This window comes from Ovis canadensis, chromosome 1 (assembly GCF_042477335.2).
Source record: "Ovis canadensis isolate MfBH-ARS-UI-01 breed Bighorn chromosome 1, ARS-UI_OviCan_v2, whole genome shotgun sequence".
NCBI lineage: Eukaryota > Metazoa > Chordata > Mammalia > Artiodactyla > Bovidae > Ovis > Ovis canadensis.
This window is the reverse complement of record NC_091245.1, coordinates 268,369,736-268,492,142: the sequence shown is the minus strand read 5'-3', so window position 1 is coordinate 268,492,142 and position 122,407 is coordinate 268,369,736. Positions and strand designations below refer to the sequence as shown.

At 56.2% G+C, this 122,407-nt stretch overlaps 1 protein-coding gene and 1 long non-coding RNA gene across 10 annotated transcripts; one reads left to right on the top strand and one right to left on the bottom strand.

Moving 5' to 3' along the window:
* Positions 1-7,065: 7,065 nt before the first annotated feature.
* On the bottom strand, positions 7,066-99,127 carry COL18A1 (collagen type XVIII alpha 1 chain). Of its 9 annotated transcripts, none has more exons than XM_069566700.1 (42): positions 99,019-99,127; positions 98,823-98,917; positions 44,771-45,318; positions 37,361-37,450; positions 36,474-36,533; positions 34,350-34,479; positions 29,862-29,938; positions 29,262-29,447; positions 28,947-28,973; positions 27,774-27,836; positions 27,602-27,688; positions 27,234-27,287; positions 26,935-27,093; positions 26,022-26,084; positions 25,223-25,249; positions 23,833-23,964; positions 23,419-23,481; positions 22,221-22,247; positions 21,448-21,483; positions 21,029-21,100; positions 20,685-20,720; positions 20,302-20,391; positions 19,837-19,866; positions 19,737-19,763; positions 19,492-19,554; positions 19,189-19,263; positions 18,377-18,403; positions 18,101-18,154; positions 17,769-17,843; positions 16,355-16,423; positions 15,713-15,755; positions 15,141-15,203; positions 12,719-12,762; positions 12,326-12,448; positions 11,697-11,850; positions 11,542-11,615; positions 11,057-11,188; positions 10,607-10,639; positions 9,300-9,545; positions 8,929-9,126; positions 8,377-8,492; positions 7,066-7,502 (listed from the first exon to the last, which is right to left on the bottom strand). In XM_069566700.1, exons 1-42 carry the CDS (start codon positions 99,027-99,029, stop codon positions 7,289-7,291), a joined length of 3,993 nt encoding a protein of 1,330 aa, XP_069422801.1. In that variant the 5' UTR covers positions 99,030-99,127; the 3' UTR covers positions 7,066-7,288. The 9 variants fall into 9 exon arrangements, with proteins under 9 accessions (XP_069422801.1, XP_069422796.1, XP_069422802.1 ...); XM_069566695.1 differs by having other exon boundaries at positions 11,057-11,212; positions 99,019-99,121; XM_069566701.1 differs by having other exon boundaries at positions 11,057-11,185; positions 99,019-99,121.
* On the top strand, positions 97,985-104,899 carry LOC138427442 (uncharacterized). Its single transcript, XR_011252010.1, has 2 exons — positions 97,985-98,936; positions 103,852-104,899. It is a non-coding gene; the product is annotated as an uncharacterized lncRNA (long non-coding RNA).
* The last annotated feature ends 17,508 nt before the right edge of the window (positions 104,900-122,407 follow it).

Here is a 122,407-nt window from a genome sequence, read left to right as displayed (position 1 = left end):
AGGGGTTGAAAGAAACCCAGTTTAACGGTTGAAACAAATCTGCTTTCTAGAGGTTGAAAGAAACCTTGTTTCTTCGGGTTGAAAACCGCCCTTGGCTAAGGTAAAACCTCTGTCAAGGCAGACTTTTCTATAAATCTTAATTTTCTGACACGGGTAACAATGAGTCAAAAGAATGACAACTCTATACCAGTAATTTTGTAACTGTTAAACAAAAGAGAAATTAATGTTAAGGCTAGTGTTACAAGAGCAATGTCCTTGATTTCCAGAAAAGGGATTTAGATACTTGGGTAAAGCTAGGAAAACAACTAAAAACTTATTATACTTTGCATGAGCCACAAAAAGTTCCTGTGAATGCTTATGCTCTATAAAATACGATTTAAAATGTTCTGGACCCCTGTCATGAGGCTGTTAGTTAGATAGCCTATGGGAGAGGCTGTAGCGGTGGATGGTAGTGGGTCCCCACCGTCTATGCAGATCATATATTCTGCCATTGGCAAAGAAAATGAGGGAGACTGTACTCTTCCTCCCGAGGAAGGAGAGTGCTTACAGGACGCAGCTGCTGAGCGCCCTGGAGAGCCCCCTCCCCCTCTACACAAACCAAACCTTTAAAAAAATCTATCTTATTTAAGGGGACCACTGCAACCTCTGCTTGTGCCTCCCCAGGGCTTAAGAACTCCCCACTTTATATCCAAAGCCTCCCAGAACATTGTTTAAGGTCGGAAAGGATAGGGAGAATATTTTTGAGCAAAAGAGCTTTAAAACGGAGCCTGCTCCTTGCAGAAAACCCCCTCATGTGAGGCCTCACCCAAGCAAAAAAAGAAAAAGTGTGGAAATTTTTGGAAAATAAGTAACAAATATAGTAATTCCATTCAATAAGGATCAACTGCAAGTCTTTTACAGGACAGTGATGATTTGGCAAGTTACTCTGATCGATTTCAGGGGTCATATTTTGTGTCATTTGCCCTCAAGCCCCCACAGTAGTTAACAGTACAAAAATGTGGATTGGCAGTTTGAGGATACCTGTGAAACTTTCCTAACTCTATGTAGTTCCTTCGCTCCCCTTTACCCTATGGGGAAGGGACGTGCTGTTTCAAATAGGAGTTGCTCAGACAAGGGTTTTTCTCAATTTCTTAGTTCTCATTGGGCGGTACAATTAACAATACTTCATATATTGATATAAATACATAGTATAAATATATTTCCCTAATTACAGTTTGCCTGATTGAGTATGGGTATAAATAAAATATAATAAAGGTATACCTACTAGTGTTTTAAATTACTAAGGTTTTAAAGGATTACAAACAATGTTACAGTAACATCCAAAAGCGACAAGGTATAAATGTCTAAACTGGAAGAAACTTGAAATCCTCATGTTAATTCTTAAATGTAGTATTTCTAACTTGTGACAAGACAGATTGGTAGGCAGCCATTTTTGTGTCTTAAAATAATTGGGGACATAGTTAAGATTTTATACATCAAATGATTGCTAAAAAATGTTGCAGGCAAGATGTGGTTATTTTTAGTTTATTTGAAATGTCTTAAGGTGAGGGAAGGAAGGAGAGCAAATATTTAACCTCGGAAAACCCTAAACCATTTGATTAAAAAATTAATTTTCACCTTTATATCTTTAAAGATATAAAAGGTTGATAAATTGGTGTAGTTAAATTAAGCCATAACCATTGGTGATCTTGGAGACCAGTAATTAAACTTGCAAAAAATAAAAAAATAAAATAATAAAAAATAATAATAAGATCCTGAATATTTTAATTACATCAATTTCTGTATTTTATGTGTATTTAAAAACTGCAATAAGTTAAATGGGTTAATCTTGTCTTATATAAGTAAATGAGCCTGTAGACTGTGATCTCCCCAAACTAAAAAATACAGTACTTGAAATTGTGTTCTTTATGGTTGTAGTGTTGGTAAAGCACTAATATGCAAAAGATGAAGGAATAACACAGTCCAAAAAAAAAAAGGGGGGGAGGGTATACCTAGTTCTATTTATAGATCTATACTTAATTCATATAAATTAAGATGAATACTATATATGCATATTGAATATATACTGTATAATTATATATATGTGTATATTGCAGTAATATGTATGTGGTTGATATTAATTGGTAAAGATTGGCATGCTGTGATAACATGTTATAGATACTGTATAATTATACTGTGTGTATGTGACGTGTGTTATTAACAATGCATTGGTTTGTGTTGGCTGGTATTGATTGTGTGCATGTTGTATTGCTGCAATATACATATTAACTGATGTATTAATTATAAAGATTAATTCAAGTATATTGATTGATTAAATTGTTTCGTAAAGAGTCATCAAAAATTGTAATTCCATATAACAGAAAACAATTTGATGCTTTTCAAATGTTTGATGATGATTGGCAGATTGCTATAGGAAATTATTGTGATCAGATCTTGCATCATTTACCCTCACATGCTTTGTTAATTCAAAAATTAAAAAGGAGAATTTAAGTATAGTTTTCCCCCATCAGATTTTACAACATGCTCTTTCTGTAATAAATTAAATGCTGATTCATCTGGAACAGTAAGATGTAAAATCGTTGATAAAGTGGAAAGATCTCCTCTCCAGATAACAAAAAGATCCCGACCCAGAATTTACTGTGGGTCGAGGAAGTGTTTATATTCTTTCCACAGGGCGCAGATTCGTCAGTTTGGATACAGGACAGACTGATTCGCCACAAAAGAAAAAGGGAAGTCCTCTGCCTCCGCCGAGGAGGGAAACAGCCCCGCACTGAAAGCTGCGGGCGGGGCCAGCCTGACTGACTGACGGGACCCGGTGCTCTGCCAGCGTCCGTCTGCGAAACTATGGCATAGAGACTTGATGGGGAAAGGAGATGTATGGGAACTGTATACTATTTGCTCAAATTTTCGTGTAGCTTGGCCGCTGCGCGCGATGGTAGAAGAGGCAAAATAAACATCAAGATCCGGGCGGGACTGACAGCTGCTGCAGCGCAAACTCCAACCAGAAAATGACTCTATTTACTCTATTTTGGCTTATCTATCCTTTCCTTATGTTTTTCTTTTCACCAGTGATTCCGAAAAAACTTAACGTGCAAATGGACCTAATGTAATGACTTGTGAACAATGTATGCTTTCATCCTGTTTAACTCCTCAATATAAAGTTTGCTCTTTCATGGTTTTAAAACGTCCGCCCTATCTCATGGTACCTGTAAGTGTAGTCACGTATTGGTATGATAACCATGGCCTAGCTGTGCTGCCCCAGCTACAAGATTTAATGCGGACAGGACGGTTTGTGGGCTTACTTGTTTTGGGAATATCAGCTTTGATAACTGCAATTACTTCTGTTACTGTGGCGGCATTATCATTATCTCAACAAGTGCATACTGCCCAATATGTTGATACCGTATCCAAAAATGTTTTCTTTAACGCTGGCAACCCAGGAAATTATAGATAGGACGCTAGAAATGAGGGTTGATGCCTTAGAAGAAGCAGTAATGCATATTGGGACTGAATTACAGAGTCTGTAAGTGAAAATGGCTCTTTCATGTCATGCCGATTACCGGTGGATATGTGTTACATCCCTGAAAGTGAACGAGACGGATTTTGAATGGGAGAGAATCAAAAATCATATTTTAGGTGTTTGGAACAGCTCAGATATTCGCTTAGACTTAGGGAAACTTCATAATCAGATTTAGACCTTGGAACACTCCCGATTAGATTTTACCGCCGCAGGAGAAGCCAGTGAGTTTTTCCACACCTTCTCTGACTTCATTTCTGGAAAGACTATTCTGACTACTGTTTCTAGCTATGCTGCTGTGGGTGCCGTAATCCTGCTCCTTGTAATTGTGCTTCCTTGTGTTGTCAGGACTCTTCGGCAGAGCATTCAGAACCTCGCGACTGAACTGCACCTAGTTTTTTTAAAAAAATAATAAAGAAGGGGGAGATGCCGGAAGCCAGTGTGAGGAATCCCGCCCGTGACAAGGTCATGAGGAAGGAAGCTGGCATATGCAAGGCATGCTCAGACTTCAGGGGACCCTCTGGAAATTCCTAAGCATGTACCCCAACAAAAATCTGCCGGTTTTTGTGCTCTCCTTTTCCACTCTTCAGACATTCTTGGAAAAGTCAATTCAGGGCTTTAGTCTTCTGCATTTGAAAGTGTTTCAATCCAAAAACCCCTCTGATGGCTTTTTAGCCTGCCTGCAGGACTCTGTACAGCTGCGCGTGTGATTGTTTGAGGCCTCCTGACCGCAGGAGGCACAGGAAGCTTAAAACATCCTAGGAATGTAGGGGCTTCCGAGGAGTCAAAGTCATTAGAATAGGACTGATTAAAAGTTTCATTTGTTGAGTCGATACTTGCTGCCAAATTTTCATATCCTTTATTAGTAGATATAGTTGGTATATAGAAAAACAAGTAGTAGACCTGGTATTAGCAACATTAGATCTTTGAGTTAAGTACCTTCTTTGTTATAACCCACTGCGCCTTTGTTCTATAGAGATGTAACTTTAGCGCTTTAAGGAAATGCAGATTAAAGAAAAACAGTTAGGGGAAATGAAATCAGCATTCGATAAGGAAGAGAGCCAAAAAGTGTTAACAAGCCTCTTGGCCAGAAGATAATGTAAATCACCTGAGACCTTTTGTATACAAAATGATATACAGAAAGAGTCTGGGCTGCGAACACGACATAATTTTGTGTTACCCATTGATCTCCATGTTTTATCAAAAGTATAAAAGGCCTTCCGAACAATAAAGGATTGGACCAGTTTCTCGAACTAGTCTCTCGGCCTGGTTTCTTGGGAATCTGGCTTCCCCCGTGTCTCTCTCTCTCTCTCTGTGTCTCTCTCTTCTTCTCTCCCTTTTCCTCCCTCTGCTCTTTACTTTAATTTCAGGCTGAATCTCCACCTGGGGCGCGGAGGCTCGCCAGGTCTACTTACTTGCCCTGGCTGTTAAGACCCGCGCGAAAGGGAGCCTAAGGTGAGGCACCCTTAGATATACAAGCGGGCGCCGGTGGCCCAACGTAGATGGTGCAAATTCCTTGTCTGGAATTTTATTGGTCTTCCGTGTAAACCAAGCTATTTAGCCCTCTTCCTCCACTTATTCTTCCTACTACACTATAGTTTCTTAATCTAATCTTATATTAATAAATAAGTCTTTCCACGCCAACGCCGTCCACCCTTCGAATTCCCTGGATCCACCGGGGCTGGACCCCGGCAATGTACCTATGCACACCTGTACCTACCTACATGCATGTGTATGTCCATTCACACCAGTGCACACCCGTGGCAGCTCTCTATGTCCACGCACTTCTGAGGATTCAACTGTGGATTGAAAATATATATTTTTAATGCAGAAAGTTTCAGAAAGCAAAATAGTTTGCCATTTTCCAGCCTCTATTACCATGGTGTTTACATTGTAGTTACAGCTGTTTCTATAGCATTTTTTGGGCTATCCTGGTGACTCAGCTGGTAAAGAATCCATCTGCAATTCCAGAGACCTGGGTTTGATCCCTGGATTGGGACGATTCCCCTGGAGAAGGGAATGGCAACCCACTCCAGTATTCTGGCCTAGAGAATTCCATGGACTGTAGAGTCATGGGGTCGCAGTATTAGGTAGTAGAAGTAATCTGAGATAATTTAGAATATGCAGAGGGATGTGCATAGGCTACATGCAAATTTCACACCATTTTACGTAAGAATTCCTGAGCATTCCCGAGCAGGTTTTGGTATCTGTAGGGTTGTTGGGACCAATCCCCATGGGGCTGAGGGACGACCATACATCTGAAAACCCTTGTGTATCCATGTGCATCCGTGTGCATCTGCACACCTGTATATACCTGTGCATAACTATGCACATCTGTGCATGTCTGCACACCCTTTGGCAGGATTGGCCAGCCGGGCAGTCCAAGACAAGGACTCGCCTCCTGACAGTGAAAGTGAAAACAAGTCAGTCGCTTAGTCGTGTCTGCCTGTGTGACCCCCTGGACTGTAGCCCACAAGGCTTTTCTGCCCATGGGAGTCTCCAGGCAGGAACAGAGCTCCTGCAGGCCAGGCGTCTGTGCGAATGGCCATTTTTATTTGGAGACTGTTGGGAAGCCACAGACACAGCTCCCCGGACCAGCCCCTGGGTTTACGGTCACAGTGCTCAGACAGCAGGCCCTGGGGCAGCTGGGCTCTGGCCTGCAAATCCCAGCATGGCCATCCCATCAGCTCCCCCAGAGATGCCTGTGTCCACCCCCAAACGTCCCTTCCTCTCCTCCCAGAGGAGGGCCACGCCGTGGGTTTCCCCAGAGACGTGCTGGTGCAGACTGCACTGAGCAGGGACCAAGCACATGTGGCCTTCACCCGTCCGGAGCTGGCCCCACCCCTCCACGCGGCCTTGCCCATCTCAGCGCTGGCTGGGCAGGCGCATGTGGCCATCCCCTTTGCCTCCATGTCTGGCAAAGGTGGACGCGGGACCGTGGCGCCAAGCTCAACCAGAGGCAGTTCCAGCCAGGACTTGAGGGGGCTTGGATCTGGGTCCAGATGGGTCCTGGACATGCTCCTGGGCTGGAGCTGGAATTGGTGATCCTCACCCTGGGGAAGGGACGCTAGTGCTGAGTGGGAGGTCCAGGTCTGGGGACCAGGTGCTGGGTTTATGGACCCCTCAACAAGTACATCTTAGACTGGGGTCAGGCTCTGTGCCTTAGGGGTCACTTACTGTAGATGATCCCCACCCCCCTGGGAAAGGACTGGCCACACAGCTGCAGCAGGAGGAGACAGGCCAGAGCCCGGGGAGGTGGAGCTGAGGAACCTGGGTCAGCAGTGGGGCGCCAAGCTTGGAAGCTTCTGCAGGATGGCTGCTGGGAGGAAAGGTGGTGAAGCCCCAGCGCCCCCTCGTGGCTTCTCTGTAGATGGCTGGGTGTTGGCAGGACAAGAGTTTCTGGGAAGCAGAGTAGCTGGGGCAAACACCACCCCCCACCATGTCCCAAGGTACCCAGGAGGTCCTGGGGACCCACCTCCCTGGGCAGAAGTTTCCAGAGTTGGCCTCTTGCCAAAACAAGGCCAGAAGGAAGTCTGACCACCAGGCAATTTTAAACTTTTTTAAAAATACACTCTTTGGCTTCCTTTTATTTCTTGAGGATTACATGAATCGTGAACCATACATCAAGTGTCCCAGCCAGGTCCCCTCGCTGGGGTTGCCGGCAGAGGCTCTCTGCCCAGGCTGGGGGCATTCTGCTCCTCCTGCCTGGCGCCTGGCTCCTCTCTGGCACTCTGTTCGCCAGTCCACCTGTCCATGGTGCCCGCAGAGGCCCTACTTGGAGGAGGAGGTCATGAAGCTGTTCTCGATGCAGAGGACGATGAAGGCGTTGTGGCACCCAGCGGCTTTCTGCTCCAGCAGCCGGCCCGACAGCAGCGAGGAGGCCTGGCCCGTGGCCGCCCTGCTGTCCGTCCGCCACGTCTCGCAGTAGCTCTCGGTCAGCCGGCGCCCACTGGTGTCTGAGCCGTGCCACACGCTCTTCTGGGGCCTGCAAGATGCAACAGCTGTATGTCTCACTGGGCCTGCCTCTCCCAGGCTGTAGCCACCCCAAGCAGAAGAGGGTGTCTCCTGCTGGTGGAGGTTTGGTGGGGTGTGTGGGCCGCTGAGGAGCAAAAACTTGGGTTGCCAGCACTCAGGCCCACCCAGTCCTGGGGCTCTACCTCCCAGATCACACCCTGTGCTGCTGTTGCTTTGGGGGGCACTGCCTGGTGAGCAGGGCCTGGCAACATGGACGGCTGGCCTTTTGGGGTGGGTGCACCTGGCATCGAGTGGCCATGCCTGATAAAAGCTGCCAGCCTCCTCACTAGGAACCAGGTGTAGCCCCTTGGCCGGTGGAGCCCACAGGGGCCAGGGCATAGCCCTGGGCAGTGCTCCTCGATGAAGGCTGGGACACAGGCTCATGTGACACCCTGAGCCCCCTAAGTGTCCGCGAACAGGAGTCCTCACACCTGCTGGCAGAGCGCGATGGGTGTGGGGCCAGCCTGAGGGCCACCCGGTGACTTCTGCAAGCATGTTGGACACGTGTTCTCCGGCCCAGAAATTCCACTTTGAGGAATCTACATAAATAATTCGCTGTGATGTTTATGTGAGACTGGGGCCAGAGCCTGTGGTCTCCCAGACGTGCCTCCCCAGCAGAAGGCGGGGGGCACTTGCTGGGAAAGCAGGCCAGATGAAGGTGTTTTAGGTAATACCACAAACAACCACCTTTACCGCTCCTCCTGTGATCTTGGATTTTGTGGGTTTTAAGCTGTGAGCATGTGTCACAATTGAGTCAGCCTGCAGGCTCAGAGCCAGAGCATCCCCCTTTGCTCAGGACTCTCGGATCCAGAGGACCTGAGCCGCTGGCCCAGATAGAGACCTACCAGGCGGGATGCTGCAGGACATCTCTGCCGTCGAAGGAGAAGATGCGGGCGCTGGGCTTCAGCCAGCCCTGGGAGCCTAAGAACAAGGCCTCCCAGCTAGGAAACAGCACCTCGTCCTGCGGAGAAGAGGGGGTCAGCCCGTGTCTGGTCACCATCCGCCAGGGGCAAGGGTGGCTGGGTGGTCTCAGTGGTCTCCAAAACTCTCTCACCCATCCAAGGGTAGGTTGGCCCCAGGCCTCCTGCCCCCCAGGAAGGCAGGCACCCACCCCCAGCCCTGGACCCCGAGCTGGACCAAGTCTACCACCTCTGGTCCTGAGGGATGTGGGCACTCAGAGGATAGAACTCGGAGTATCTAGAAAGCACATTGTTCCCTTCCGGGAAGGAGCCACGGAACACAGCCCGGTAAAAGGCACTGCGCGGGGGCGGGGCCCACAGTAGAGCGTAAGGGCCTGGGGGGACCGGGCTGCCTCCCCCAGCTGGAGAGGCACCACGCCCCCGGCAGAACCGGGCAGGGGTCCCCAGAGGTGAGCGCGAGCAGGGCCGCGCACGCACCCTGAGGTTGACGACGGGCAGGGAGCCGCGGTCGGCGCGGCGCACGATGCTGTACAGGTCCTGCAACCGCGAGGACAGGAACGCGCGGTAGGTGCCGGCCAGCCCCGCGGCGCGCGCCTGCTGGAAGCACTGGAAGTCGGCGCCGCGGATGCCGCGCAGGCCGCCCGACTGCGGGCTGTTGAGCGCCACCAGGTGCAGCTGCGGGGGAGCTTCGGGTCACTGCTGCCCGCAGTCTCCGGGCGGGTCGCAGCCCGTGTCCCCGCCCCCGCCTCTGCCTCCTCCCTACCCGCCGCGCCCTCTCCCCAGCACCCTACCCGCCCCGCCCCGCTGCCCTAGGCTCCGGAATCTCCAGCGGGCGGGGTGTCACTCACCACCGGCTGGAAGTCGTGGTGGGTGTGGGAGGGCGAGGCCGTGGAGGTTACCGGCCGGAGGTGTGCGTAGGTGCCGTGGTGCGGGGCGCCGGGGTACGGCTGGGGGTGCGGCAGGCGCGGGGGACTGGCCAGGATGTCGTCCGCCCGCCAGGACCGCGCTGTCGGGTGTGGGGCCTCCCGGCGGGGGTAGGGATTACCCTCATGCAGCTGCACCAGGGGGGGCTGCAAGACGGCCACCTCGTTGTCCTGCAGGGGGAGTGGCGGACAGCGCGTGGGGCCGGGCCTGCTGCACCCGCGTGGGCCCCGTGGTGAGGCCTGCGGGGCGGCTTGGCGGGGTATGAGGGAGCGGGTGTGGCTCTGCTGCCGACCAGGGAGGTCCCGATGCCCGACCCTGCGCGCCCTTCATTTGCACCGGGCTGTGTTCTTGGGCGGCTGGGGCTAGACTGGAGGTGGTGAGCTGGGCATTGCACCCCAGACCTGGGGGCGCCTAGCCTGTCCGGAGGGACCCGGCCTGCTGATATCTCAGTCGGGTCAGCTGGCCCTCTGCCCAAGCCCCCAGTTCTCACCCTCAGAAACCAGCTTCTCCCCTGACCCAGGGAGGGACCACCCTGACCCCACAGCCTCCCTGCCCTCCCACCACAGCAGCGGAGGTACCAACCCCTCAGAGTGGGACCTGGACCACCAAATCCTAGCGCACCCCCCTCTTCCCGACTCCGCCCTTCCCACAGCACCCAAGCCTCTGACACCTGTCCACTGGTACTGGTGGTAATCTCTAATGCAGTCACACTGGTGTGATCACTTCGTGATCCACATGAGACGTGTCTGTCTACATTACCATGTTACTGCCCATCGCCGACTACCTTGGTGCCTGTCTCCCTGACAATGTCACCTGCGGCCAGGGGCCATGCCTGCTTAGGCACAGCTGTCCCCTGGAACAGCGCCCAGCAACTGGGAGGGAGGGGCACAGCTAGGTGCTGAGTGGGAGAAGGGACTCCCAAGCCCCTGCGGGGGCAGACAGACCCACACAGAACCCCACGCCCACAACCTAGGATGGAGCCCACTCCTGAACCGTTTGAGAAACTGTGACTTCTACTCAGAGGAGCCGCCGCCGGGTGACACAGCCCCTACCTAGGGAAACTGGACTATCCCCCTCCCCGCCTCTCCCCCTCCCCTCTCCTCCGACTCGCACCCCTGAAGGGTCTGTCCCTGTGCTGGCCCCGTGGACCAGGGCAGACAGACCAGAATCAAAAGCACCTCTCTCCTGGGAGGGCAATGAGGTGGTTGTGGGAAGAAGGGGCGATCCTTACCGTACCATGGGGGAGGGGCGTGTGGGCCTCCAGCTGGAAGAAAACAGGATGGGGGTCACCTCAGGACCTCTGAGCCAGCCGGCACCACTCACCCAGGCCACCCCACCCCTAAGCTGTGTCCTGGTGGCCCCGCCCCCGCCCCCTCCCCCACCCCATGCCCGGCACAGTAAGGACATCTGTCAGTTTAAAAAGGAACAGCGACTTGTCTTTGAACTTAAAACTACTACAAAACAGCTTCTAAGAAAAGGAGGAGAGAGGCGAGCAAGGATGGGGGATCACTGGCTGTCACGCCCAGACCCAAGGGGACCCCACCTGGCTGGTCTAGTGCCCTCAACCCAAGCCTCACCAGGCCTCAACACTGAGCCTCCACCTCCCATCATCCCAGAGCGAGGAGGGAAGGCCGCCCCCCCACCCACCACCTTGTGCAAGGAGAGCGCGTCCAAGACTCACCAGAACCTTCCGGAACCCATTCCGGACCCGGACGTACAGCTCCTCCCTGTCGGCCACGTAGATGAGCCAGCCCTCCGGTACCTGCGGCACCTGGTCCACCAGCATCTGGTACGTCGCCCAGACCCTCACCTGCTGGAAGCCCAGCCCAGTGGATCCCTGCGGAGGGGCCTCAGGGCTCACAGAGGGGTGGGGCTGGGACGTCTGAAGACCTAGGTCACCCCTCCTCCCCAGGCTGGCCCCAGGAGCGCTGTGGGGAGATGTCAGCCCCCAAGGCCCTGGGCCACACGGCCTCTGCACAGCAGAGGGAACTTCTCAGTGGCTCCCATCCGCCCCTGCCCATTTGACCCCAGCCACACCTGGGCCCCCACTTCTGCTTTGGAAACCGTGTCTCAGGGCCCTCAGTGCTGGGGTCCCCTGACAGCCTCTAAAGGGAAGGGTAGCTGGCCAGTGAGGGTCCCATAGATCAGGAGCAGGGGGGTGCTTACCCCTGAAGAAGTGCCCATGGATCCAGGGGGTCCTGGGGGCCCAGGTGGGCCTGGCGGGCCAGGAACACTGATGGCTACAAGAGAGGAGCCAGAGGTAGGAAACTGGCCCTGCCTGGAGGGGGCTGGAGCCCAGGGCCACTCCTCACCCTACTTACTCTGCCTGTAGGGGCCAGGAAAGGAAGGGGGTCCCGGGGGCCCTGGGGGTCCGGGAGGCCCAGGAGGCCCCTGGCGTCCCTCGTAGCCAATGCCAGGGGGTCCCTGAGGTCCCGGAGGGCCAGGCTGGCCGCGGACGCTCTCTCCCTTGGGGCCCTGGGGCAGACAGAACACGGAGCCTTGTCACCTGTGTCCCCAGGCCGGGCACAGGCAAGCCTGAGGGGCTGGGCTGCAGCTGCCGCGAGCCCATGGTCCCCGAACTGCTGTCCCCTCCCTGTCCCCGTCCTGCTCGCCCTCCGCTGGGAGGGGGCCCCAGGCTGCAGGCAAGGGCAGCCCCACACAGAGGCACAGCCCCAGGGCCCCCGGACGCTTTCAGGACAGAGGGTCTCCCTGAGGGGATTTGGTGGAGGACAGCACGAGCGGGAGAGGAGGTGCCCCCAGGTCAGGGCCCGATTGGGAGGGTGGCCGCTGTGAGCCCACCAGGCCTGACTCATGGGTGCCCCCAGCATGGGCACCCCCGCTGGGGCAAAGGACCAAGGTGGGTACTCAGGGCCCAGCCCACAGGGGCGACCTCCCTCAGCTCCAGGCTCCTGCATGTGGGCAGCTGTGGGTGACCTGGGGCCCCACTCACCGGAATCCCTGGGTAGCCGGGCGGGCCGGGGGGTCCAGGCACACCGGAGCCGAAAAATCCTCCGCCCCCGGGCTCACCCCTTTCTCCTTTCTGCCCAGCGGCCCCTCGTTCCCCCTTCTGCCCCTGTGGGTGGAAATGCTTGTGGGCGACAGTTCGGCTCCCGGTGGCTGCCAGCGTTGGGAGGGGTGGACACAGCGGCCCCAGGCCCAGGCGAGGCAGCCAGATTCTTTGCAGCCCAAGCCTGGCCAGCCTGCAGGACGGGACTCAGCCTCCCAACCTCCCACTGCGTCCACCAAGTTCCCGAAAAGCGGAGCCGGGGATGGCGAGCCCTGGGTGTCCGCTGGGGACCCATGGGGGGGGGGGGGCAGTGTGAGGATGAAGGGTGCTACCCACCTTCATCTCGGCACCCAGCTGGAGGAGGTCGAACGGGAACTGCCCTATGGAGGGGTTTGGGGGAGTGCTTGGTGAGAGGCGGGCTTCCTCCAGTATCCCCCGGCCCCCAAACGCACCTACGTCTCCTCTTTCTATAACCTCTGTATTTCTGTGCAGAGATCTCCTGCGTGTTTCGTTACATTTATTCCCAATTACTTGACACTTTCTGGTGTTTTTGCTCAGGATTATTGCTGACACACAGCACTGTGGATACAAGAGACTGGTGTTTACTGTGAAATGACCACCACGGGATGTTCAGTTAACAACCACCATCTCTCTCTCACACTCACACACACAGGCAAAAGAGTAGTCGTCCACGCTGTGGCTGTACACGGTATGGTGTCTTCCACGCTGACTCCTGGTCGCTCCCTCGAGGGCAGACATGCCGCAGGGACTGGCCGTGCGTTGGGCGAGGGCCTGGGGGCCCCAGCGCCAGTGGGGGGCTGCTGTCACGGCTGAGCGGCTCCTCCACCCGCAGGCTGACCTGGCCTCTCGTCTGCTATCTTCCTCACTTACACACCCCACCTCTGATGAGTGGTTGTATGTTTTTCCTTTCAGATATGTTGCTTTTTGCTTTCTGTATCTTGAAGCTATGTTGTTAGGGGCACGGAAGTTCAGAATTGCTGTGCTTTCCTGGTGGATTTACCCCTCGATGATTATAAACTTAAAAAAAAAATTACGGGGAGTGTTTCCGGCCCTAAGATAACTTGTCTGACTTCTCACAAGCACACACAAGTGTGCGCACACACCCACGGCTCCCTTCTCACCAGACCATGACCCGCTTTCCCCTCAGCTCTCACGTCCTTGCATTTGGGGGTGTCTCTTGTAAGCAGCATAGTTTTGTTTTTGTCCCGTTGACGACGTTTGTCCTTAAACAGGAGAGGACCCTCTCTCTGAACGTCTGCGTCGGTGGATCTGGGTTGACTCCATCTTCACTCTGTGTTCTGAAGCTTCAACATAGCTTCTCTGCCCACTGTTCCAGGTTCCGCTCCTCTCACGCTGACTCTGGGTCAAGTGTTTCCTATGCTTCTCTACCTTCCCGCTCTACCATCAGGGACATGTTCCTTCTGTCTTGGTTGGTCCTGAGGTGTGCCCACCGGGGGACTCGTGTCCTGGGCTGGCCTCGATGCCCGCTTCCTCTTCCTATGGAAGGATGTCTTCACCGGATGCAGAATTCTAGTGAGAATGTTAGTCCCTCAGTCATGTCCAGCTCTTTGCAACCCCATCGACTGTAGCCCACCACACTCTTCTGTCCGTGGACTTCTCCAGGCAAGAATACTGGAGTGGGTAGTCATTCCCTTCTCCAGGGGATCTTCCCAACCCAGGGATTGAACCCAGGTCTTTGAATTCTAGGCGAGCCGCTAATTTCTTCGAACATCTTGAAACCTTTGCACCCTCTGGCTCCTCCCATCCTCATGAGGGAGCAGCTGTGGGTCGTGTGGACTCTGCGTGAACACGACCTTGAACCCGGCCCTGGTTTGGAAGCTCAGCCATGATGCCTTCAAATGCTCTTCTGCACCCCGTCTGCCCCTTGCCTGACCCACATGTCCTCACCCACACGTCTGACCTCCCTCGGCCTGTCCAACTTCCCAGCACATCGGCCGAGTTCCGTGCTGACCCCTCCCCTCGTCATCTGGGTCCCAGCAGCTGAAGTCACACAGAATCTTCACATCCAGAGGCTGTGGTTTTCAGCCCGACAATTAAACCCTACTCTCGTCCACGCCTCCAGTCTGCACTGGCATCGCCTTCCCTCCGCGTCCAGGCACCGTCATCACCGTTAAGTCCGAGCCTGGAAACTCCTGTCCACGTTGCCCACTTCTTCCTCAAGAAACCCAGGCCCTCAACAAGCTCACCTTCCTCAAGAGTAAGGTTAGCTTCTGCTTCGGACAGCTTGAAGGGCAAACTTGAGCTTGGCCCTCCCCCAGAGCCCTGCCCTTGGTCACCCTTTGGCTGGCAGTGCCGAGGGGTCCAGCTGTCCCGGCTTTTGACCACCCTGCTCCCAGCGCCTACTTGATCTCTGATTTCACCCACCTGAAGAAGCAGGATTCGGCTGGGGATTCTTGCCATCTCAGGGGACATTGAGATGCTGGGGCTTCACCCCCTTGGAGGACCCCAGCCGACAAGGCTCCTGCAGCGCACTGGGGATGCTGGGTCTTCCCCGGAGGCTCACATGGGGGCCCAGCCCCGCTCCTCAAAGACTGGGTGCGGGGACACTCTGCCTGGCTATCACCTCAGCCCTGAGATCCTTCCCCCCTGGCCTGCCCCAAGGCTGTGCAGGAAACCAGGCGTCCCGTCAGGGCCCCTGAGCCCGGGAGGGACCCCCCTCCTCCAGGAGATGGGCGGGCGACCACATACGCAGCCCCCCAGCTCAGAGCACTCTCACCTCGTGGTCCGGGCGGGCCCACATCTCCTTTGTCACCCTTGGGTCCAGAAGGCCCCTGGTGCCCTGGAGAGACACAGACCCCAGTGCCTGTTACTGAACGTGTACAGAAGCTGCTAGGATGCCCTCCTGCCCACATATGGCCTGACCCTGGGGGGCGCCAAGTGCACTGCAGGCCTGGGCCAGGGAGAGGGCAGCGTGTCAACCTGGGGAGCCTCAGAGCAAGAGCTGGTGAGCAGCCAGTGCCTGGTGGTCACAGCCCAGGGGCCACAGCCTCTGCTCCCAGAGGCCACATCGCCCCTGCCTGGAGGGGCTGGCATGAGGAGCTGGAGCTGGACTGTGGACAGCCAGTGAGTGGCCACTTGGTGTCCGCTCGGTGTCCACTCCTGTCCACAGCTGGACTTCCTGGAAGGCTATGCAGGATGGACCCTAGAGCCCAATGAACGCGCCGTGGTCAACTGGGGCTGGCGGTCCCAGATCATCCAGCTCCCCTGTGAGGGCCGCCCCACGAGACCTGCTCTGAGTTGTGGCCGGAGGGGCTGACCTGCCCTCCCTGAGGCCCCAGGATCCCTCACCTGGCAATCCCGGGGGTCCAGGGCGGCCAGAGTCCACAAATGCCTGTGAAGAACGGGCCGAAGCTGGCCATCAAGGAAGGTGCCCTGGAAACTGAGGGCACCACCCGCCCGAGGTCTCTGCCCAGATTCCCTGGAAGCCCCTGTGAGGTCACACAGGCCCTGTCCCCCCACCCCTCTCCCCAGGACAGAGAAGCAGGGAGGCGGGGAGAAGGTAGAGAACTTGGGGTTGGAGCCCTGGTTGTGACATGACTGCCCCACGTCACTGAGCCTTGTGAGGTGGGGGTGTCTGCCCCCAGGACCACAGGGCTCATGCTCGGGAGCCGAGATCCAGAGAGGACTCCCTTCCCCCACCTTCCTCTCCCCCCAGGGGCAGAGGGCTTGTCTTCTGACTGACTGCCCATCATGTGCAGCCTTCAAGGTGGTTGGACCTGGGTCCCACTGCCCTGGCCCCTCCCAGAAGGACCCCACCAGACACAGAGGTCATGGCTTGGCCTGCACCTGCCTGGGGCTCAGACCCTCTCTAGGGCTCAGATCCTCCCTGGGGGTCAACCTCTCTGGGGTCAGGGAAGGGTAGGGAGGCCGGTGTAGAGAAGAGTGTGGGGAGGAGGAGTGTGTAGAGAAGAGTGGGTCTCGGTGACTCACGTTGCTGTCGTAGACAGGAGTCCCGGGAGGACCTGGGGGCCCTGGAGGCCCAGGTGGGCCAGGTGGACCCTGCGTGGGGGGAAGGGAAAGATCTGGTCAGTCTCGCTCCCAGCCAGGCCACCGACACTGGACAGGATGGCAGACGTGGGCGGGAGCGTTTCTGAAAATCACAGTAAAGTCAGAAAACATCTAATCAAGAAAGCAGCCAGTTTGCTCTGTGGCCACGGCTGTCCCCTTCCCATCCCCAGATGACAGTCCTCCTCAAACCATCCCACGGGGGGCGTGTGGGCGGCCATCTGGGCTGGACACGACCTCAGACATAGCTCGTGTGGTTACTGCCAGCTCGAAGGTTGGCCGTGTGTCTCCAAGGTCAGAGGGAGCCCACGAGGCCAGCGCCTGTGGGTTTCACTTGCGTTGCATGAACGTGACTGTCCGTTCGTTCACCCACTCATGGAAAGAGGAAAGACAGTCCACTCGTGCAGCATCAGAAGTGCCTGTTCCGAAAGGGCTCATTTGACAAAGGACCAGCCTGAGTGATGAAGGTATCGGGGCCCATGATCCCGGGACCTCATGTGCGCCCTCTCTCAGCCCCTGGGCACCTTTGCCCCTGCCCTGTGGCTGAGGAAGGAGGGCTGAAGCAGAACAGAGGCACAAGCTCAGGTCCATGAAGCAGCCAGTCCCACTGGACTCTGACCAGGGCAAGCGCACAGCGGCTGGAACGCTGCCTTGGGAACTCAGAACCACAGGAAGGATTGGACAGCCCGAGACCTCCTCCTGGACAGAAGCGACCGTCCTCCTCCATCACAGAGCTCCGCAGGTCGCTGCCCTGCATTCTGAGTCCTCATGAAATGTCCACCACGGTTTGGTCCGCCAGGAGGTGGTGGCAGGATGAAGACACGGTGGTGCCAGAGACACCAGAAGAGCAGAGGCCTCAACCGCCGCCCCAGGACCCCACACTGCTCGTCCAGACTGTGACCAGGCTGGGAGGGAGCGGGTCCAGGGAAAAGGCTCTGAGTGGCCACAGGTTCACTAGGAGCCCAGATGGGTCCGGAAGGAGTCCTGCATCTCGACGGTGCATCTCAGATGGAGATGTCACAGGGCCTAACTGGCGACCTTACCGATCTGTGACCCTGGGCTCAAAAGGTGGCAGAAGCTGTAGCCCCATAGGCAGGAGGTGCCCGCCGCAGAGCCCACGAGGCCTGCGGGCCCTTCCGAGAAAACCATGTTGTTCCGTGGCCTTGGCTCATGTATGTGTATGCATGTGAGTGTGTGCTCGAGGCTCTGCACGTCTGTGGTCACACGTCGAGGCCACGCAGAAGCTTCCCAGGGTTGAGCTCTGAGACCCAATCCCTGAGACCAGGCCCCCGGGCTTGGTTGCCCCCGCACCGCCTCGCACGCCCCATTGGACACTCACCCTCATGCCGAATCCCACGCTGGCGTCCCCCGGCTCCCCCTTCTCCCCTTTCAGTCCATTCATCCCGGGACGCCCCTGCGGCAGAGCACAGTGGGTAGGGGGCTGCAGGGCGCTGGCCAAGCAGCTCCTGTCCCCACCCAGGCCCTCCTCGGGATGTCTGTTCCTCTGGGGCCCGAGCTGCCTGTGAGCAGGGCTACAGAGACCCATGCTTGAGGGGTGGGTGGTCTCCAGGGGAAGGGCAGCAGTGGGGCTGTAGTCCACTCCCCTCTGGGCCCACTCTCCGCATGGGCCTGGGCTGATGCCTGCACCTGGCTTCAGACCCAGGGACCTACCGGCCGTCCAGGGAATCCGATCTCTCCCTTGTGCCCGGGCCGCCCATACGGACCCTGTGGGGGGAGGGGGAGACTAGGTTTCAGGTGGGCAGGAACGAGACCCCCGTCTGGGGTCTCCCTCCTGACACCCGCCCCCCATTCAGAGGTGCAGCCGGATGTCAGCTCGGCTCCCCGCCAACCCAGCAGTCAGGCAGGCAGCAGTGCCCTCCGAAGCCTCCTGTGTGCTTTCACACCCAGCGCAAGTGTGTGCACTTTGGGGAAGCCTGGTCTACTCACCGGGGGTCCTCGGAAGCCGGGCTCACCCTGAACAGAAAATCAGAGGCACCGTTAAGTGGCTTCAGGTCACCCCCTAGCAGGCAGCCCTGAGGGGTCCCTGTGTCCCTGAACGCCTGCAGTGGAGCCCAGGAAGGGAAGCAAAGAACTAGAGGGAGGGGGCTGTGGCTGGGGGTTGTGTCCTGGGCACGTGCACGGGGCACACGCCAGGGGTCCTGAAGCTTGGGGGGCCGGCCCTGAAGTCCAGGCTGGGGTTTGCGGGCCCCCTGTAGGCCTGTCCCCAGCAGCCTGCTGATCTGGGCCCAGCTCTCCCCAGGGCTGGGGGTCACCTGCTGGGAGCAGGGGACCCAGGGCACAGGCTCCCCAAGGGACCCACTCCTGAGCCCAGCTATTCTTGGCTCCCTCCTGAGGAAGGAAGGCTGGACCCCAGCCCTAGTGGTGATGCCTCCAGAGGCTGAGGACCAGCCGGGCGCTGCAGGAGGTGCAGCTCCCAGGGGTGAGGCCGAGGCCAGGAAACAAGGCCCCCAAGAGCCCCCAGCCCCTCTGCAAGGTGGGTTCAGCTGACGGGCAGAAGACAAAGGGCCAGCCAGGCCAAGGCTGAGCTGAGATTTAGGCTTTGGGGGCCCTCCCAGCAGGTTGGTGGGAGAGGAGCAAACGGGTGGGCGAGGGACCCAGGCTACAGAACTTTCTGGGAGCTGACCTGGAGAGGCTCCCACGCACAGGCAGGACCTGCCCCCTTAGGAGGACCCTCCTCTGTGCCGTCTCCATGGCCCCAGCCCACTGCCCCAGCCTGGGCTCATCCAGACACCCCTCACCTTGGCTCCTTTCTGGGCGGGGGTCAGTGCTCTGCCGTCAGGGCTGAAGAACGTGCCCGGCTCTCCCTTCTCACCCTGGAATGGAGCAGCAGGTCAGAAGGCCAGCTTGGAAGAATGGGCCTCGCACCCCTTGTAGACTCTCCTTGGCACCAACTCGACACCCAAGGACAGGGAGCCATGAGTGGGGCCTCCGCTGGTGCAGGGAAACAAGCAGAGGGAATGCACAGGCCCAGCCCCCGTCCCCAGGCCCCTCCCCGCGAGCAGTCACCCAGTGACCCCAGACAGCCCCTTGGGGCTCCTCACCTTGGGTCCCGGGATGCCCTGCTGGCCTTTGGCGCCCAGGTCTCCCTTTGGCCCGGCTGGTCCCTGTAGGGAGACACAGAGGGCTTTCCGGAACGGCCCTGCTCTGGCTCAGTGACCCACAGCCCAGCCCCAGACACCTGCCTGAGACCCCTGGCCAGACAGGGGCTCCTGCTCCAGTTCCTCGGCCTCATGGGCTCCCCCCACCCCCAGCGCAGGAGGCCCTAAGCGCCCCCAGAGGTACTCACGGGGAAGCCAGCGAAGCCCGCACGGCCCTGCGGAGAGAGGACAGTCAGGACCCCCCTGGGAGAGGCTGCCCACGCCCAGCCCATCCTGGGGTGCAAGTACCTCGGGGCCTGGCACGCTCGCCAGCACTCTCTGTCCACGGGTCAGCAGAGCCATGGAGAAAGAAGGAAAGGTACCACGTTTACTACGACGTTAGCCACAGAGACCCACGGAAAGTCAGCATAAAGGAAATCCTCCCGAGGTCCCTGAGATGAGAAATGAAGCCCCTTCCACCTCCAGGAGACTGCCTCCCACACCAAAGAAACTGCCCGGGACCCTGGGGCCGGGGGACAGTGCCCCACCCTGGGGAAACATGTCACAGCAGGAGCAGGTGACATGCAGACAAACGGCACGAGCAGTGGGCAGCTCCGGAAGGCCCGACCTCCACCCGAGAAGCCCCGGGGAATCAGCAGAATGGGACCTCATGTCTCTGGGGGTTGTCCCACGGGGGAGGACTGGAGGCCCTGATGACCGCAACCAGCCCTGGGGGGCCAGGCAGAGCGTGTGCCCACCCACTCAGGTCCTTACGTCCTGCTCCGACACGTAGACGACAGGTCCTGGGGGTCCAGGGGGTCCCGGGAGTCCTGGCTGCCCCACTCCATCCTTCCCTGGGTCTCCCTGGAAGAGAAAGCCAGTGATCCACACTTGCGTTTCCTGTAGGGGGTGAACTGCAGCCCAGCTGGCACTTGGGAGGGCTCCCAGTGTCCACGGGGTGTGAGGAGGTGCCTGGAGGCTGAGCACAGTGGTCTCGAGAGTGGCCCCCCCACCCCAGGCAGGGCAGGCTCTGAGCCTGGATCCCCACCCCAAGTCTCCAAGGCCGCATGGGTGGGCCTAGGGCAGAGGACAGCAGCCCTGGTCCCGCCATGCACCAGCCAGCCCATCCACCAATTTCCACAACCCCCCACACTCACTTTCTCTCCCTGAGTCCCCTTTTCTCCTTTTGGTCCCTGTGGAGACAGAAAGGAAATAGTTTATCATACACAGAACATGAGCCCCACTTCCTGGAGACCCCGGACCTCTGGGACTGGCCTTGAGTGAACACGTGGAGTTTTTCTTCACTGACCATGTGGGGCCTGAGGTGGGGTGTTAGCTATGCAGGAAACTTCTCTGGCAGCCTGGACCCCCAACTCACGTCCCGTAGAGCTGGGGTCTCTGGTTCCCGTGGGGACACTGAGATACACGCTGGGGTGCTAGCTCTCATCCCTGTGTGGCGACCTTGGGGCTGTCGGCCCTGTAGCCCTGGGCCGTCACTCACCTGGGGTCCAGCTGCACCCTCTCTGCCTGGGAGGCCGGGGAAGCCAGGTGCTCCGTCTGCTCCAACTTCTCCCTTCAGGGACACAAGGACAGCATGCATATCAGCCAGGGCCCAGTGGACATGGTGTCTGGGAGCCACGGTGTCTGGGAGCTGGCCAGCCCGTGGTTTCTAGGGGTGATTCAACCTGATCAGCCTCCTCAGGAACACCATGGGGGCAGGGGTCAGAGGCCTCTATGGCAGAGCTGAGACGGGAGGGAAAACCTGGGGCACCTCAAGTGGGTGGATTTGGGGGTGGTGGGAGGATGATGCTGGGCCTGGTGTGGACCAGCCAAGCCCTGACCTCAGCCTGGGGGCCCCTCCCTGTACCCAAACCAGGGCTGCTCACTGTGGATTTCCTGATCCTTAGGAAACGTTCTTACCTTGCTCCCTGGTGGCCCCACAGCTCCAGGATCCCCCTAAAGTGGACAAAGGGTTTTGTGGGGTTGCGAGCACTGCCCACCCGCTGGGCGGCACCCACCCCTCCTCCAGGGAACCACTCAGGTGTCCCCAGACCGCAGCCCCAGCTCATATCTGAGGGCTGGGACCCTGTGCCCCCCACAGGCGGAGTCCCAGCCTGGACGCTGCGGCAAGTAGGCCACCGCGCCCCTCTGAAGAGCAGCTGCACTCAGGGGACTATCACAGCTTTAGAAAGGCAGAAATTGCATCCTCCTTAAAAAGCAATTCTTTGAACTGTCCCAAAGGCTTGCAACTCAAAGCAGAATGCTCCAGGGGACTGGGTGGTGGGTAGGAGCTGACAATCAGTGGACCCCGCAGAGCCAAGAAGGCTTGTGTGCGAGGGGTGGGGGCCACTGTCCTCCAGGGACAGAGAGAGGGGGCAGAGCCAAGTGAGGATGACTGCGAGAAGCAGCCAGGTTCTGCCCAGCGCCACCCACTGCCCCAGACTGGGGGCTCCTTCCCTGAACCCCACCCCCTCTCCCCTCCATCGGCACAGACCTCGAACACATGGAGCCAAGGGTCTGGATCCCCGCAGTCAGAAGGATGGCAGGGCCACCGCCCCCTACCCCAGCCCTGGGCACCACTTCCCCATTAGATTTTCTTGTATTTTGCAAATTCCCCACAAGGAACTCCAGGCCACTGAGCAGTGGCTCCTGGCAGCTGCGAGCACCCCCAGGTTAACAGATCTCTCACTGACCTTGACTCCAGGCGTGCCGGGCGGTCCCTGTTGGGGGCAGAGAAGGAACAGGGCCCAGTCAGGGCTGCTCCTGCCCCTGAGGGTGCAGCCTTTCCCCATAAGAAAACCAGCCCCTCCTGTGCTCACAACTTTTAACAAACATGGAGGGAGGAAAACGGCATTTATCAACAGGGACCTGCATACCCCCATACTCCCAGAAGTGGTCTGTTCTTGGCACCACCCTGCAGATGACGAGCGTTGAGTCACCCCAACACAAAGAGACTTGCACTTTATTAACGAGAAACAACGCTGCCATCCAACTGGCTGGTTCAACCTCACTCGAGGGTCTCCATCACTGAGGCCATGCAACAGCCCACGGACCCCTCCAGGGTCAAGCCGCACTGCAGCTCTGTCCCTGGACCTAAAGAGGGGACCCCAGCCCCTGCAACCCTGCCTGGTCACCTTGGCTCACATTTCACCTGATGCCAAGGCAGCCAACCCCTACTGCCCCAAACTAAGCCTCTCTGCAGCATAAAGGGGAAGGTACCAACTTAAAGGGCAACACTGCTCCACTCCCCAGTTAGCCTCTGTCCAAGTGAGGACCCTCAGTGCAGGAGGCCTGATCCGCCATTCCCTCACTGGGCTGAGACTCCAAGGGCCCAGCTGGATACAGGTCTCAGGCCCCCCAGGCACCCCCAGTGGGGTCTGTGCTGGCTCCTGAGGGAAGGGAGCCCCTTCTCTGCCCATCCCAGGTGTCCTGTCCCCTGAGCCCCTTACACGTCCGTCTGGTCTAGACCCCGGTTATCTCTGGACACCAGGCTCTCAGCTGGACCTGAGCCTGACCAGTGCACACGTTGATGGCGCATCGAGGTGGAACAGCATAGGACTGGCCCCATCTTTATTTAATTAAAGTTCTGCTCAGGTCAGAAACGTGGCACAAAGTTAGAGCCATAAGGAGACGTGGGTGGGCGTTCCTAGCAAGAACCATCTCTAGGGCCCAGCCTGCCATGTGGTCATCCAGCTCCACCACCGGTGGCACTTCTCACACTGGAGACTTAATTCCCTCCCCGGTGGCCTGAGGGGGACAGTGTCCTGGATGCAGGCAGCTCACCGCCCCTCACGGGGCTGCTCCTGGTCCCCGCCAGAGGCCAGTCCCAGGAGCGCCCTGCCCCCAGGAAGTCCCGTCCCTAAGTTGACCACGCCCAGCTCTGGCGCTTACCTGCAGCCCGTCAGCACCTCGGGCTGTTGACCAGAAGGGGCTCCCGGAGCCTTCCATGTCGTCCTGGAGGAGAACACAGGGACCCTCAGGTCCCTTTCTCACAGGAAGAGACCTGGGTGCACCCCCGGAGAGGGTGGCTTCTCAGGGTGGGGAGGGGGGTCACCTGTTGTAGGGCTCCTGCTGGGTGGGGTCCCGGGACCCCAGACATGCTGGGCTATAAATGTCCCCCCATTCCACACTCTGAGGCCGACCCGCCTGTCCTGGGCGACAGACACGGCCAGGGGCTCCCCTGTGAAGACTCCGCCCCCGCCAGCGGAGACAAGCCCAGGTAGGGGCGGCACCACTGTGGCTCCAGCAGTGCCGGTCAGCGTGGGTGTCCGACGGCACAGGGAGCCAGGAGCTGCGGGTACTCACAAACCCTGCGGCGAATCCTGGGCCTGGGGGCCCGGGGGGGCCAGGGGGCCCTGGCGGGCCTGCGGGTCCGGGGGCTCCTGCCAGGCCGTGCTCCCCAGGAGCGCCGATGGGGCCAGGGTCTCCCTTGCTTCCCTGTGCAGGTGGAGAAAGTTGTCACCCTCAGCTTCGGGTGTCACTAAACCCCAGGCACCCCAGCATTCTGGGTGCCCTGGCCCCATCCTGCGTATGTTTTCCTCTGAAAAGCCAGGGGACAAACAGCCCACCAGGGGCTGTACAAATCCCATGGCACCTTTGTGCTGACCCCACGAGACCCTGTCCACTTAACATGGAACCACCACCAAGTGAGAGTCCCAGACGGTGCCTGAGACGCTCCTCCAGGCCCTCGGAGCTCAGCGTGCGAGAAGGGGAAGCGCCACTAGAAGGAGCAGGCAGGGGCGCGGTACCCCGCCACGGTCGGCTGGGGGGCAGCCATTGGAGCTCCTGCATCTCGCTCTAGCTGCTTGCTCGAGTGTGCTCGCAACTCCGAGTGGCCCCTGCACCCAAGCGTCTAATTCTAGGGCCTGGGGTCTCAGCTACAGTGGACCTGACCTCACCTCTGCTGAATTTAACCCCCGGCTATGCCTTTTCCCTCCCTAGAAACTTCACCAGCTTTTCCTGGTTATCGCTGAAGCCTGTACCTGTGCATGTGTGTGTGTGTGTGTTTACACACCTGCATTTCCATTTTGAAACTCATCCTTCCCTCCAGGCTCCTCCTGACCGTCTGTCTAATTGCTTCCCAATCCCACTGCCATCCTCCCCTGCTCCCCATGGGTTTCCCCAGTGGACAGGCCTGGAGCTTCACCACCTAAGCAGCATCCTGGGAACAGGCGCTCACACCTGGGGAGGCTTCAGATCAGCGCCCACTGGTCCAGCTCACGGATGGGCTGGGGCCTCGGGGAGGGGGGCACAGATGTGGCCATAGGGGTGTGGACCTGCTCTGGACACACTGAGGTCCCAGCAGCAGCACCCTCTCCCCTGCAGCTCCTCCCCCCAACAGTCCACCTCACCCCGCAGGCCCCATCCCTCCTGCAACTCCCCCCCGCGGCTCCTCCCTCATCCCCGCAGTCCCCACCCCCCCAGTAGCCTCCTTCTCCCCTGCATTCCCCCATCTTTTGGGTTTGGCTGGGTTACCAGCTCCTGAGCACATCTGCTCTCACGCCATCCCTAGACTAGAGCTTGGGTGGAAATGGTCTTGCAGGACAAACGTGGCACCCAGTGCCGGGCACTTCAGGACTGGACCCCACAGTCAGTGCCTGGGGGTTGAATCTCCTGGCTACTGTGCCCCCAACCCACACCCTTGCCCGGGTCCATCCCACTCAGGCAGAACAGCAGCACCAGGCTTCATCTGTACCTTGGGTCCTGGGGCGCCCGCCTCACCCTGCAGGAGGAGAGAGCAGTTACTTCGCAGTCGGACCAGGAGCTTCGTCCCAGCCCACTGACTTTCTCTAAAATTTCCAGGGTCTCCTGGCTCTTCCAGCCATTGTCCACCCCTCCCCCACTTCAGATGGGAACAGAGGCTCCGGGGGAGGCTCAGTCTTGGGGGGGCAGAGGTGACCTCACTGCCCAATTGTGACCCCCCCACACACACCCAGGAGGAGAGTCCTTCTAGCTCAGTAGCTGCAGAACTCTGAGCACAGAGGGTTTCCTAACACCAGCTCCTCTGCTGAGCCTCAGATAGCCGGGTTCTCAGGAAGGATCGTGGGGTGCATCGTCTCCATACGACTGTGTGGGCTCCTCCCCAGATCCACCCCCTAAAGCCATGTGGAAACCACAGGCTCAGTTACAGGTTTGTACAGCCTTTAAGTTTCTCTGTTACTAATGCAATCAAAATACAAACTTGAAATAAAATGTTCAAACCAACTAAAGCGTCAATATTCTTCAAAACCCTTAGGCCAATCACTGTTATGAATACATAGCATGAACAAGGCCCTGGGTTTTTACAGGAGCCCCAGCAGCTGGTTCTTAGCCAGCGAGAGAACCCAGGGCTCCCCGGCTGTCAGGCTGTGATGACCACAGCTCCCAGGCGGACTGAAGTCCTTATGGCCTCTGGCCTGCCATTTCTCCTCCCTGGTGGCCTGGGGCATTGCCATCCGAACACCCACACGCTATGGAGCTAGGTCAACACCCCGGGTGCTGGGGGAGGGACTTACGAGGCTGCCTTTCTGTCCAGTCAGTCCTGGTTGTCCGTCTTTTCCTGGAATACCTGGGGGTCCCTGGCGAGAGAGGAGCAGAGTGTGGGCAGATGGAATTCAGTCACCAAAAAGAATTCACAGGTCAGCAGATGACCATCTGTGTGTCCACATGTTTCCTGGACAACACCCGAGATGCTCCTGGCCACGCTCTCGGGAGACTTGCCTACGGAGCACATCTGAGGGCACTTGAATAACTTTGATCAGGTTTTTATTTATTTCTTCCACATTTTTAGTTTAATTTGAACTGTCAGTCAAATTGTGGAGAATAAGCAGGGCGGCCAGCCCCACAAGGAGAGGGCAGCCTCAGGGGCTGAGGTTGGGCTGCTTGTGGACTCTTGGAAAAAGGTCCTCAGGCCTTCTGGAGGACAACACAAGGAACTCAACTCTGTCCCTGAGCGCGTTTCTGGTGACAATCAGGCTGCACACACCTGGTTCCTGTGACCCAGCCTCAACAGTGACACCCCGAGGCCCCTGCCTGGCCACGGTGCAGTGGCTCCTGTGCTGGGGGCTGGGGCAGAGGAATCCTGAGGGCCCTGTGCACAGCGAGTCGGCCAAACATGGGCCTCTCTTGGCCCCCTGCTCTCCGGGCAGCAGGGCCCACTGCTGCCCATGAGAGTAACCCCTGGAGACGGCCTCTGCCAGGCCAGCTGACCTGCGTGTGGCCAGGGAGGTGAGCAGCCTTGCATACAGTCACCTGCAGCTCGGCACCCAGAACCACGGGGCTGCCCACCCGGGGGGCCCAGGGAAAGGAGCCCCCAGGAGGGGGTGGGGGGTGGGGAGTACAGAGCTGTTGAAGGGGACGTGTGCCCACATTTGCTGTCCCTCGCAGGCCGGGATGTGAACAAGGGCGGGCGAGAGCAGGCAGGCTTACCGGGGGGCCTGGAACCCCAGGCAGCCCATCCCTCCCAGGCACGCCGGGCAGGCCTGCGGGGCCAGGGACGTCCGAGCTGTTCATCCCGAAGCGGCCTGGCTCCCCTGGCAAGCCTGGGACACCAGGGGGCCCGGGGGGGCCGGGGAAGCCGCGAGGGCCCTGGACATGGAAAAACACAGCATGGTCACTGCGCACAGCACCGGCTGCAGGGTGCCCCGCCAGGCCTCACACCGCACCACAGGTTCCACTGGCGCTTGGGGACCGCAGAGTCGTGGCCACCACAGCCAAGGGACACTCACACGGAGGCTCTCCAGGTCGCCGCCAAAACCGGACCCCTCCATGTCGATGAAGGTCTGAGGAGAGAGATGAGTCTGCAGGGGGCCAGGCCGTCCACCTCCAGCCACTGGTGAGGCAGCAGCCTGGCCAGCGCTGGGCTTCCCTGAGCATGGCCCCTCACTGACAGCCATGCAGGACTTTCCTGCTGACCCCCAGCCCCACTGCATAACAACCCCCATGGGGGCAGGAACTGAGTCTCTGGGCCTGGACGCCCCGGGGAGGCCGGGTCTGGACTGAGCAGCACAGCCTTGGGAAGCTGAGGCCTGCAGGTGGGCGGGAGGCCCCTCTGCTGGGACAGGGCCAACCCCGAGGTAGGAGAAGCAGGACTCACCAGCCTGTCGGGTTTGAAGGAGGGCCCTGGGGGCCCCGGAGGCCCCTGGGGTCCTGGAGGTCCCCTCGGTCCGACTCCAGGATCCCCCTGTGAACAGAAGACCCAGTTATGCCAGGGTCAGGGTGGAGAACAGCACACGCCCCCCCCCACACCCATCCTGGTTACCACTCACCTTCTCGCCCTTGGGGCCCACGTCTCCTGGGGTTCCTGGGAAGCCCTGTGGCCCAGTGTCCCCCTGGAAGACAGAGGCCAGGCAGCTCGGTCAGGAGAAGGCCCTGTGCCTTGTCCCCGGCTGAGCCACCACCAATACATGCCTTTGTGCCCATAGAGCAGTGCAGAGCAGACGGGGTTGGGTCCCCAGGGGCGGTGGGGATGTCATGGGGGCTGCAGGTGGGCACCACCGACCTCAGAGATGTGAGCCCCTCCAGGGAGGGCGCCCCACAGAGGTGACCACAGCGTTCTGTGCACACCAGGCTGGAGGGCAGCACCCTGCCTGTCACACGCGAGCTGTGGGGGCCCTGAGGACAGGAGAGCCGCGTGTGCACGGCCCAGGTGAGTGGGCTGAGTCGAGCGGCCTAAATTGCCCCTCAGTGTGACTAAGTGTCCATGCCCAGGGCTCTTGTGATTTGAGGCCCAATGCACCCTGATCCGGGAGCTAGCTAATCCAGTCATTGGACCCTGGATTCCACACACACACACGCATCCCGCTCTGCCGAGGCCCCCAGTACGACTGAGCCGAGCTCCGGTCTCAGGTGCGAAGAGACTCCTGCAGGACGTCCCCCTGCCCCGTCCTTCCTGAGTCTCTCTCGAGACCGAGTCTCCCTTAATCCCATGAGCCTCCCAGGCCTCCTCATCACCATTCGCTGGTCTGTTGTTTCCTAAATCTTTATCTGAGCCTTCATGAGTCATTTTACTCTACTTCTTGGAAATCGCATTTGATCATTTTTAAAATCCAAACAAACTCTGACCCGTGGGCAGGCTGGCGAGCCCGCCATCCCTGCTGCGAGTGTGCCTCGTCTTCTCCATGTGCCGTCCCCCCACCCACACCCAGGCTGCTCCTCTGTCGTCTGTGATTTCCTCTAGAATCTGAAGCTTTACCTTTCATTTCTTTCCTTTCTTTGTTCCTAGTAGTCTACACATCTCAATACACCTGCTTAAATGTATGTTTTTCTATCAACAGTTAAACTTACATTTTGTTAACAAAAGGTAAGTTTCATTTTCAAAATATTTGGAAACCTCTCTAGTAGGTTGAGTTCAAAAAATCCCAGGGGTGGGGAAGTGGAGAGCCAAAGGCCTCCGGCAAGCATCGCAGATAACACAGGTTCTGAAGGAAAAGGCAACTTACGGGCTTCCCGTCTTCACCAGGATCACCCTGGAAGGCAGGAGAGAACCATTAGTGGCAGAAAATTATAGCCCTGACCCTACCCTGAGCTGAACACGCAAATGGACTCCAGCCCCCCAACCACCCCCCAGAGTGCTGACTCCCACGGGGCTGGGAATTTTCCATCTGTCCAAGGCACTGCGTCCATGCCCCCTGGCCCCACCTCCCACTCTACCCAGGGAAGGAGGCTGCAGTCTGGGCCCAGGACCCAGCACCACCCCCCGCCCCCGACCTGCCCAAGCCCCACCCCCAGGTAGACAAAGGGGAGATGGTACTCACAGGCTCACCATCCCTTCCAGGGGTGCCGTCCTTCCCCGGGGGTCCCGGGGGCCCAGGGGGTCCCTGTGGTCCAGAAACAGGCTGTGCTTCGTGGCTGTCTATAGCTGGGCCTGCAGGACCCTGGGGGCCGATGGGGCCGGGGGGTCCCTGAGCACCGGGCTCTCCCTTCTGCCCCTTCAGGCCTTGCTGAGGACAAAGAGCAGAGGGTACAGGCTGCGGAGGGAGGTGCACACACACCTGCATCCCTGGCTTGGCCCAGGTCACACAGAGGGCACAGACAGGCAAGGGGACGTGCAGAGTGGCCGTGCTTGTGGACACACATGGGGGGCTGCCACAGTGGTGCGGCCACCAGCACAGGTCTGCCAGGCATCACCCACCCCGCCCACATGCTCTGACTGGGGGCCTCCCCAGCCGTGGATGCCCAGTACTGCCGGAGACCCCGAGTGCGGGTACAGGAAGGGGCACAGAGGGCAGGCAGGAGCCAAGAGCTCCACCAGGGTCCCCAGGGAGCAGGCCCCCAGGGAGCCGGGTCCCCTGGGAACAGGTCAGGGGCACTGACTGCGCTGGGGGCTCTGTGGTTCTGGGTCAAGGAAGCCTCACCTCTTTCACGCTGCTCCCAGGGCTCCAAACACTCTCGTCCCATGTGCCAACTGTGCCCAAGCTGGGGAGGGTCTGAGCTGGGGGAGGCAGAGGTGGCCGTCAGGCCCTCTGCAGGGCTGCCCACCCACCTGGCGCTCAGCCCCGGCCAGGTTCCCTGAGGATACACTCTTCTCCAGATGAACCATCTGAGGGTTGGTGGCACCCCCTCAACCCTCCTCCTCTGAGCTCCAGGTATCTCCTGGGAGTGAGGGCCTCTGAGAACCTGACCCACATGCAGGAAGTCAGGTCTCCACGGGCCCAGCCTTGTCCTTGTGGCTTCTTTGGGGAGATGGTGATGGAGCACATCCCAGGATCTATCAGGGGTCTGCCCACAGGCCAGATCTGATCAGATCCAACCTCAGCCCAAGCCAGGGATGGTTCCCACAGAACCCATCAAAATACACAGAAGAGCGGATGTGGAGTGAGCACCCGCGGCACGGACGCCCACAGTGCGGACGTTCTCTGTGTGGACGCCTGGGATGCCCGACCCCAACAGCTCACGCTGCTCGTCTCCCCGCCCGTCTGCAGTTCCTCTCCACTGGGTACAGGATGGTGCCCCCTGCTTTGTGATGGACAGCACTTTTGGGGTGAACTTTGAGGCTGTTCCCCTAAAGCTGTCACCCGACGTGTCAGCATCACGGAGTCAGTTAGAAAAGAGGATTCAGGCTGCACTCTGATGACCTGCCTCCTGAGGGTCTGCCCTTGCTGGGTCCTGATCACATTCTGACAGAGCTGGATGCTGAGCCTGGGGTTGGATGGGACCTGGGGCCTGTGAGTTGACCGTGGACCGGCCCACTCAGGAAGGGCTTGCCTTTCCAGGGTCCCACAGTGCTGAGGGCCACCTGTGCCCTTGCCAGACGAAACTGGGGTCACAATCTCTGTGCCCATGACCCCTGTGCCCACCTGCAGCCACCTCTGGGTTTGCCTTGCTCAGTGCCTGCTGAGGGCCCCGTTACCTCAACCAGGGACTCACCAAGTCACCAGTTGACCACTAGAGGGCCCCCACACTGCCCGAGATGGCCCAGGGAGGAACCCTCCCAGGTGTTCAGTATGGTTTAAGGCAAAATTCAAATCCCCGCCTTAGAAAACATTTAAAAGCGGCAACACATTACTCAGAGAAAGTAAAGACCTAAATAAGCCAAAGGAGACAGATCCCTGAGTGTGGGGTCAGAAAACTGGACATTAGCTGACATCCAGGCCCAGCCCCACACTGATAGGCACTGTCAGTGAGGATCTGAAATTCATACAAGGTGCAAAGCACACAGAACACCAAAGTGGATTCGTGAAGGAAGAGCAAGGCGGGAGGATCCACACCACCCGGGCCAGGCTTATCCTAAAGTGGTCAGCACCCCGTGAAACGACTGTGAAGATGCTGAGACAGGGTCCCTACGGAGCAGTCGAGACACACGCACAGCTGTGCGCAGCAAAGCCCCAGGTGATGCAGGGGCGGGCAGACGGTCCTTCCAGCAAACGTGTTCGAGCCACCTGCAGAGCCGCATCCGTGGGTCAGCGCCCCAGGTGAAATCTAAAACTGTGCCAGCCTCTCAGATATGACGCCAACACTGAGACCCATAAAGACAGACTGATATGGGGGCTTCCCTGGAGGTCCAGCGGTTAGAACTTGCACTTCCATTGCAGGGGCGCATGTTCAGTCCCTGGTCAGGGAACTAAGATCCCACAAGCCATGCGTGCATGCTAAGTCGCTTCAGTGGTGTCTGACTCTTTGTGACCCTATGGACTGTAGCCCATCAGGCTCCCCTGTCCATGAAATTCTCCAGAAAAGAATACTGGAGTGGGTTGCCATTTCCGCCTCCAGGGAACCTTCCTGACCCAGGGTTGGATCCTACGTCTCCTGCGATTCCTGCACTGCAGGCGGATTCTTTACCGCTGTGCCACTGGGGAAGCCCCACAAACCAAGAGATGGGGCAAGAAATAAAGAAAAGAACAAACAGATGCATCTAATCTCACCAAAGTTACAAGCTCGAGCCCTTCTAAGTCACTTAACAAAATAAGAAGGTGAGCCCCGGACTGAGAGACTCTCCGGCAGAGGAGGCGTGTCCAGAGCACATGAACTCTCAGGACCAGTGCGCCCAGTAAAACGAGGGCGTGAGGTTGGGACAGATTCCTCACAAAGGAAGACACAGGCACAGCAGGTGCGCTCACAGAAGATGCTCCACGGTGCCCAGCATCAGCAGGATTCGAACTAAAGCCAAGGAGACACGGCCACACCGCTGTCGGGACAGGTACAGCAAAAGGGCCGAGGTGCCAGGCACTGGTGGGGACCCACATCCCAGGGAGGTTACATGGGGCAGCTGCCATGGCAGTGTGTGGCAGTTCCCTGTGACCCACACTCCTGCCACTCCACCCAGGTGCTGACCCACGGCAGATGGAAGCATGTGGCCACGGAAACCCCAAGGCCACCTTTCTGTAACAGCCCCACCTAAAGCTGACCACTTTAGGATAAGCCTGGCCCAGGTGGTACCCACCTACCCAGAGAAACTCTCCTTGGCCACAAGACGGTTACTCTCAAAACACTGATGCTGAGTAAATGGGTCAAAGTTCTGGATTCTCTTTAAATAAAATTCTAAGAAGTGCCAACATCTGCAGTGACAGTGGCTGCCCGGGAATGGGGGTGTGGAGTGGGGCGCCTGCACACGGGCTTACAGAGCCTTCACGTCTTGCCTGAGGCGATGGTTTCAGGGGTGGACACGTAGGTTGAAACGTCTCAAATTGTGTGTTTCAAATATGCGCAATTTCACACACTACTATGTATAAAATAGATAACCAACAAGGGCCTACTGTATAGCACAGGGAACTCCACTCAACATTCTGTGATAACCTGTACGAGAAAAGAATCTGAAAAAGGATGAATAAACGTACACGGATAACTGAGTCTCTGTGCTGTGTACCCGAAATTAACCCCACAATGTACATCAACTCTATTTCAATAAAATTTTAAAAATGTGCAGTTTATCATATGTCGATTATACTTCAAAGCAAAGGCAAACCAAAAAATAAAGCCAGACCCATCATGGAGCTATCAAGGGGTCTGGGACCGCCCTGACTGGGGCCCCAGGCAGCAGAGCAGAGCAAAGCCGGAATGGGGCATGTGCCTCACTCGCGATGCTGGGGCTCTGGCAGTACCCTAAGTGCCTCTGTGACAAATGTAACAAGCACACACGCCCCGAACACGGGGTATGAACAGTGGGACCTGACCACAGCGGTCAGTTCTCTCGTCTGTTCTTTCCTGCTTCTAAGTTGGCTGCATCAAACGTGTAATATTTCAGTAATTTTTAAAAGTGATAAATGCTCTTCTCCAAAATAAAAAAAATCTATACAATTTTCTAGACCTACTAAGTGTTGCAAACAGAGCTCTACAGGTGTCTCCCTAAGGCCCAGGTTACCCACCAGACACTGACCTGGGCACCGCTGTGAGGGACTTTGGAGATGTTGGTAACTAAGGAGCTGATGTTAAGGTGGGCAGTGTGTCCTGGGTTATCGGGGTGGAACCCAGTCATCACAAAGGCCCTCAAACCAACGAGGAGGCAGGAGGGGAAGTCGGGGACCCAGAGCAGGAGAAGGAAACCCCCCCTGACAGGGCTGGGCCAGGACCAGAGGAACACGGTGGTCTCTGGGACCTGAGGATGACCCTTGGCTGGCAGCGGTGAGGACCCGGAGCCTCGGTCCTGCAGCCACTGGGAGTGGGATCCTGCCAGCTCCCTGAGTGGGAGGAAGCCAGTTTCCCCAGAGGGAAGGCAGCCAGGGGCATGGTACAGGACGCACTTCCCCCCGAGACAGTGAGGGAGCCTCCAGCCCTGCCACGAGAACTAACTCGTTGGGCACCTGTCACACCGCGATGGGCGCCTGTGCACGGGCACGCAGTCCACTTCCCAGTGTGTCCCAGGCGTCCAGGCCTGAGCACCCTCTGGCCCCAAATGCTGCCCAGTTTCACAGAGGTCCAGTCAGAGGCGCCTTTGCCCCCCTCAAAACCAACTCCCGTGTTCTCCTGGCAACCCCCCTGCCCCCAGGCTGGGGAGTGGCAGCACCCTCAGGATGGTCCTGTAACCCCCAGGAAATGAGAAACAACACGGGGAGACCGCGTCCACGAGGCAGCAATGGGGCAGGCTGGGTGCGGAGCCCCCAGCAGTGGGGCATCCGTGTCACAGACAGGAGCCCCTCACCTGCCACACACACGGGCCCACATACTGCCTGCACACGCACACATCAGGGACATGCATAGACCAGTAACACACACACCACTAACATGCACACACCAGAAACACACACCAACAAGACACACACACCAGGGACATGCATAGACCAGTAACACACACACCAGGAACACACACCAACAAGACACACACACCAGGAGCACATGCCATGAACACACACGGCCATGAACACGCACACACCACTAATACACACGCACAGCGCCTCAGCAGGCTTTACCTCCTAACGAAGACACCGTGGTTGACTCCTCTACCTCCTCAGTTCTCAAGTCCTCCTCGGTGCCGACTCCAGCCAAGGGTGGAGAAGTGACTGGAGGAGCCTCGGGGAGCCTGGGCCCCAGGGGTGTGCCCTGGGGGGAGTGGAAAGCAGCTCCGTTACCAGTGACACGTGTGGCCCGCGTGCTGCCAGCTTTAGACACATTTGGTTGTAAAATGAGATTTCACAAAAGTTAAGAAGAAACCACCAGGGATTCCATCTTGGAAAAGAAGAAGCTCCAGGCCCCTCCAGGGCCATTTTCTTCTGAGCAGCTCACACGGTGGGGGTCTCCTCGCCCTGAAGCCCCCATACCTGGAGGGATGGACGAGAGCCTACCCTCCCTCATCCCCCATTCAGAGCCCAGGACGGCCCCTCGGAACTCAAGCAGCCTTGGCTCCTGCCTGTGGTCTTGACGGTGACAGGCACGTGGCCATCACCATGCACCAGAGGGGCGGTCGCATCTGTCCTTGGTGACGGTCCTGACTTGGCACCCAAGGCCCAGTGATTCCACCTGCCCCCCATCCCAACCCCAAGGGATGAGGCCGACTCTGCCCTGAAAACTCTATTCCCTGTCCCCAGAGAACCTGGGGCTTCTAGGGCTCTGCCCTGAAAACCCACTCCAGTATTTTTGCCTAGAGAATCCTGTGGACAGAGGAGCCTGATGGGCTGCTGTCCATGGGGTCGCACAGAGCCAGACACGACTGAAGCGACTTAGCATGCATGCATGCATTGGAGAAGAACATGGCAACCCACTCCAGTATTCTCGCCTGGAGAATCCCAGGGACAGAGGAGCCTGTGGGCTGCCATCTATGGGGTCGCAGAGTTGGACACGACTGTAGCAACTTAGCAGCAGCAGCAGCCCTGAAAACTTATTTCCCTGCCCTGGGGCCTTCGGGGCTTCGAGGGTGAGTGCACAGGCGCAGGCAGGGCGCTTCCTGTCCACACTCGGGCGTCACGGGGTGTCACTGAGTGTGGACTCCCTGTCCGCACTCAGCACGCGCTCCCTAGGGATACCGCTCCGGAGACGGTGCTGCCCACGTGCCTGGAACCAGGGACGCCATGAGGCTCGTCCGGTGGGCGAGCGGCCCCCGGGGCAGACACAAGGCCTTCCTTGCAGCCAGAACCCTCTGATGTGGGCGAGGTCCTCCAGGACCCCACGTCAGTCGGTCACGCTGACACCCGAGACCCCCTGGGTGTGGGAGGGCGGAGGCCCGGAGGACCACGGAGGGCGCACTGAGGGTGCTGAGAGACTGAGCGTGCCCAGGACCAGGCTAGGCCTGCACAGCAGCTCCCGCGTGGCCCCTCCGACTCCTCCCTGCAGCCTCAGCCAGGTTTTGTGGAGCTGGAGCTGGCAAGGGCAGCCGGCTAGTCAGCACACTGCAGGCTGATAACTCCCTCTCTGACCGCCCCCCCAATCTGTTGAGAGGCTGCACAGTTGCAGCACTTGACACCCTGGCACCAGCGTGGTGGGGACACTGCTGTCTCCGTGGTTTGTACCTGGGGCCCCTGGGTAGACAGCTGAGGAGAGGACAGGCAGGGATGCTGTGGGTACCACCCACTGACACTGTCCAGGGGTCTGCCAGGTGCCAGAGCCAGCGCTGCTCTAGCAAGTGCAAAGCCAGGGAGGCCCCAGTGCCCCTGGAATCAGGGGGTCCGCTGACCACTCACCCCAGGGCAGCTCAGCACTCCACCCTGTCACGGCCCCGTGACACCTGAGCCCTGGAGGAGATGACGCTAGGGGTGGGGTGGGACACACGGTGGGTCCAGATGGGAGAGGGGGGCATCCTTCCCGAGGTGCCCCAGCCTGTGTGCTATTCCAGGCAGTGGGGGCTACACAGCAGGGTCACCCCTGGGTCCCCCACGGCCCCGCGTGCTGACAGGAGACGCAAACACAGACACCCGAGGAAGGCCTGGGCCAGGCTCCAGGCTGGAAGGGACATTCCCTCCCAGGAGGGAGCAGATGGGAAGGTGCAGCCCCGACTCAGCCTGAGTCTGGTCCCGCATCTCCAGCGCAAGTTTGTCCTGAGAAGTCACACACACATGTGCACAGGTGTGCTCGATGCCTCATCCGCAGGCCCCAGCACTTACCAACTCCTCCCGGGGATGCTCCTGGGTCTCCATGAGCCCGCTGCCCAGGTCTCCAGACGCCTGTGGGGTTGACAGGAAACAAGTTGATGGCTGAAGCCCCCAGCCCCCCCAGAGCTCAGTGTCAGGGGGAGGGCAGGCCATGAGGAGGTCAGCCAGTCATTGACAAGGCTCGTGTCCATCAGGCTTCTTAGGACGAATGGCTTTTAGGAAACCAATGCGGCCCCTGGCCGGACACCTAAAGACCTTCTCGGAGGGTATCCCTTCCTCTCCTGTCCCGGGACGCTATCTTGGGAAACGGCCTGGAGGGGAGGCCCCGCCCGGGGACCCTCAGGGCTGGGACATGGCTGCAGGCCCCACTCCCTGGACCAGTCACTGCACGTGGCTGGACCTTCTCCCAGTTCCCAGTGCTGGGCTCACAGGAGCTGCTGGGACCTGGGGCCACCCTGGGGACAGAGGTCTCCTGCCCATCTGTCCTTCACACAGAGAACTGGTGTGTCTTCTGCCTTAGGCCCCAGGGACTGTGTGCACATACACGTGACCGCACACACACACACTTTTTGCTCTGGCAACTACCAGTGATGCTATCACCCAATGGGCTCCCCAGGCATGATTTTTAACTTTTATGTTCCATGAATGTTTCTATGTGGAAAGTTCCAGGCAAGGGAGGTTCACCTGGGAGTCCCCAGGGTGACATTATGGGCAGATAGAAACGTGATCACAGGTAAATTCCACCAGAAGTGGCAACTGTCAAAGACCTCTCTGGTCCCAATCATTTTGGGGATTCTAGGAAAGGCCCACCGCATCCTGGCCTGGGCCCCTCCTCCCACAGAGCAAAGGGGAGGAAGGAGGAGGGGGCCCCCCGCCCGAGCCAGGCAGTGGCCACTCACCCCATCATCATCGTCGTCCTCGTCCTCGTCCTGGCACTGCCGGGGGCTCACCCGAGGATCCCTGCGCAGCCTCAGCTCTGAGATCAGACCCTGAACACAGAGGGAGGGGAGGGTCACCAGGGGTCCTGGGACAGAAGACCCTGACTCAGGCCGGGCCCAGCTCAGAGCCAGGCATGTCTGAGGTCGGGTCTAGCGGAGACACTGCAGGGGGTAATGTCACAGCAGGTGACACCACCCACTCCCTCTCTCTTCCCAAGGATGCTCATCAGCCTCTGGGTGGTGCCACGCACTCCCTCATGTGGTCCCAGCGTGGCACCGGGCACCTGGACACAGCATGAGCAGAGAAGAGGTCATCGGCACGCAGTGTCCCCAGAGGCAGCGTCTCCTCGGGGCATGAGGCGGATGGCACTGGGCAGTGTCCTGAACCATGAGTGCGGACAACTGCTTGTGGAGAGGACTGGGATCCCCACTCCAACAGGAAGCCTGAGGCAGGGCAGGGCCACGGCCAGCTGGACTAGCACAATGGCCAAGGACCTCAGCCTGGCCACACCAGGGCCTCCACTGCAAGGCGTCCTGCTCCCACAGGGCGACGCGACCGCACGTTCTGAATCGTGGTCAGGATCTCGGGCCCGTGTGTGAGGCCACAGGATCCAGGCCTTCGGTGTCCTCTCTAGAAGTTTTCCTGCTTGGAGGTTCTGAGTGTTCACAAACGCTTTTCTGGTGTTTCTTTTGTTTTCTACTGAACATCTTCATCCATGGGGATGGATCACCGCATCTTCTAAACAGAGACCACATTGCATTGCTTCTAAGAGGCACATTTTCACAGCTCTTAAAAACGGGCCAGCCTGGGTCAGGAGCTGGTACCCTTCCTGGGTCAAGGGCCAGATGGTGACTGTTTTCAGGTCTTTGTCGCTGCTGCTCTGCGGCTGTGTCGGGACGTGAACCAGTCTGTGGGCAATGGACGCGGCTGCTCCGACCAGACTGTGCAGGACACTGAAACGTTCACGCATCACAAAATGGTCTTTTTCTTTGTTTTTTCCCAACCACTGGAACTCGTAAAAGCCTTCCGAGGTTGCAGCCGTACCAAGACAGGCAGCGGGTGGGACGTCCTGGGGCCGCATGCTCACTCAACCAGCTTACGGTTTTTCCTCTAAGTGCCCTTCAGACTCCCTTTATCACTGCCCTCCATCTCATGGCCCTCCTGCTCCCACATGACAACAAGCGACTAACACCCCAAGTGTCCCCAAGAGCCCTCGCCTGAGGGCTCCACTCTTCTCTCCAGGCTCAGCTCAGGCCACCTCCTCCAGGAAGCCCTCTTGGACTCCCTCCCAAGGATCAGCACCTCCAGGGGCCAGGTCTGCCCAACTCCATATTCCGCCCCCAGCCCGCATCTCTACTTCCACTGATAGTGAGGTCTGTGTGTGAACATGTCATGTTTGTGGCACGTGTGCAAATGGATGTGCGTATGTATGCATGTATAAATGTGTCGTGCAGGTATGCACATAGTTGTGTGCGTACCTACATCCATGTGCTCGTGTGTATGTACACATGTGTGTGTGCATGTTCAGGCATAAACACCTGCTCCTTGGAGGCGAATGAGGTCAGCTGGCCCAGATAGGGGGCTGAGGGAGACGCCCGCATCCCCCAGATACCATGAGGTCATTATGTCCCCAGTACAACTCCCAGCCAGGCCTGTGGGGAGAGGAGGGGCCGAGCGCACAGGTGGGGGGCAGGCAGGTGACTTCAGCTCCACAGCGCACTATGACACCCCTTTTCTCAAGCAATCTCGAGGGCTGACCCAGGAGTAACTTTGGTAGTTCACTGCTGGGCTTCCCAGAGCTGCCCCTGCCTCACCAGCTGACAGGGGAGAGGGTACCAAGTCACCAACAATGGTTTCCTCTTGCTGGTCGGTCTCTGTAGGCAGCGAGAACAGTGCCCACTGGTGGAGCCATAGGCCGTCTTTACCGTTTTGTCCACTTGACCACAGCTCATTCCAGAAGCTCAAGGGCAAAAGTGCCTGTGGCTTAGTGGTCAAGGCCCATCTTGCCTGGGGAGCCGGCAGCTCTGACCCCAACACCACGGCAGGAGGAGGCTCAGTTCTCAGATGCAGGACGCCCAGAGGTTCTAGGAGGTTCGGCAGGACAGCTTGGCAAGGCCTCCAGGGGAAGTAGACAGCCCAGGGGGCAGGGGCTGGTGGAACGTGGGATAGGGTCAGCCCTGCTGTCCACGGCCTGTCCCCCGCTGGCTGGGGGTTGCATGGCAGAGGCGAGGCGGCCATATCTTCCCAGAGGTGACCAGGCACAGAAGCGCCAGCTCCATCTGAGGTCAGCCCATGTCTCCAGCTGGACCAGAGCAGATGCCGTGGCCACAGCTGAGCCCAGCTGCTTCTGCCCCTTCGTATCCAACTCCACCCCCACCTCCCTCAGTCCCCTGTCACTGCCCCCCAGGGCAGAATGCCACTGTCTTTTTCGGGATCTTGAACCAGCCGGCAGATCCCTGCAAGGTCCACAGTTAGAATACGATTGGCCCCTCCTCACAGTGTCTGTTGGGGAGCCCAGGCTGTGTCCAGCCTGTGTCCAGGCTGAGGTCACTGGGGTGGACACAGGACAGCTTGACTGATGGCTCAGGACTGTACAGAAGGCTTAGGCAGCAGGTATCAGGGACCCTGGCCCCATGCAGTCCATGGAACCCAGGGGCAGAACCCAGCTGAGGGTGCGGGGGGCTGAAAGGGGCTGGTGGCAAGCAGCCCACCCATGGCTGGAGCTCCGGTCTGAAGACAGACGGGCCACCTGGCTGTGGGGAGGGGATGTGGTGGGGGTGGTGTTTGGTCCACTCCATGGAGGAGTGTCCTCCCCGCCCGCCCCCTGAATCCAGAGATGCTCCAACCACCATGGAGGGCAGTGAGCTGCCAGGAGTGTCATGTGGAGGGCCTGTGTGCGAGAGGGCACACGTGTATGTGTGCTCAGAGCATGTGTGTAAGGGGGCACAGGCCAGGAGCGGGAACGCAGTGATTACGGCTGCTCTCCTGCGTGGGCAGCACACACAGGCGCCCCCAGCCTCTGGGCACCAGACGCCACTGCCTGTGGGAAGCATGAGCCTTTCTGGGCTTAAAAAGGCAGGAGGTTGGCCCCGGGGCTCGGGGTGGAGGCAGCAGTGTGTTAGGGATGGAAATTCTCAGCCTGCCCAGCCGAGGGTGGTGCTGAAGGGGGAATAGGCATCCCCAGATGACAGAGAGTCATCCAGATTGAGAATCCAGGGGCAGGCACAGAGGTTAAGATTTCAGAAAGCCACACTCTGAACACCCCCGGAGACACTGTGAGGCAGCAGTCGGGGGACAGGCCACCAGGCTCCCGCAGGCGCAGGTCGGGGCACTGGACATCCGGACATGACCACCCCACACTGACACTCCCATGAGGCCAGGCTGCCACGAGCGCAGGCTCTGGCCCCCACACTGCCAGCCAGCAGGGTGGCCGCTCAGCAAGAGGCCACCAGGCTCAGTTGCAATGGGGAGCAGAGGAGCCCGGCCCCCCGCCAACTGGCCCGCCCACTGGGGCTTGAGCCATGGTCAGCTGGGGAGACATCAGTAGCCCAAAGGTCACCGGGCCCTCTGCAAACGCTGGATGGACTTGACAGATGTTATGAAATCCAGACCATTTGAAATCTGTCCTGTCACTGCCTCCCTAGGGCCCCTGGTCTTAGAGCTGTGTGCAGACGACCACAGCCCCATGACGTGAAAGCGTGTCCCTCGGCACCGGTGCTGGGGCTGCCTCCCTGGGACGCCCCTCTGGCAGCCCTGGGACGCCCCTCTGGCAGCCCAGGGTTCTCTGGGTCCCCTGACTCACCCCTTCTGCTCCTTCTGGAAGGGCTGTGTCCTGGCCCCAGGCCATGGGGCTGAATGCACCTGTACAGGGGTGGGTGACCTACAGCCCCCATGGGCCTGGCTGCCCCACCTCACCCCCTGCCCCTCCCTCCTCTCTGGCTGACCCCCACGCCGCCTGCTCCCTTGTCACCCACTCCAGCTGTCACCGGGACTGGGCCACACCACCACTGTCCCGTTCTCCACACGTCCTGGACCAAGTGGCATCTCACCGGTTTCCGGTGTGAAGCCCCAGCTCCTGGACTATTTGCATGAAATTCTATTAAAAGCATCTCTTTCAGGCAATGGCGAGACTACTGCAGGACTATGAACAGGTTACATTACCCGTTCAGGTCGCTTCAGATGATTGACAGACGGGTACTGGGAGGAGCTGGTGACTGTGACCTGAGTGCCCCGAGCTGCCCTCGGTCAGCAGCAGCACGTTTTCTGTGGCTGGACTTGGGGGCCACAGCAGGAGAACTGGGGGTGTCAGAGGTCACCAGCACTTTCCCTGCCTGCTCTGCTACCATCCTCTGCTCTAAGCCTGCTCAAACCTAGTGTGGCCGGTGGGCATCTCTTCGCTTCAGTGAATCAATCACTTCTGAAGATCAAACCAGTCCATCCTAAAGGAAATCAACCCTGAATATTCATCGGAAGAACTGATGCTGAAACGGAAGCTCCAATACTTTTACCACCTGATGCGGAGAGCCGACTCATTGGAAAAGACCCTGATGCTGGGAAAGATTGCGGACAAGAGGAGAAGGGGATGACAGAGGATGAGACGGTTGGATGACATCATGGATTTGATGGACATGAGTTTAAGCAAGCTCCAGGAGATAGTGAAGGACAGGCAAGCCTGTCGTGCTGCAATCCATGGCGTCCCAAAGAGTCAGACATGACTGAGCGACTGAACAACACTTTTTTATATAATGTGGCCAGCAAAGCCACCTGCCGAGGCACATTCACAGCCTCCAGCACCATCGTCACACAACAGAAGCAGTGAATGTCCAACACGAGGGGCACCGCTGAAGCGCGGCCCGGGAAGCCCAAGCCAGTCCTGTCCTGGCCCAGTGTCAGTTTCGGACGAGGGCCCCAGGGTCCGAACAAACACGTGACTGAACCTCCATGGGAACCTGGGTAAAGAAGAAGGTGGCTTCACACAGAGAAAAGCAGACAGGAATGAGAAAACAGGGACATTTCCAACAAAGAGAAACTAAGTCAAGAAAACTTGACCACAGGGTATCTGAATTAGTTAAGAAAAAGAAAGGATGAGGTCAATAAACACTGAAAAAGCGCTGAATTAATGTTTTAAGCAAAACACTATAACAACTGGGTAGAATTAGGAATTTCCTAAGAGATATTTATTACTATTTCAGCTCAAGGAGAAGAATGAACCTGAAAACACCAAGGACGCTCATAATTTTGGGGAGAAAACAACAAAGGCTCTGCGAGCATCTTCAGAATAGGTGCCGGGCTGAGGGTGGGGGTCATCGAGGGCCTGAGCACCTGCTCGAGACCACTAGCCGTGACACTCCGGCTCGTCGCACACTCCGAGCTCTGTGCGCACCTCTGCAAGTCCTGCCTGTCACACACGTGAGTGGTTCTTTCCCAAGAGTCTCAGTTCAGGGGAACTGACAAACCCTATCCTAAGCCGACCTATCTACTCCTCCCCAGACAGCACGCTTCACCTCTCACCCGGCTGGAGGCTGATCAAACACCCACAGAGAGATTCCTGGAACTGGCGTCTGAGGAACAGAGGAGCTACACTGCACTGGACTGTGCTGGAAGTAACCAGGCAACATCAGCGGGGACAGCAGCTTCACAGTGAGCAGGGCTCCAGCCAGAGCCAGAGGGAACGACCTTACAGTCCCCTCTGCTCTGTCTCTCTAACCTTCAAAGATTTTTCTGGGTGTCTTCTACAAGCCAGATTTAACCACATAAACAATTTAAATATCCCAATGGTGGGGGAAAAAAAAGACTAGGCGAAAAGGCAAGAGAAAAACTGGGGAATAAAATTTACAGTGTATAAAACAAATGATCAGTATCTTTCATATATAAAGAGTTCACACAAACTAATAAGAAACAATCGAAACCATTAAAACAAAAATGCAAAGGACATGAACAGACACACAAGAAGAAATACAGATAACCAGTAAACATGTGAAATAGTACAGTTTGTTTTCACTAACAACCAAGAAAGGCAAATTAAGACACCCAGACACTGTTAGTCTACATATATGACTAGCAAGTGTGTTCTGCAGAGATGACCGCAGCCTGGCAGGGCTGAGGCAAGAGGCATCTGGGTGTCCTTGCTACAGAAAGGTGGTGACCTCCATTAGCACCATGAGACAGGCAACCCCTTCAATTGTTAAGAAATACAGAACTCATGGCCGGGGTGTGTGTGTGTGTTGGGGGGTGGGGTGCGGCAGGGAGTTCCAATCTAGAAAAGCCCGGGAATTCTCACAACGAATCACCAGTAAACACAGCGCCTATCCCATGGCACGGCTCCCTCTGACTTATCTCCACTTATCAAGTTTGAGGATCAAAATGAAAACACAAAGAGGCTCAGTTTGGTATCAAAGTCTTACTGGCTCCCAGACCCCTTGGGTGAAAGTTCCTGCCAAAGGTGAAAGGTCAGCTTTCAGAAGCGAGTCACCAGGACTTAGAACAACGTTAACCAAGCAGCCTTTGTCTGGGCAATAATTAACTTTCTGTCCCCTGTGGACACATCCCCCACTGGCACACACAAGGAACCCTGTCTGAACTGCTGGGTGGGCGTGCCAGTTGCAGTGTTCAAATTCAGGGACCTGCTAAGATCTGAGGGTGGCCATCACTGTTCCCAGGAGGCAGGATTTGGCGAAAGCTTCCGAGAAGTGTGGTCACCGAGGACCCAGGAGAAAGATCCATTAGCATCTGGGACCCGCCTTCGCCAGAAATGAAGCCAGGCCTGGGGGAGGGGCTTCCCTGGGGACACGCAGGGGCCCACTGCTCGCCGGTCGCCACCAGGGAAATTCTGCCCCTGCTGCTCTGAGAAGAAGGCCTGCCCTGGGGCTCGCCAGCCACGAGGCCACTGCACAGTTTGGCAAAAACAACCAGCACGATGAATGCTGGTGCGTGGCCTGAAGCCTCTGGTCCAGCCGGGGTGATGTGCAGACGGCCCCCAGACAGGCGCACTCTCAGCGCTCCATTGCTGTTCTGAAATTCTTTCACTGTGCGTGGTCTGTTTGACAGGAGAATAAAGCCCCTGCTCACTGATGGGGTGGGGAGGGGCCCGGAGTCCAGGGTCACCACGGGGCACCACGCACCCATGTGGACAGGCATATGCACACACAGGGTGGAGGCCTGGACGTGGCAGATGCGGGCATCCCGTGAAGGCAGTGGTCTCAGAGCAGCAGGGAGTGAACGCCCAGAGGGAGCAGGGTGGGCCGAGGGTCCTGATGGCTGTGCAACCCGGGCTTTGCCTGTCCCTGGAGCTGCCTTAGCAGCAGACAGCAGTGGCCATCATCCATCCCCAGCTTCCCGCCCCTGCCCCTCAAGCAGGCCATCATAGTTACCTGGAACTTTTCAGGGTCTGCTCCACCGGCCTGGGCCACGAAGAGGCGGGCGTCCGGCTCCAGCTGCAGGTCGTGCAGCGAGTGCGCCAGGGGCTGGCCCTGGACCTCCTCACAGTCCACGAAGAGCCTGGCGTACGCGCCATCCACGCTGAGCGCCAGGCGCGTCCAGCGACCATCCAGCGCAGGCAGCTCGAAGCTGGCGGCTGTGCGCGTGTCGGTGGCTCCGGGCTCCGTGTACAGCAGTTGCAGGTGCTGCCGCCCCCCACGCGCCGCCGTCAGCTTCACGCCCACCGAGACCACCGCCTGCGCAGGGTCTGTGACTGCAAAGAGCACGCCCGCACGCGCCGAGGCCGGCCGCACACGCACCAGCAGCGAGAAGTCCTGGAAGAACGCGCTGGGCAGGAGGCTCCGGGCCGCCTGGCCTCCACCGCTGCCGTCCTCGCCAAACTCATAGGCGGGCCCCACAGCGGGGTCGTGCACCACGGCCACCTGCCAGGGCGGGGGCTCACCGAGCAGCTGCTGGAGCCCCACCTCCACGACCTCGCCGTCTGCGGAGAGAAAGACAGCAGTGAGGCTGCGCCCACTGGGGAAACCAAGGCCCGGGCCATCTCACGCCTGCCCCCACCACCGCCCCAGAGGGGACAGACAGCCACCTGTTCCTTCAGGCACCACGCCCACCCCCACGGGCTCGCTCCTCCAAGTGGAGCGCAGAGACCCTCCAAAACCAGCCTGGCTCGAGAGGCAGGGGCGTGGCCTGCTGTAGACCCCGCCTCCCTAAAGTTAGCACGAGGAGCTCCATCCAGCCTGCACTCCCAACCCCTGCTCAGACTCCACACTGGGACTTGGTCCCCGCCGCTGCTCCCACACTTGAGTCACATGGCATACCTGACGTACAAAAGAGAGAGATTCGCACAGGGCTGCCCTGAGCTGAGGGCACACTAGGAACAGCCTGGAAACAGTTACACTCCCAGGAAGGGAGAGGATAAGAGGGCTGCATTTCCTGGGGGCCCCTCTGAGGCTTGTGGTGCCCCTGTCTGCCCACACGTGGGGCAGCAAACCCCACCCAAGCCTCCCAGCACTGTGGGTTTTACCGGGTGGTGGCTGTTCGCAGGGCTGGCGCTCACTGCCCTGAGTTCCTGCTGGGTGCCACGACCACCACCCGGCCTGGACAGGGCTATGTGATCGGGGAAGGGAGGGCAGCTTTCTCCCTCCCGCACTGCCCACTCTCCCGCCCTACACCTCTCTCAAACTCTCCGTGCGCTCACATCCCTCCCCCTCCTCGGGGGCTCGGTTTCACAGGCACACGTTCTCCAGCGATACCCGACTGTACGGAGCCCCCTCGGTGGCATGGGCCCGGGCTGGGACACAGCCCTGGTGCCTGGACCTGCCCGAACAGGGCTGCTTCCCAGGTGGGCAGGTGCCATCAGCAGCCTGGACTGGCAACCTCTGGGACCAGGGGCATCAAGGCTGGGGGAAAGCAGGGCCTACCTCTCTGTCCAGGGGCTGTGGTGGCTGCCTGGCACAGGATGGTAAACACCAGCTCTGGAAGAGGCCCGCTCACCAGTGACTTCCCTGGACATTGCCAGGCAGAAGGGCAAGGAGCCTCCAGGCCTTTCCTCTCAAGGCCCTCCCCCCAACAACCTGGGTGGGCTCTGCCCCCAAAATGCGGTACACAGAGAAGCTCTTCTGGGAGGCAGCTGCTGGCGTGTGGGTGTCCTAACTAAGCTGAGTATGCACACGGCTGTGTATGCAGGTGACACTGTGGCCCTGTCAGTGTCTCCGTGTGTGGTAGGGCCTGGTGTCCGGCCCCAGAGTGCAGGGTCAGGCTGACCCGGACTCCCTGGAGCAGAGGGAACAAATGCTGGACCCCAACTTCCAAAGAAGCTGTGTCGCTCAAAGAGTCCCCAGAGAACAAACTATGAGAAGAGAAGAGACCAGCAAGGTCTGGTCTCGAGGATGAGGGTTTGGGGTACCTGCCAGACTAGCCCCACCAGGACAGCAGTGTCTTGTCTCCGAGCAGCCCTGACTTCCTGCATTGTGGGCTCCCCTTCAGCCTCACTCTACCCCTTGCAGGTGAGATCCTTACGCAGATGAAAAGCGGGGAACCGCCAGGGCAGACAGCAGCACCCGCAGAACAATGGCTTGCCTCAGCACCTGCCGGGGTGGATGGACCCTCACGGGGGCAGGGGCCTTCACAAAGACCCTGGGCTCCGCGAAGCCAGCTATCACCTTCTGCTCACAGACGGGCACGACTGTCCACCCAAATGGTGTGGCTGTACAGTCCCTTTGCATCAGACGTGCCCGGGACCCCAGTGTCCACTCAGGGAGATGCCTTAAGATTAAGGAACAAGGGCCTTCAGCAGCCTGAGTGCCAGTAGCCCTGGTGCCCCATCTCAGCTGTCCCGGAAGTTAAGCGTGGATGTGCCCCAGCTGCACACTTCCTCCTGGGCAGCTAGAACTTTTCCAGATTGATTAAGGATGCTGAGACACAGCAGCCCTGGGCCCCTGGCTGGAAGACAGCCCCAGAGACCCCAGAGATGCATGAGCAGCTCCTTCCCAAAGTTCTCCTATTTCATCTCTGTGCAATTCTCCATGGTTCCCATTGGGAGTAATCTTCAGAATGCCACAGCCCTGAGATCACTGCTCCAGTCTCCAGTTACAGGCATCTTGAGCAGGGGTGGGAGCGGGGGGGTGGTTGTAGCCACACCTCCATGCAGATCTGGCAGCTGCTGGGCTGGAGGCGCTGGCCCGAGGCGCTGGCCCGAGGCGCTGGCCCAGCTGTCTCCGGGTGGAAACCAGCACCTCTCCAGCTAGCGAGCGCCTAAGCCGGGCTCTGGGAGCTCCAGTAGCGCCCTCCTGGGAACACAGTGGGTGGCACCTAGGCAAGCTGGGGCCCTCCGGACAGCCACACCTGCCTCAGATCAAGGAATCAGGGGACTTGCTTAGTTGAAGACAGTCTCCCTTCCAGCAAACAGACCAGCCAGGGCCCAGCGGGGTTTAGCCCAGGTACATAAGGTTGGCTCAACATAGCTATGACAAACCTAGACAGTGTATTAAAAAGTAGAGATATCACTTTGCTAACAAAAGGCTGCTTAGTCAAAGATATGGTCTTTCCAGTATTCATGTTTGGATATGAGAGCTGGATCATAAGGGAGACTGAGCAGCAAATAAACGGTGCTTTCAAATTGTGCTGGAGAAGACTCCCGAGAGTCCCCTGGACAGCAAGGAGATCAAACCGGTCAATCCTAAAGGAAATCGACGCTGAATATTCATTGGAAGGACTGGTGCTGAAGCTGAAGCTCCGATATGTTGGCTACCAGATATGAAGAGCTGACCCATTGGAAAGACCCTGATGCTGGGAAAGACTGAGGGCAAAAGGAGAAGGGGTGACAGAGGATGAGGAGGTTGGATGGCATCCCTGACTCAATGGACATGGGTTTGAGCAAACTTCAGGAGATGGTGAAGGACAGGGAAGCCTGCAGTTCATGAGATCGCAAAGAGTCGGACACGATTTGGTGACTGAACAACATTTGAAATCAATTAATGGAAACCATCACATCAGTAAGTTAAAGAAGAGGAAATCACGTGGTCATATCATAGATGCAGAAAAAGTATTTCATAAAATCCTACACCTATTATGATAAAAAAAACCTTCAATCTGGAACTAGGAATAAAGGTGAACTTCCTCAACTTGATAAATATTTTTTAAAAAGCCTCAGCTAACACCATACTTACTGGTGAGAAATTTTAAGCTTTTTCACTAAAATCAGGTACAAGGTAAGGATGCCCCCTCACCACTCTCTTTCACATCATAGATAATGCCATAAGACAAGAAAAGGCAATAAAAGCACATAGGTTGGGGGGGAAGAAATAAAGCTGTCAATCTGCAGATGACATGAAAATCAAACAGCAGAAAATCCAAAATAATTATTCAAAAAATACTCCTGGAGCTACCGATTAGAGCAAGTTTGTAGGATATAACATTAATGTACAAAAGTCAATCATTTTCCTATATACCATCAATGAACAAGTAGAATTTGATATTAAACATGATACCATTTACATTAGCACCTCCAAGATGAAATATTTATATTTATGCTACACATAAGTATGACAAATACATGCACAAGATCTACGTGAGGAAAACTACAAAACTCTGACAAAAGAAATCAAAGCAGAACTAAACAAATGCAGAGATAGTCCATGTTCATGGATAGGAAGATTCAATATTGTCAAGATATCAATTCTTCCCAACTTGACCTATAGATTCAATACAATCCCAATAAAAATCACAGCAAGTTATTTTGGGGCTTTCAACAAACCAACTTGGAGTTTATACAGAGAGGAAAAGACTAACTCAATACTTGCAGGAGACCAAAATTGGAGAAGTGGCACTGTCTGGTTTGAGACTTACTATAAGCCAACCTCTCTCTCCTTCCCTCTCTCTTTCCTCTCCTTAACCTGTCCTGTCCTTCCCTGTTTTTCTAGTTCCCTGGTCCTGGACGCAGGAATCTGGTTGAAGGGCCCTCAGCTTGAGCTGAGGATTGGAGACTGATCACCTCCTCTTGGCAGAGAACTCGAATTCTGGTTCTGGTCTGGTCTGATTTCTGGCAGGGCCGAGTTCCAGTCCTCCCTTCTCTGGAGGCCCAGGGAAAAGTCCCATAACGCCTGGGCATCTGTAGGTGGCAGGAGACGTCTGTAAGGCCACCCCTTTCTCCCCTCCCCTCCCGCCTCCTCCCCCTTCTTCTTTCAACCTGGCTTCCTTTCCTCCCTTGAAATCTTTGATGTTAGTACTTGGATTCTTCTATTTAAGGGCTTCCCTAGTGGTACAGAGGTTAAAGCATCTGCCTGCAATGTGGGACACCTGGGTTCGATCCCTGGGACGGGAAGATCCCCTGGAGAAGGAAATGGCAACCCACTCCAGTATTCTTGCCTGGAGAGTCCCATGGATGGAGGAGCTTGGTGGGCTACAGTCCACGGGTCGCAAAGAGTCGGACACGACTGAGTGACTTCACTTTCACTATAGGCCATGGCAAAAACAAGACCGGGAGCAGACTGTGGCTCAGATCATGAACTCCTTATTGCCAAATTCAGACTTAAATTGAAGAAAGTGGGGAAAACCGCTAGACCATTCAGGTATGGCCTAAATCAAATCCCTGTACAGTAGAAGTAAGAAATAGATTTAAGGGCCTAGATCTGATAGATAAAGTGCCTGATGAACTATGGACAGAGGTTCTTGACATTGTACAGGAGACAGGAATCAAGACCATCCCCAAGAAACAGAAATGCAAAACAGCAAAATCACTGTCTGGGGAGGCCTTACAAATAGCTGTGAAAAGAAGAGAAGCAAAAAGCAAAGGAGAAAAGGAAAGATATTCCCATTTGAATGCAGAGTTCCAAAGAATAGCAAGCAGAGATAAGAAAGCCTTCCTCAGCAATCAGTGAAAAGAAATAGAGGGAAACAATAGAATGGGAAAGACTAGAGATCTCTTCAAGAAAATTAGAGATACCAAGGGAACATTTCATGCAAAGATGGGCTTGATAAAGGATAGAAATGGTATGGACCTAACAGAAGCAGAGGATATTAAGAAGAGGTGGCAAGAATACACAGAAGAACTGTACAAAAAAGATCTTCACGACCCAGATAATCACAATGGTGTGATCACTCACACTCACCTAGAGTCAGACATCCTGGAATGTGAAGTCAAGTGGGCCTTAGGAAGCATCACTACGAACAAAGCTAGTGGAGGTGATGGAATTCCAGTTGAGTTATTTCAAATCCTAAAAGATGATGCTGTGAAAGTGCTGCACTCAATATGTCAGCAAATTTGGAAAACTCAGAAGTGGCCTCAGGACTGGAAAAGTTCAGTTTTCATACCAATCCCAAAGAAAGGCAATGCCAAAGAATGCTCAAACTACTGCACAATTGCACTCATCTCACATGCTAGTAAAGTAATGCTCAAAATTCTCCAAGCCAGGCTTCAGTAATGTGTGAACCATGAACTTTCAGATATTCAAGCTGGTTTTCGAAAAGGCAGAGGAACCAGAGATCAAACTGTCAACATCTGTTGGATTATCGAAAAAGCAAGACAGTTCCAGAAAAACATCTATTTCTGCTTTATTGAGTATGCCAAAGCCTTTGACTGTGTGGATCACAATAAACTGTGGAAAATCCTGAAAGAGATGGGAATACCAGACCACCTGACCTGCTTCTTGAGAAACCTGTGTGCAGGTCAGGAAGCAACAGTTACAACTGGACATGGAACAAAAGACTGGTTCCATATAAGAAAAGGAGTACGTCAAGGCTGCATATTGTCACCCTGCTTATTTAACTTATATGCAGAGTACATCACGAGAAATGCTGGGCTGGATGAAGCACAAGCTGGAATCAAGATTGCCGGGAGAAATATCAATCACCTCAGATATGCAGATGACACCACTCTTATGGCAGAAAGTGAAGAGGAACTAAAAAGCCTCTTGATGAAAGTGAAAGAGGAGAGTGAAAAATTTGGCTTAAAGCTCAACGTTCAGAAAACGAAGATCATGGCATCCGGTCCCATCACTTCATGGGAAATAGACAGGGAAACAGTGGAAACAGTGGCTGATTTTATTTTTTGGGTTCCAAAATGCCTGCAGCTGGTGACTGCAGCCATGAAATTAAAAGACACTTACTACTTGGAAGGAAAGTTATGACCAACCTAGGCAGCATATTAAAAAGCAGAGACATTACTTTGCCAACAAAGGTCCATCTAGTCAAGGCTATGGTTTTTCCAGTGGTCGTGTATGGATGTGAGAGTTGGAGTGTGAAGAAAGCTGAGCGCCGAAGAACTGATGTTTTTGAAGTGTGGTGTTGGAGAAGACTCTTGAGAGTCCCTTGGACTGCAAGGAGATCCAACCAGTCCTTCCTAAAGGAGATCAGTCCTGGGTGTTCATTGGAAGAAATGATGTTGAAGCTGAAACTCCAATACTTTGGCCACCTGATGCGAAGAGTTGACTTACTGGAAAAGGCCCTGATGCTGGGAGGGATTGGGGGCAGGAGGAGAAGGGGACGACAGAGGATGAGATGGTTGGCTGGCATCACCAACTCAATGGACATGAGTCTGGGTGAACTCTGGGAGTTGGTGATGGACAGGGAGGCCTGGCGTACTGTGGTTCATGGGGTCGCAAAGAGTCGGACACGACTGAGCGACTGAAGTGAACTGATAGAGCTATGGGAATGAAGACAGTGTGGTCTTGGCAAAAAAAGGGACAAGTAGATCAATGAGACAGAATAGAGAGCCCAGAACGAGACCCACATAAATACAGCCAACCTTGAACTTAAAAATCAAACAGAGTATAAGGGGGAAAAGATAGTCTTTTCAACAAATGGTGCTGTAACATCTGGATATCACATGAAGAAAAAAAAAAGAATCTAGACACAGACCCTACACCCTTCACAAAAATTAACTCACAATGGATCACAGATCTAAATGTAAAGTGCAAAACTATAAGACTCCCAGAAGATAATAGGAGAGAAATGCTTAATGATCGTGCTTTTGGCAATGACTTTTTAGATACAACACAAACACAATTTATGAAAGAACTGACAAGCTGGACTTACTAAAAATGAAAAACATCTGTTCTCCAAAAGACACCATTAGAAGAATGAGCAGAGAAGCCAGACTGGGAGAAAAAAAAACAAAACTACAAAACAGGCATCACACGGACTCTTATCCAAAATATACAAAGAATACTTAAATCTCAACGAGAACATGAACAGCTTGACTGAGAAATGCACAAAAGATCTAAACAGACACCTCACCAAAGAAGAGGTATGGACGGCAGATTGAAAAGCTGCTCCACATCAGCTGTCATCAGGAAAATGCAAATTGAAACAAGAGAATTCCCTGGCAGTTCAGCAGTTATGAATCCTCACTTTCACTGCTGGGTGTACGGGTTCAATCCCTGGTCAGGGAACTAATATCCCACAAGTCACATGGCACAGCCAAAAATTAAAATAAAAACAAAATAAAACAACAATGAGCAGTCACTACACATCTACCAGAATGGCCAAAATCTGGAATGGCCACAACGCCGAATGCTGGTGAGGATGTGGAACGAAAGGGATTCTCATTACTGCTGGGGGAGGTGGGGTGCGTGCAGAATGGTGCAGCCACTTGGGAAGACAGTTTGGTAGGTTCTTAAGAAACTAAACATGCAGGAAACAGCAATCATGCTTCTGGGTATTTACCCAAAGGAGCTGAAACCTGTATCTACACTAAAACCAGCACATGGATGTTTCTAGAAACTTTACTCATAACTGGGGGCTTCCTGGATGGCTCATCGGGTAAAGAACCCACCTGCAATGCAGTAGACCCAAGAGATGTGGGTTCTATCCCTGGGTGGGGAAGATCCCCTGGAGGAGGAAATGGCAACCCACTCCAGTATTCTTGCCTGGAGAATCCCATGGACAGAGGAGCCTGGGGTCACAAAGAGTCCATGGGGTCACAAAGAGTCGGACATGACTTAGTGACTAAACAATAATAACAAGTCATAACTGACAAAACCTGGAAGGAACCAAGAAGCCCTTCAGTAGACGAATAAATAAACTGCAGTCCATCCCTACAATGGAACATCATTCAGCTAAAAAGAAGCTATAAAGTCAAGAAAGACGTGGAGGAATCTTGAATGCATAATGATTAAGAAAGAAGGCAATCTGAAAAGGCTACAGACTGTATGATTCCAACTATATGACTCTCTGGAAAAGGCACAACTATGAAGGCAGTCAAAAGATGAATGCCTTCCAGGAGTTGGTGGGGCTGGCGGTGAACGGGTGGAGCACAGATGATTTGTAGGGCAGTGAAGATGTTGTCCAGCACTCAGTGTTTGGACTCTGGTGATTATGACAGCTCAATGCAGGCTCAAAGTGAGGGTGCTGACAGCCGGGGGCGGGGGGCAGGCGGCGCACGGGAACTGTGTGCCCCCCTCTCAAGTTTGCTGTGAACCCAAAACTGCTCTGAAAAACATGGTCAAAACATCAGGCAAAGGATAACAAGAAAAGTAAGCAAATATTGCAACACCACATCAGATAAAACAGAATTCTAGATCAAAGCCACTAAGTGGGACAAAGGGGACGGTTATTTTGACAGCCCACCGAGACGTGATAAGCCTCATCCCGCCCTGTGCACACAGCAAAAAGGGGAGAGAGTCCTCATTCACAATGCAGCTCCTGGGGGCTCTCTCCCCGCCCACTGTCCCATGAGACGGGACGCGACCACCGCGGTAAGACAACTTGATCATGTGTCTAAAGAAAGGCCATCCTGTCCCTTCCTTGCACACGGCAGCGATCACCGAGTCAAGAAGGCTGTGGGGGTAGGGGTCCTCACCCAGCAGCACAGAGAAAACACATGGAGGATGGGCATCTCAGGGACACGCCGGGCTGGGAGTCCTCCTGAGAGGATGGAGACCCACTTCCCCGTGGCATGCCAACAGGTTCGTCACACTCGAATCTGCACACACGTGCACCACGGCCTTGGTGTCGCACAGTCCCTGGCTGTGGTGACATGCAGCCCGTGGCCCTGGAGCTCAGGGAGGTGGTCAGGAGGGAGCCCTGTGCCTGGCCCCTGTGCCATAGGGGTTCCCCTACTGGCCTTGGGGAACATTTCTAGTGATCTGGTAGAGAAAATGTCGACGGCATCCAAGCAGCCCTTCGAAAAAGGCTCTGCATTCCACGTGGGGTGTCACCCAGCACCCAAAGCCAGGCCACACGGGGGCTTTCAGGCAGCATGCGAGTCATTAACACAGACGTGCACGTGTGAGAAACGAAGGAATGGGGAGGATGAGAGGGGCTCTCCACCCCGCCCTCCAGTGGCATGGGGGGACGTCCCAGACTGCAAGAAGAGGGAACTTTCAGAGACACAGAACGTGGTCCCACGTCCACAAAGTAAGAGTCTCACATACGTGTGAGCACGCACACACGCACAAACATGCTAACGGAGCCAAGTAACGGGCTCCAGGACGTCGGTCCCGCAGCATCTGGAGCCCGAGGCTCTGCAGGTGTGACAGCTGTTCCAGCCCTCAGGATGAAGGCCCCATCCAACCCCACCACGCCCTGAGCAGGGAGCTCTGCCAGCCAGGAGGGAACCCGAGCAGCCTGGGAAGGGCTGGCCGACTCCACAGGCTTGACGATGGAGGGAGGGCGGTGAGAGGAATGCAGGCGCCTCCAGAAGCTGAAGAGGCAGAGGCCGAGCCTTCCCTGAGCCCGGGAGGAACGCAGCCCCCCACCCCTTGTTTTTGGCCCCAGGAGACTGATTTCAGACTTCTGACTCCAAAGGTTACACATCTATGCTCACTGGAGCCCCCGAGTCTGTGGTCATCTGTCCCCGCGGCCCTAGGACACACACACAACATCTGTGAGAATCCAGACATTCCATCCGCAGGGCGCTGAGTCCAGCCCTCTCCTGTGAGGCCTGGATCTTGATGAGCGTGCTCACAACCAGCCTACGATGAACATCTAATGCAGAGGAGAAGCAGCCCAGGATGAGACAAGCGCGGCGGCCCCAGAGGCTGAGGCAGGTGTGGGCGGCCTGGGGTCAGTGTGTGTGGTTTGCAGGAGGAAGGGCCGCTCTGAGCTCTGGCCACTCTGCACGCTCCTTCCTCCAGGCTGAGCCCGCTCATCTGCAAAACCTGCCCCTTCCAGGCAGGGCCCTGGCCCCATCCCTCTGACCCTAGCTCGGTCCTCACTCACTCACAGGGGGACAGCCCCCTCGCTGGCCCACCTGGCAGGGACCCAGAAGGAGCTGGGATGGACATGTCCCACTCTCCCTATGTGGGGCCTCACTCGCTTTATTCTGAGGGTCTCCTCAGAATAAATAATATTTATATTTATTATATTTATATATATTATTTATATATTTATATAAATATATTTATATAAAATATATATTTATATATAATATTGATATATTTATTATATTTATAATATATAATAATAATATAATAAATAATAACGGTGTGCTGCCTTCACAGAGAGGGGTGGGGACCGGGACACTCCCAGCCTGACTCTGATGGGCCAGGCTACCTGGCGGGGAGCGGGCGCAGCTCAGGGCCCAGCCTGACCATGCATACAGATGGAGCTGGTGGGGCCTTGACGGCTGCAGCCACTCGCCTCCCTTACCGGCCATATGGCCCTGAGGCCCAGCACAGGGGGCCGTCTCTGCTGGGAGGTGGGGGGAAGGACAGACGGGGGTGCCGGTGCCATGGAGGCGGGGGTGGAGCCCTGCAGGGAGTCTGCTGGGGCCTGGGGAGGCAGCACCTGGCACCTGTGGCTTGGCCACCCCCCAGAGATACCCTGCGCACGCCCCAGCCCACCCTGCAGGCCAACACGCCAGCAGCCTGAGGGACTCACTCAGTCAGAGACAGTCTCATCCCAGGGCCCCTTCCCCAGCACACCGGGCAGAGGGACCGTCCAGCCCGGTGCAGGGACTGGAGTGGGCGGGTAGTTGCCACCAAAAGGCCAGGGGAGGAGAATGCTCCAGCCCTGGGCCCATGGGTCCCTGGAGTGACGGACATCCGAGTGCAGCAGAGCATCTCCCAGGCTTCTACTCGGAACATGGCCTCCCTCCCAGGCGGAGGCCCTGCAATGTGAGCAGATGTCCAGCGGGAAGTCCCTTCTGGCCACTCCTCAGGCCAGCTGTGGTCAAGGAAATTCCACACCCCACGCAGCCTGGCCGGGGCCTTGCCCATACGAGGCCCATTCCCCATCTGGCCCCAGCCCCAGGCCCGCTACAGCTGATCCCTGACCCGAAGGGGACTGGGGCCCTGCCCAAGGCCCAGCAGAAGGATGTGTGTGTGTGTGTGTTCAGGGCCCTGGAGGGCACGCCGGGCCCCACCCTCACCCCCCACATTATGCAGCAGGAAGAGGAGGTGGGCTTTTGGGTGGGACTGGGGTCCTCCTGGAAGCACAGCTCCCTGCAGGGCTGCCCGGGCCCTGTGGGCTTGGCAGGGACAGGGCAGAGAGGGCCCTGCGGATGTTCCGAGCAGTGACTGTGGGGGGAGGGGACACGTGGCTCACTGCAGACAATCGCCCCTGCAGGGCAAGGTCAACGCCCTCTGTGCTGACATACCTAGGCACAGCCCTGCTCTGCTCTCAGCCCTGCTCACAGGGGCTGCCGCAGGCCCTGGACTCTGCACACACCTCAGATGCCCTCCTGGGGCAGAGCCTGCCCAGGCTGCTCCTAGGATGCCCTTCTGGCCACCCTGCTCACACACAGTTCAGCCATCACCCCTTGAGCAGTGTCCCGTCCGTCTGTCTGCAGAAGCCACGGCCGCTCCCCTCTCTCCCTTGGTTTTCTCCTTCCTTGGGGTGGACTCTGCCTGCCGTGAGCACTTGTTCCTGCCCTGCCCTGGCTTGGGCACCTCCTCGCTGCATCCCAGACCTGGCCAGCGAATCACCCACACACGTTCCCCAGGAGCCCAGCAGGTGACACTCCCTCTCAGGGTCCAGGGCAGCCACCCCTCCTCGCACTGGGCCAGCTCCAAAGCCCAATGACTCTGCAGACCAATGAGCAGGTCGAGGCTGTTCCCCACAACACCACAGGGTTGGGGGGGCAGGACACACACAGCGGGGCAAGGACGGGACAGGCCAGCAGTGCAAATCGGCTCTGCTCGAGGGCCCAGTGCACCATGGACACAGAGGGAGCTGGGGGGCCTAGCAGCTGTGGTGGCCCGTCCACCCACTACTGGCCACATGGTGCTGGGGGTGCAGTCTCGGGAGCACATGGCCCCCAGGAGGGAGTGACCCTCCCGCTGCCCAGGAATGGAGAGGCTGTGGAGCTCACAGGCCGGCTGGCGGGGCCCCTGTGAGCTCCTCAGACTCACTGACCACTGGGTTGTCAAGACTTCTGGACTTTCAGAGCAGCAAGCCCCCCCCCCCCCCGCCGTGGGCCCCTCAGTCATGTAGGCTGGGACACAGAAAGGACCTGAGATGCTGCGGCCCAGTGACCGGGAGCAGCGACCAGAATTCAGTGGTCTGTCTCTGTCTATGCCTCCGTTTCCCCTCTCTGACACACACGTGACACGTGATCCCGGAGCCAGGGGAGACGCTGTCACATACAGACCTCTGGCCTCAGCCTGCCTCTCAGCCTCCCCAGACCTCTGCCTCCTCCTGGAAAGGAGGCCCCATCCGGCCTCCCGAGGGCATGACATCAGGGCCAGCGGGGCCCCCGAGCCAGGCTCACGCAGCCCTGGCCGAGCTCTCCTGGCTGGACCGATGGGAAAGCCGGTGGCGGGTGGGCCATTACCTGCCGGTGGCCCTATGAACACGCAGTGCCCGTCCTCGCGGGCTGGGAGGGAGGCGCAGGGGAGTGGCAGCCCGCGCCCGTCCAGGCGGCTCCAGCATGCGTCCTCCAGGGCCTCGCAGAACTGGCGACAAGGTGGCGGGCCGGGCGGCAGGCCGGGCCCGCAGGGGGGTGCCAGCAGCAGGCAGAAGAACCAGGCCAGGAAGCGGTGGCAGTGGGTCTGGAGCAGCGCCCCCCAGGCCGGGACCTCAGCCTGCACCTCCTCCCGACTTGCGTGGCGGAGATAGTTGGGCCACCAGGAGCGCCTGATGCCCAGGTTGCCGCAGAGAGCCAGGGAGGGCGGCAGGGGCAGGCAGCGGCCAGCGGTGGTGGGGACAGGCTGCCCAGTGGCAGCCAGCTCAGCAGCCCTGAGCAGTGTAGACTTGTTAGCAAGACCGGGCCCCGCAGAATCAGCCACGTGGGGAGCCCAAGCACCACTGTCCACAGTTAGAGCTGAGACTGCGACATGAGACGGCTTGGCAGGGGGGTCAGAGGAGAGAGCCCAGAGGGCAGTGTGTCTGCCCAGGGAACCCGTCACCAGGGGAGGTAGAGGCGGCGTGGGCCTGCGGTCGTCAGCGTGCTGCTGGCCAGGACGGGCTGCTGCGAGCAAGAGTCCTTCACCGTCCAGCTGCAGGGGCCGCCCGAGGGGCAGCTGGCTTCCCCAGGGAGGCGCCCGGGCCGGCACAGAGGAAAGAGAAAATCTACCTGGGGTCGGCGGTACCAAGGACTCCCTGAACCAGGGTCTGCCAGGGGAGGGTGGCGGCTGGGTGGGCACTGGTAGGGCGCCGGCCTCGGTCATCTGGGTGTCTGGAGAGCTCAGGGCCTTGGTGCTCGGCTGGAGGGTGGTCCCGCTGTCCTGGGGGGTGCTGGAGGGTCCAGGGGTGGAGAGGGTGTCCGTGGTGTCCATTGGGGGCGGCGTCTCTGCCCTGGTGGAGCCCTCGGCGGGGGCAGTAGAAAGGGGGTCTGTGGGAGTCGCGGGGGCCAGCATCCCTGCCCTGGCAGAGCTCTCGGCAGGGGTGGTGTCCTGAGCGTCGTCCCACAGCTGGACGAAGCTCCGGATGCCCTGCGCCACGTTCAGGATCTTGGCTCCAACACCGGCGATGTTTTCCTCCTTCAGGTCCGGACTCGAGCTGGAGGCTGTGGGGCCAGCGGGGGTCTGGCCCTGCCCCGCCTCTGGCCTCCCCAGAGGGTCTGTGGGGCTAGCAGGGACTTTCCACCAATCAGTGGAAGCATCCCGGGGGGCCACGTGCGTGGTGGTTTCCTCCGTGGGCCACACAGGTGAGCTGTCAGGGGTCTTGGAGGCTGGTGCGGCTGTGGGCCAGGCACTGTTCCCGGACCATAGCCAGGACAGCAGTTGAGCCTGGGCGGCCGAGAGGCAGCAGGCAAGCAGCAGGAGGCTGTGGTGGCCGCAGCGGCTGCTAGGGTCGGGAGCCATGGGGCTGTGTGCTCCGCGGAGCAGCGGGCCGCCTCTGCTGTCAGGAGGTGGGGCCAGCCTGCTCCGCCTCCTGCTCCCCCCTATCCCCGGCCAGCAGCCAGCGCCAGCGCCCCATTCATGCATCTGGGCAGCTCCTCCTTCCACCTTTCTACTTCAAGAGGGAAAACAGGCAAATCTCCACGCAAGGCGACAGGTCCCCCCCAAGAACGCCTCACACTTCCTAGAAGCAGTAAAGACCTCCCCCGCCAGAGGCTAAAGGGCAGTGGCAGGGCGGCCAGAGGAGTTCCCAGCTCCCTCGGCTGGGACCCGGGGCCCTGGGCCCCTCCAGCCTGCCATTCGAGTCCCTGCTCGGGTGTGTGGGAGTTGGGTGGGCTCCAGGCCAGCACCTTAGTCCCCTTGAGGGTAGAGGGGGCTCCTGCATGCTCTGAGGCTCAAAGGACCCTGCTGCTCGCCCTGCAGCCTGCAGAGCCCAGAACTGAGAAAGCACAGGGCACAGGCCCTCAAGGGCATCTGCCCTAGGTAGGGCTAGGAATCTCAGGAGACTGGAGTGCAGCCCCCAGTCCCCCGTGCCCACTGCCCCCTGCACTTGGAGCCACTTTGACTGGGAAAAGCCTGGAAGCCTGGCCTTGGGCCACAGCTCTGGAGCAAAGCTGGAGCTTAGAAACCACTGGGCTCTCTCTGAGTCCTTCCTCCTGCTGCAACTGCTGAAATGGTCAGCGTCCGGCCCCTGGGGCCTGCTCAGAGTCGCCTGCTCCCTAACCCACCTGGCTCTGTCCCCCAGGGACACCTGGCTTCCCTCACTCCATCCTGCCAGAGATCACAGCCTCTTTTTCACTTTCACTCTTAAAACCTGCTCAGTCACATCAGCCCTCTGTCTCCATGGACTAGAACCAAACTCTCCAGCGACTCTGCCGGTGTTTGAGTTCTCATTGAGTATTTCACTCAGACCTGGGAGTTTTTGATCAGTTCTTGAGAACTGCCCCAACGGGACAGCGCAGCAGTTGGGAATCTACATGAAAGCAAAGGAAGATTATGGACTTGATGAGACCAAAGTCTCCAGACAAACGGAGATCCTCCCCACTGCTCCCACTCCTCGGAGCTCAGCCTGAGAGCAGGGAGGAGGGCTGGGTGAGTATGCCCTGTCTGCAGGCTCTGGGTACCAGCTTCCTCTAGACATCGCTCAGTGCCCCTTCTGGTGGTGTCCCACACTGGGGACTGCTAGGAGGCCAGAAGCCAGGCCGGCCTGCAGCTGGACTCCACCCACCCAGTCCCCACTCCTTCCTTCGTGAAACCTCAAACCTGCCTGCTCACTTGTGTCCAACTCTTTGTGACCCTATGGGCCATAACCCACCAGGCTCCTCTGTCCACGGGATTCTCCAGGCAAGAATACTGGAGTGAGTTGCCATTTCCTTCTCCAGGGGATCTTCCCAACCCAGGCAGATTCTTTACCACTGAGCCACCAAGAAAGCCCTCAGATGACACAATTCCTTCTCCAGGACACTGAGGAATGTGTCCTCCCAGAGCTCACTCTGGGGTGTGGAGAGAAGGCCCCGGTGCCAGAGCAGCCTTGCCTGGGACTCACGGCTGGTGTGGGTGTCTGACTTGGAGGACGCTGCCCCCTCCCTGCCCAGCACCTGCCCTTGGTGCTGCCCCTTCAGGCCCCGCCAGGAGGGGCTCCAGGCGGCAGCAGGAGGACAGGTGGGGGGGGGGGTTCCACCAACAAGAGGGCCCCAGGGCAGGACCAGCTCCAAGCTCTGTCCCATCCTGACCACCTGATGGGCGGTCTGTAAAGCAGTGTCCACAATCACCAGGCCGGGGCCCAGCTCCCGCCTTCATCCTGGGCCTGCACACAGCGTGGCCAGCAGTGCTCACGGTAAGGAATCCTCGGCCAGCTGACCAGGGCCTGGGAGATGGGAGCCCAAGTGGAATCCGGGTGGTCTATACACGCCTGCACATGCCCAATACTCACTTCGGCAAACACAGGTGCTCCCTCCTGCAGGCTCACGTCATCACACACAATCTCACACCGCCCCCCACATACAGGTGCACGCACACACCACGCTCCACGCTAGACCCCATGTGTGCCCTGCACGCCTGGCACGCCAGCTGCCCCTCTGCCCAAGTTCCCCGAGATCCCTGTCCACTCCAGGCTGTGGCTGGGCCCAGATCAGAACAAGGATGCTGTTGAAAAACGCTGTCCAGGGAGTTGGGCAGCCTGGGGTCAAAATCATAGTTCAGGACCGCAGAACATGGGTCTCCTCTGGAAAAGGGCGGGGGAGCACCATTCCATGGAAGGCAACATCTGGGTCCCCCCATCCATCCCAGAATTCTCAGAAACGCCCAGAGAACGTTCTTGCTGTTCGCTGCCACTAATGGGATTTTATGCCTGAAAGTCTCTGGAAAATCTAGGGACAGAAATTTCAAAGGTCCTTCCCCTTCTCCAGGCACATCCTGGAGGGAGACCCTGGGCCCAGTTGAGGGAGAGCCCCTGCGCTGTCAGCGTGGGGTTGCCCTGCTCCCCCTGGTCCCCGGCCTCAGCTGCTCCCCGGGGCCCCTCAGCAGCCCCGGGCCCGCACGCACTCGTTCACCTCACCCTGCTTGGGAGAGCCAGAGCCGGGAGAACCGTGCTGCTGTGGCCCCCTGCACTGAGCGCCCACACCATCCCCGGGAGACACCCACACCATCCCCGGGAGACACCCCCACCCTCCCCCCAGACCCCACTCTTCCTGCCCACCTTCTGGAGGCCAAGCTCACCTCCCAGCACTCTGAGAACATCACACGTCCACCTCCTCTGAGAACACCAGCACGGCTCTGCCCCGGGCCTCGGCTCCCATCGGGAAGCAACCTGCCGAGGTGCTGGTCTGAGACACCCCTCCCCCCGTCACACACCTGTACACACGTTCACGTGCACAGACTCACACGCACATGCACACATGCACATGGGCACAGCAGCATTCAGAAAGCATGCGGTATAGAACAGGCTCCCTGCTGGCTGTGGCTGCCACAGGCCTGCCTGGGCCAGCCCATCGGGACACACAGGGTCTGAGCCTCAGGACCCTGCGGAGGGTCCTGTAGGCGCTGGTTCCTCCGGAGTCTGTGCTCAACGTGGAGGCCAGATAATCTTCACTGAGCTGCCCATGGGGACGGAGGAGGGGAAACGGGTTTTGAGGGAAACCACTGGAAATGGCTGAAACACAAATACCTTTGAGTCAGGGCCCATGTTTCTGAGCCCCCAGGTTAGGAATGACTGGGATCCGGGAATTCCTGGTGAGCTAGGAATTCACTGGGTCCGGGACCAGAAGCCAACAACAGCACGGTTCCTGCTGGGTCTCCTTCTGCAAGCTCTCACACACCCCTCAAGGCCTCGCGCCCCATGCTTACTGCCCTGCAGCTCCAGACAGGGCTGCCCTGCCTCAGTGATGACGCCCCCTCCTCGATGGTGTGGTAGCTTCTGTTCTTTATTAACCTGGTGTCCTCCTCTATTCAGATCCCACGCTGCCACTACTTAAGTCAAGTTCTCCTGCATGGGTTGGTTCCCCCCTCACCGCCCGCCCCGCCTGCAGAACTATCTCTGGTGACCTCTGACCCTTGGAGGACATAGAGTTTCTGTCTGAGGTTTCTTGGACACTATCAAATACAACAAGGTATTTTAATTTATAGAAGAGAATTCTCGACCCAGTGGAGATAGGAAGGCGGTGTTGGGAATAACAAGGCGGCTTTCTCTCTCGAAGATTCTGGGAAATCTTGGGAATCTTGCAGGTGTCAGGTGACCCCTAGCAAAGCTTCAAGTGGATTCCCTTCTCTCCTCATGCCAGGAACACCCCACCCCCACCAGGACACCCCACACTCCCAGCTGAAAGGCCTTCCTTGCTCCTCTGCCCATGCACAAACCAAGCGAACACTTCTACCCTGTTGATGCCCCAAAGGGCTCACCAAGTGCATGGGGCCCGTGTGTCTATAGGTGTGTGTCTGCGTGTCTCTGACGGGTGTCTTAGTACATCTCTGTATATGCAAGTGCATGTCTGTGGACCCACATGTGTGCACGTGTCTCAGGTCCAGGTGCACTGCGTCCACTCCCCTGTGCACACGACTGTCTCGGGTTTCCAATGCCAGGGAGGTCCCCTGGCCAGCAGGGAAGTCCCACCAAGTCGGGGTTTGCTAGCCACCCCTGGGGTCTGTGCAACCCAGGGACGGGCATTCCGACTTCCATGTGACAGGGGCTGAGCTCATCCTTCTGCTTGCACCTTCTCTTGGGAATGACACCCAAATGACGCCCAAATCCAAAACCATCTGAGTCGCTCCCTCACTGGCCCGCCTGGGGCCTCCCTGAGGGCACCTGGGCACCGTTCTTATGGGACAGGTCTCTCTGGTTCAGGATCACTCCCCCTCCAAGCACCAGGGGGGCTGAGGGGCCGGCCACCCGCTAGAAGAGGACCCAGCACCCAGAACTTCCGAAAAGTTCTGCCTCACACCCCTGCCTCGCCCATCGCCCCGCCCCGTCTCCTACATCACCACGCCCACTGCCACGCCTCTCATCTCGCCCCGCCTCCTGGCCTGCCCCGCCTCGCTCTACGGTTCACCAGGGTTTGTTCTGTCTTGTTGGCCAGACTGGCTTGGATTCCTGAATAATGTGATCTTTCATTTTCATTTTTAAAAAAGCACAAACACCCACATGTGAGCAGAACTAATCTGAGGAACAAAGAGATGAGCGTGTCCAGGACTGAGGTCCAGGGCCACAAGCTCAGAGGAGGGCCTTGTCTGCCTGGCTCTTGGGGGCACTGCCGCTGGGGCCTCAGACATCCTGGGCCCCGGGCGGGGTCTCCCCTGAGGCCCTCCAAGTGGTCTGCCTGGGGCCACCCACACCTGCCCAAAGGCCCCCAAGCCAGCACATCCTGCAGGGACCCCCCTCCTCAGGTCATCTGGGGTTCTCTCTCTTGCCCCTAAGGACCAGACACTAGAGATTGTTCAATATGCGTGGGCCTGCGGGAGCTGGCCAGCCCTGGCAGGTGTCTCCAGGCCTCCGAGGAGAGGGCTTGAGAAACAACTGTTCCAGCGCCCACTGCTGGGGCACAGGCCCCAGGGCAGCAGTGCGTCCAGCGAAGACCCGTGCATGGTTGACATGCTGTCTCCAGCTCTTCCAAAATGGAGCACGACCCCTCCTCTCTCTGTGTCCAACTAGTTTGTAGTGTCCGGAGTGTCCAGACGTCCTGCCCCAGCCCTGTGTTTCACAGTGACCCTTTCGACCCACAAGGATAAAGGCCCTGTTGCTGGGCGGGATGGTGGCAGGCTCTATGCAGACCACTGGCAGGGCCCCTGCCCCAGCCTTTCCTCATGGCCACTGTCCACCCTCAGGTTGCCGGGAATATTGAGTGGCCAGGATTGGGAGGCCAGGCAGCCGGGGCTACAGGTCAAGGCCCGTGGGTACCTCCCCTCCCTGTAGGTGTCGGTCACCTGAGGACCCACCTGGCCACACGGCCAGTGAGAGCTGAGCACACAGACCCAAGGACCAAGGGTGGCAGGCACGTTGCAACACTCTGTAATTTTTAACTGCCAGGCGGTACGGCCCTGCCCCCTCTGTCCTCAGGCATCATTTAACCTACTTCTTCCCCCAAGGGCTGTGACCCAAGGCTGGGCCAAGCAGGGGTGGGCGAGGGGCCACCTAGTGGGAAGGAGAGCCCCAGCCTCAATTCCAGACTCCTCTGTGGGTGACATTGAGCCTTGGGAACCCTCTGGCCCCTAGATCCACACCAAGCATCGCCCCGCACTCAGAGGAGTGGGCCTCTCCCACAAACCCACCACTGGCCTGAGGGTGACAAGAAACACTGGGGCCCCTCCGGCCCCCACAGAGCCAGTTCTTGGAGAGGTGAGCATGGCAGGTGGAAACCCCCTGCTGGAGGGGCTATCAAGGGAGGTGAAAGGTGGTCACAGAGCAGAGAGTCTCAAAACATGGACACATCTCAGGGAACAGGCACCTTCCCAAAGGGACCACCCAACAACCACCAAACACCGACGCCCTCCCAGCTCCCAGCTCCCGGCTCCTGGTAGAAGGCCACGTGGAGGACACGCTCATGCCTGTACAGGGCACACCCCGAAGCCGGAATCTAAACATGAGGAAGCAGCTGGACAACTCAGACAGGGTGTCACAGGACAGTGGCCAGACTTTCCAGAAACATCCGTGTCAGGAAAGCGAGGTGGGAGGGACCATCCAGGGTGAGAGAGTGAGGAGCCACGGCCACCAAGGGCCACGCGGCGCCTCGATGTGCCCAGGCCCCCGAGCAGAGACAGGAGCCAGCTTCATAAAGGATGTCACTGGGACCTGGAGGGCCCTGTGAGTACGGCCTGCTCGTCAGAGAACAGGCGGACAGGTGTGATGCCCCCGCTGCAGGAGACACACTCGGGAAGGCCAGGCAACAGGTTGGGATGTGGCGCTCACAGCAACGAAAGGAGCATGTGCACCTGCACGGGGATGTGAGTGTGGACACACACGTGGACGCGTGTGAGTGGTGTGTGTGGCCCTGCAAGACACATGGACAGGCCTGGGGAAGAAGGGGAACCATGGTGAAGGGCGCACGTGAGCAGACTCCGCACAGTCCTTCTGATTTTTCTGCAGGTTTGCAACGTTCCCACAAGAGAAGTTCACAGGGAGAGCAGAGCTCACCTCCTGTGTCCACCTGGAGCACTCTCTCCACTGCCTGTCTCTGGAAATGCAGCTGGCTCAGCAGAGGGGGGTCAGACCTGCTTTCCAGGCACATCCCACCCCTGTGGCCACACGTGGGAGTTACCCTGCCAAGCCTTCAAACCCCTCTAGCAGGTTGCCTACCAGCTGGAAGCAGTTCTCAGCTTCCCTGAGCACCCAGCAGGCGATACCACCACCAATTTCCCTTAATTGACATCATTTATGTTCAGTTTCCAGGTAACCCTAGTGGTAAGAGAATCTACCTGCAATCCAGGAGACATGGGTTCAATCCCTGGGTTGGAAGATGCCCTGGAGGAGGAAACGGCAGCCCACTCCAGTATTCTTACCCTTACAATCCCATGGACAGAGGAGCCTGGTGGCTTCAGTCCATGGGGTCACACAGAGTCGGATAGGACTTAGTACATTCACTTCAGTCAAAAGGAGGAACAATGAAGTGTCCCCAACTGCCGATGGTCACACTGGCGGTCCATCCACACAGCGGAGTGTGGTTCAGTCATGAAAAGAAGGAGGGCCTGACACGCACCGCAACACAGATGATGCTTGAACACACGACATCCAGTGAAAAGCCACACACAAAGGTCACATAAAGACTCCACTTACATGAAATAGAGTAGGGAAATCTATAGACCCTGATGCTGAGAAAGATTGAGGGCAGAAGAAGGGGATGACAGAGGATGAGATGGTTGGATGGCATCCCTGACTCGATGGACATGAGTTTGAGCAAACTCCGGGAGATGGTGAAGAACAGGCAAGCCTGGTGTGCTGCAGTCCATGGGGTTGCAAAGAGTCGGACACGATTTAGAGACTAAACAACCACATAGAAAGTAAACCAGTAGATTAGTGGTTGATTAGGGCTGGGGTGACAGCTAAAAGGTTTCTTTTTTTTTTTTTTACTGAAATATAGTTGATGTGCGATATTCTGTAAGTTCCAGGCGTACAATATAGTGATTCACAACTCTGAAAGGTTAGGCTTCATTCGTGGTTATTATAAACCCTATGTTGCTTATTTTATACCTAATAGCGCGTAACTTAACCCCAGCCCCTATCTGGCCCTTTCCCTCTCCCCACTGGTGGCCACTGGCTTGTTCTCTGAATCTTCCCTCTCCCCACTGGTGACCACTGGCTTGTTCTCTGAATCTGTGATCCTGCTGCTTTTCCGTCATTTTCATTGGCTGCATCTTTTAGATTCCACATATATGTGCTATGCTTCCCTCGCAGCTCAGACGGTAAAGAATATGCCTGTTACGCAGGACACCAGGGTTCAGTCCCTGGGCTGGGAAGATCTCCTGGAGAAGGGCATGGCAAGCCACTCCAGTATTCTTGCCTGGAGAATCTTATGGACAGAGGAGCCTGGCGGGCTACAGTCCAGGGGGTCACAAACAGTCGGACACGACCAACACTTTCACTATACGTGGTAATCGCACGATACAATGGTATTTTAGTGGTATAAGTCTTTTTCTGTCTGATGTATTTCACTCGGCATAATGCCCTCCAAGTCTATCCATGATGTTGTAAGTGGCAAAATCAAGGCTTGTTTTTGAAAAGATAGAAATGTTCTGAAATTACGAACATCTTTGAACTAAAACCTTCTGAATCATACCCTTTAAGTCAGTGAATTTATGGCATGTGAATTATGGCTCAGCAGAGCTGTTTAAAAAAAGAGTGAAGGGAGCCTGTCACAGTTGTCAAACCACACAACCCTGACACTATTTAATTTGCATTTATTTGATGGTTCCTGAGATTGATGTTTTGAATACAGTCAATGAAAATATTTCTCTCCTTTATAAATTCCTGTGCACTTTTACTTATTTTTAAGAGAGTATTTAATCTTAAAAAAACAAAACAAAACAAAACAAAAACCAGGGATACAGTCAATGGTTGTCTTTGCTACTAATGATGTTTTTCAAGCTTACCACAAGCCTCTTTCACAAAACCCAGGTTCCTACTTTTAATGAGTTCCATCTGTGCCTGGGGGGGCCTCTCTGGGCCTGGGTGCCTGGCAGGTCCACAGAGCTGCCAGTTCTTAGTTCCGCCAGCTCAAGGCTGAAATTCACGCCTGTGCTTCGCTCTGCACAAGGCACGTCGACCAACATCACAGCCATCCTGCATCTCGTCAGGAGCCCTGGGAAGGGGGTGGGCAGGCCCCAGAGGGGACAGGGGACAAGGACTCTCCGGCTCGGGGCCCAATGTGTACCCATGTCCCTGTGCCCCCGTGCTCCACCTCAGGGGACACTGTCCTTCATTCAACAAACACTCCTTGAGCTCCTCCTATGGGCCCAACCTGCTCTGGGCGCTGGAGACGTGTCAGCCTCGGGCAGGAAGAATCAACCACCGAGAGGACACAAACCAACTGGACAGCAAGGGGTGCACGGGGTGAGTGCCCAGACAGGATGTGGGGCAGAGGGAGGGCGCCTGGCGGGGATGGAGAACCCAGCAGCGTCCCCCACACTCGGACACCAAGTCCTGTGCAGTGACCTGGCCTCCCCTGTGGAAGGATCAGATAGCTGCTCGGCCACCCGGGTGGGACAAGCAGGTCCTGCGCCAGTGGGGAGGATGGTCCCCTTTCCTGGAGTCTTAAGGTCAACCAAGCCAGTGTCACCACGAGATCTGGGTCCTTTAGCAGTTGTGGATGCCTTCAGTGTCTGCGGTTCCAGGGTCACGTCCATGACACCCACGACAGGGCACCAGGGGTCTAGTGTTTCAAATAAAGGCCCTTGACCCAGGAAGTTAATATTTGACTAGTATTTCCACCGAAGGTCACATTGCTGCACCATCCTTCGGCGACAGGGACAGCAGGGAGCTCTGAGCAAGGACTTGTCGCCATCCCACCCCAACAGGCACAGGGCAGCCTCAGCTCCTTGCCATGACCTTCTAGAACCCATGAGAACATGCTGGGGGACAGGAGGCCTTGGAACTGAGAGCTGGGCTCCCATGGGTGGGGGCCACAGCGGGGGTGAGGGGCAGAGAGAACGCAGAGGACCAGCAGGGACCTTAAAGCGGCAAGCTGCCTGATTAGTTTTTAAGGGCCTGACGGTTGCTCATTAACTGGATTTTTCACGGCCGACTGGAGGGCAGGCTCTCGTGGCCAGGTTCCCACGGCGGGGGGATGCGCCAGGGAGCAGCCGCCAGCTCGGTCAGCCCCTATCTGTGACCACTCCGGTCAGGGTCAGGCCGCGCTCTGGGACGTGCAGCCCAGCTGGTCAAGGCCGGAGCCCCCTACCCCAGTGCCTACAGCCGCCCTTGTAACTTCATGTCCACAGGCACCTCCTGGATGGCAAGCCCCTCGCCCCTTTCTCAGAGCCAAGCCCTCGGGGAGGAAGAGAAGCAGAGTGCGGGAGGTGGGAGGTGGCGGAGCAGCTGTCTGCCACTGGAGGGTGTGCCGTGAACATGACCTTATTAGGAAGAGGTTATGCATGTGAAATTAAGGATCTCAAGACAAACTGGGTCCCAGATCAACAAGGAGGGTCCTCAACAAGAGACACGGCACAGGGAGCAGCCCGTGGAGATGGACGGGAGTGAGAGAGACGACCACCAGCCAGGACGGCCGGAGTCCTGGGAGCTGGATAAACCAGGAGGGCCCTCCTGGAACCCCAGAGGGAGCGCCACCCCTGCCCTCAGACTTCCGGCTCAGAGAGAAGAGATTTCGGTTGTTTTAGGCCCCACAGTATGTGGTCATTTTCAAAGGCTGCCCCATGAGACCCCCCAGGATCACCAAGGACAGGTGGGAGCAGTGAGGGAGGGCAGGGGCCGGCAGCAAGCCCACCCAGAATTAGGGCTTTCCCTGCGGCCAGGGCTGCAGCCTGTGACCTACCCGCCCGCCCCCAGGGCTGAGCTCGCGTCTGTGGTAGAGGCAGCCCCTGGCCAGGCCCACTGGGTCCCGACCATCCACACAAAGCTGAAACCCACAGGGCAGAGGGAAGGCTGGGGGTCGGCACCACCTGCCCCCACCTTCACCTAGTTAACCCTCGGCCAGGAGGGGACAAGGACAAATCTGGTCACAGCTGTCCATGCAGGCTGCCCAGCACCTGACCAAGCTCAAGGTGCTATGGTCACCCCTCCCAGGAGGCAGACTCCAGTCATCACCCACCCACGTCACAGGAACGACCTCACCTATGGGGACGTCGGCCAGCCCGGGGTCAGGATGATGGGGTTGGGAAGCAGAGAGAGTGTGAGCCCATCAGGCTCCAGGTCCTGCCAGGGAGGGCTCCACGCAGACAGGACCCGGAGAAAGAGGTCAGCCCTAGTCCAGAGCGGGGACCCCACCCAGTGCCTTGCACAGGCCACCAACTTGGAGTTCCGCTCCACAGGCTGAGGTCAGAAGGGGATGTCACAGCCCCTGACCCCACAGCATCTGCTGGGAGAGTGCAGTCAAGTGCCTCAGAGTCCAGCAAGCCAGAACTTAAGTTGATGCTAGAACAGTCACGAAACAGCTGGTTTGGGTCCTGCTTCCTGCCCTTTCAGGGCCGCGGGGACACAGGCGAGTGAAGGACCGGGTCGGGCCATAGCTCTCAAGGCAGGTGTCCAGACACCTCGTCCACCTGGCTCCAACTTTTCCTTCTGGCTAAATTCACAGCTGGAGCCATAAATCCCTTCTCAGACTCATTCCTACCGACCGCCCCTCAAACCACCCCTGCACAGGCTCTGTGCAGATGAATTGCCCCCCAAGCCCTGAGCCATGCTTCCCCCACAAGCCCAGAACTGTCCCGAGTGGCAGTAACTGTTGGAAGATCACCCTGCCCTGTAAATAGGCTTGTGCATAGAAGACATCCGGGTCTGTGAGCACAGGGCTGTCATGTGGGGCACCAGCCGCCAGAGGGAGCCACGGACCCAAGGATGGGAGACAGTAGTGGTGGACCTAGAAAGTTCACCTTGGGGGATCATTATAAAAAATAAATGTGTTGCATGTGTTGTGATGGACACAGGTCCAGAAAGCATCCACTCCCATCCACAGCCCTAACTTATCACCCCTCGACCGACGCTCAGTGACTGAACGTTGGGGTCCCCAGGCCGGCCGGCACACCAGCCCGCCCAGAGAACTGGGTCCCTGTGGCTGCTCTCATGCTGCTAAACTTATGCCTGCCAGGAAGCACGTCCCCAAAATGGGGTCACAGGCTCAGAGACAAGCCCCCAGAATTTAGGTAACGGTGAGGGTCAAGTCGGGATCCACTGCCGGCCCTGCGTGGGGTGTAGGCAGGAGGTGAAGTATCTTCACGTGGGAGGACATGTGAGGCCAGAGGGAGGGGCAGGGGAGGGGCAGGGGCAGAGGGAGGGGAGTTGCACACCCCCACCCCCACCAGACACACACATGCCGCTCCCCAAACCTGTAACATGGTAGGGAACTCGGATGCAGGCTGCTGGTCAGCTGACTTTAAAAAAGAGACGACCCTGGCTTATCTGGACAGGCCCACTGTGCTCCCAAGGGCCCTTACATGGGGAAGAGCCACAAGCACAGAGAGATGGTGTCACGAGAAGGACCGAACTGGGGCCCAGAGAGAGAGTCAAAGGAGATGCTGGAAAGAGGATTCTCCCCAGGGGCCCCTGGAAGGACCAGCCCTGCCCACACCAGTCCAGAGAGAACCATGTCAGACTTCTGCCTTCCACGACGCAGAGAAAATACCTCTGTGTTACTTTATGGCAGGCACCCTGTGGTCACTGGTCACAGGGGCCCCTGGACCTCCCTCCACTCTGCATCTCCTGAGGGGCCCACACCTATGGCCCTGGCACTGCATCTTCACGTTTAGGGGCCCCTTCCTCCATCCGGCCCAGCACGTTCATGTTTGGGGGTGCAAGCGCCTTTTGTTATGGGGCGCTGGCATCCTCCCGACCCAGCTCTGCAAACACCTCTCTGGTTTGTCCACCCATCTCTGGTTCGCCCATCCATCTCTGGTTCGCCCCTCCATCTCTCGCTCTTGGCTGAGGGTCCTTTTCAGCCCCCTGACTGTGAGACCACTGACGTGTCCTGAATGACAGCCTGATGTTTGCGGTTTCACTCCAGGACCTTCAGATCATTGCTTCTCAAACCACCAGCCACGACCCACTTTCCCCGACCAGTCGTGGCCAACACTTTGTAACACACAGTGAAAATGTCCCAGTGGTGGTCCACACGGGGACTGTCGCTTTCTGTGCTTGGTGCCCTGTCCCCAAGCCGCCCAGGAGCCCTGGGCCGCCACGAGCGGGGCATCTGAGCCACCTTCTTCTGGCTGCATGGACAGACATGCCCCGCCGGCCAGCAAGCAAACCGCCACTTCCAGAGAACGACCACGGAGGAGCTGGCAGGGCCATGCAGGGCCAAGTGCAGGGGCCTCGGTCAGGCTGAAGGCCACAGCCTTCCTCCCCTTCCTGGGGAAGAGCTGCCTCCAAAGCAGCCCCACAGGAGAGCAGAGCCCTGGGCTGCGGCTGGCGGGGCTGTGGAGGGTTGGAGCAGAGAAAGGAGGGGTCGGCCAAAAGGGCAGGATGGGCAGTCGGTGCGTCCAACCCCACAGCAGCGGCACCCCATGAGCCAGCTCCCGGAGCTCCTACCCAAGGCACGTGTGCGTAGGTGACACAAGCCCCACCTCCAGAACGTGGGCAGCTGGACCGGCCCAAACCTGGGAGGGGACGTTCCTTCTCTGTCTGGCGTCCCTGGGGGACAGCCGCATCCTGGCTGAGCCTGGCAGCAAGCTGCATCCACCGCCCCAGTCCAGCCTGCATCCAGCAAAGGCAACCTTCCCAATTAACAGTCCCTCTTGTTCCAGATGGAAGTTGAAAATGGAAATTTCACTCAACTCTAAACTACAAGAAATGTGGTCTGTGGGAAGTTATACAGTGAACATGGATTCCTCTGAGGACGGTCTGTGTCCCTGGGCGCCAGGCACAGCCCCACCCACACCCTTTCCCCATCATGTGGGTATCCACCCTCCAGGGGTGCCAGGCACAGCCCCACTCACACCCTGTCCCCCCCATCACATGGACATCCTGCTTCAGGGGCATCGGGCACAGCCCTGCCTATGTCCTGCCCCCCGTCATGCGGGCATCCCCCTCCAGGTGGCTAGACGGGTCCAGGATGAGGTGGCTGCTTCTGGGCTGCGTCCTGCTGGAGAGTGAAGGCCCCACTTCACCCTGAGGGGTCACCTCTCCAGGCAGGGCCCCACTCACGCAGCCCAAGGAAGTCAACCTACAGTTAAATCAGTGTCAGCGATGAGATGACAGACTGCATGGGCGGCACTGCCAGTCTGACTGGAGATAATGCCCTCTGAAATGCTCTTGCTCAGAGAACACCCATCTGCGAGGTTTACAGAGCACCCCCAGAAGAAGGGATGGGGCTCCAACACGTGCGGTGTGGACCCAGCCGCCCAGGACGCCAGGCCCGCTGCTCCCATGAGACGGGCAACAGGAGGGATGCCCACAGGTGATGGAAGGGGTGCGGGTTCACACGCACATGCCCACCAGAGGGGACCACGTGTCATCACGACCCCCAGAGCCCCAGCCCCTGCCACACACGACCCCCACGCCCCATGGGAGCCTCCTCAGTGGTGTCAGCCCCTCCCATTGGCCCCAGCGTGGGACCACCTCCTCATTCCCACCTGCATCCTGCAAGCCCCGCTAATGCCCCTCCCCAAGTCGGCCAGTCTGTCCCTCGGCCACAGCCTGGACAGGGCTTCAGGGCTCACCCTGTAGCTGCCTGAGCCTCAGGCCACACTGGGCTCCCTCTGCCAGGATGCGTAGCATCCGCCTCCAGTGCTCACCAAGTCCAGGGACACCTTTTCTGGATGGTTCTGGGGCACAGCTGACTGCCAGGCCCTGGTCCTCCACACCTACCCTGAACACCTGGCCACCTGGCCAGCCCGACCACCTGGTCACCTGACGACCTGGCCACCTGACCAGCCCCACCACCTGGCCACCTGGCCAGCCCGTCCACCTGATCACCTGGCCAGCCCGACCATCTGACCACCTGGCCAGCCCGACCACCTGATCACCTGGCCAGCCCGACCACCTGGCCACCTGATGACCTGGCCACCTGACCAGCCCGACCACCTGACCACCTGGCCAGCCCAACCACCTGACCACCTGGCCAGCCTGACCACCTGGCCACCCTGACCACCTGGCCACCTGGTCAGCCTGACCACCTGGCCACCTGACCACATGGCCACTCTGACCACCTGGCCAGCCTGACCACCTGATCACCTGGCCACCTAACCACATGGCCACCCTGACCACTCTGACCACCTTGTCAGCCTGACCACCTGGCCACCTGGCCACTCTGACCACCTGGCCAGCCTGGCCACCTGATCACCTGGCCACCTAACCGCATGGCCACCCTGACCACTCTGACCACCTGGTCAGCCTGACCACCTGGCCACCTGGCCACCTGACCATGGACCAAACTGCTCCCTCTGAAGGCCAGACCAGGGCCCAGGGCACAAGGAGGTGTGTCCCCTCCAGTTGCGCTCCTGCTCCAATGACCACACCTGCGCCTGCGCCCCCAGCCATGCACTCACAACACCGATACCTGTTCGGGCTCCCACTGTGTGAGCATGAGCTTCCCCCGCACTTTGTGCCACTGGGGAAGCAGGGGGCGGGGGCAGGGGGCTTCAGGTACAGAGGGCAGACGCGTGGGGCATCCAGAGCTAGGCTCCACTGAGTGCTTCCCCAGAAAACCACCAAGGAGCCAAGCCCTCTGGGTTCCCATGCGCTCACCGTGGGGCTGGGGTTGCAGAGGCTGGCACCTGACCCCCAGCTGCCCATGTCTCAGCCTCACAGCCCCTCCGTGGCCCAAGGCACAGGGCAGGCACACGGCCAGTCGCTATGTAAAGAAACAAGCAGAGAACGGGACCTGCGCGCCTTAAAGCTTACCCCAACATGACCCCTGAGGGAACAGGAGGCCATGGAGGCCTAGGGAAGGGATCTCCTTGCAGGTTTGTTAGCTTGAAACCAGCCCTGATGCTTGCAATGGCCGGGAGAGCCTCTAGGCCGTCTGAGGCCCTCCCACCTCCAGGAGCAGCTGTGGCCCCAGCAGTGCCGGGGCAAGGCTGTCCACCGAGCCTCCGTCTCCCTCAGAACACAGACCGCCCCATTAGCACACCTGGCAGGTAGCGACAACCTAGTCTCTTAAAGCCTGTTCACCATGTACCTACGAAAATATATTTTTTTAATTTTAAAAGATCGAACAAAATGTTCCCTCCTGTCAGCCGATTTTCCTCCTGACGTCTGAGCAAGTTCAGCACGTTTCTGTCTCCCTGCTCTTCTACAATATTCAGAGGGTCAAAAGAATCAGACATTAAACAAGACTGTGTGACCCCTTTTAAAACGAAACCACTGTTATTTTCTTTGGCTAAACCGTTAAGGCAAGTTTCAAAGAGGATTAACATCTGCACAGCCCGCTGTTTGTCTCCAGAGCCTTTCTGGCGTGTTCTCATTCGGCCATCACAGGAGGGGCCCAGGGTGCCCTGCAGGGGGGCATTTCTGGGCCCACAGCGACATACTGGACATCACTCTGGAAGTTAGGCAGGCGGCCAAGCGGTCAGTCTGATTTGTGCAGCTTCACCAAGAGGGGAGCGAGCCATGGGCAGGGGTGGACGAGACTGTGCCCTTCCCAGAGGGCACCTCGAGTGGGTCCCACATCACGTCTTTGCAGCGTGGAGCCGCCAGGGGTGTGGGAGAGGAGTCTTGTTCTGGTGACCTGCTCCAGGGCCATTCGAGGTGGATGGAACAGCGGAGACTGGAAACACCGCGAGCACAGCAGAGCCCAGGCCTTGGGGAGAGCTCTGCTGGGCTCAGAAATGCACCCAGCGCAACTGCTAGGGCCTTGAAACACCACCATCCTCCGCGGGGCAGCGGGAACCGCATCAGAAAGAGCCTCCCCCGCCCCCACCCCTCCGACTGGGGTGGCCCCGCCCACCTGCCTGGGGCGGGGGCGGGAGCAGGGCAAGGGGCGGGGACTGCGGCTTCCTCCTGCTCTCAGGCGCTCCGCGGAGGTGTCTGGAAACGCCCTTGGCTCCCTGAGAGCTCTGCTCTGGCTCAGGCCCCCTCCCAGGCTGCCTGACAGCCCCGATAAGCTGCTGTGCCTGGAATGTGACATTCCGGGGGCGTCAGGTCCCAGCCTGGCAAGAAACCACCTGGAAGACAAATGACCGGACGCCTGCTGGACACAAAGGTCCCCGCGGGTTACAGACGGCGGACCCGGTGGGCGTGGCCTCTCTACTCATTTCTGTCGGTTCCTTTCGATCCCGGCCTCAGGCCCCACGATGCCCGGCAGACTCCCATGCGGGGTGACCCTGTGGGGTGAACGTGCCTTGGAGCCTGCTGACTTGGGCTTCCCGACCAGCCGGTTCCGGCTGACCAGGCCCTGCATGAAAGGGCCAGGCCGGAGGTCCCTGCCAGAAGAGTCTGTGGCCATAACAAATCTCTCCATGTGGCCTCTGCCTAGATATCAAAGCAAATACACCGCGAACCACGAGACCCGAGACCCGAGACCCGAGACCCAAGGCCAGGACCAGCCGCCTCCGCATTCCTCAGCTTCCATCTGCCTTTGTAACCAGACCGAGGGTCACTAGGAGCGACCCCGAGTCAGCCCTGGGCGGGCCCAGCCCCCATTCTGCAGTCTGCACAGGCCAGGTGTCTCAGGAGACCCGGGCACCCCACCTAGAACCCCCTCCCGGCACCCAGGCAGACGGCTGAGGCCTCCCATTTCTGCCACATTAATCACTTCGAGCTGCCTGCCCTGGGGCGGGGGTGAGGAACCGGAACAGGGAAGGGACCTTCCTCCTGCTCGGGACTGTAGCTGGGACCCCCCCACACAGAGGGTCCTGGTACCAGTAGGGATGCAGCCCCCACACCCCCACCTCATGGTCACCACACTGCTGGCCCTGCACTAGTGTAGAAGCCTCAGGCAGGGCAGCAGCAGCCCTTCCTCGGGACCGGGCTGCAATCGGCTGGGGTTGGGGCAGCCAGGTGGGTGCACGTGTTGATGGGCTCCAGGGAGGTTGGGGGGGGGGCAGTCGAGGTCCACATAGTGGCTGTCACATAGCTCATGAAGGATGCTGAGGGAGCATCTTCGAGATGCTGGTAACGGGGTGGCAGAGATGCGGGTGATGGGGAAGTGGAGATGTGGGTGACAGGGAAGCAAAGACGCGGGTGATGGGGAAGCAGGGATATAAGTGACGGAGAGGCAGAGATGTGGGTGATGGACACCCACAGCATATCTGGCTGCAAGAAGGACCCTGCCGTAGACAGTGATGGAACAGCTTGAGTGACCTCGGCCCAAGGCACACTGGGCTCCACACCCCTCCCCTCCCTGCTCTCAGATGCTTCACCACAGATGTGGGATCTGCTCATCTGCTCAAAGCTTGAAGCAGGATGATGCCTCCAGCTGCTCCAGGGGCCGCGGGGGTCAGGGGGAACATAGGGGACCCGGAACAAAGGCTCCCAGATGCTGCTGCAGCACTTGGGGCTCGCCATGGTGTGCACAGCTAAAGGATGAATGAATGGATGGGGGATCCTGTGGGAAAGGATCTCTCCACAGGGAGAGGAGAGGCTCTCACCCAGGCTGCCCCGTGCGCTGGGGAGCCCCTCCTAACCTTTCCTTCTACCCTGCCGGGAGCAGCGACTGTCCTGCCACCCACCCACACTTATGTAAGCCCGATGGTGGTGAGAAGAGAACAGGGACCCTCCACCCTCACCGATTCTCAGGAGGCCTGATGTGGTGTTCACACACGTTCCTAAGGGACTCACAAGAGGAGGTTCCCAGACTGAACTTGGGAAAAGCACAGTCCTGAGTCTGGAATCCCGAGTCCAGAGATGGCTCAGTTACACAAGATGATGTTGTAAATGTGAAAGGACCTGCACCGAAATGTTACTAGCCATAAAAGAAACCCCACAAAGCAGTGACCCATGACAACACAGATGAGCATGGAAAGCATAGTTCTCAGTGAGAGAAGGCAGACGCAGAAGGACACACACTAGGCTCCACCCACGTAAAACGTCCAGAGCAGGGAGTCCTGACGCAAGGAGCAGACACACTGGGGCCAGGCGCTGGGTCGGGGTGGGGTTTCCACAAGGAGAATGCTCTCCAGCTGCACGGCCAGTGGTTGTGCAACGGAGTGAATGTACTAAACGTCCTGAGTTGTTCACCGTGAAAGGATTAGTTTTATGCTGTGAATGAGTGAAAGTTAATAAAAGTTAAAATGATGAAAAAGTTAAGGACCGTGTTCTCCAGCCTACAGCGGACAGAACATATGACACCACGTCCTGGAATCTCCTGATCTAAGTCCCGGGCCCGGCCTGGCCAGGGATCAGCGCCTGCACGTGGTAGGACAGGGGGCGGCCCACCTTCCCCAGTCTGCTTAGCCCTTGTCTAGGTGGCCACCCCGTCACACAGCACATTCACAGCCCCGGCCTCACTCACCCACAGGCTCCTGAAGCCCTGAGGGCACAGCGCAGAGAGGCACCCTCGAGGCTCCTGGGGAGACCAGAGGGAGGCAGTCAGGAAGGCTGCATGGGGGAGGTGGCGTGGGCACATCCACCCACCCTGGCTCTGACCCAGGAAACCTGGAATCCTCTGCCTCCCAGGACGATGCCAGGAAGCAGCCTTCTCCATGGAGAGGCTGGGGCCCTGGAGGCCTGGGGGCCTTGAGTCACTGCACCTCATTGCTCAGCCATGAGCTCATCATCCAGGTGCCAGCCTGCGCTTGGAGGCCGCACCCACTCTGCCTCCCCATCAGCCCCACGGCACCCAGCCCCGAGCCACGAGCTGGGCACAGACAAGCCAGGGCCCATGTGTCTGCAGATGGAGGTCAGAATACAGATTCTAGTGGGACTCAGGCCACTCAGACCTCACCGTCCAGTTAAGGGCTGGTGCAATACGTGAGCAGCTCCACCCAGACATGTCTGGCCTGGTTCTGACATGCAGGCAGGCAGGTGAGGTCATGCTGGGTGGGCACAGGGCAAGGAGGGGCCTTCCCAGAGAAGGCAGGGCTCTTACCAAGCAGTGTCCCAGAGGCATGGGCACAGTGGGAGTCTGGGGTCTGGGCAGACAAGGCAGTTCACTCTGGGGAGCAAAGAGTCTTGGGGCTGCCATGAGTGAGGGGCCTCACACCTGCCTTCTGGGGTCCATGCCCAGAAGGCATGGGCAGGAGGGGGCTCCAGGCCTGGTATATCTGAGCACATTGGGCACACACAGGAAGGAGAGGGATGGGCTAGGAGGGCATTCTGATGTGAAAGGTTCAGTGAGATGGAGACAGATGAGAAGAAACATCAAAACAACAAGCTCAGCTATCCCCACTCAGGGCCACAAATGGTCATGTGGCATCCAGGAGGTCAGCAGACCTGGTCCTACAAATGCTCCATCTGGAAAACCCTGGTTTAGCACACAAACACATATACACAAGCACATGCACCCACACGCTCCTACATGCACACACATGAACACATGCACACACATGTATGCACGTACTTGTATATACACGTGTGATTGTGCATACACCTACATGCACACTACACACTTGTGCACACACACCTGCAATATATCATGGACCTACATGCACACAAGCACCTTCATGCACACACACATGCACACATGCACCCACATGGAACGTGCATACACGTACACACTTGTACACGTGCCCACATATACATGTGTGTGCGCACACACACACCCACACACGTGCCTTACACATGCGTACACACCTACACAGGTGTTCACACAGGCATGTGCACACATGCACAGGGATACATGGACACATCCACATACAAATTACACACCTGCATCTGCACACACACTTGCGTATGCACATACACACATGCACACATGTACACACAAGCACATATACACATAAACAATGGAATGGGAAAGACTAGAGTTCTCGTCAGGAAAATCAGAGATACCAAGGGAACACTTCATGCAAAGATGGACACAATAAAGGACAGAAATGGTATGGACCTAACAGAAGAAGATATTAAAAAGAAGTGGCAAGAATACATAGAAGAACTATACAAAAAATATCTTCATGACCCAGATAACCATGATGGTGTGTTCATTCACCTAGAGCCAGACATCCTGGAATGTGAAGTTAAGTGGGCCTTAGGAAGCATCACTGCAAACAAAGCTAGTGGAAGGGATGGAATTCCAGTTGAGCTATTTCAAATCCTGAAAGATGATGCTGTGAAAGTGCTGCACTCAATATGCCAGCAAATTTGGAAAACTCAGCAGTGGCCACAGGACTGGAAAAGGTCAGTTTTCATTCCAATCCCAAAGAAAGGCAATGCCAAAGAATGTTCAAATTACTGCACAGTTGTACTCATCTCACATGCTAGCAAAATAATGCTCAAAATTCTCCAAGCCAAGCTTCAACAGTATGTGAACTGTGAACTTCCAGATGTTCAAGCTGGATTTAGGAAAGACAGAGGAACCAGAGATCAAATTGCCCACATCCATTGGATCATTGAAAAAGCAAGAGAGTTCCAGAAAGACATCTATTTCTGCTTTATTGACTATGCCAAAGCCATTGACTGTGTGGATCAGAGCAAACTGTGGAAAATTCTGAGAGATGGGAATACCAGACCACCTGACTGCTTCCTGAGAAATCTGTATGCAGGTCAGGAAGCAACAGTTAGAACTGGACATGGAAAACAGACTGGTTCCAAATTGGGAAAAGGAATACATCAAGGCTGTATATTGTCACCATGCTTATTTAACTTATACGAAGAGTACATCATGAGAAACGCTGGGCTGGAAGAAGCACAAGCTGGAATCAAGATTGCCGGGAGAAATATCAATAACCTCAGATATGCAGATGACACCACCCTTATGGCAGAAAGTGAAGAAGAACTAAAGAGCCTCTTGATGAAAGTGAAAGAGGAGAGTGAAAAAGTTGGCTTAAAACTCAACATTCAGAAAACTAAGATCATGGCATCTGATACCATCATTTCATGGTAAGTAGATGGGGAAACAGTGAGAGACTTTATTTTGGCGGGTTCCAAATCACTGCAGATGGTGACTGCAGCTATGAAATTAAAAGATGCTTGCTCCTTGGAAGGAAAGCTATGACCAACCTAGACAGCACATTTAATAAGGAGAGACATTACTTTGCCAACAAAGTTCCGTCTAGTCCAAGCTATGGTTTTTCCATAGCTTGAATGTATGTGAGAGTGGGACTATAAAGAAAACTGAGCATTGAAGAATGGATGCTTTTGAACTGTGGTGTTGGAGAGGACTCTTGAGAGTCCCTTGGACTGCAAGGAGATCCAACCAGTCCATCCTAAAGGAGATCAGTCCTGGGTGTTCTTTGGAAGGACTGATGCTGAAGCTGAAACTCCAGTAGTTTGGCCACCTGATGCGAAGAACTGACTCATTCGAAAAGACCCTGATGCTGGCAAAGATTGAAATCTGGAGAAGAGGATGACAGAGGATGAGATGGTTGGATGGCATCACCAACTCAATGGACATGAGTTTGGGTAAACTCCAGGAGTTGGTGATGGACAAGAAGGCCTGGTGTACTGTAGTCCACAGAATCAGACACGACTGAGTGACTGAACTGAACTGAACTGATACACCCACATGTACCTACATATATGTATGCATACATGTACACACACACTTGTGTACACAAATGCACATGCATGCATATACATACACATGCACACATGTACTCACAGTCTTTGAAAACAGGTCTCATGAAATGAAGGTTGCTCTCCTATTCAGAGACAGTCGGACAGCAAAATGGGAGATGCCCACCTGCTCCAAGAAAGCATGTGTTCAGTGACCGTCACACCATCCTACGTCTGCTCAGCCCAAGCTTCTCGCATGGCGCCAGGCAGCTCCTTCCACCACCAGAGATTGTGACTGAGTCTCTGCAACTCCCAGGCTCTGAAGTTCTCCCACCCCCACCTGAATGGCAGTCCTGGCGTCACTGAACACTGTGCGGAGGCCAGCAGAGAGGAACCCTGAGCACATGTCTGCAGGGGGGACAGGACAAGCCAGGGAAGAAGAGGCCAGGACCCAGGAATCTGAAGTCAAACCGGAAATCTGATGCTGAGGCTGAAAGTCCAGCACTTTGGCCAGGGGTGCCAGAGTCTCCACTGAAGGGACATCATCTCTGTGGCCGGCAGAGGCAGGGACTTCTCTCTGCCAAGCAGCCCCGCTCAGGGCCCCTCCGTGTGTCAGGCATCAGAGCACAGGAAGGACCCTGACAGAAGAGACATGAGGATTAGAAAGTGAGATACTGCAGGCAGGGCCAGGATCACGTGCCGACTGGGAGACCTGGAAGAAGGCCTCAGGCCAACCGTCACAGGTTTCAAAATCCTTCCTGGAAGTGGCAGTAAGACTGAAGCACCCAGCTGCAGCCTCGGCACCTGGGGCATCTCAGGCTTGTCATCACTGTCTTAGTCTCTACGGGCTCTGCTGGGGCCCGCCCGCCAGCCCAGCCCAGGCCACTGCCTGGGGCTGCAGGCCCTGCCCAGGAATGGACGTGGCAAGCTGGGCAGTGTCCCACGTCCTGTAGACCCTGCTGTGACACCCGGGTTTTTAGGGGGCTTTAGAGGGTGGAGCCCCCCTCAAGGGACCGCCCAGGGCCATACTGAACTAGGTCACCGGGCAGGAAGGGGTGGACAGCCTTGGGCCCCATCAGACCTGTAGGAAACTGGGAGTCCCTGAGCGGTTGGTCCCACAGAGGAAGCTATGGGCAAAGGACATGCCCTGTCCTTCAAAACTGCACAGGAATGAGGCCACGAGCCACCTGTGCTCTGAACGGTGTCCCAGGAGCTGACGTCAGAGACGGGCCCACTTCTTCCTCCCAAGTCCTCTCGGCCAGAGCAGCTCGAGACACAGAGGTTGCGGCCCCTCCCTCCAAGTGGCCCTCTCTGCAGGACACTCCAGGCCAGAGCAGTTCGAGACACAGAGGTTGCGGCCCCTCCCGCCAAGTGGCCCTCTCTGCAGGACACTCCAGGCCAGCGCAGCGCCAGCCCTGGGCAGTCCCCACCCTGTGGCGTCCCCTGAACCTCCCGGCTCCACAGCTGTCCACACAGAGCTGGGTACCAGACGTATCTACCTGCAGCCCGCCCACCTCCCCACCCACTCCGGGGCTTCCTGGAGAGAGGGATCGTGTGTCCATTCCCAAAGTCCAATGTGTGCTCTGTGTGCGCTCCCCGCCAGTCCACAGCCCAGGCCCACTGTACAGAAGGCGCCCAGTAACATGGTCCTACTCCTCAGCTGCTGTGGTGCTGGGCACTCCCCACCCAACACGTGCTACTGTGTGACCACGGGCGTCATATCAGGTGCCAGGCAGGGAGGCAGCCAGCCCAGGACCTTGAGCCGGACGCTCTCCCAACCCCGGCACCCAGCACTGGCCCCTCGTGGGCGGCCCAGCTCCCCCAGACCCAGCCCAGTATGTTAGACCGTTCTGGCCAGATGGCAGCTGAATGGCCAGTCGGCCATTGGCTCCCTGGTCACATACACCCTGGAGGAAGCTCCTCTGTCCACCGTCCCAAGGTGGACACCTCTCGCCTACTATCCACCTTAGATTCCCAAACCAGACGTGGGGCAGGAACATCTGGGCTGAGGGAGCTGGATATGTCCAGTCACTGCCCAGGGGGACAGAGTCACAGAGCCTGGTCCCCAGACGGCCAAGGCTCTGGCCCCACCTGGAGACCACAGGCCACGGGGAAAGGCACCTCCCAGGGCTGCGACAATACACCTGAGGTAATAACAAAGTCATATTTCTGGAGATGAGGAGCGGTTCGGGGGCCCTGCATGTTCATACTGAGGAGCTTGGCTCTGCTTTGGCCCCACCGCAGGGCCGGGACGAGACACCCACACAGCAGTGAGGGCTGCCCCGGGCTGACCCTACGAGACCAGGACCCACAGAAGGGGCCAACTGTCATCCAGTGAGGCCGGTGGCCCAGGGCGGTCTGCAGACTTGACTGCCCACCTAGAAGCATACAGGACAGACGACGGCTCGTCAAGGTGCCCCCTCCCCCAGACTCCGAGGCCAACGAACCCCATCTCCCAGCTTGGTTTGCCCTGAGGATGAGGAAGAGGCAGCAGTGATGATTGGCCCCTAAAACCTCTCAAACTACCTAGAAACTGCCCTCCAGCCTGGAGGCGTCTGCCCCCCATCCTCACCTTCCCCAGGGACGGTGCCCCTGCTTCCAGGCAGAGGGAGCCCATGAGCCTCATGCCCACGACACCATCTGAGTCCTCCTGGCACCGCTTGGCCTCAGTCTGCTGATGACGTCACAGGCGTGGGCGAGACCCCTCAAGCCTGGGGGTGCAGGAGCCCCTCTGCGTCTCCAATAACTGTCCAACAAAGCCACCCCCACCCCCAGCCCTATGAACTGAACCACCCAGACCTGAGGCATGGCCGACCATGCACTCTGGCCAAATTCATGAGCTCTGGTTCTCATGAAAGCCTCAGAAGTCCATCCAAGCATTCGGGAAGCTTCTGTGAGCCCAGCTGTGTGCCAGGCATATTACCCTCAGGTGCCCTGGGGGAGGACAGCAGCCCAGGGCACTGATGCCTGAGACACCAAGCACAGCGAAGGTCAGTGGCCAGAGTGGAGGTGCGGGGGCGGGTCCAGGGGTAGGCAAGTCTGTCAGATAGGGAAAGGGCAGAAGGAGAAGCAGGTGGAAGCTCAAGGTGGGTGTCAAACAGGAGGGAGTCCCCGGGGGCATCCCAGCGCCCCTTGAGCCCCTTGAGGCAACAGGGAGGCTGATGTGGAGGCAGGGGTGGGGCCCAGAGTGGGCCTATAGCCTCTCTCCTCCAGGTGGGTGCTGGGTTAGGGAGAGCGGGCCAGCCAAACCAGCCCAGGAACCCCTGCCTGGCTCCCCAGGTCCCAGACTCCAGCCCCAAATGGCTCTTCCCAGGACAGGCAAAAGAAGTCCTGGGGAAGGTGATGAGGGGCCACCTGTCTCCCCAGGACGAGGGCCACGATGGCAGCTGCAGAGCTCAGAGGAAGCTGAGTGCCAGGGTGGAGAGGTGCCTGTGGGTAGCAAGGAGGGTGTGTGAGGAGCCGACCCCAGGGTGTGAGTGCTACTCGGATAAACCTCAGGGTGAGCCTGTGTGAATGTGCGCCGGACTCCACGGTGCCCACCCCTGTGGGTATGAGAGTCATAGCTGCTCAGGAATCCCAAAGGCTGGTCACCCCAGACCTGGGGTCCTTGGGGGCTGAGGTCCCTTGCACGGAGCTCTCGCTTCTCCAGTACAAGCAGGTCCCCAGCGTGCAGTGCCCAGATCTTAGCGGCGCCCTCTCCCAACCCCAGCGCCTGCCAGTCACTGCCCAGTTGTGGGGGCTCCGTGTCAGGAAGGCACCACATGCATGTGGCTGAATTTAACACATGAACCTCGTTCGGCTCGGAGCAAAGACGCCACCTGCCAATCCTCCCCCTGCAGTGAACCCAGCCCTTTTTGACCCCATGGGCAGCAACTGCAGGACCCACCAGACAGACAGGACAGTTCCTAATCAAATGAAATCGAAGCAAGTCAGGTGGTGGAGAATCCAGCATCTCACCACCAGGAATGGAGGGTCTGGAGGGTCAGGAAGGAGGGTGAGCCAGGTGGCGTGTGCTCAGGAACCTGCACTCCACTGTCTCCCCCGCCCCCCTGGGCTGCATCAGGGCCCACGTGATGGAGCAGGATTGGATGTCACCTGCCTGGGGCCCCAAAAAGACAGGAGGAGAGCCTGGCTGCCAGCATGGAACTCTGCTCTGCAGAGAGGGAGTCTGGACTCTTCCTTACTCAGCACAGCCTCGCTGCTCTACACACACTGGACTCCACTCCCTGGGTGCGCCTCCCTCCTCCTCCCCTCCGACCGCTGCTGACCCTGCGGTGGGACCACTACTGCTCAGCCCACTCACTGTCACTCCTGGGATCAGAGGCCCAGGTGGTCTCTGAACATGGGCCACCAGTCTCTTCACAAGGGGCAGTAAGTGCCGAGCAGAGGGTTGCCAATTTCAGCAAGAACAAAATATAAAACTGCAAACACTTCCGGGGACAAAGTCCACTCTCACCCAGAGCCCTGTGCCTGCCCGTCTGTCTGCAGGAGCCCAGAGTGTGCTGAGCGGGACCCGCACAGGCAGCAGCTAAGCCGGATACAGAGTCGGCACCAGTGTAGACGCGCTGGAGAACCCACTGGGAGCCACAGAGAGGGGCTGGCTTTCGAGTGTGGGCATGGGGTTGGGGGGACGCTGAGGAGCACAGGCGGGCCATCGGCAGCCCTGACCCTGTGGGTGAAACACAGGGATGTGTAGCGGGACACGGAACCCGGCCCGGGGTTAGCGACCACACTGGCCGCACATGCTGCCTACAGAGCCCCTGGGTCCAGAGCCTTGGAGCTTCTCACTGGAGTCCTGCACCCCTGGCTCCTGGCAGCCTGAAGACAGCTGGCTCCACAGCTTCCCCTGCCCACACCCACCACTGGCCCTGAAGGTTCCAGAGAGCGCGAGGACTGGGAACCATCTTGCCGGGCCACAGGAATGCCATCCCAGCTGGCCGTAATAATCCTGTTGCCAGGATACAGGTGAGGAAGAAACGCATGGTGCTGGATTAGCGTCTAGACGGTGTGTGACCTTTCTCCTCTTTCTCTAGAAATGGGGACCCAAATCGCAGTGTCACGAGCTGATAGCTTGGATAAAGGAGGACACTGCTTGCGGTGCCCCGTGGGGACATTCCTGCGGCAAGAGGGCCATCGTACCTGCCCAGGCAGCGAGCGCCAGCCCAGGGCGGAGCCAGCCACAGGCCACACACAAAGGGGCTTTCATCCGAGGGGCCCCTCACGTCCTCAGTTAGCAATGAGCGAGCTCGGAGGCAGAGAGGACATAAATCGGGAAGGAGAAATTCCTGTGCTTGCCGCAGATGAAGCCGATGTGGTCTGCAGCCAGGCAGAGCCCCACGGCCATTGTGGGTGTCCCCACAACTCAGGGTCCGCCACCAGGCCCAGGAATGGCACAGGCCATAAGGCGACCCCTCAGCCTATCCTTGGGGGCATGCAGACTGGGGTGGAGATGGCACGACTTCACCTTGGCGGAGGCAATCACAACTTAGGTTTGGGACCGTTCACCCCACAGCCAGCATGTGGTCTTCCCAACACGCACACCCACGTCCGGGGAGCCGGAGCTCACAAAAGGGCAGAGTTGGCCCGCTGACCACTGAGAAGGAGCAGGTGGACGGCAGGAGGGAAGGACTGATGGCCCAGACCCCTCGGCACAGGGGCGGTCAGACCAGGACCCAGAGCTGTGAGCCACAGGGCAGCAAGGACACCCAGGAAAGAGGTCACAGGGACCCCAGGCCCCGGCGCATGGACAGGCATGGTGGGCCATCCAGGGGCCAGTTAACAGGCACAGGGAAAAGGTGGGCAGCCCCAAGACTCGGGCAGTCACAGAGAATAACCATGACTGCTGATACCACAATGTCCACTCAGGACACCATGGCACAAGGGGGTCTCTGCAGACCCCACCTGCATCTCCACGCCTGGGGTTCCCAGAAGCTCAGGCCTGGTGCTGCCCTTTAGGACGTAGCTCCAACACGCATGTTCTGAGCCAGGAAAATGGGAGACACTCCTCATCACTCAGACCTTTAGAAAAAGCACGTGACAGCACAAGGGCTGTTCTTGTGAAGAAAAGGGCAAAGATCAAATCAGACTCTTCCAAACACCTACGCTCAGAGTGAGACGACGCCCCGGAAGCACTTGTCATCCAGAATGTTCCCAAGGGATGCTGGCGTGTAACTGGGTAAACGGCGGGAAAGCAGGGTGGGGTGAGGGCTTTAGAGCCACCCAGTGTCTGGCTCAGCCGCTTCATTCCTTCTGGGGCCACCAACTGAACGGACGTGAGTTTGAGCAAACTCCAGGAGATGGCGAAGAACCAGGAGAGCTGGCCTGCTGCAGTCGCGGGGTCATAGAGAGTGGGACACGAGCGAGTGACGGGGCAACTACCCCGTGTCTAGTAACTAGCTAGGATCCAAAATCCAGTTCAGCCTGCACTGAGCGGGGTCTTCAGTGGGGACTGAACAGACCAGGGTGATCAAGCTGCTGTGGACAACGCTGCCGCCCAAGGCTCTGGATTCTGGAATCTGGGCAGAGGAGTGTGCCTGCCCCTCCTTCGTCCCATGGCCCGGAGGAGGCGGGGAGTCGGGGGCTACTGCACAGCCTCCCCGCAGAGCCCCCTGAGGTCCCTGCCAGGAAGTGACCTTCAGGCTGGGCCAGCCCTGGCTGCTCCCGAGGTGGCTGGCAGAGGGCCTGGTGGGGGTTGGTCCACTTCTGGAAGTCAGGGGACAAGAAGGGGACCAAACCATGCCCCGGGCCCAGCGCCCAGCCCCTCTTGGCTACCTGCCACCATCGCTCTCCGCCCAGAAGACATAAAACCAGGCTTGCCGGAGTCAGGCCGACCTCTCGGCCACACACCCTGCCTGACATCTCTGCTCTGCTGAGTGCTTGAGCTCTCAGAGAGGTCCCTGTGCCAGAGGAGAGGGTACAACACCCTCAAAGACAGCATTTACACGGCAGGGGCCCACCTCGCAGACTGGCCAGTGTGGCTGTTTTCATAAGTGAAGCAAGTCCGGCCCCCAGCTCCCACTGGCCCTTGAGTCTCTCAGCATCCAGATAACTGAAGGTCCACCCAGCACCCGGATAACTGAAGGCCCATCTTGGATAGCTGAAGGTCCACTCAGCACCCGAGATGGCTGGAAACAGACAAGACTGGTCCATTCGACGAGCTCTGAGTACTGTCCACTTGCTCAACAGCGGGTCAGCTTTTCTTTATAAAAATCTTCAATGTGCCAGGGTGCCGGGCAGAACTGGCACTTTTGGGGGAATGTGCTTTTGTGCCATTTGCCTCATTCTCCAAAAACAGAACAAAGCGGGTCGCTGTCTGACCTCGTGGAGGATAACACCCAGCCCCGCCCTGTGAGGGCCCAGCCAGTCAAGAGTCCCAAGGCAGCACCCCACACACAGTCCCTTTGCTCACAGGCCCATCCAGGCATTCTCGAGTGTTCTGCCGTCCTCCCTGGCCACGGTCATCTGCCCCCTGTCCACCACCTCCCCGCATGTTCAGGCTTCCATCACCAGTCAGAGCCCAGCCCAGCATATCGGAGCCCCTGGTGCCACAGGGGTCACGCAAGGTCACTCTGGGGCTCGAACCCTGAGAGGTCCCTGGGACGGGCCCGTCTAAGCTCTCCACAGAGAGCCGCAGCCCAGGGTGCAGGACACACAGGCCAGAGAGTGGACCGTCGGGACTCAGGGTCAGCAAGGAGACTGCAGGGCCCCCTCAGGGCGTGGGGGGCATCCCAAGGTCTTCGAATGTATTAAAGTTTCCACGCCGACAGGAAGAATCACTTTACAAATGATAGGATTGCCATCACCACAACTCCATCCCTTTCGGTGACCCAGCCACGCACTGGACATAGTCGTGTGGCTGCTGGAGCAAATGACCACACATCGGGGGCTTAAAACCACACGAGCTGCGCTCCTACAGTTCTGGAGCCCAGAGGTCTAAGACCCAGGTAGGCACAACCATGCTCCTTCCCGGGGGCCCCTTGGTCCAGGATCTGTAAGAGACTGTGCACTTGGGCTCACAGCCCCTTCCTGCATCCTCCCATCTCTCTCTCGACCTCTGTCTCCATCACCACGTCGCCCTGTTCTGATCTGGCCCTCGGCCTTCCCCATCCCTTCTCAGGACCTAGGATTACACATAGGACCACCCTGATAATCCAGGGTAATCTCTGCAGCTCAGGAGCCTTAATGCCATCCAGAGTTGTTCTCACCACATAAGGCAGCGCTCACAGTCCTGTGGATGCTGACACAGATGTCTTGGGGCTGAGGCTCAGCGGACCATGTGCCACGGGAAGTAAAAGTTTAAATGAGGGGAGTGCTTGTCTAGGTTCCTAAGTTTGGACAAGTTGGGTGTTTGGACAGTGAGCTCCCTGTCTGGTGGTGGGGGTGAGGGGGTGTGATATCATCTGGGGAGCAGACTGACTGGCAGCTGGCTCTCCCGCAGGCCTCCAGTTTCTGTACCCAGAAGGGCCGTCTGTCCACACAAGCCAGGTCAGAGTCGGCAGGGAGAACAGCCCAAGTGTGTTAAGAGGTCAGATTTCCCCACAATGGCAGTAAAGGCTGTGTAGGAATGGGTGGTGTCCATTCTCAATTATTCTCACAATATGATGTTATGAAGGATCGGCAGAGCATTGCAGATTCTGAGTCACTGCCGGCTGGACCCGAGTTTCCCAGGGATGGAGGCTCATTTTAGCCAGAAACAGGAAGGCCCTGGCTGCCCTGTGGCCTGGACTGAGACAGTTCCCCTGGTGCCATGGGGATAAGGCTGAGATGTGAGGACACAAAATAAGCAGAGGTCGCTGCCAACACTGCCCACTGGGGAGGGGGCAGGGTAACCCTGCAACCCCAGGACCCAGAGAAGTGAGCAAAGTGTCAGCCAGAACCCGAAACGGGGCAGGAAGGCCGGTCCAGGAGGGGCATCTGGGCTCAGAAGGGACCATCTGCACCCCTGCCCTGGCTGGCGGCCAAGAGGCTGAGGAGCAGCCAGGTGGTGCTCAGTGGAGGGACAGAGGATGTCTCACTGCAGTAATGATTTATGGTAGAGAAGGCCTCCCCCAGCCACAGCGATGGGCCCCTGGGAGCAGAGGTCCGGCAGCCCTCTCCTGGGAGCCTGCCTTCTAAAGTCCTCAGGCCCCCACGAGGGGAAGGAGGGTCCGTACTTGGTCACTGGGCAGTGGCTGGGTGGGGCAGTGGCTGGAGGGGTTTTGAGGTGCAGGGTCAGGTGGGGAGACCCTGAACGTGAGCACAGACAGGATCAAGGGTGGCTTCTCTTCGTCCTGGCTGGAAGGCCGAGGTGACCGAGGGCAGAAAGGATGCTGTGCTGCCTGCTGTCTGAGCAGACGCCGCCCAGATGACATCCCAGCAGGCTGAGCCTGGTTCCCGGCACTGACGGGGCCTCAACCCGGGAACCCGGGAACCCAGGAACCGGCTTGACTGGTGGAGAACGAGAGGCCCCATGGAATCTCAGTGGAAGAGTTTTCAAAATACAGCAGCCTCGTAACAGGATCCAACAGGCAGCGGCAAGTCTGCGCTCCCTGGATCGCTCCCATGAGATGTGTGGGTGGGCGAGACTGCGCTGGCCCAGGGGCCCGAGCACTGGGAAGACTTCGGGCCTTGGGGTGAGTGGGCTGCTTTGTCTGACACTCATGATCGCTTCAGCAGGCGCAGCCCACGGACAGGGAAGAAACACGGAAACCATGTTCCGGTCACGTGGACCCATTTCCTGCTCTCACCAGGCCCTCCTCTGGGCCCCACCCTGGCAGCTGGCTGGGACCATCCTTGACATGGTTTCTCGGGAGCCCAGTAAGGGCTGTCAGGATGCATCCCAGGGAGCTCCCTGCAGAAATGCCCTACTCAGGCCCGCAGAGCCCACTGTCCTTCCCAGTTTACAGACCAGAGGCACAGAGATGGTGAGGCATCTGCGAAAGGCCACACAGCACTAGGAGGCAGAGCTGGAATTAAAACCTCGAGCCTGGGCACCCGGCCCACATAGCAGATGGTGTCCCAGCCACAAAAACACAGTGGCCGGCGGGCTGCCTGCCAGCCATACTACATGAGGATTTAGTGACCCCACACTTGTCTTCTGCAAGGACCAGCTCCAGTGCACGCCCCGCGAGGCCGAGTAAAGATAAGAGCCCCATGTGGCACGTGGCCCCGGGGCTCTGCTGGCCCAGCCCAGCTTGCCTCTCGGAATTCTCCCAACCCCCTACCTCCCCTGAGACGTGGGATAGGTCCCGGTGTGGTCCCTGAGCAGTGCCCCACCTCTACAGGAAAAGGCCATTAAAAATAAAAAAACCAACAACAACATCAATTCCATGCTTTAAGGAATTCCAATCCTGCCCACAAACTAGAAACTATGCCAAATATGCCCCCTGCAAGGTGACACCATAGGGACATGACGATGAGGAAGACGATGCAGGGACAGAGAACAGATGTCAGAGCAAGGAGATGTGTGGAGGCCAAATAACACCAGCACCTGCACCCTCACTACAGAGAAACTGCGTTTCTCCACTTATCGCAGAAGCAAGATTTTCAGAGCAACAACACCAGCCCTGACGGCTTGGGCTGAAAAGTCAAAGGTACCTCCTGTCCATCTGGGGGGGTTGCCCACCAACCCCCCCCCGCAGGTTTCAACCACAGCCCGCCCACTGGCACTTGGCCCTAGCACTGACAAGGGGCCTCCCAGACGAGGAGCTCAGACCCCACAGTGGATGTGGTCAGCCAGCCCTGTGTCACCAGGGACACTGCTGTTTACCTACCTATCGGGCAAGGCAGGGCGCACACAGAGGTGCTCAAAGGTGAGTCAGGAAAGAGGAAGTCAGTGGCCCCAGGCCAGGTGGCTGGGGTCACCACCCACCACCTGCCAGCCCCAGACTGACTGGGGCGAAGGAAAGGCCTTCAGAAGTTCTCTAGTGCGAATCCTGATGCTGTCCCTCGAGACTCATGAGCCCTCGCTTGGGAGAAACCACTCTGTGAGACTGGCAGGCTGGCACGGGACACAGGGTGCTCAGCCTTCAGAGGGTCAGCACCCCCTGCATCAGGCCCTGGGCCAGCTGCCGGGGGTCCTGGAATGTCACCTCCTATGACCCTGCCCTCCTCACAGGACGGGGGGGGGGGTGGGATTTCCCACCTGGCACTGTCACAGCAGCAGCAGCCATATAAATCACTGTAGTTGCACCAAGATGAAGTCCCCTGGTTGCCTAAATGGGAACGAGGAAGAATGGTGTCCCTTCATCCTGGAAGCCATGGGGCCCCTGGATCCAGGTCCCAGCAGATGTGCCCCCAACCCCAACCCCCGGCAGCTGGTGGGCACCCCTCCCCCAGGCCCTTCCCATCCCCTCTGCTAGGTGGGAGCCTGAGCACGGTACACCCTTGCCTGGATGGGCCCTCCAGGCGCTGCTTTCTCGCCAGCTCAAGTCTCAAAGCAGAAGGCGCCTCTCGGCTCACCGAGAACCGCCTGCGCTGGCAGGCTCTGTGCAAACAACAGACCCAGCTGCCTGAGCCTGGTACCGGCTCTGAGATTTGAGCTCAGACTCAAAACAAGCAGGCCTGACTGCCCGACCTGAATCTGCTCAAGGAACAGCACAAAGAGTAAAATGAGAACTTGACACCAAAATTAAACGAATGACTGGATGAATAAAATAAAGTTATAAGGTGTGATATCTGCAGGTTCAGTCCGGGCTCCATGAAAACCACTGAAACCCGTCCATCAGGCGCACAAGCAGGTCTCTGCAGTGTCCAGCCAGGCCCCTGGCAGTGACCCATCACCTAGATGCTAGCTCCGCTCACACAGGCCCATCCTGTCGCCCTGCAGAACCGTCCGCAAGCCCTCAGTTCTGGTCTCATGGCCTCTGTAAGAAAAAACCCCGTGAAGGTCAACCATGACCATGGCCAGCACCTGGGCAGCTAGACCCATAGCAGAGCCTCCTGTCATCCAGAAACCAGGGGTGGCTGAGAGTCCCACTTGTGACCCCAGTTCAGTGCTGGGTCCCGCTGCCCTATCCCACCACCCTCGTCACGGTGGCTCAGCCCAGGAGCGTCCCCAGCTACAAGCGTGGAATTCCAGACAGATGTGCCGGCCTGCAAACAAGCCCTCCTTCCTGGGCGCTCACTGAAGACAACCAGAAGGCCGTGCTGAGGCTTGCCTCCTCTGCCGGAGGAGCTGGGGCTGCGGATGGGCCCCTGCAGGCAGGCTGGTGGAACAGACACTGCCCCACAGCCTCCAAATTTTGTCTGACTCAGCGCATCTGTGATCTAAAGCTCCTTCTGACAGGCGTTCAGTGCAGCCCAGAACTGCCAATGGAAAACATGACCCCAGGGGCCAGTGCGCATCACCCATCCACACCCTGCTGGAACCAGGCTGTAGCAGGGAGCAGCGGGGCACTGTGTCTCCTGGAAAATCCCTGAGCGATACAGTGGGCACTGCAAGGTCCCAGACAAGGGTGGAGACACCACGTGCTCAGTCGCTTCAGTCGTGTCTGACTCTTTGCAACCCCGTGGACTGTAGCCCACCAGGCTCCTCTGTCCATGGGATTCTCCATGCAAGAATACTGGAGTGGGTTGCCATGCCCTCCTCCAGGGGATATTCCTGACCCAGGGATCAAACCCAGGTCTCCTGCATTACAGGCGGGTTCTTGACCGCTGAGCAACTGGGGAAGACCACTAGGAGATACCACTGCTGCTGCTGCTGCTGCTAAGTCACTGCAGTCGTGTCCGACTCTGTGCGACTCCATAGATGGCAGCCTACCAGGCTCCTCCATCCATGGGATTTTCCAGGCAAGAGTACCGGAGTGGGTTGCCATTGCCTTCTCTGAGGAGATACCACAAGCAGCAGCAAACATGAGGCATGTCAGACACCACACCGGTGCAGAGAGAAGCTTCACGGTGTGACCACCTGCTGCTCGGGGCACCTGCCCCAGCTTAGGGCAGGAAAGCGAGGCCAAGCCCACCACCCCTCCCCCTGCTCCCAAATTGGCAGGAGGGTAGGGTGGAGCTCAGAGGCCCAGTCCTCCTCAGGAAGGAGCTGTACCTGGTAGAGGGCTCCTCTCAGACCCTTTGCCATCAGATTTGAGGCATGTCCAGAGAAGCCACATGACCTGGCAGGTGGGCAGAGCTGTGGGAACTCCTGGGCACACTGCAGCAATGCCCCCCTCCCCCGGCAAAGTTCTCATCATCCCGGGGGCATTGCCATCAAACTGTATCAAATTCAATCATCTTATGAGCATGCTAAACATATATTTTCATTTTCCCAGTAATTTCTCCCCTATTCCCACCAATAGCATCCAGTTCTGGGTAGTTTTGTGTGTTATATCCTGCAATGTCACCTTCTACCCAGACCTCAGGCAGCTGGTGCTTGGCCAGCCGTGTTCTGCAAAGAGGGGCCTTTTGAGGGTTCTCTCTCAGATGACAGCTAACCCAGATTCTCCAGGTTTCTGAGCAGAGCTGATTAGAATGTGCCATCTGCGGTCTGCCCTCACAGGCACCAGGGTGGCCACACCTCGTTTGACCAGGGCTGCAAATGGGCATGTGCCATGGGGTGATGGGTGGCCACTGAGGACGGACATGGAGCAGGGAGCTGCTTATTAGCCACAGCTGTGGCAAGACCAGCTTGCTCCTCACCCACCGCATCCGACCCCTGAGTGCTGGCAGGAAGTCAGCCCCTGGCCCTGGGGGCCACCCCCTCTGCTGACCAGTCCTTCCTAGTAGTGCTCAGACCACAAGAGGGTTTGCTAGCCATCATGTCAGAGGACTGGTCTTGCTCCATTCTGTCCCCCACGGAGTCCCAGGACATCTCCAACAACCCAGATGAAGAGAGAGCCAGGCACTCTGGTGGGGAGAAAGTGAGTGTGTGCATGTGTGTATACAGTTATGTGTGTGCATGTGTGTGCATGTGTGCACACATGTCTGTGCACATATGTATATTTGTGCATGAACGTGAGTGCATGTGTGCACGTGTGTGCATTTGTTGTGCGTGTATGCTCATATGCATGCATATTTTCGTGTGCATGTGTACATTGTGTGTGCATGTATGTGCACACATGCGTGTGTATTTGCATATGCATGTGTGCGTTTGTGTGTGTGGGTGTGCACATTTATTGAGCATGTGTGCACCTGTATTTTCAGGGTGAAGTGGGCCGGGCAGGGCAGGCTCACCCAGCCCCTCAAGCTCTGGATGGAGTCAGTTTCTCTCCTTCTAGGTTTCTGTGCAAGGATTTTCCCCCTCCTTCTTTTAAAGGAAAGCAGAAGTGCTTGAAAAACAAGTTTTGCTGAAATTCAAAACTATCTTAGAGGTCCTGCACCTGAACCTTGAAGACTCCCCAATGACACAGCCCCTCGAAACAAGCCTGCCTTGAATGAGAGCTCCTTCTTCAGCTTAGGTCTCTTACTCAGGTCCTGTGGACCCGGAATCAAGACACTGCAGATGCAGGGACATGTGGGGTCTTGGCTGTGTCTTGTTCAAGCCCAAACCCTGCAGGACCACCCAGGAAGTGGGGGAGGGGAACCACAGCTATCAGCTAAGACCTGGACCCACTGATGGACGCTGGGAGGTCCTAGTGGTGAGAAAGGGTGGGACACACGGGTCTGGGGGTGTGGGGTGGGGGGAGCTGAGAGCCTGAGCCCAATATCACATGTGGGAGGGGCCAAAGCCAAGTTGACCCAAGTCTAGGCTCTTAGCCTAGTCCCGGCCATCCTGCAAATGCCCAGTGGGCAAGGTCCTTCTTCCTCAGCCCTAGAGGACTGACCCACAGCAGAAGGCCACTGTAACAGGTTCCACCCCAGTACTTTCTCCAGGAATGGGACCGCAGGCAGCTCTGAGCCTCCAGGCTGTAAGGCCACTCGGAGTGTCCCTGTGGGTTTTGGTTATGCGGGAGCTCACGGCACCAGTCAGGAGCATCAGGCAAAACAGCAAGAGACTTGAGGGTGGGGTCAAGTGCAGCTCAGGGAGAGACATGGGAAAACGCATCATTTGAGGTCAGAAAAAGTGTTCAAATCAGCCAACAGGGCTTAAGTTTTTGACTCTCAAGAGGAATTCTGAAGCATTTCCAGGACAAATTGAGCCCCTGCTAAGTCAGGATTTCACATACATTAACTCTTCTCCAACAGTGTCTAGAGGGGGCACCTATTACCCCACCCCAAAGGGACTTGGCCCAGCATGGACAGGACCTGAGTCTTCCCCACGAGGGGGAGGGGTGGGCAGTGCACAGCCTGCTGAGCCTGCTTCCTGCTTTAAGCCCCAGGGAACAGAAAGAGCTGCATTCCATCAGGCACCTCGGAAGGGGCTTCCTTCCTCCCAGAGGACCTGGGACTATGCAAAGCCCCATAGCAGCCACGTGGTGGGACAGAAGATAAAACACACCATTTCTTGAGCTGTCACACTCCCCCCACCACCCCCAGAGTCTGCGTTAACTTGAACACCCTCTGAGTTCTCATCTCACCAAAGCTTGTGGACATTACATTTTATTTTTCCTTCTCTAATGCTCAGTCACCACCCTTGATTTCCTCCCCTTGGTCACAAAACTTCATCAGCTGAGGTGTGGATGCTTCAGTGTCCTTCCTTTCCCAAGAGGATGCGTGATTATAAAAGAGGCTTTATGGTTACACATTCCTCCCCAAGCCTGAGGGGGTGGCCCCGGAAGCCACCGCAGTAGTTCCAGGCGGTCATAAGGACCCCAAGAAATCAGAGGACTGACCCCGGCAAGGACAAACACTCCCTGAAAGCACCCCCTCCGCCCCCCAGGTTAACACAAATCCATGAGGAATTACCTGCTCCTCTACAAACAGGTGCTTTCCACACCATCTCTTTAAAAGCGTGTCTTTATGAGGCGGTTACATTTTTTAAAGGTCTGCGCTGCTATTTAACCTGGTGACCAAGCCCACTGGAAACAATGAAGGAGATCACCGCGGCTGTCTCCCAGGAGCCTCCCCAGCTCATCGCCCTCCCCGGCCAGCTGTGGCAGCAGGTGTGTGGCTGCTCTGGTGACCACAGTCAACAGTCTCTCCGGCCGCGAGAAGCAGGCTGCCCAGGACGGGTGTCAGAGCAAACGGTCTACCTGTGAAAAAACACCGACTCTTTGGGGATGGGGGCTCCCCTCGGGTCCGGCAGCCCCACCTCCCCCCACTGCGAGCTCCTCCTGGGACTTTGCCGGGCTTGTTGGGACGAGGACCCGGGCGGCCGTCTGGGTGGAAACGGGGTCCCCCAAACTGGTAGCAAAGGGAGTTTCCGTGCGACCAGAGCGGCCTTCCGGAGCACCGTCTGCGGTCCACGCGGGAGAAGCGGCCAGCGGGCGCCGCCAAACAACGGACCTCCGCGCATTGTTCTCCCGGCGGCTGCTCGGCGCTCGGCCGCATCAAAGGGACCGCGGGCAACCCGACACCGCAGAGGGCGCGGGGACAGAGGCCTGGGGCCCGGGGCCGAGCGACGCACAAAGGCTGGCCCTGGGGAAACCTGAGCACTTTTGCCTCGACAGGTTGGAAACCACACGGCTGCGCTTCGCCCCGCGCTGTCCTCCCGGGAGACCGGCCGGACTCGGCGCGGCAACGCCGGGTCCCAGAGGTACGAGCCGCTGCAGCCGCCCAGGCGCTGGGTGGGACTAGGCCGGTGACGGCGACACAGGCCTGGGGTCGGGCGTCGGATGCCCGGGCGTCTCCGAGCCACAGCGCGTGTAACCGCCGCCACCGCGACCTCGGCGGATCCTTCGCTGGCCCTCTGCCGCAGCGCTGTCCGCCGAGCGCACCAACTTCCCCGCAGAGTCGCCAAAGTTTGGTCACGACACGAGGATCTCAGGACGCACACTGTCCGCACCATCCCCAGCCCAGCCCGCTCCCCGGTCCCGGGCGCGCCCAGGTGGCCCGAAGCCCGCAGTCGAGGACACTCCGGACATACGGCCCCGGCCCGACCCCGTCACCCTCCAGTCGCCGCCCGCGGGCCAACTGCAAGCGTGGGCAGAGCCGGGACCGCCTCCCAGGACCGAAGCCGATACGGGCTGGGCTGAGGCCGTAGCCGCCTGGGACCCGCCGAAGATCCGCACAAAGTGCGGCCGGAGGCGGGCGTGCCCAGAGCAGGCACTTTCGTGTCGGCACTTTTCTTACCTGGCTCGGCGGACGCTGTGCTGACCACGAGAAGCAGGACCAGGTGGGCGAGCAAGTCCAGGAGGCGACGCCGCCGCGGCTGCAGCCAAGGCCACCTGCGGGCACAAGCCACAGGTTAGGGCACAGCGCACGCCCCCGTTCCCAGCGCTTGCGACCTCCCGGCCCCCGCCTGTCCGTGGCCCTGCGCGGCCCGCACCTCGGCGCCATGCTCCGCGAGCCGGACGTCTGTGCAGCGGGATGCTGCGAGCTCAGCCTCGGTGCACCCGATCGGCCGGCGGAGCTCTGGCCGCCGCGGGGGCCAGGCCGGGAGCGGGGGGCGGGGGGGCGGGCAGGGGCGGGGCTGGTCAGGGGGCGGGACGACGGGCCTGGGACGCGAGGACCGACCAGGGCAGGGGCGGGGCGGGGCGGTGGGTGGGCAAGGGGTGGAGCAGGCAAGAAAGTGGGGACGGGCCCTAGCAAGGAGCAGGGCCGGGCGCCGAGCTCTGCACGCGGCCCTGGGCCCGGGGAGTGGAGTAAACGAGGAGAGGGCTTCGGACCCCTGACCTGGCTCATCGGCCTGTCCCAGGGTCCTAGCACCCTTCCTCTGCAGCCGCAGTGTTTCTCTCGCCGCCTCAGCCACACCTGCCCCTACCGCTGCCCACGACGGCACCCGGGGTCTCTGGCTCCAAACCTCGGGTATACAGCCCTGCGTTTATTTGGGAAGGTGACTGTAATCAGGGGATTGGTCCTCGGGTCCTGAGTCCGATGCGGCAGCAGAAAGGAGGGCTATTTGAACAAAGACGTTACTCGCCAGGGGGCGGCGGTTGGAGGAAAGGGCAGCTGGGCTTCTCCTGCCCACCCTTTCGGACACAGTGACCGCGTCGTGGCAACCCACCGGTCCTCGCCGCCTTCACGGGCTCGGTGCCCAGCACGGTTTCATCCCCAGGCCCCACTCCCCACGTTGCGCCCCTTCTGGGGGATGGGGCCCCCTTCAGGGGATGGGCCCTGCACCCCAAGAGGCCTCTGCCCTGGAGTTCCAGCCCCCAAGACCTGGTCTGGGAGGCCCCTCCCCCTGCTGGAAGTCCAGTTGCACCCCACCCTAGCCTTCCAGGCTCCCCCAGCCCCTTCACCTCCCTCTCCCCCAGCCTCTGCCACTCTGGGAGCTCTGGTCATTTCTTCTTCCTCAGGCCTGTGCTCCCAACCCCCACCTGACCGCCTGACCTCAGTCCCTCCCTCCACCAGGCAGCTGCTAAAGGGGTCCTATCCTCAGACCACCCACAGGCCTCTCCAGGCAACCAGAGCCCCTCACATCGGCCTCTTAAAGTAAACTCACATTTCCCTGAATCTGATCCCCTCAGGGTTTGCAAAAAACAGGGTCCCTGATGCCATCAAATTCAGGGGTCCCAGGGCCATTGCCCTTGGCTTATTATCTCTGCTAAGCCCTCTGGAGTCAACCCGCTCCTTCTCCGTGCCACCTCCTGATCCTGGTTCCCTCCTGCCTGGAGCCCTGAGCCCTGTCTGCAGTGCAGACTCTGGGCCTCTCCACGCCTTGCTAGGCTTTCCCTGCATCATCGGCAGCCCCAACCTCACCATCTCTCAGCCTAGATCAGCCTAGAAAACAAGCCCCTGGTCTGGCCCCCTCCACATCCTCCTGTATGTATCTACCCACTCTCAACCACCACCTCCCCAGGTCCTGGCCAGCAAGCTGCTCCTGGAGCCTCCTGCAGTGGCCCGCAGCCCCTCTCTCCCTCCCTCCTTCTACCCCCCACCCCCCACCCCCACCCCTGGGCCCTGCAGCCCTAGCAGAGGGCCTGCTGGGATTCCAGTCCCGTGGCATCATCCCCCCTCCCCCCTCCAGTCTTCAAAGGCTGATGGGTGCTGCTGGGCACCCCAGGCCGTGTCTGTCCTGTCTGGCTGCACTTGTCCACCTGCTCACCTCTCCGTCATCACCTGCTTCCGAACCTGGAGTCCTCCTGGTCCCATGAAAAGGGTGCTTATGGCCCATGGCGGCGAGGAGAGAAAGCAACTTAGAGGATTATGACTACATTTTTTAAAAATGAAAGCGAACAGCATTGAATAGAAGTGCAAAACTTGCTGTCTGTGTGGATGGAGGGGTTGGGTGGTGTCCATGTGCCTGTGTGTCTGTCAGTAGGCGTGTGTGCAGTGGGTGCACGAGTCTGGGTGTGAGCAGTTCCTATGACTGTGTGCAGTTGTGTGCATGTGTGGCTGTCAGTGTTGTTACTGGACAGAGCTTGGGTCTGCTCGCCAGATCACAGCAAAGCCTGATGCTGTGTTGTGATCAAGGAGAGTACAGTGGGTTTTTTTATTATTATTATTATTAAGATGTATTTATTTACTTTGTCTGTGCTGGGTCTTCGTTGCTATGTGTGGGCTTTCTCTAGTTGCTGCCAGTGGAGGCTGCTCTTTGTTGCAGAGTGCAGGTTTCTCATTGCGGTGGCGTCTGCTCTGTGGACAGCGTGGGCTCTAGGGTGCGCTGGTCTTGGCAGTTGCAGTACGTGGGCTCAGTAGTTGCAGCTTGCAGGCTCTGGAGCACAGGCTCAGTAGTCATGGCACACAGGCTTAGTTGCTCCGCAGCATGTGGCATCTTCCCTGACCAGAGATCGAACCAGTGTCCTCTGCATCAGCAGGTGGATTCTTAACTGATGAACCACCAGGGGAGCCCCCACAGTGATTATTTTTGCAGGTGCCAAGCAAGGAGACCAGGCAGCTCATGTTCAAAAGACCCAAACTACCCGATGGCTTTCAGAAAAGGCAGCGTTTGGGCTGAGGGCTGCAGCTCATGGACTTTCTTCTGATTGGTTGGTGATGAGGTAATCAGGAGTCAGTATCATCAACCTTCTGTCCCAGTCAGTCTGGGGTCTGCATGCTTGTGGTCAGCATGTGGTCCCCCTCCTCTACCTGGGCAGGGTCTTGGTTTCTGCAGAACAAAGATATGGGTCAGATTGTGCGCATCCCTCGAGGAGAAGCCAGGACCCTGCTTTATCACTGACCATTGTTGGAGCTATCACCGCTGCTGTGGGCTGGCTGCTTGTCCTTTGTTTCTGGTTCCCTGGCTTCTCTAATTAGTAACTGCTCTAATCTGAGCTTTTTCTACAAATGAGGACCGGGGAGCACAGGAGGGCTTTTGTACCCCGGAGGTCCCTGTAAGGTCCTGTGGGATTTCAGTGTGTTCAGGTCCCTGTGTGTGTGGTGTGTTCGTGTCTGTGGTAGGCACGTACTGGGTCCTGGCAGCGTCCCTTCCTGGCCTTGCAGCCATCTGTCCATCTGGCCATGGGCTGCAGCCCTGCTCCAGGGTAAGGCAGTTGAAGGGCAGGGGTCTTCAACCTCTTCCTTCTCCCCTGCCCTCCCAACCCAAGTCACTGGGCCTGACCGTGGTTCCAGGAAGGAGAACCTGGACTAGGACGACAGTGCTGTGTCCCTGCTCACACTGGGGACTGGGGTTTAGCCATGTCTCTCCTCTCTCAGGTCGGAAGGCCCCCAGCAGGGGCAAGCCCCTCTCTGTGGGCTTTGGAGGGAAGGCCAGCTTCAAAAATACACAAGTGGCCTTTTTACTGTGAAACACTATTACTGCTGAACTTACAGCTGTGAAAATACACATCTGGCGCTTATTTTTTTCACTGACTGTCTTATCACAGACTCACTGCTAGGTGTCTCCACAGTTCCCGTGGCTTTTGCATCTTTTTTTTTTATTAGAGTTTTGTTATATCCACAAATATCAATAATGTGCCATCACTGTAGGAAAATACAAACTACAAACATGTGCGAAGACAGTAAGACCCCAAATGCGTGCAAGCGCACTGGATTCTGTGTCTCCCTGCCCTCCTTCACAAAGACTCCCCCCCCCCCCACCGGGAACAGGGTGCAAGTTGCGTGCAGGCAGCCCTGCCCTCCAGGAGCGACAGACCCAAGTCAGCTCCTCCCAGAGAAGGAGGACCCCCGCTGTGCCTGGTGCTGGGAGGTCCTTGGAGTACAGTCTGGGCAGCAGGGGAGGGTTGGTCCTTGGGGGCTCCACAGGGGCTCTGGAGGGGTGGGGGAAGGGTATCCAAGAGCAAGGGCCCTTGGTGGGAAGGGGGCTGGGGAGAGGGCCAGCCCGAGTGCAGCGCAATTCTGGAACATGTGGTATGGTTGAGGGGTGGGTAGCCTTCTGAGAGAAGTTTCAGCTGGGCTGTCCTTGGGCGCTGGCCTCTCTTCCTGTGCCTCATGCGGTTCCCAGCCCTCTCCACTACAGCGGGCCCCACAGCTCTTCCTCAGGGAGAAATGACAGATGACACAGAAGAGCTGTGCTCCTCCCAGCTCATCCCGGTGACACACAGGCTTGGGGTCTCTGGGACACCCACCAAGCAGGGACCCACAAGAACAGGATGCTTGACTGATGGAAACAGAGGCTCCACCCCTCCACGGCCAGTGCTGGGTGTTTGTGTTTTCAATCGATACAGGGCTTTTCCAATGACAAGGGACCGGCTGCGGTCAGACCTGGGCGGTGGGGAGCTGCTGGTTCCATGGGCGCGTCCTGGGTGGGACTGTGGGTTTGTGCAGGGAGAGACAACATGTGTAGAGGAGGGCCCGAGGGCCCAGCAGACAGAGCAAGGCCAGGGACAGGAAAGGGAGGACATCTGACTTCTGCCCGAGCTGCTTCTTCTCGTGTCCAGAGACGCCACTGGGCTTGCTCCAAGACAGAAGTAATTTTTCACTGGGGAAATGAAAGTGGTAGACAGAGCCGGCTGCGAAACGTGTATCCAACACAAAGTGTATCCAACATCGTATCTGGCTCCAGACCTGTCACATGTCAGTCCTCAGGCCCGAATCGCCCGTCCACCGTGTCTGAGAGTGGACCGGCCGACCCTGGCCCTGGGCCCTGGCCTCTGATGGACTCTGCCCCCCACCTCCTCTGCTGCTCCCGTTTCTTCTCTCCGCCCCACCGGGCACATCAGGGTGGGAGTGCATATTTATTAGTTTCCGAGCCTGCTGCCCTCACGGCCAGTGTCTGCCTGAGGCCCAGGCATCACAACTTCTGTGTTTTCACCTGCAGCTCCAGACACCCACCTCTGGTGGACCCTCAGTAACTACCCGCCAGATGAAGGAGAGGATTGCCACTGCCTTTTGCAGCAGGCAGGTCCGAACCCTTCCCGGTGGCTTCACCTGGATCTCAGCCTCCAACCAGCAGAGCGCTGGGCACTAGGTGGGGCGGCCGATGAAGCTGGTTTTCTTGGAGGATTTGTTGACAGAATTTGAAAACAGCAAGTAATGATGACACGGACGTGAAACGGACTATTACGTCCCCAAGAAAAATCTAATTAAACGAGAAATGTGTATGTGGAAAAGCCGTGTCCCACCCCGTGAACACCACACAGCACCATGTTAGGAAGCACACGAGCGAAGAGGTGACCAGCCTGCTGTTAGAAGTGACTGCCAAAGCTTCATAAATACACATTTCTATTAACTTTGGGCAGTGCCATTTCCTCTTTTCCCTGCTGCATGGAAATGCCTCAGCTCAGGTTGAATCACGGGGGAAAGGGGAGGGGCCCCCGAATTCTCAAATGCATCCTCTAATGACCTGGGACATTCCTAGTCCCCACTGAGGCTCATCAATACAAAGGAAGTGCGCGTTGCCAACTCCTGTGAGTAGAAGGAAGGGGTCTGGGTGACCCTCTGTCCCCTCATTTCCTGCCCACCTGGCAGCCTTCCAGCAGAAACAGCACCCCCGGTCCCTTCTGTTCCCTGGGGCACGGCCTCGTTCAGACAAGTTAATCAGTGTTGCTTGTCCCACCCAGGTGACTGGGGTGACTGCTCAGTGCAAACCAACCCCCAGCTGCGTGTACACCCCCAGCACCACACGTGCGCACACAACCTGTGTCTGCTGTCACTCAAGAGCAGCATCAGAGCATCGACCCTGACTCAGCCAGGGCGCCGCCTGTGTCCTGTCTGCCCTGCCCCCACACTCAGTGTCCTCGCATCTCAGCCTGGCCGCCTGGTCCTCTGAGCAGTTCTGATGGCCACCAGCAGCCCAGCACTCACCTCCACATCAGGCTACTCGACTTTCCTGCAGAGCGCTTCTCAATAATGTTCTTGTTCTTTTATTTGTTCATGTGTCCATTATTTATTTGTGGTCTTCCCACTTCCCTCCAGGAGAATTCAGGCCCCTATCCCTGCCCAGGGATGGTGTCTTTGCGGCGTGCATGGCGGAACAGAAGGGAAGGAGGGAGGCAAGCTGGCGTATTTCACAAGTGACGCTGGAGCCCAGGATGGAGCCTCCAGGGTGGGACTGCATTGTACCCAACAATGTGTGGGGCCCAACACAGCCTCCAGCCTCCGTCCTGACATGTTCGACCACCATTCCTGCACTCACCCTCATCCCACTTGGAGAGGGATCCAACTGAACTAGCTCCATTGTAGATCTCTGAAAACCCGAGATGTTACAAATAAGGGCCCCCCATCTGCCTCCACGCCTCAGCCCCCCTCAAAATTAGTCCTTGTCACTAACCTTTTGCTGGCTTTCAAAAACGCATTTCATAGATATTTGTTACTTTATAAACCTAGAAAGTTGTTTAGTGAAATTTTAAAAGCATGCACGAGGTAACACTCATGGTTCTAAACTTTGCCGTGTAGACACAATAGCTCTTTTCACGTCAGCTTATACATATTTATTTAAATTGTTGCACATGTATTCTGTGGGAATCATACTTAATGATCCCACTATTAATGAGATTTAAGCTGTTTTCGATCATTTGCTTAAAATAATGTGCTTCCTGAAAAGAGATGGAAACAGTGAGACAGAAAGACATGGATAACATCGAGAATTGGAAAACATGATAGGTAGATGAAGATGGTTTCGTTAGGCTGGTCAGTAAATGCCGCTTAGCCAAGCAAAGATTCCACGAATCTGGAAGTAACTCTACAGCAAGTATCCAGATTGAAGCACAAAGAGAACCCAGAATGAGAAAAAAACAGAGTTATGCGTCTGAGGTCCGTGGGACAATGTCAAACAGTCTGTAAAATTGGAATCCAATTTGATGGAAAAAAGAGACAGAGGGAGGAGTAGAGGAAATATCTGGAGAAAGTAACTAAACCATAGATCAAAGCAGCTCAGAGCAGACGCATCAGGATAAGTGCCCCAAAGTCAAACAAACAAATAAAACCAAACAAAAAAAATCCCTTAGCATAAACATATTCAAGCTGCTGAAAAAAAAATAAAAGACGTGAAAAAAGAAACTTCCAAGGAAACCAGAGGAAAAACATGTGCATTCCATACAGAGAAATAAAGATAAGAGTTACAGTAAATTCCCTTCAGAAACCATGCATGCAAGATGCCAGCAAAGGGCTATCTTTATAGACCTGGGAGAAACAAGTGTTGGTTCAGAACTTTGAACCAGTTAAAAAACTTTTAAAAATTATAAGCTAAAACAGGACTATCTCAGAGGAACAAGAACTATGGGAATTCACTCCTGGCATTCCTGCTTTATGAGACGTGATAAATGATACTCATCAGTCAGAAAGAATATGATATTAGTCTGCCAACTGGGTCTTTATCAAAACATAAGCACCAAAAATGCAAGAAATGAAGATAAGACATATCTTTTCCCCTTATTTTTAATTGCTATCAATTATAGCTGCTATAATTTATAAAATTATAAATTTTATAATTTATAATTATGAAAAGTAAAAACAGTAGCACTGTATTGCATTAATAGCACAAGTGAGAGTTAAATGTATTTATATGACCATAACATCAGGGCAGACGGTGGGGGGGGTGGTGGTGGGAGAGGAGTTAGGGGGCTATCCTTGAAGGTAAACTCTGATTAATGTAAGATTTATATTGTAAACCCAAGGACAACACTAAATTTTTTAAGAGATAAAAGTAGTAAGTCAAGGGGAGGACATGAAGCAGAGTGATTAAGAAAAATGTTCAATTAACCAAAAGAAGGCAGAAAAAGAGTAAAAGAGAAACCAAAAAAAAAAAACCACCCCAGTTTAAACAAATAGAGGACACCTAGCAAAATTATCATTTTAAAAAGTGAGTGGTCTAAACACACAGGTTAAAAGATAGAGATGGTCAGATTGGACTTTAAAAATCTATGGTATATCTATAAGAAACCCATGTTAAATATAGACATATATAGGGTTCAGGTATAAGGATGAAAAAAAAAAATCCCATTCAATCACTAACCAAACTAAAGTCAAAGCAGCTATCTGGCCACCTACAGTTTTTGTTGTTGTTGTTGTTCAGTCGCTCAGTTGTGTCCCACTCATCATGACTCCATGGACAGCAGCACTCCAGGCTCCCCTGTCCTTCACTATTTTCTGGAGTTTGCTGAAACCCATGTCCATTGAGTCAGTGATGCCGTCCAACCATCTCATCCTCTATCGCCCCTTCTCCTCCTGCCTTCAATCCTTCCCAGCATCAGGGTCTTTTCCAATGAGTCAGTTCTTCTTATCAGATGGCCAAAGTCTTGAAGCTTCAGCATCAGTCCTTCCAACGAATATTCAGAGTTGATCTCCTTTAGGATGGACTGGTTGGATCTCCTTGCAGTCCAAGGGACTCTCAAGAGTCTTCTCCAACACCACAGTTCAAAAGCATCAATTCTTCTGTACTCAGCTTTCTTTATGGTCCAACTCTCACATCCATATAAGACTGCTAGAAAAAACTATAGCTTTGACTAGATGGACCTTTGTCGGCAATAATACACTGTCTAGCTTTTCTGCTGAGGAGCAAGACTTTAGAAGAAGGAATATTATCAGAGATAAAGTGGGACACTAAGTAAAGATGAGGGAGTCAGTTTTGTGAGCTCACAGTCATGGATGAGCAGGCTCCTAAACAATGGTCTTCAAATACAGGAAGCAAAACTTAAAAGGGTGGAAGGAGATACAGATTCCCAACTGTGGTTGATGTCAACAATACTCAGTAATTGTTAGAACACATAGACAGAAAAATCAATAAGGGCACAGAAGACATGAACAATACATCAGCTACCTAGATTTATTGAACCCTCCCGCAATAATACTTTCTGAGAAGAAGAATATAGGCAAGGAGCATAAGGCAGGCTGGAGGCGAGTGCAGAGAGACGCAGTGTACGAGTTATGGGAGTGAAGGAGATGCTCCGTGCCTGTCAGTTGTTGGGGAGGACTTCTCTGCAGAGGAGCACCACCCTGCAATAAAATGGAATTAGTTACTGATCTGCACTAAATGCAGTAAACGTCACAGAATCATGCCAGGAGAAAGAATCCAGACAGGGAGGACACACCATGTCTTCATCCATGTGAAGTCCTGGGGGGACCGCAGGGTGGACCCGGGCCTGGGCTGGGTGGGGCGGGTACAGGGAGCACAGATGACAGAGGGCCAGGACACCTCTGCCAATCACGTACCGATTTATTTGTTCACTGTGTGGATAGTGGTGATGGATTCCCAGGGGTACACACACAGCCAGTGCACACTTTATCTCCAGCTTACTGTGTGACAATTACAAGTCAGTAACGCTATTAAAAGCACTTCAATAGAGACAGCTGGGACGTCAGCTCTCTTCGTCTGCACCCTGGTTGGGAGCACACAGTAAACAGCAGTTAGCTGAGATTACAACCATTGGTGGTGTGTGCTAAATTGCTTCAGTCATGTCCAACACTGTGTGACCCCATGGACTATAGCCTAGCCAGCTCCTCTCTCCATGGGATTCTCCTGGCCAGAATACTGGAGTGGGTTGCTGTGCCCTTCTCCAGTCATTGGTGGTGGTGGTGGTCAAAATTAGTAAGCTTTATTTAAACTTCAAAAATAACAGGTAAAAGGCTACTTTAGCTTTGCTCCTGCTGAGACTCAGATGGGAGGACCCTGAGCAGGAACCACCCTGAGAACTTCTAGTGCTCCCAGTCAAGCCACAGAAAAGGAGGGCTATTGGGGATGGGGCAGGCAGGAGACCCCCACAGCTGGGCCGAGGGTTCCAACATGGTACACCTAGGGCCAAGACAAAAAGCCCATTGGAAATGGACCCACAGCGTCATGGAGACTTTGTCTCAAAGGGTTTTGTGACACCTGTGACATTTGGTTCTGGTACAGAGCTTTCTCAAACCCATGGAATTCCCTGAGTGGTGGGGCGGGGTGACACGGGATCTTTTCTTTTTCATGAGAAGTGCTTTCATCCACCCCTGAGCTTATGCTAATGAAGCGACTCTGGGAGGATGGGGCTGGTTGCCAGAGGAACCAACCACCGGATTAGAAGTTGGGCAAAGGCCTAGGGAGGGGAGAGGGGCTAGAGGTGGTGTTAATGTTAATCAGCGATGGCCAATGATTTAATCAGCTGTGCTTCGTACTGGAGCTCCCACAGAAACTGCCCATGAAATTTCAGAGCTCAGAGAGGGTCTGGCTTAGTGAGTTCCCTGTCCTTCTAGGCGGCTGATGTGCCCCAGGCCTTGGGGATGGAGCTCCTTTCTTAGCACCCTGCTCGACCCCTTTATCTGCTGTTCAATTGTGTCCTTTATAATAAACCACCAACAGTAAGTACAGTGCTTCCCTGAGTCCTGTGAGCTGTTCTAGCAAATTATTGAAAGAGGGGTTTGTGGGAATCTCTGATCTGTAACCAAGTTGGACGGAAGAGTGAACACCCAGGAGGGACCCCATCCTGACACCTGGCTTCTGGGGGTCAGTCCTCAGGGACTGAACCCTTACCTTGTGGGGTCTGCTCTGAATCTGGGTGCTTAATGTCAGCACTGCCCGGCGGAGAACCCGCACATTTGGTGTCAGAAGGGCTGTGTGTAGAGAAGTGGTTTTCCTGCAATGCCTGCTGAGGGTGGAAGGACCTGGGAGATGCCTTTAGCCTGGCCAGTGGCCACTGTGTCTGCCCACTCTCAAATCCCTCCCACTGACATCTGGCTCATGGTTGGGCTGTTGGGCAAGAACCTGGGGGCTGGGAGCACAGTGCTTCAACAAGTGCTGTTGGAGGAAACATGGGGAGGGGGTGGTGGGAGCAGGCAGCTCCAGCTCCATTCCCCTCCCTGAGACGCCAGAGGAGCTCAGATGCTGACCATCATCTCACCCCACCCTGAGCTGCTGGCCTTCCAGAGTGATCCTGACCAAGCCGGGACTCCGATGGCAGGGCCGTGGACTAGGATGGCCTGGGGTGGCCTGGGGTGGGCTGGGGTGGCCAGGCCTGGGGTGGCCTGGCAAGGCAGGTTCCCTCTGCGGCTGTGAATCTTTCCAGGCCCTCCTCATGGCTCCGTGTTGCCATGGCTTCAGATGCATCACTCCAGTCCCTCCCAAGGCTCCCCTCCCCATGTGTTTCTCAGTGTCCCTTCCCCTCTTCTCAAAAGGATACCAGTCCTGTGGGGTTTAGGCCCTCCACTCCAGTGTGACCTCACCTTGAAAGTGACAGTGTTAGTTGCTCAGTCATGTCCGATTCTTTGCAACCCCATGGACTGTAGCCTGCCAGGCTTCCTCTGTCCATAGGATTCTCTGGGCAAGAATACTGGAGTAGGTTTCCACGCCCTTCTCCAGGGGATCTTCCTGACCCAGGAACTGAACTCGAGTCTCCTGCATTGCAGGCAGATTCTTCACCATCTGAGCCACCAAGGAACTAGTTACATCTGCAAGGACCCATTTCCCAACAGGGCCCTGTACTGAGATTCTGGGAGGACATAAATTTTGTGGAGACACCATTCAGCTCAGCGCACCAAGCACTGGGTGGCACAGCCGTAGTGGGCAAACGAGACTATTGTCTTCTAGATGGTCATTTTGAAAATGTGACAAATGAAATGATTGATTTGCGTCCACTTGTGGAAAAATAAAAAGCTCACAGTAGCAAAGGGGCGGGCTTGGAACAAGTGGGTTTTTCTTGCAGTTATAGGAATTTCTTTATTAAAATCCTGCTCCTGGCAAGTAGCAGATGCTGCAGTGTCCCTGTGTCCCCTTACTTCAGCACAGACTACTGCAATTTAACACCAGCACCCGTGTCTCTTAACTTGAGGCTGCCTCTGCAAGTGCCAAGCAATTAACATGCCCTTGTACCCACCCCATAAGCCCCTCTCAAGCTGTTGAATAAATACTGGGGATCCCTTTCCCCTGGAAATTCACTAAAGAAGACATTCACAAATGATGAGAAATATCATGTTCATGAACAGGAAGACTAAAGCTTCGTAAAGATGGCCGGTCTCTAAAGATGTTCAGGCTCAATGCAATTCAAATAAAGCGCCAGAGGGTTTTTTTGTTTATTTTTTTTTTAACTTCACAAACTGAATCAAGATTTGCACAGAAGAACAAATGTTCGTGATTTATTACGATATATAGAAGAACCAGGTGGGGAATTTGCCCTGCTAGGTATCAAGATGTATTAAAAGATTCAATAGTTAAGACAGTGTAGTAACAGCAGAGGAATAGACAAAGAGATTAACCAAACAGAGTAGAAAGCCCTGAGCCCACCCTCACAGATGAGGTACAACTCAGCTGTGAATGACGGGCCTTACAAAGGGTGCAGGAATGTTTGTATCTATGCAGTTAAGAAGGAAACTGACTTCTCTTGGAATGTGTCGAAAACAATTGTTGTTCAGTTGCTAAGTCAAATTGTAACTGACTCTCTGTGATTCCATGGACTGCAGCACACCAGGCTCCCCTATCCTTCACCATCTCACAGAGTTTACTCAAGCTCATGTCCATTGAGTTGATAATGCACATTCCAAATACATTAAAGGAAAGTAAATATAAAAGGAAAATTATTTTAAACTGAATATTTAGAAGATTTTTTAATGATCACAAGGGAAGTAGAGATTTCTTACAACACAAAACATTGATCCATAAATGACAAGATTGATACATAAAATTACATTAAAGTAAAGAAACCTATTCATATAAAGACACAAGAATGAAAGTGAAAAAAGATGAAAACTGTGAAAAGACATTGCCACAAAAGATTAATATCCTGAATGTATAAAGAACATCTACAAACTTTAAAAGGAGAAAAGCAAATGACACAAAAGAAACTCAAAAACAAACGTCATAGAAAAGATGTAGGAATGGCTCATAAAGAAATGAAAAATTGCTCTTTCCCATTAGTAAACAATGCAAATTAAAACCTACTATGAGATTCCACTATGTACTCACCACATGTTGGTAAGGATGGGAAATAATTGGAACTCTTCTGCACTGCTGATGGGTGTGCAGGGTGGTTCTGCTTTGGAAAACTATTTGACATTTCCCAATAGAATTAAAGATAAACATACACACTGCATCATGCAACAATGTCATTCTTTGACACATACTCTGGAGCAGTGTTTTTCAAACTGTATACCCATCAAAGTGAGTGAGGAAATCAATTTCAGAGGACACAAGCAGTGATGATAAAGACTGGTGATGATGATAGTGGTGATGGTTATGGTGGTGATGATGATGATAGTGGTGATGGTGACAGATGTGATGGTGATGGTGCTGGTGATGACGGTGGTGATGATGATGGCTGTGGTGATGATGGTGGTGATGGTGGTGGTGGTGATGGTGATGGTGTTGATCGTGATGGTGATGGTGGTGGTGATGGTGATTATAGTGGTGACGGTGCTGGTGGTGACAGTGGTGATGGTGATGGTGGTGGTGATGATGGTGGTGGTGGTGATGGTGATTATGATGGCAATGGTGGTGACAGTGGTGATGGTGGTGGTGATGATGATGGTGATGGTTATGATGGTGGTGATGGTGATGGTGGTGATGGTTATGATGTTGCTGGTGATAATGATGGTGGTGATGGTGGTGGTGGTGGTGCTGCTGCTGCTGCTGCTGATGATAGGTATGATGTGGATGGTGATGGTAATAGTGGTGATGGTGGTGACAATGGTGATGGTGATGGTGATAGTGGTGGTGGTGATGATGGTGGTGGTCATGATGGTGATGATGGTGATGGTGGTGGTGATGGTGATGGTGGTGGTGATGGTGCTGGTGGTGACAGTGGTAATGGTGGTGGTGATGGTGATGATGGTGGTGGTGGTGCTGCTACTGATGATGATGATAGGTATGATGTGGATGGTGATGGTAATAGTGGTGATGGTGGTGACAATGGTGATGGTGATGATGATAGTGGTGGTGGTGATGATGGTGGTGGTCATGATGGCGATGATGGTGATGGTGGTGGTGGTGGTGATGATGGTGGTGATGGTGCTGGTGGTGACAGTGGTAATGGTGGTGGTGGTGGTGATGATGGTGGTGGTGGTGCTGCTACTGATGATGATGATAGGTATGATGTGGATGGTGATGGTAATAGTGGTGATGGTGGTGACAATGGTGATGGTGATGGTGATGGTGGTGGTGGTGATGATGGTGGTGATCATGATGGCGATGATGGTGATGGTGGTGGTGGTGGTGATGATGGTGGTGATGGTGCTGGTGGTGACAGTGGTAATGGTGGTGGTGATGGTGATGATGGTGGTGGTGGTGCTGCTACTGATGATGATGATAGGTATGATGTGGATGGTGATGGTAATAGTGGTGATGGTGGTGACAATGGTGATGGTGATGGTGATGGTGGTGGTGGTGATGATGGTGGTGATCATGATGGCGATGATGGTGATGGTGGTGGTGGTGGTGATGATGGTGGTGATGGTGCTGGTGGTGACAGTGGTGATGGTGATGGTGGTGGTGATGATGATTATGGTGGTGATGGTGCTGGTGATGATGGTGGTGGTGATGATGGTGGTGGTGATGATGGTGGGGGTGGTGGTGGTGGTGGTGGTGGTGGTGATGATGGTGGTGGTGATGATGGTGGTGGTGATGATGGTGGGGGTGGTGGTGGTGATTATAGTGGTGATGGTGATGGTGTTGATCGTGATGGTGATGGTGGTGGTGATGGTGATTATAGTGGTGATGGTGCTGGTGGTGACAGTGGTGATGGTGATGGTGGTGGTGATGATGATTATGGTGGTGATGGTGCTGGTGATGATGGTGGTGGTGATGATGGTGGTGGTGATGATGGTGGGGGTGGTGGTGGTGGTGGTGGTGGTGGTGGTGGTGGTGGTGATGATGGTGGTGGTGATGGTGGTGGTGGTGGTGGTAGTGCTAATAATGGTGATGGTGATGATGGTGATAATGGTGACAGATGTGATGATGCTAGTGGTGGTGATGGTGATTATGGTGGTGATGGTGCTGGTGGTACAATGGTGATGGTGGTGGTGATGATGGTGGTGGTGGTGATGGTGATTATGATGGCAATGGTGGTGGTGGGGACGGTGGTGATGGTGGTGGTGATGATGATGGTGATGGTTATGATGGTGGTGATGGTGATGGTGGTGATGGTTATGATGTTGCTGGTGATAATGATGGTGGTGATGGTGGTGGTGGTGGTGCTGCTGCTGCTGCTGCTGATGATAGGTATGATGTTGATGGTGATGGTAATAGTGGTGATGGTGGTGACAATGGTGATGGTGATGGTGATGGTGGTGGTGGTGATGATGGTGGTGATCATGATGGCGATGATGGTAATGGTGGTGGTGATGGTGATGATGGTGGTGGTGGTGCTGCTACTGATGATGATGATAGGTATGATGTGGATGGTGATGGTAATAGTGGTGATGGTGGTGATGGTGATAGTGGTGATGATGATAGTGGTGGTGGTCATGATGGTGGTGGTCATGATGGTGGTGGTCATGATGGCGATGATGGTGGTGATGGTGATGGTAGTCGTGGTGCTGCTGCTGCTGCTGATGGTGATGATGATAGCTATGATGGTGATGGTGATGGTAATAGTGGTGATGGTGGTGATGGTGATGATGGTGATGGTACTGATGATGATGGTTGTGATGATGGTGATGGTGATGATGGTGGTGATGATGGTGATGGTAAGAACAACAACAATAATAATAGAAAATAGGGTAGAAAATATCAGCACACATTGTACACTCTAGGGTAACTGTTGCTTCATAAACACTGGTTTCAGTTGTGTGTGTGTGTGTGTGCCCTGGGTCACTATGAAGATATTGTGGTCAGCAAGTTTAGAAAACACTGTTTCTAAACCAGCACTTGCACCTGGTACATGTGAACTGAGTGACACGCACAAGAAGGCTCGTAGGAGATAAAACTGGGACCAACACAAAGTCCCCCAGGCAGGGAATCGTCTACAGGCATTAACTCAGACAAACGCTCCTTTACTCAGACCCATCCCCACACCCTAGTCTGGACTCAAAACTACATTTCCCATGATCCCTTGTCAACAGGCTGTCTTAAGTTTCAGCCATTGGGTGGTGTTGGCTGAGATGGAAGCGGGGGAGGAAGGGGGAAGCCAGACATTCTTCCATGGGTCTTGCTCCAGGAGGCCTGCATGACCGCAGTTACAGCCCCTTCACAGTCAAGAGCCCCAGCCAGCCTGGCTCTGGCTCTGTAGTAACCCCTCCCTTGCTCATCTCTGGTAGCCTTACAATACCCCCTTAATATCTTGATCTCTCCCTGCCTCCATGCCCAGTTCAATGCAGTAACTCAGTCATGTCCAAATCTTTGCAACCCCATGGACTGCAGCACACCAAGCATCCCTGTCCTTCACCAACTCCTGGAGCTTGCTAAAACTCATGTCAATCGAGTCGGTGATGCCATCCAACCATCTCATCCTCTGTGGTCCCCTTCTCCTCCCATGTTCAATCTTTCCCAGCATCAGGGTCTTTTCCAATGAGTCAGTTCTTCGCATCAGGTGGCCAAAGTATTGGAGTTTCAGATTCAACATCAGTCCTTCCAATGAATAGTCAGGACTGATTTCCTTTAGGATGGGCTGCTTTTATCTCCTTGCAGTCCAAGGGACTCTCAAGAGTCTTCTCCAACACCACAGTTCAAAAGCATCCATTCTTTAGTACTCAGCTTTCCCTATAGTCCAACTCTCACATCCATACATGACTACAGGAAAAACCACAGCTTTGACTAGATGGACCTTTGTTGGCAAAGTAATGTCTCTGCTTTTTAATGTGCTGTCTAGGCTGGTCATAACTTTCCTTCCAAGGAGCAAATGTCTTTTAGTTTCATGGCTGCAGTCACCATCCGCAAGGATTTTGGAGCCCCAAAAATAAAGTCTCTCACTGTTTCCACTGTTTTCCCACCATGAAGTGATGGGATCAGATGACATGATCTTAGTTTTCTGAATGTTGAGTTTTAAGCCAACTTTTTCACTCTCCTCTTTCACTTTCATCAAGAGGCTCTTTAGTTCTTCTTCACTTTCTGCCATAAGGGTGGTATCATCTGCATATCTGAGGTTATTGATATTTCTCCCAGCTATCTTGATTCCAGCTTGTGCTTCATCCAGCCCAGCATTTCTCAAGATGTACTCTGAATATAAGTTAAATAAGCAGGGTGACAATATATAGCTTTGACATACTCCTTTCCCTATATGGAACCAGTCTGTTGTTCCATGTCTGGTTCTAGCTGTTGCTTCTTGACCTGCATACAGATTTCTCAGGAGGTGGGTAAGGTGATCTGATATTCCCATCTCTTTCAGAATTTTCCAGTTTGCTCTGATCCACACAATCAAAGCCTTTGGTTTAGTCAATAAAGCAGAAGTAGATGCTTTTCTGGAACTCTCTTGCTTTCTCAATGATCCAACAGATGTTGGCAATTTGATCTCTGGTTCCTCTGCCTTTTCTAAATCTAGCTTGAACATCTCAAGGTTCACAGTTCATGTACTATTGAAGGCTGGCTTGAAGAATTTTGAGCACTACTTTGCTAGCTTGTGAGATGAGTGCAATTGTGCGGTAGCTTGAACATTCTTTGGCACTGCTTTTCTTTGGGATTGGAACGAAAACTGACCTTTTCCAGTCCTGTGGCCACTGCTGAGTCTTCCAAATTTGCTGGCATATTGAGTGCAGCACTTTCACGACAATGTCTTTTAGGATTTTAAAATAGCTCAACTGGAATTCCATCACCTCAACTAACCTTGTTTGTAGTGATGCGTCCTTCCTAAGGCCCATTTGAATTCACATTCCAGGATGTCCGGCTCTAGGTGAGTGGCCACACCATCATGGTTATCTGGGTCATAAAAATCTTTTTTGTATAGTTCTTTTGTGTATTCTTGTCACCTCTTCTTAGTATCTTCTGCTTCTGTTAGGTCCATACTGTTTCTGTCCTTTATTGTGCCCATCTTTGCATGAAATCTTCCCTTGGTGTCTCTAATTTTCTTGAAGAGATCTCTAGTCTTTCCTATTGTATTGTTTTCCTCTATTTTTTTTTGCACAGATCACTGAGGAAGACTTTCTTTTCTCTCCTTGCCATTCTTTGGAACTCTGCATTCAAATGGGTATAACTTTCCTTTTTTCCTTTGCTTTTCGCTTCTCTTCTTTTCACAACTATTTGTAAGGCCTCCTCAGACAATCATTTTGCCTTTTTGCATTTCTTTTTCTTGGGAATGATTTTGATCACTCCCTCCTGTACGTCACAAACCTCCATCCATAATTCTTCAGGCACTCTGTCTATTAGATCTAATTCCTTGAATCTATCTGTCACTTCCACTGTATAATCATAAGGGATTTTATTTAGGTCATACCTGAATGGTCTAGTGGTTTTCCCTACTTTCTTCAATTTAAATCTGAATTTGGCAATAAGGAGTTCATGATCTGAGCCACAGTCAGCTCTCAGTCTTGTTTTTGCTGACTGAATAGAGCTTCTCTATTTTTGGTTGCAAAGAATATAATCAATCTGATTTCAGCATTGACGATCTGGTGATGTCCATGTGTAGAGTCTTCTCTTGTGTTGTTGAAAGAGGGTGTTTGCTATGACCAATGCATTCTCTTAGCAAAACTCTGTTAGCCTTTGCCCTGCTTAATTTTGTACTCCAAGGCCAAATTTGCCTGTTACTCCAAGTATCGCTTCACTTCCTACTTTGCATTCCAATTTCCTATGATGAAAAGGACATCTATTTTGGGTGTTCTAGAAGATCTTGTAGGTCTTCATGCTGCTGCTGCTGCTGCTGCTAAGTCACTTCAGTCGTGTCTGACTCTGTGCGACCCCATAGTGCAGCCCATCAGGCTCCACCGTCCCTGGGATTCTCCAGGCAAGAACACTGGAGTGGGTTGCCATTTCCTTCTCCAATGCATGAAAGTGAAAAGTGAAAGGGAAGTCGCTCAGTCGTGTCCGACTCTTAGCAACCCCATGGACTGCAGCCTACCAGGCTCCTCCGTCCATGGGATTTTCCAGGCAAGAATACTGGAGTGGGGTTGTAGGTCTTCATAGAACTGTTCAATTTCAGCTTCTTCAGCATTACTGGTTGGGCATAGACTTGGAATACTGTGATATTGAATGGTTTGCCTTGGAAATGAAAAGAGATCATTCTTTCATTTTTGAGATTGCATCCAAGTACTGCATTTCGGACTCTTTTGTTGACCATGATGGCTACTCCATTTCTTCTAAGGGATTCCTGCCCACAGTAGTAGATATAATGGTCATATGAGTTAAATTCACCCATTCCAGTCCAGTTTAGTTCACTGATTCCTAAAATGTTGATGTTCAGTCTTGCCATCTCCTGTTTGACCACTCCCAATTTACCTTGATTCATGGACCTAATATTCAAGGTTCCTATGCAATATTGCTTTTTACAGCATCTGACTTTACTTCCATCACCAGTCACATCAACAACTGAGTGTTGTTTTGCTTTGGGTCTGTCTCTTCATTTTTTCTGGAGTTATTTCTCCAGTCTTCTCCGGTAGCATATTGGACACCTACTGACCTGGGGAGCTCATCTTTCAATATCATATCTTTTTGCCTTTTCATACTGTTCATGGAGTTCTCAAGGCAAGTATACTGAAGTGGTTTTTTGCCATTTCCTTCACCAGTGGACCACATTTTGTCAGAACTCTCCACCATGACCTGTCCATCTTGGGTGGTGCTATACAACATGGCTTATAGTTTCATTGAGTTAGACAAGGCTGTGGTCCATGTTATCAGTTTGATGAGTTTATTGTGATTGTGGTTTTCATTCTTTCTGCCCTCTGATGGATAAGGATAAGAGGCTGATGGAAGCTTCCTGATAGGAGAGACTGACTGAGGGGAAACTGGGTCTTGTTCTACTGGGCAGGGCTCAACAGGCTCAGTAAACCTTTAATCCAATTTTCTGTGGATGGGCAGGGCTGTGTTCCCTCCCTGATGTTTGACCTGGGACCAAACTATGGTGGAGGTAATGAAGACCAACGGTGACCTCTTTCAAAAAGTGCCACACACACACTGCTGCACTCAGTGCCCTGACCCTGCAGCAGGCCCCCGCCGACCCACGCCTCCCCAGAGACTCCTGGACACTCACAGGCAAGCCTGGGTCAGCCTCTTGTGGGGTCACTGCTCCTTTCTCCTGGGTCCTGGCGTACACAAGGTTTTGTGTGTGCCTATCGAGTCTGTTTCCCCAGTCCCATGTAAGTCGTGGTGGCTCTATGGTGGGGTTAATGGCGACTTCCTCCAAGAGTGTTTATGCCGCTCTCAGGCCTGCTGCACCCAGAGCCCCTGCCCCGGCAGCAGGCCACTGCTGACCTGTACCTCCGCAGGAGACACTCGACCACTCAAAGGCAGGTCTGGCTCAGTCTCTGTGGGGTCTCCTGGTGTGCACAAGGTTTTGTTTGAGCCTTCCGAGCATCTCTGGGGGATATGGGGTTTGATTCTAAACATGATTTCGCCCCTCCTACCATCTTGCTGGGGCTTCTCCTCTCCCTTGGACGTGGGTATCTTTCTTTGGTGGGATCCAACATTCTCCTGTCAATGGTTGTTCAGCAGCGAGTTGTAATTTTGGAGTTCTTGCAGGAGAAGATGCGTACACATCCTTCAGCTCTGCCGTCTTGTAGACTGGACGCAGTCTGTGTCCTGCTCCCTGCAAATCTCTCAATAACTGTGGGGAAAGTCAGTGAAGACACACAGACCGATTCCTGACAAAGCTCAGAAAGTGAAACCAAGGGATTTACGGGTCTCTCTGCACATGGTGTTCATTATAAACGGCGCTGAGGGACAGGACTGTCCATCTCCTCAAGGTGGGTGGGCAGCAGGCACCTTTGCCCCCTTCAGATCCTCAGGGTGGGGGAGGCTTTCAGCCTACCCCCTCCTGGGGAACCGGAAAGCAGCACCTCTCCTCGCCCACCCAAGGGCTTTCTCAGATGCACACAGCAGGTCAGGTCGCCACCTCCCTCGCCATGGTGTGGGCATTCTTGAGCCTTGAGGTCCACAGGTGTCCCCAGAGCCCAGGGTGACAGCTGGTGTGCTCGCCAGCCCTTTGATGGCTACCTCCCTTGTGACCCCTGCCCCACTGCCCACTGCCAGTGTCCCCGGTGGTCCCCTCCTTCCCCGGAGCCATTGTCTCAGTGGGGCTTCTGGAGCCCCACTCCAGAAGGGACAGGGGTGTATTCGGTTACAAATTCCATGCATGCGTTATAAATGCATTTCTGGATGTATAATGTGTTTTACAACAAGAAAAGTAAAGGAAAGCCCAAAAGACCAGAATTACAAATGAGACAAATGTTTGTGATGGAACGTGGGCTCTCCAGGAAAGTTCATGGTTGAGGAGGGATATCCTGATGAGGTTCCCATGGCTCTCACCAGACCCCTGATGAGACACGTGCACACTCCTGAGCCACGGAGAGAGACCGGGGGCTCCAGCCAGGCTTCAGGGTGAGTAAACCAGGGCGGGGGCTGTGAGGTCCAGGATGGAGCGCAGGAGGTTCGGGCCTGATGCCCCTGCCCGCCCCCACCCCCAGTCCCCTCTGTCCCTCCTCCTCCCCCTCCCATTGGCCCCCTTCCTCTGAGCTCACCGCCCCATCTGTTTCCCGTTTTCCTGTTTTCTGCTGGCCCTTCTCTCTGCCTCAGCCTCCCTCTGGGGTTTCTGTGGATGAAGGAGGAGGAAAAGGCGGGTGCAGGGCCAGTGGGCGGAGGGGATGCCTGTGGCAGCCATGCCCTCTGGCCAAGGCCTGCAGGACTGGGCTCAGCTAATTGGGTTCTGGACTCCCCAGGGCCCCACCTGCCCCAGAAGGAGGTTCTGGAGGGTCCCTCTCCTCCCATTGTGGGGCCCCAGTCTGCACCCTGACAAGTCCATGCAAAGACCCCTAGAGATACCCTCAGCCCATCTTGATTTTATTTATGGCAAAAGGAAAAGGAAACCAGCCCGGGAAGCCAGCCAGCCCTGAGTCACTGGCTGCGAGCTACAGAAAGACAGTGGCAGGGAGCCGCCCTTGCCCCTGGGCAGGTGTGAGTGCCTCCAGAGTCTAGGCTTCCTTCCAGGCTGTGCAGGCCCCATCCTTCGAGCTGGCAGCCCCTTGAAGGCCTGGAGAGGAAGCCCCAGGATGCCCCGAGAGGACAGGCTGGGAAGGATGCCCTCTGACTATACAGAAGGCACTGGAGGTGAAGGGAGAGCCCCCTCCCCAAACACACAGTGGGCCCCTCGCCTCAGGGACAGCTGAGACTCAACCCTCCCACTCACCCCGGCACCTCCAGGGGCACCAAGTCAGTACACCTGCAAACAAACACGCCCAACCCCTGAGATCAGGGGCCTCTGTGGCGGTACTCCCCAGGGCCCTGTGGGGACAGGGGACAGGATCTGATGCTTGCAAGGGTCCTCTAGAGGGTGCAGGGGACCATGGCTGGCAATCAGATAGGCATGTGTGTGCATGTGTGGGTGTGTGAGTGCTTTCTGGTTTTCTTATAGCAACTCCAAGTTTTACCAACCTTTTAAAGGCTTAAGTCTGTCTTCTCACAACTGGAACCCCAACAGCACTTCCTGGAGCCTTGTAACCTGGTTTCTTTCCCCTCCTTCTCTTCCTTCTTTCCGACTTCCTTTAATTTGAGAGTGCGTTGTCAATATATATTGAGTCATACAAATGTTCAGACTCTCTGACCTGTGCTACTCTTGGGCTGAACCATGAGAAAGTGATTCAGGTGACCCCAGGACACCTACACAGAGAGCTTCAGAGGGACGTTATTTCCTCCAGGAGAATCAAATGTAAGTGGCCAATGATTGGAAGTGACTTGGGTGAGTTAGGGCATGACCCCTGTGGAATATGACACAAGATTGAAAATTACTGCAATAAAGTCTACAAAATATGTGTACTATGTCTTATGTGTCAAGTAGAAAAGAAAAAGAAAGTGAACACATGGGATGGCTGATGCTATAGTGATATGGGGATGCAAGAAAACTAGGGGGAGGCGGAGACAGACACACACAGACACACACAATGCTCATACATGTGCTGCAGGTGTGATGCAGGTGGGATCCCCTGTGTTTGTACCCCACGCCCACCTCTGTGCTCCCCTCCCCACTTCACTCACCAGGAGTAGAGATGCACCCTGGGAATTGTTGATATCTATTGATTCTCCTCATCTCTAGGAACTTACAGTCTGTTAGGAGAGGCTCATTAGCAATTTCAAAAATGACAAGTGTCATGACAAAGTCCTAATCAGGTGGGGTGACCCTGGGACTCACCTGGAGAGTGTTGAAGCCACATGACCTGCCCCTGGAAAGCCAGACACTGTGGACTCACCAAACGGCAGTGTCTCACCCAGTGGAGGCCCAGGAAATCTCGATTGAAGAGATCACTTGGACCTGAAGAGTACACAGGTGAACGTCAGGTGGACTGGTCAAGGGAGGGAGAGATGACCTTCTGGATGAAGAATGAGGTGTCTGTGAAGCACAGAAGCA

What these genes read in the sequence shown, in the direction of transcription:
- COL18A1 (XM_069566652.1), bottom strand. Translation starts at nt 59,521, where the DNA reads ATGGCTCCCGACCCTAGCAGCCGCTGCGGCCACCACAGCCTCCTGCTG. An exon ending in TGGGCCCCAAGGGCGAGAAG is followed by an intron (nt 27,689 to 27,773) that starts GTGAGTGGTAAC and finishes TTCTGTTCACAG; the next exon opens with GGGGATCCTGGAGTCGGACC. An exon ending in CCGGCTTCCGAGGACCCCCG is followed by an intron (nt 18,155 to 18,376) that starts GTGAGTAGACCA and finishes CTCCCCCCACAG; the next exon opens with GGTCCGTATGGGCGGCCCGG.